General features: G+C 40.4%; 1 protein-coding gene across 2 annotated transcripts; it reads left to right on the top strand.

Annotated features, from left to right (window-relative positions):
• The first annotated feature begins 33,016 nt into the window (after nt 1–33,016).
• Nucleotides 33,017–115,262, top strand: TRIM8 (tripartite motif containing 8). Of its 2 annotated transcripts, none has more exons than XM_032225526.1 (7): nt 33,017–33,124; nt 35,708–36,389; nt 104,841–104,936; nt 105,941–106,174; nt 109,387–109,418; nt 110,173–110,288; nt 113,912–115,262. In XM_032225526.1, exons 2-7 carry the CDS (start codon nt 35,820–35,822, stop codon nt 114,517–114,519), a joined length of 1,656 nt encoding a protein of 551 aa, XP_032081417.1. In that variant the 5' UTR covers nt 33,017–33,124; nt 35,708–35,819; the 3' UTR covers nt 114,520–115,262. The 2 variants fall into 2 exon arrangements, with proteins under 2 accessions (XP_032081417.1, XP_032081416.1); XM_032225525.1 differs by lacking the exon at nt 33,017–33,124 and adding an exon at nt 33,251–35,500.
• The last annotated feature ends 28,917 nt before the right edge of the window (nt 115,263–144,179 follow it).

The following is a 144,179-nucleotide window of genomic DNA, read 5'->3' as shown; positions in this document are numbered from 1 at the left end:
TTTGGTCACCACACTATTAAAAAAAATGTTGAGACTCTAGAAAGAATGCAGAGAAGAGCAACAAAGTTGATTACGGGCCTGGAGGCTAAAGCATATGAAGAACAGTTGCAAGAACTGGGCATGTCTAGTTTAGTGAAGAGAAGAACCAGCGGTGACATGATAGCAGTGTTCCAATATTTGAGGGGCTGTCAGAGAGGAGGGGGAGAATGTATTTTCCAAAGCATTCAAAGGTTAGACAAGGAACAATGGACGGAAACTGATCAAGGATTCAAACTAGAAATAATTTTCTGACAGTGAGAACAATAAACCAATGGAACAGCTTACCTTCAGAAATTGTGGGTCATCACTGGAGCCTTTCAAAAAGGGGCTGGACAGCCACATGTCAGAAATGGTATAGGGACTCCTGCTTGAGCAGGGATTTGGACTAGATGACCTACAAGGTCCCTTCCTATTAATCTGTAGATCACCTGGGATTTACTGGCTACTTTGGACCAGCAGGAACATGTCTAAATTATCTAGTTTCTGGGTACTTTCTTGTAGGACCATTCTGCTTTTTTTCATTTTTCAAAGCAGGCTTTCCTTTACCTGCTATATCTGGTGCATAAAGATACTCCCATCTCTTTTTTATTAGTCATTCTCCCAGCCCGGGATTAGCTGCCAGGGCTGGAAGAAGCAGAGGTGACTCTTTCAAAGCCCCAATAGATGTATACATGGACAGTGATAGGTTGTTAATCCCCAGGTTGGGAGAGGTGGCAGGAGATCTCAGGAAGTGAATGCTGATAGATGCAGTGCTAGGATTGGAAGATAGTTTTCCCACTCAACATTGGTGATGTTGAGAAGAGAGGAGATGACATCCTTCCCTTCCTGGAAAACAAGGACACCGTGCTATGGCCATAAGCCAGAACACAGATAATTAGGATTGACAATGGGGACAGCAAAATTTAATTGGCATACTTTTCTTCTGGCTCACAGATGGGAGAAAAGCCCTTGGAGTATGTTGATTGCATTTTATTATGTCACTTACATGCATTTGAATTGTTCCCCAAATAATCCATACAGCATCTTTAACATTAGGAGGTCTGCCTATATAACTTGAAGATTTTTACAGGCTCACTAATATTGCTATCCTCTATATGTTTATTCAGAATAAGTCACAGCAAATTCCATTGGGCTTATCCTAAACAACTGGCTATGTACGATGGTGCTGGAGTCATTCTGCAAACCAAACTGCCTCACTCCTTTAATCTTGAAGTGGGAAAGTGTCTGGGCAGTCACTTGTTCTCAGGTTGGCAAAAAGCCACTGACAGATGCCTGCTACCACAGCCATCTCATGTTCCTGTACAAGAACCAGACACATCTTTCACAGAGACATGGTTTGTGTTCTTCTCTAGCAAGCTGATGACTTGGGTTTGGGGATTTTGTCCACTTTCCCAAAGCTGTACATATTATAAATATGGCGCACTGCAGTGGCACAGTAGTTAGAATGCAGTACTGCAGGCTACTTCTGCTCCCTACCGGCTGCCTGCAATTTGGCAGTTCAAATCTTGCCAGGTTCAAAGTTGACTCAGCCTTCCATCCTTCCGAGGTGGGTAAAATTAGGACCCAAATGGTTAGGGGCAATATGCTGACTCTGTAAACTGCTTAGAGAGAGCTGTAAAGCACTGTGAAGCGGTATATAAGTCTTAAGTGCTATTGCTATAGGCCTTCAGCTAAGTAAGAAATTCTGTTGGTATTATTTTTTAAAAAAAATAACCATATGAATAAAATAACATATACACTTAAAATATATATATTTATGTATGTGTGTTTGTGTGCTGCCTAGTGTTATTTGTTACATGGTCATTTTTTAAAAAAAAAATCTAACATTCAAAGTGGGGTAGTTCTTTCACCAAATCCAATCACAATGATAAAGAATCCTGGAACTCTTCAACAGGCAAGATTTTACAATTATAATGGCCTAGGGAAGAAGCAAGGAAGGGCCACGGAGAACTTAAATATATAAGGAGGAATATAGCCTTAACTAAATAATGAACTCTCCAATACTGATTTGGGTAATGTGTGTGTATATTACAATGGGGGGAAATTGTGGATAAGGAACTGGGAGTTACAGGCACAATGATGATTCTGCAATACTAGAAGTACTACTAATTTCTCCTTAAGAAAATTAAATGCAAGCAAAATGACTTCTGCAGTGTTACTAGATCTGGTTTGCAAAATTGCACATGACTTTGGATGGATGCATCCAGTGATTAAGCTATCAGAATATTATGTAACATTCTGTTACATTATGTACATTATATAACCTATATATATTTTCTTATATCTCTGTTATCATCACCTGGTATGCAGATTTGGTAGCCCTGATATCTCAATGCAATCTTTTTTTTTGCTGATGCTATTTCTTTCTGTTCTTGATATTGAGTACATTTATATCAAAAGGAATTAAGTTATCAACTCTAGTCAATTTCTCTAAGGAAAACAAGTATAGCTTCACATGCACCTGGCTTTAATTGTAAAATCATCTTGAGAGAGATGAAAAATGTGTTACTGATTATCATGATATTATTATCTTCAACTCTACACTGAATTCCTGAAGCTACCTCGGAGTCAGATGGCATCAAAAACCACATTTCTCATAATCCCACGCTCTCTGCATTTTGAACATTGCTCTCTTGCCCTCTAAACTGTGCTTTAAAATAATAACGTAAGAATCTCTGCAGTAAGCATGCACAATCTATAAGGATGACTTCAAAGTTTAAATTTAAAAAGCAAGTTGCTTTTCCTTTTCTACCCATGTTTTTTAGAGATAGAAATATATTTCCAATGTAAATTGCACTGCGGAGGCCCTCCCAAAATGGAGACATTGCCTGGAGAAATTTCTTTTTCTGGAAGGGAAAAATGTCTCTGTGTGTCTGTATTCTTTAACACATACACTTTTCCAGAAAAAAGTACACTTGTGTACACACACATACAGACACACCTCCAAACAAAAACACACACACACACATGCCCCTACACAAACTACTCTATCATGCTGGGAGTTTTGCGCCGCCGTTTCCTGAGAGTCCTGCCTGATCCTGTCAGGGACGGAACAAACGTACATCCTCGCTTAGCCAAAAGGGAGTGGAACCAAGAGAGAAAGGAGAGATTTTGCCAAACTGGCTTGACCAGAATGTGACACAAGAGCAGGAAATGAGTCATTCCCAAGAGAGCAGCTGCTTTCAGCTATTTGCATAAAGAAAAGCACCAGCAGACAAGGGGGAAATGACACCAGGCTTCCGGACTCGAACGAGCTCTGCATCTTGGCGGCTACTTGCTCATTTTCAGATGTTTGTCTGCTCTGCCTTATCCTACAGAACCTCACTGATCCCTTTAAACCCTTCCTCGGAGATGCAACATAAAATCCCTGCTTTAAATAAACCCCACACACAAACAGCCCATCACACCATCATGAACCAGCCAGTGTCTCTGTGATATTAGGGCAGGTCAGGGCAAGGCCACTGGGGGGGCCTCTGAGTTTTTCCCCAGGAGGAGACCTGCTAAGCTGGCTGCACAAGGACAAAGCTCTGGCAGAAGGATGATACAGACATCCGTCATCCTCTCAATCCATTTCTGACAGGGAAGGGATTAATTCTTCCCTCACACGGAGTGAAACCATCTAGGTCAGCAGGGTCCACAACAGAACTGGGTGGGAGGCCCTTTTGTGAGTTAGCATTTAGACAGTGAATGATACGGCTTCCTCTAGTCTCTTTGATGAACCATTAAGAATAAACCCTGTCCTTCACATGGATGACATTTGCTCTAAAAAAATAATAATCCACCAGCAGGTCTAGTTTCAGGTAAGAGAATAAATGGCATGGGGGAAAAAATGCTAAAGGCGAGCGTGTGGGATCTGGGAACTAACACCTTTTGCCTTGAATAATAATGCAGCAACAATATGGCGAGTATACAACATATCAAAAGGATGTTGCAAAGCTGCAGTATTATACTGGACTGATTTTGCTTTGCTCTGCAAAGACACCTATCTTTTCATGAATAGTAATGGATTTAAAAAGCTCCATATTATAGATGAGAACCCTACTGGTCAATTACCTGTGCTTTTCAAACATGAAGGAAGCTCAATATATGGCCCTTGCCTTGGGAACCTGCATATATAGCACACTACAGTGGCGCCTGTCTGCACTTTTACTGTGCAATTCTTATTTGCAAAATTTTATAGAAAGTTCAAACAGTGCCATTTTTCACTTGTACACTTGAAACATTATGCTTCTTACATCTTTTTTCCCCCCTTTACCACTAATAATCCTTGCAGCAAGAGAAAATACGATAGTTGCAATGTGGCTTTTCTTGGGTAACCCTAGGGTATTATCCCTCTGAGAGCCTTCTTAATCATTCAGAACATCTCCAACCCAGCCAGAGCTGAACTTTAGCAAGGCAGGACAAAGTAAAGTTAGGAATACAGAAAGTCTGTTATGAAAACACTGGGGAGGTGGCCAAAACAGACAAGACTGGGTTAGGGCAGTTGCCAATCCTTTGCAATGTGAGGACAAAACAAAACAAAAAAACCCAGGGTTTACTTCTGTATTATGTACACACCTCTCCCTTGCTCTCTTTCTCTTTTTCTCTCTCTCTGGTAGAAGCTGCTCTTCATGTCAGTTAAGTTGATGTGCCTGCAGTGAAGGAATTTCTATAAGCAAGTTAAGTCCTAGATTTCTTCTAAGAAAGCAGTTTCCCAAAAAACATCTCAGGTATTTCAGGGTGATGTTGGCAATTGAATGTTTGAATATGACAATTGCCTCTGTTGTCTGTAAATATAAATCTATGAATGTATAAAACTATCAAACCTACCCTGTTTCCCCAAAAATAAGCCCTCCTCGAAAATATTGCAACACAGCAGCAGCCATGAGGTGACCACACTCGCCGCCTCCTGCACCTTAAAAATAATAAGGCCTCCCTGAAAATAAGGCCAAGTGCCAGGGGTCAGGGAAATGCAGTACTATACATTGAGAAATTCAGATATTGGGAAAATCCTTCCAGGGGCTGGAAAGTGCTGGACTAAAAGACAGCACTGTCTACTACATTAGACAGGACCTGAGGTGCAGGCTCTGCAGAGAGGCCTCAGAGGCAGTTCCAATACATTGCAGCAGGGTGTAAGATGCAGGCAGGAACAACATATATTGAATGGCACAATCAAGTAGCTCATGGAATGTAGGTCAGGAACGTCTGTACTGAATATGGGCTAGACCTTCCTAAGTCTAAATCCGAGAGCTCACAAGAGGTTGTGGAGAATAAGAAAGCTAAGATCCTGTAGGACTTCTAGATTCAGACAGGTAGACAGGTACTGGCTAATCAACCAGACATTGTGGTAGTATACAAGGACCAGAAGACAGTGCTGGTGATAGATGTACCTGTATCAAGTGATAACAACATCAGGAAAAAATACCAGGGCCTGAAGGAAGACCTTGAGCGGATGTGGAAAGTAAAAGCCAAAGTGGTCCCAGTGATGGTAGAAGATATCAGGGCTATAACTCCTAAACTGGGAGAGTGGTTCCAATGGATTCCAGGAATGACATCAGAACTCATTATCCAGAAAAATGTAGTGCTGGGAACAACCAAGATATTGCACAGAACCCTCAAGTTCCCAGGTCTCTGGTAGAGGACTGAGATTGAGGAAGACGTACCACCCATAAGTGTATTCGTATGACTTCTTCAGTCTGCAAGATAATCTGGTAAATATCAGAGTCCTGGTAGGGCACTGGATAGAAGTACTGCAAGCAAACTGCCCACAGTCTGGAGTTCAATCCTTATTGTAGGGGGAAAATCAAGGCTGACTCAGCCTTCCATCCTTCTGAGGTTGATAAAATGAGGACCCAGATTGCTGGAGGCAATATGCTGACATTGTAAACTGCACAGAGAGTGCTGTGGCAGTATATAAGTCTAAGTGCTTTTGCTATTGCTAACATAGCAATATATGATACTATCTCAATGATAGTGCCTAGTATAAAAGTGTAAGCTTGTACATGCATCTGTATGAGTGTGTATAGATAGATATGCATAACAAGGTAAACCCAATTATTCTACCAATGGTTGCATGTTTATGCTTTATATTTCCATATGTTTATTTTCTAATTACTGATGTTCTGCTTCCATTTAATTGTGTCTGATTCTCAGAGGCTGCCTGCAGTTTTCTTGGCAAGGTTTTTCAGATATTGATTGCTATTGCCTCTTTCCTAGGGCTGAGAGAAAGTGACTGACCTAAGGTCACCTACTAGCTTTGTGCCTAAGGCAGGACTAGAACCCATAGTCTCTCAATTTCTAGCCTTAAGCTTTCATCACTACACCAAACTGGCTTTCAGAGAAGAATAGATACTAACATACAATTTCATTATGTACAGGAACATCTGTACTGAATATGGGCTAGACCAGGGGTGTCAAACTTAATATCATTGAGGGCCGCATCAATACTGCATGAAGTCTCTAAGTATGTCTTTACTGAGATGAAAGCATATCCTAGGTTCACAGGTATCATAGCAATGTGCATGAAAAGGCAGGGTCGACTTTTGGTAACTCGGCCATTAATATGGTCATCCCCATTCATCTATTTTGTTTGCTAGAATAGAAACACCTGGGAGGCATCAATTTGCTTATCTGAACTATACACTTTGAAGGGTCCTTGGTGCTCTCTGAGCTTGGCTGCTTTCTTGCAGATGTTTCATTACCGAAACTAGATAACATCATCAGCTAGTAAGGAGTGGGGTTGTTCTCAGTTTACATTATATTATATGACTAAAACACCTCTCCACCAGCAATCAGTGCCCATATGTGTGTAGATTAACTCCAAGATTAACATCAGACCAACAATCAAGTAAACAATACCCCAATCAAGGAACTGCCAATGGTAAACAGTCCAATTAAAGAATCTAAGACAGGGCTGTCAAACTCCCATCCTGTAGGCAGGAATTGTCACACACTGGCCATACCATCTGGTTTAGTGAAGGGGAAACAAGTCCCAACACATCACCTGATGACGATGTAAGTTTGACACTCCTGCTCTAAGACCATCCCCACCAATACTGCCAGGGCAAGCCACTAGAATATAAACCGAGAGCAAACCCCATTCAATACTAGTGCGATTGATGTTACCTAGTTTGGGTAATGAAATGTCTGCAAGAAAACAACCAAACTCAGAGAGCAGCAAAGATCCTTCATAAGTTTATAGTTCAGGTAAGCAAATTAATGCCTGACAGGTGTTTCTATTAGTTCTAGTCAGCAAAATAGATCGATAATGAAATGTCTGCAAGAAAACAACCAAGCACAGAGAGCACCAAGGACCCCTCATTTCAACCTAAGCTACAAATATTGTCCTTTATTGGTAAACTTTATTGGAAAAACTAATATGCAGATATTGAATTTGTTTGAGATAAAATATAACTGAGCCCTATTCCAAAATGATAATATATGCTATTGCTGCTTTTGCCTTTTGCTCCATATCTTTAAAGATTTCATTGAAGATGGTGCCATAAAGCATACATGTTAATTTGATTGTAACAAATTGCATTTTGAATAACTAATTGAATGCAGCCTTCCCTTAATTTCATACCCTATAACTTACATTATAAATTTAAGAATGCCCATCTCAACCCATACATGGAATTCTTTGCTGATTAGGATACTGGGAATTATGATTCAACACCTCTGGGAGATAGCAGATTTGGAAAAGACCAGCATATACTCTACAAATACTAGACACCAATGGACATTATTATCTATTATTTGTACAAGAATAATTGTTTGTACTAATTAAATGAAATTATACCAATGTGAAGAGGATATTTTTCTTCAGAACCAAAATGTCTGAGCAGAATCATTCCATTTTTTTCTGATTTTTGCAGAGGATTTATTTGTTCTGCATAAACATTTCCAAGTACTAAAAAAACTACGGTCTTCTTTAACCCCACAAAGTAAATTTCAGTACAACTGAGAGGTAAAGCAATAAATTTGTGAGTGGCTGCTTTTTGGGGTGCCATCAGATCAATCACCAAACAGTTTTATTATTCTGACAATTATGCCCTATAAAATCTTATGATGACAACATTGTACCACAATCACATTAGTATCTTTGAGCTATAATCATTTTGTGAAGCAGAGGCACAATCATTGGGCATGAACTCCTTTTTTCCTAAAAGCGGCATGAACCAATGTTTCCTTGAAATATATTGTATGTATTCAAGAGATACAATTGTTCGCTTTTTCTGGGCATGAAACAATTTTTCCAACAGGATGCACAAGCATTTGCAACATGCAACGTCTCATTTCTGGGACAGAAATGATTAAAAAGCCACCAGACACCTTGAAATCTTTGACTAGACCTGGTCGGTGCTACCAGTAAGTGACACATCTGGTTTTCAGAATACTTTTTTCTTTAGGCAAGGCATCCACTTTTGTACTAATTTGATAGATAATATTAAAGCAGACCAGGAACTAATCTCTTTCTTTGGCTTTGCCTCTCTAGAGAAGTATCTAACAGAGCTCACCCTGCTTGCGCACTCAGACACACACTCCAAAGGTGAGGGATAGAAAATGTGAGACTTTCTATATGTTGCTAACATTGGCCATGTTAGGAGGGTTGTTGATAACTGTGGCTCATCAACATCTGGAATACTCCAGGTTCTTTATCAATTTTTTCTTGTGATTCCTTGATATTGGAAAAGTGGAAAGATTCTGACATAGAAGCAGCCATATAATTTGAAAATGCTGAGAGATATGTGCTGTAATGTAGATAGTTACCATATTTTTTGGAGTATAAGATGCTCTGAAGTATAAGACGCACATAGCTTTTGGGGAGGAAAACAAGGGGGGGGGGACTTTGGAGGTCGAAAATTGCCCCTACAGACAAACCAGAAGTCATAGTTCCCGAACTTCCGGGTTACTGTTTTTCACCTTCCAGAGGCTTCAGGGAAGCTCCTGAGGCCTCCGGAGGGTGTCCAGGGAGGGGGGTGCGGGGAGGCTGTTTTCACCCTCCCCAGGCTCCTACAAAACTTCTGGACTGAATTCAGTCCTGCCCTAACCTCACCCAAACCTGGTGGCTGTCTGGATTTTTGCATCTGTAATTTGTCATATCTAAGAGATTAAGAGAGCAGTGGCTTTGCTTGCTGCTAGATTTAGCTGTTCCTGCTGCCAATGTATGCTCCCTGGTTGAATGATCTTAACAGAAATATGGCCAGAGAAAGCATCCTTATATATATTTCTTTTTTAAAAACTAATTTGCGTTCTATAATAGGGCATTAAAAAAACACACACAAAAAAAATCAAGGGCTTAAAAAATATTATTTATAGTGGGACTTATAAAACTGCATGGCTCCAGACAAAGGTCTAATTGCTAACCAATGTAATTATCATGGACAGGTGACTGATTTGATTGACTCAGAAAGCAAACCCTGTGCTACAGTCTCTCAAAGCTCTTCTGCCCATGACTTTGCATGATTCCATCTTCAAACCAACTGCAGCTGTTTGCAGTGATTGCGGCATTTGTTATTCCGTACAGCTGAGGCATGTTCACCTGGTGTCCAAATGTCAAAAGTAGAGAAGGCTCTATTATGCCATTGTATCTCTGAGTCTAAACAGTTTTTACAGTTATAATTGTTGCTTGGAATATTATACCATAGCAAAGGCCAGACTGGGCGACAGCATTTCCCTCTCTCTCTTTCTCTCACTCCCTCTCTCACTCCCTCTCTCTTTCTCTCCCTCCCTCTCTCTCTCTTTCTTTCCCTCCCTCCCTCTCTTTCTCTCCCTCCCTCCCTCTCTCTTTCTCTCCCTCCCTCTCTCTCTCTCCCTCCTCCCTCCCTCCCTCCCCCCTCCCTGCTGCCTGCCTGCCCGCCCGCCCGCCCGCCCGCCCGCCCATCCATCCATCCATCCATCCATCCATCCATCCATCTATTTATCTATCTATCTATCTATTGCAGGACTGCCAAACTCCCGGTCTGCAGGTTGGATGGCTCACACGCTGGCCACACCCATGTCCAGTTTAGCAAAGGGAAAAAAAGTCCCAATACATCATGTGACGCTGCCATGATGACATGAGTTTGACACCCATGATCTCTCTCTCTCTCTCTCTCTCTCTCTCTCTCTCTCTCACACACACACACACACACACACACACAATTCTCTCTCTCTCTATTCTATCTATCTATCTATCTATCTATCATCTAATTTATTGAATTTATTTGCTGCCAATGTCACCACAAGATCACATCTAAGATGCACATCTAAGATGCACATCTAAGAACAAAGCAAAATGGTACATTCACAACAGCCATTTACATTTTCATCTTCCCCCAATCCCAATAACAATATCATTGAGGAGCTTTCAAGATTATGCTTGATGATAATCAGTGCAAGTTTTTCCCCAATTAATTAATGCAGAATAAGTATTAAAAATGCAGAATGGAACATTTACTACTGCACCAATGCATTGTTCCCTGCCCTATATTTCCCTTTTTAAGAGGTAATGTTGATGTAAGAAATGACAAGGGAGAAAACTATTTAAATAGTAAATTAAAGGTAATTATGACATGTGGATGAAAAGCAGCAAAGTTGGCTGAGACATAACAAGCTCTGAAAGTAAATGGGGAGGGAGGGAAATGTGGGAAGGACAGGAAAACTAGTCCAAATGCATCACAGTCGAAGATAATATTGTGCAAGCTTTGTTTGTCGTGCCAAACAGCATAATGTACAGAACTGTGGCCAAAGTTGATTAATACCATCGTTGTGAAATGTGGAATTTCCAAAAGGTAATGGATTCAAATTGCAAAAGAAGACTGTGAACAAAATATAAACAGTACTGACAATAGATACTAGATAAATTAGATAAATTTAAGAAAACTTAATAAAAATCATCATCCATTGGTCAAATTCTGTGATATTTTGAGGGTTTTTTTAAAAAATAGCAATTGATGTACATCTAACAACTATATGTATATAATTTCTCATTGCTGATAATTTGTCCTATGGGTAGAACATAATACTTACTGTCCATATACTGTGCCCTCAAATATGTAGGAACGGGGCCCAACTATCATAAACTTCAAATTTTAAATTTATCCACTTTTGGATTTGATAAATTGAGATGAAGAAGAGAATTTTTACTTTAGAAAAAAATTCTGCCATTTTAAACCACTTGCAAGAATAAAAGCTATGATTAATATGCTGAAATTCTGATCAGTTACAGCAATGAAATAATATACTTTTATAAATTTTGGTAGATGTACCATAGTTAAAGGGTACAGATATTAACACTACCCTTCAAAGATGATTGAAACAAAATTAAAAAGTTGTATTCTTCAGAACGCATTCATTAAATAGTACACCTGTTTATTGTATGTATGTATGTATGTATGTATGTATGTATGTATGTATGTATGTATATATGAGTGTTGTATTTGTGCTGATAAATAAATAAAGGGAGACTAGTATAGATCTATTTCAAGCTATTTAGCTCTCATCAGCTAGCCATACCTTACTGGGATTAGAACCTGTGCTGTATTGCATCTTAGGCAGATGTGTTAACCATTAAGCCACAGAGTTCTTCTCCTTATCAGCTGAGCCATGGAGAAAGGTATATATTTAAAGTCACAACCCCTGGTATGCCCAAATATGGGAGGAAGTTCACTGCTTCCATTCCATAATGTAATATATATTTGGAAAATGGGGCAAGGATGGACTTACCAAACAGAGAAGGTGAAATAGCCGCCTCAGGCAGCAAGTTTGGAAGTTATGAAAGAATAGCAAATTGCTAGTTATTTAATTTTCTGCTCCAGTCCTTTACTGCCTGTAAGGGGATCAGTGCTTGTGGAAGTTTCAGCATGATACACCAAAATACCTGGCTGTCTTTGTTTCTATGTACTTAATTGGGATAGGTGGTGGATATCATTAGAGGCTCTGTCCCTAGGCAGCAAGATTCTTGTGCCAGCCCTGAAAAAGGATAGAAGTGGAAAAGAGAGACATCTCGGCATAATAGGGGCATTACTGGAAGATAGAATGAAGGAAGCTTTATAACAGATTAGGGCCAGAAATTGAAGCAACTGGCCAGCTGTTTCTAGGAATGTGGGTGGGTGGGATTTTTTTCCTGCATTTGTTTACAGCATCTGGTGTGATCTGGTCCATTTTCAAACTTGATCTTTTTCTTTTCTTGGCTTCCCTCTCCTATTCTGTTAGTGTTTTTGAAGTGTTGATTTGCCAATTGGCAATGGACATAATTCCTCCCAAATTTCTGTTTCTTTGAAAAGATTAAAAAATATAGTTTCCCCTTATGAATTAAAATCAAGATAGACTATAGCAATATCTCTCAACTTTGGCAACTTTTAAGATATATGGACTTAAATTCTGGAAAATGAAGACCACATACAGATAGTCCTTGACTTACAAGTAGTCACAGTGACTGTTTTAAGTTACAAATGACCTGAAAAAGGGGACTTATGATCTGGATTCAAAGTGCCAACAGTCAGGTCATTCAATAATACAGGCCTACTTACAGCTACTTACAACATCCCATAGTTACATGGTCCCATTTTATGATGGTTTTCTCAAAACCTGGCATTTATTCCTGGTTTTCAACAAAACTGCAGCCATAGCGAACCATTGGTTCATATAACTACTATAAGATTCTCTTAACAACTGCATCATTCATTTAATGACTGTTGTTAAAAAGACTGTAAAATGATATTGGTCACATGACTAACCCATTTTATGACTATTATAACATACAACTAAAGGTAGGCTCCATTATGGACATATCTCAAGGGCTATCTGCATCTTAAAATTGCAAAGATTGTGAAACATTGGACTATTGCATGCAGGACTATTATTTATGCAGTAATGTAACCAGCTGTTATATTTTTGTAATATTTGGAGAGGAGCAATTCTGAAACTTGGAAGGCAATAATTGAGTAATTCCATTGATGAATAGAAAGCAGAGACTCAAAGGATGGGGACCATCCTGCTTGGCAGCATACATAGAAAGACAAGGGGCAGTACAATAGCTCCACTGAAGACCAGTGGTGGGTTGCCAATTTTCTTTTACTACCGGTTTGGGTGCGCTCACGCATGCAATGCGTGGGCAGAGCCTCCCACCACCTCTACTACCAGTTTGCCCGATCCAGGCCAAACCCAGAGCAACCCACCTCTGCTGAAGACCCCTGATGAGGACAGCCTAAAAGTGAAGGGACTAAGACCAAAGAGTTAAGTTGACCCCTTCCCATCTCTGAGTGCACTGGTTCTGTTGGCATTGTCTCCCAGGGCTCAGTTTCCCACACCCCTTTTGTGCTTGAGAACTGGTTGTTATCCAGTATACATTACCCCTGACTGCAAAACAGCAGTTTCACCTCATTTTTAAATGGTAGTGCTTATAGCAATAGCAATAGCACTTAGACTTATATACTACTTCATAGTGCTTTACAGCCCTCTCTAAGCAGTTTACAGAGTCAGCATATTGCCAACAATCTGGGTCCTCATTTTACTGACCTTGGAAGGATGAAAGGCTGAGTCAAACTTGAGTTGGTAAGGATCGAACTCCTGGCAGTGAGCTGAATTAGCCTGCAATACTACATTCTATTCACTGTGCCATCATGGCTCAGTGGCTTATTGTTGCATGCCCTTAGAGACAAAGACAGAATGAATAATTTACCTGCATTTTCCTTTCCTTCACATTCCGGTAATATAGATAAACAAACATTGTTTGCATGTCTATTGATATATCTGGGCTGTTACTTATTAGATTTCTATGCCAACTTTAATCTATGCTTCAAAGTGCCTTATGTAGGAGTCCCTCCTGCAGGTTAATCCTTACAACAACCATACTTTGAAATAGGTTGGGATGAAAGATAGTGGTCATATCCACATTGTCAGATTCCGCATTGCAAGTATGGGGCAACAACCATTTCTGGAACATAGAAATGGATGCCACTGTCTTCTATTCACTTTTGGTCCACCACAAATGCAATCCCTATCTGTGTTTTTCTGCTCCGACACAAAAGTGGTGATAGTATTACTTCTAGCTTGCCTGCACTATGACTACTGTGTAGAAGTAGGAATGTACTCTTATTTGCCTAACATCTAGGACATCATTGGTCTGAAAGCTAGTAAAAATATTAATTTTCTTTCCCTGACCCACCGTGTTGGTTTTTTGCTTTAAATAAATTCATTGTTGCTGTTTCATCATTTCCCAGTTTTCAAGTTTCATTCTGTAAAACCCTTCTGCTTGAAATGTCTTGAACAGTGCATCAATAAAACTTTTAAAAAATCCCTGTACAAACAAAGACAGATCAGTGGGGAAAAAATTAAAAAAGGAAAAAGAAACCTTTATCGGGTTTCATACCAGTGACGTTCTACATGTCAGGTAAGTACTATAATCATTATGCATTTCCAATAGCCGCAGTAGCAGATCTTATTCAGCCAAACTAGGAAAATGCAACAAAGCATGCTTTATTTAATACAATACAATACAATACAATACAATAGAATAGAATAGAATACAATACAATACAATACAATACAATACAATAGAGTTGGAAGGGACCTTGGGGGTCTTCTAGTCCAACCCCCTGCCTAGGCTTGAAAGTTGGTTGTTGTGCCTTTGTATCTGTATATTTTGATACTTTAACTCACTCTCTCTTCTGTATATGTGTTCTCTCTCTCTCTCTCACACACACACACAAACCTGTCCAGTAACACTTACTTATATAAAAGGATTGCCAATTACTTTCGTAAAAAAGTAAATTGGAAAGGCACAGAAAGAGGGGAATTGTTCAGTGAAGGGCTGCAATAGTCTATTGACTAGACTGGACTGGAAGTTTCTTAGGACAGATTTCCCCCCTCCCCCTCCCTCCCTCTCTCCATTAAACCAGTTTGGTGTTAAGCAAACATTAGCACAGGGCAGGAGCAGCTTAAAGGTATAATGCAGATATGTTAACGTAATGTCATCTACTAAATTGCCACAGTTGAATGTACAATAATATGTCTCTGGTCCATATCAAGCAGCCTAATTTTTGTACCAAATCTGCATGTTTTGTTAGCAGAAGCATCTTGGATAGAAGGTACAACTTTCCATGCTGTGGTTTGTTTATCAAATGGACTAAGATGGCAGCTCTCAAATTTCTTGGCTGAAATATGTGTTTCTTGATGCAAATGTTACTATCCACCTGGTAGTAGTTCTCCTCTGTGCTTCTTTATAGATATTTGAATACGTCATGCTGTCACTTGTTCTATCCTTCCATTTTTACCTTAGCAGATCATTTAAATCTCTTTTAAACAGAAAAGTATAACCTTTTTTATCCACTTCCCCCACTATTATGTATTCCTACAAAAAATTATCAAGGACATTTGTACATACAAACATTTCTTTTCCTTTGACAAATTTCAACAAAAATATTTTTCTACAAATATGTGGCTGTTTTTAGCAAGTGAAGCCTTAGCAAATTAAAAACGACAAAATAAGCAGAGAGCATGGGACTGTTACAAAATGGTCTCAGCAGCAAGTTACAAAATCCTAGGTTTTAGTCAGAGGTAGTGCCACACTGACCACAGAATAAGGTCTATTGCTTCCAATGGGATTTGTTACAGAACACCACTAGTACTATATACTACTGCCACTACTTATTGTATCGATATTTTCCCCCCTTTAATGACCAGTAGGTAGATCTGGATGAATATATTTTGCTGCTTGGAGCAAAGAGATTGCGCCTCTCCCATTCAAAATACAGTCCTTGATTTTCGACCACAATTAAGCCCAAAATCTCATTAAGTGGGACATTTGTTGTGAGTTTTGCCACATTTTACGAACTTTCTTGCCACAGTTGTGAATCACCGCAGTTGATAAGTAACACAGTTGATAAGTTAATAACTGAACAATTGTTCGGTTGTTAAGTGAATCTGGCTTCCCCATTGATTCTGCTTTTCACAAGATTGCAAAAGGTGATCACATGACCTAGGGACCCTGCAATTATCATAAATATGAATAAGTTGCCAAGCATCTGAATTTTGTTCACATGAGCATGGGGATGCTACAAAGATTGTAAGTGTGAAAAATGATAATAAGGTCACTTTTTTCAGTGGCTGTTGTAGCTTTGAATGATCACTAAATGAACTGTTGTAAGTTGAGGACTACTTGTACAATAGGCAGCTGAAGAGCCAGAACTGATATGACTACCTCTGTTACTGCAACTGAAAATAGCAGACAAGCTGAGAAAAAAAAGCTAGTAGGCAAAACTAATGGATCAGTGTCTCTCTTCCAACATGCTTCAGCCAACTTCCACCTTTGCCACCTGAGACAGAAGATTTGCTCTGGCCCCAGCCCTGATGATAAGGTAGAGCTGCAATATAATCCTAAGCATTATCTATGTGAAATCTAATAATGGCCTTTGTTAAAATCCAAAGAGAATTGGTCCATTCATGGTAGATCACAGTCAAGTTGATGACAAATATGAGGCTCAAGTACAAGGCATGATGTCGTTGAGTTCCCTGCCATTGCTCTTTTGGTGCTTCAATTTCTGTATAGTAATATTACACTCATTTGAAAGGAATGGACAAAAAGAGTTAGCAAAAACTTCATGTGTGGGAGAAGAGAAAAAAATACCACACAAAACTGAGCTGTCAATTTATGCAACTGGCCACGGTTATCAGGGAAGCTAAGAACATGAATCAGAAAAGATTGCAAATGTGGACTAGGCTGGGAAATAATAGCCAAAGGGCTGAGCAAGGCAGCAAGTAACAGCTTGCTGTTTCGTGAGAAGTACTAACTAGGCAGAGTTTCTATTGCTCTGATTGCTTTCCTTTGAAACGGGAAGCCAATGAAGAAGCCTATCTCAAGAAGTAATAAGTACTGTGATTCCTATATGTTTTAGGAGTCAGCGCCACTGAACTCAATAAGATTTATTTCTGAGAAGAATGCATGGTCAGTGTTAAGTCCAGAGTTACAATCTTAATTTCTGGATCTAATTAGCTAGCCTGGCACAACTTAAGACACCACAGCACATGAATGAACTAATATATCAAGATGTATATCAATTGAATATACATTATTGTATTTTTTTAAAAAAATAAAACAAATTAAATAATGAACATATCAAATTATTAGTTTCCTGGCTGACTCAAACTATCCAAAATAATGTAAAATAAGCATATTTCAACTGGGAAAATCAATAGGTCTATTCCCAATAAGCTATTTCTCATTAGGTGGTATATCTGGAAGAATATCAAGACTGTGAAATGTTTGTAGACCAACCAGCCTTTCCCAAGAATATCTGCAGCTATTATGCCCTCCCATGTGTTTCTTTCTATTCTGCATGGATTTTGATGAGAAAAAGCACAGGCCTTTGGGGATATTTATCAAAGAGGGGACAACAAGAATCTCTCTTAATGTCCAGTTCCAAATGACATGTATGTTTCTCCACTTAGCTTCTTTTTATCATATACAATTGTCTAGTGAACGTCCAAGCATTAAAAAAAGTATTTATGCATAAGTCAAAGAAACTGCAGTTTGTTTTGAAGGAGCAAGATGAGCATTATGTGTATGCAAACAATGCAAAGATAGCTGTTTTGTGACAAGAACATTGGGAAAAAAATCTTCATCTGTTGCTGTAAAGCAGTTACCCTGGTTGAACAATGATTTCCCACAACTTGGAAGGGACAGATTGATTGTTAGCATAGAACATTAAAATGAGATGGGAATACAAAAACAAATTAAGAAGAACCTGATGAGATCAACAGTTTTTGTTGTTCTTATACGAACACGTGCAAAGCTTCAGAATATGTTAATTTATACCCAACAGCCATCGTTAGAAAGTCACTTTTTTTAAAAAAAATCTCCAAATGAAGTTTCTTCAGCAATTTGTTTTGCTATAATTGTTTTTGTAGATGAATGGTTATAGCAAACAGTTCTGTTAGTCCCAAATCTCTTTGTCCTTGAAGCAACCTGTTACAATATTCTTCCACCTGCTTTTCTTCAATCCAAATCTTATATTAATTTTATTTCTCCTTGAGCCCCTTTCAATATATCAATATCTAATGATTGTTTTAATTACTACTTTGTATTTTGCATTTCTACCATGATGGATCCTCTTTCCGAGCACTAACTTCAGATTTCTTAGTTGTAGCTGGGCGCCACATTATGTTTCCCCAAGCCGCCCTCTTGTGCTGTAGCATCCCCAAATGAACAAGGAAGTAAAATGAAGTCTTGCTGATATTGATCAGAATGCTACATATTAAACATTGATGGTCAAGTTATTTATTTATAAGATTTATATGGCTACTCATCTTGCAAATGCCATTCTATACAATACAAAGAAAACAGCAAAAGCATAAAAACGTACAATGGTCACTAAGATCAAATGCAATAAACCCTCAGCAGCAGCAATAACATCTCATGGTGTTAATCCATCTGGGTCAGTTCCAAGCTGGGAGAAAAATGCTAGAAACAACATGGAGGCTGATTGGAAAGAAAGTTTAACTATGTTTAATTACATAGGGGTCATAGCTGGCTCTCTATAAGCAAAAGAGGAAATGCAAATCCTAGGTATTTATCTGAGCTAATCTGGTCAACCTCTGGCTTGTTGTTTATCTGAGCTCCCAAGTTTCTGTGACTTTGAAGCTTGGACTGCTCTGGGGGTGGTGCAATGAAGGGGCTTGTGTTCTGAAAGGGTGTTGGGCAATTCCTATTGTGGCTAATGGCTTTCATCCTGTGTTGGATCTTGGGTGAGGGTTGGAACTTGGGTGAGGATTTTGCTTTCTAATCCTACCTTTTTGCCAAAGAGTTTCAAAATATCCTGTCTTGAATGGATTAGCAAATCTGCATTTCTAAAAGCTGGGCTCCCCAGTTTCTGCTTGGGGACTAGGGCTGGTTTCTGTCTTTAAGAGCATGTTTCTCCATTTTTCCTTTAGGGAAATATAATGTTCTGTCTTTTTAGTATCTCCCAAAATATTTCATTCTTCTAGGAGGGGGGGGAGGCTTCCCACACCTCCATGCCTCCAGAAGAAAAGTTTGGCTGGGCTAGGACCAATTTAATCTTCTGGATCTCATTTAAGGCATCTCCACATAGATCACATTGCAGAAAGTGGGTAACTAAGGTATGATCAGTGCAGTGGTGAGTTGGAGACGGTACGTAGCAGTACGGGGGTACTGGAGCCTGCCCGGAGCACCGTGTACCATTCTGGTACAGTGCTCTGGAGGGACCACCCACCCGTCCTTGCTCCTTACCAGTCTTTAAAGTCTTTGGCGCTTCCGTGCATGCGCTTGACGCGTAAAGCACCTGAGCGATGCTCCGCTGAGCAGCTGGAGCATCGTGGAGGCTCGTGAAGGCGTTGCTGGACAGTAACTGGACTGGACTGGTCCGGGATCCGGAACTCACCACTGGATCAGTGCCTCATACAGTGCCTCATATTCCACAAAAGAGTACAACTAGCGCACAAAACAAAGTTAGACCAAAGCCTTCCTAACCACAGTTATCATTTGCTTTTCAAACAGGAGCTCTGAGTTCAGGGGAAACCTTGTATGTTGCACTGGTTCTTTTTGGGGTAGTGCAAATCCATCCAAAACCAAAGGTGGGAAAACATTAAAACCAGCGGCCCAAAACTTCCATTTTTCAAGGGTTGAGCTAAAGTTTTTCTTCCCCAACCAGCCTCAAAACACTAAGACAGAACCTCTTTGGCATCATTTGGTTGACTCAGGAGATTTAGAGCTGTCTATCAACAGTATATTGATGATGTCTTACCCTCAGTCAATGACTCCATTAGATGTTAAATAGAAATAGCATAGAATCCTTAAGTATTCCACAGAAAAGGGAATGTAGGCTAGATGTTTTTTCCCAGGAGGAAGGAAAGCACCAGAAGAAAGAGAAGAACCCACTCAAAACTTCACCTCCCATTCCTAGCAGCCAAAGTCAGTTCAGATAATTATTATGATTCACAGCATTAAAAATCAATGCGAGGTCAAGGGAGCAAGGATGGATGCACTACCCCATCCTGCTCTGACCAGAAGTTCATTCACATGTATGATCAAAGCCATTTTAGTCCTATACCAGATTTGAACCCTGAGTAAATAGGGTTCAAATAATCCCGCCCCCCAGAAATCTCTGAAACTTCAGTGGACCTATCTTTTTAAGCAACCCTCCTTTAAAAGGGAAAATTGGAGATGGGCCCAAAGCAGGGGTGGTATTCAGCAGGTTCTGACCAGTTCTGGAGAACAGGTAGCAGAAGTTTTGAGTAGTTTGGAGAACAGGTAAATACCACCTCTGACTGGTCCCGCACCTATCTATTCTCTGTCTCCCGAGTCCTAGCTAATTGGGAGGAAATGGGGATCTTGCAGTAACCTTCCCCTGAAGTGGGGAGGGAATGGAGATTTTACAGTATCCTTCCCCTGCCACACCCACCAAACCATGCCATGCCCACCAAGCCACACCCACAGAACCGGCAGTAAATTATTTTGAATGCGACCACTGCTTAAAATGTCACATTGTTTCAGCTCAGTTCTGAATTTTACAACTTTTCCATGTGTACTTTCATCCACATAATTGCTGAAAAGATTGAGTGCTATCCCAGACAGCAGTGATTTCGGTAGAATGCCCTGAATCGCTACCACCAAATTCATTTCATTCATTCTTGTCTTTTGTGTACAGATTTTCATTCAGCTGTCTGGCTTCTTTTTACTTCACCTTCAATTACAGTTGCAAATAACCTGAAAATCAGGACAGACAAAAAGAGCACAGACTAAATGCAACCATATTCTGTACCAGTATAAATGTGATACAATTTTCTGGTTGCCTGCTTTTTTTCTTAATTACCCAGATTTCTATGCCCCTCCATTCTAGATAGGCTCTGAGTACTTCATTATGTAGATGAAGTTGTTGGATATGGTCATAAGAGAGTTTGGGAATAGATATCATGGACGGTACCAGTTCTGTTGATCTTTGCCATCAACGTGATCTGGACCAGTGTCCAAATGTGTTGATGTATTAGGTAAGGGATAATAAATTGGAAAAAGAAAAAAAGAAAAAAGGACACACTATGGATTGGCAGCTCATTGAATTGCATAGCTCTGTGAACCCAAATGGGGTGATATTCCCTGAAAAAGCAAGTGCCATCTTAGTGTACTCTAGGATTCATTTCAGCCACCCAAGTGTAAAAAGTTAGCATCCACCCTTATCCTAGAAGAATGAAATATTCTACAAAATATTAAAAAGGAAGAATATTATATTTCCCTGGAAGAGAAAAGGAGAAACATGTTTTTGAAGACAAAGCAGTTTCCTGCCCTCCCCTTCAGCTCCAGGGTGATGGGATTAAGACATGGCCCTCAGGACATGATAGGATTAGCCCTCTTCCCATCCAACAGCAGGGCTCACTGCAACACTGCAAAATCATCTAGGGACATTACATAAGCTCACAGTTCAACCAGACATATTTTAGACAAACTCCTAGGATTTGCATATGGCTCCTACAGTAACCAATAGGATACTTGCCCTTGCCACAGGAACAGGAAGCTCTAGGGCACGGCCCAAGGGAGGGTATAAATATGTATCTCTCTCCACTCCATGTGGTCAGCTACCCAGGACTTCAAACCCATGTGGTCCTTTTCACCATTAAACCATTCTTCCATGCAGTCTCCATGTTTCCAATGTCCTTCTCCCACTTGGAATTGAACCCAGATGGACATTTCTTCCAATACAAGGTAGCCTGGAATGCACTGAGCTATTGCTGCCTTGTTTGATAGCTGTAACTCTCCCTGATAATAGAAGGCCTGACCATATTATAATACTTATGAATTACTGCAAAGTACTATTGTAGAAGGTTTCTCCTTGTTTTTGGATTTAGAAAGAGTGCCTAGAAAGACTGCAGGTTCAGGAAGTACATGTTGTCACCTGTATCTTAAGAAATTGTTTCCCCCTTTTCTTCTGACAGGGATAAATGGGTCTGAAAAGTGCTTTGCTGCAGCTTGATTTCTGAAATGTCATTACAATGAATTGAAGATTCTGCAGGTCCACATTTTCTTTACAATTTATTCCCCTACATCAGCCCTTGTTCCAGTCTACAATCATGGTTAGAAGCACTGGAAAAAGGATCCGTTTGCAAAATGGATACATGATATCTTATATCTTTACTGCTTTGAATGAGATTTTCATTCACCATATTTCAGACGCGTAGATTTCTTTGCAAAAGCCTACATAAAAGTATGCAATATGTACAGAAAACATGGAAGAGGAGCTAACAATGTATTTTATTTCTTTGTCTTGTGGAATGGAGGTGAACTAATGGAAGGCTGCTGTCTAGAGGCTTCTATTGGTCAGCTGGAGGGAGAGCTTTAGTTGAGTTATTCTGCTCAGCATTTGGGAGCTGGCAGAGCTGAAATTATTGACAGATCTTTATACTGCTTTGGAGGAATTGGGGGATAGAAACTGTGCCTTGTGGAAGAGTCCTCTGTTAATTGGTCATTAGGAAAAATGGGATGATGCTGAAAATGATCAGTTTAGAATTAGGTTCTATGATTATGATTATTACTGAGCAGTGAAAATTGTAAGAGTGTTGCTTATCCAAGAAGCCTCTGCTATTATGTTGTTTAAAAGCTGCATACAATAAGCAGCTCTGTTGCCTTTGGTAAAGGAAAAGCTGCATCCACAAGAACAAACAGGTTTTCTGAGATATGAATTTAAGTCTTGCCTGATGTTGTTAAGAAATTGATATATTTAGAACACATCTCAAAACAAGGAAGTGCAATATTAGTCAAACATCTTATTATGTGTATACTTCTTCCCAGTAAAAATGGCTGGAAGAGTTTAGCATCTATTATATTATCTAGATTGGGTAATGAAACATCTGCAAGAAAGCAAACAAACTCAGAGAGCACCAAAGACGCCTCATTTCGACCTTTGCTACAAATATACTCCTTTATTGGACAATCTACCTTCATAAGGTTTATCATCTTCTTCAGTAGTGGTGGAAATGTTTAAATATTTATTTTATATTACTATTCAGAAGAACAAGGATGTCATTTGACAAAGAAACTTGGGGTTTGGTATAAATTTAGATGGGATTCATCTTGTATATTCAAATGTATTTGCTATTTTTCCCCATTGTACATAATTATATATAATGTAATATGTTTCAACCTCAACTACTGGAACTCCTAAGATTGCCCATGCTCACTCATACACCCAATTCATCTTGACGTCAATAAGATGAGGATAATAAATCTATAAGCTATAAATGGTAACGCTGGCATCTCCTTTGATTCTGAAGTAATAAATGTTGCTGTGATGTATGCCTTTTGTAGTTGGTGTAGCAATTTGTTCCTGCTTACAGGCCTGACCTATGAACTGGAAGGTGTACAAAGAGAGTCTGTTCCTTTTGCTTCACTTTGTTTGCTTTGTCAAATATTACTTCATCCGCTGATTAACTTAAGCAGCATAAAGAAATATCTGGTACATTTCATGCTAGAGGGAATTGTATGCAATTATCCAATCTGGCCTTGGATGATGTCTAAGATAGAATTCAGCACAATTGACTACACTATGGCCCTATTTGCATTATATTTTAAATCAACCATTAAGGGATTACCCATCAATTTAGTCCAGAGCACCTTAGATTTACTCCCAAACAGTTCTAGTCTTGGTAAGCACAAAACTAATTTCTCTAAATCAGCTTACTCATTGTTGTTGAGAAAAATGCTTCTCTGGGGGTTAATTGTCTATTCTATTAATTTGCAAAAATAGCAAAAACCTTGTCCCCATATGTGGCTGTTCTGATCATCTCTCTCTTTTACAGCCACAAGCAGGGAAAGAGCTAGAAGGACCAAAATATATAAGGTTCCCCAGAATCTGTCTATAGTAGTGTCATTCCTGACTGTATAAATGAAGGGTTTTTTTTTTTAAAAAAAAATCTCACTCAAAGGGAAAAAAGCATAGGCAATTGGGAGTGAAGTAACAGCCCCTAAGTTCCCATTGCAAAAACTAGAAGGATGAGGAACATGACTTCCATGTGACATCCCAGTCATCCTGGATAGTCTGCTGCCAGCATATGAAGATGAGTGAATTAATTAGAGGAGCATGATAAACTTTGTATAAGTTCACACTCAACTGAACCAAACTCTTCAACTATCTCTGAATTCCCCCTCTACTCCTTTTCTAATTCATATTGGCAAAGGTAGGTATAATATGTAAAGGGAAGTTTTTCTTTTTTCTTTTCTCACAAATGAAATGTGGGGAGATTCAGGACTAATGAAAGGAAGTACTTCTGAACATAATGCATAATTAAACCATACCTGCCAACATGTCAGAATTAGAAATAGATGTGTTGTGCAATGGGCCATGCATAATACATCATCTTATACTTTTGCTCCTCCTCTGCTGCACACATTCCATCTCTTGTTCCCTAAAGGAATAGGCACGGCAAAGCGTTGCTAAGTGGGACTGAAACAGAATTTGGTATTTGGTAGAACAATCTTCCCTAAGCCCATTCCAATGCAGTGGGCAGGATGACTGGCTTTGGGAGTCCACATGTTTATTTATCAGAACTGTCATTCCAGATCAAACAGAATATTGTTTAAACACACACACAAAGTTTGGGGAGGCCTGTTTCTGCAAGGAGTGGGAACCAATATTATAGTAATGTATTAAGTAGTATTCAACTACCATTAGGTGGGATAATATGTGTATATGTGTTTGTTTGTTTCATTTTAATGCACTTTTTAAATAGCTTGTTTTGTGTTTTTTCTTTCTTTGTTCATTTGTTTAAAAAAATGAGTTTTGTATTTTTTAAATAAAGAAAAAATAGAAGAAAAAATAACACACACATACCTGAAAAAGTAAATAATATGGACTGGATCAAGAATCTATTAGCCTTTTAATTTCTTTTGACTTTGCCACATTTGTCCTAGGGCTAATGGTACCTTTAAAATACTCACATCACCAATCCTAACATGGGACACTGAGAAATCATAAACATCATGCTTGCTAGTGCCTCCTTAAAGAGGCTGGATCACACAGATGCTGAGCAATCCCAGGGAAATGTGCATTTGAATTACAAAGACACCAACAAAGTGGAACAAGATGTGCCAAAGCAAGTCTGATGTTTTTTTCGGTGTTTGGCTATCACGCACGCTAAAAAGAGACGCAGAATTTATTTAAGCAGGAGCCCAAAAGTGTCTTGAGGAACTGTATAGATAGAACATCACTATTGTGCGAGCAACTAGGAGCCCTGTCATTCTTAACACTGTGAAGATGTGCACCAAATGATTTGACATTTTGAAGGTCCACATTCCCCAGGATGAAGGCTTTCAGGAGGATAAAAACCCAAACTGCAACTATGGCAGCCATTGCAGATATTCATCAGGCATGACTAAACTATATGGATACAATAATGGCTAGAAATTCTGAAGGTTTTCCATGAGAACTGGTAAATCTATAGCAAATCTATAGCATCATTGGATATGCTTTAGATTAATATATGCAGGGGTATGTAAGCATTTGTACAACCTTCTGAATTTTCAATATTTCTGCATACAGATGACCTAAAAGACATGATCTGTTCTCCACACTTCCCAAAAGTAGATAGACAACCCAATTAAACAAATGCATCCAAAACATTATCCTTGTTCATTTATTTATTGAGAAAAATAGGTTCATAAGCTTTTAAGCATTGTATTACTTCCTCAATCACTGGCAGAACTTAAAAACCAGTTGCTTAGGAGCTTTTGCTCTGGTTCAGCCTGTGAGTTTCCGGGATGACAGTTATAGTCTAGGGCTCTCTTCTTGAGACTAAGCCACAAAGGCACAGTTTTATTTATTTCTAGGAAAGTGTATGAAGATACAAATAAGTCAATCTTGCTAGTGCACATTTTATTTATATAATTCCATCCTATTTTTCTCTCCCATTTCCACTTTCCCACCAGTAGAAGGTTTTTCAACATCGTTCTTCACTCTCTTAAAACTGATCTCTTCATGTTTGTGGAAACATAAATAAAAATGATATTTTCCCATTTTTTGTTGATGAAGGTAATATATCCTACCTGCATAACACTTATCAAATATTTTTCATATTATATTCAGAGTCAAAACTGATCCATTTTCTCCTAGCAAAACATTGCTTACAGTAGCTTTATAAGCAAGGAAACTTTTTATGTCTCAGTAAGATGGGATTCATTTGGAACTTATTTAACTCTGCCCTGTACCTAGACAATTCCTAGATTTTGAAGAGTTTGCCTAATTGCTTAGAAGTTAGTTCAGGATGATTTTGATACTTTCCTGAAAATGACTTAAAAGGGAAAGAATCACCTTAGGTTGCGGTTCTATGGTCAAGAAGTTTGAAGCCAGCAAAACTTGTTTGTTAAATATGATCATGCAATGAAACAATTTTACAATCTTAAAATAAAACAAAAATCCTAATACTGTACATGAAGTTCAATTAGCTTTACTTAGGACCATGTACTTGCTCTCATATAGCAGGGCTTGATGTGACCAGGAAGACTTAGTGAAATATTCTACAGCAATCACTACCCTAAATCTCTTGAATATGACATTGTGGCCACATGTAGAATCTATCGATTGCAAAAGCTGTTAACTGACACAGCATTAGAGACCCACTGTAGTGAAGAGATTAAGGTGTTGGACAAGCACCAAGGAAACTCAGATTCACCTTCAGTCACAAAAGGTTGGTGGGTGACTTTAAGCCATTCAGTCTCTGTTAACCCAGTCTAACTCACAGAGGTATAGGTGTTGGGAAAAATAGAAAGAGGGAGTATTTTAACATCATCTTGATATCCTGAATAAAAAAGTGAGATACAAAGCTTACAAATTAAAAAGCGAAGAAAAATATCTGGCTAATTTGAAAAGGGCACGTTCAATTAAATGACTGTTGTAAATGACTATGATCATAAGAAAGGGATGAATAATTTATAAAATAATTGGGACTTTCCAATTAGATATACCCAGATCACTTTCTTCTCCAAACAGCTGCACTTCAGAAGTTCTGTAGCATTTGTTAGTATGTCATTTTGTGACATCACAGCAATTCTACCTGGACTGTCTTTAGGGCAATTTTCAGGTGGGAAACAGGTTTAGGCAGTCTGCAGTTGTGCCAATATCAGCTGTCAGCACATCACCTGATGAAGAAGACAGTAAACTTCAATGAGTAATCACAGTTCATTCATTCATGCACATTTTAATAAGTCTGTTCATCCAAATAAAGCTTTAAAAAAAACAACAACAGGGTTTATATTTTCAAGACATTCCAATTGGGATCATGACCCAGTTAAATACCTGTGAATTAGTAACTTACTTTCCTAACACTGACACAGATAAATTAACTTCTTGCAGCAAACTAGGGCCTCAACTATTTCAGCTATGAATTTTGTGTTTGGGGTTTTTTATATGGTTTTATTTTTGTTATATCATTGTATACTTTCTGACATTTTTATATTGTTTTTTAATTTATTGTAAGTCAGCCAGAGTCATGTTGGGTAGGTGCATAAGTTGAAATAATAAAGTGTAACATAATGCATCTTAGGAGGTTTTAGCTGTTCCCATTAGTAGCTCTGCAAAAATATTGAAATGATTCCTTAAACCCAGAGATTCCTTTGGCATGATGAACCTAAAGTCTTTTTATTTGTTTAACTAATATTCTATTCTGTGAAACCATATGAAAATGCAGAAAAAATGAGATATTGTGTCTAATGAAGAAAATTGGAGCATTCATCTTTTTTTTAGTACTACCGGTATGAGTGTAGGATACAAAGCAGAAACAAGATTTTAGGGCAACCTTTGAAATTGATATTTGTACTGTTTTGCTGAAAATAAGCCCACCCCGGATAATAAGCCCAATTGGACTTTTGAGGGCATGCACTAAAATAAGCCCTCCCCGAAAATATTGCAACACAGCAGCAGCCATGAGGTGACCACACCCACTGCCTCCTACACCTCAAAAATAATAAGACCTCCCCAAAAATAAGGCCAAGTGCTTATTTCAGGGGTCAAAAGAAAATAAGACCCTGTCTTATTTTCGAGGAAACAAGGTATGTATTTCTATAAACAGAAAAGCACTTTAATTTCATAGTATCTTCACCTTCCTTGTTCTGAGATGATGTTCCATCAAATTAGATTTTGCTCTTTTTCTTACTTTATTTCATGGGCTGGTCTTTTTACACCAATGCAAAGCCAAATAATGATGTGAAATCTATTTTCTTTAATGATAAACTAGATCTAATACTGCAAAAACAGCATACACAAATTTCAGAAAAATGAGAAGTAAGGGACGTTACCAAATTGTGTCCTATGCCCACTCTGCTGGTAGAGAGTGTTTTCTCTCTTTTTGTTTTCATCAGGCCTGACTTTCAAACACTTTCCATGGCAGCATGGTCCCTTGACCTAGATTAGCATCTGTGTTAGAAGACCAGGACGCTATGTTGATTAACAAGGGGGGGCAGTTGCGTGCCCAGCTGGTTACTGTTAGTGTTTTGTTTTGAATATATCAGAAGCTGTCTCTGTTGTTCTTAGCATCTTTATTGAACTCATTCTTTCTAATACCATCTCTCCAATTCTCAATTGTCCTCTTGTACACTTTGGCTCTCTGTATCATTTTCCTGTTCTGCCAATCTCACGCAGAGATCCGAGGTGCCTTACAGTAAAAACAATATAAAAACGACAAATCAAACTCTTTCCTCCAGGTGCCAAACTACTTGTATTGTAAACAAGTCAGCTCCATTCTTGTCTAATGTAGGGGCCTCCTAAATCTCAGGAGACTATTCCAAATAATCAAAATGTCTACAGAGAAAGCAAGCCTCCAAGGATAATATTTTAGGAAGGGGACCTGAAGCATGCCCCTCACCCCTTTGACCTAGTGGAAGAGACTGTTCCGCAAGTAAGCTGCATCATCCAGGGCTTTAAAGGTGATAACTAGCACCTTGAATTGCACCTGGAAACAACTGGGAGACAGTGCAACTCATGCAATAGTAATGTAATATGGGTGAACAAAGGAGTATCCAAAACTACAGGCACCACTGCAATATGGAACAGTTACAGCTTCCAGATGGACCTTCAAGGGCAGTTTCCTGTAGAGTGCATTGCAATAATTCAATGAAGTTCAGGATTGGGTGCAATTGGCCTACAAGATGGTGATGATTACTAGTATTACACTTCTCACTGGTTTTTCCAGCAGGAGAATCTCAAAAGTACATATCATTTCTTTCTGGGGGAGTGCTATCTTTTCCGGTATCAAAGTGCTATCTTTTCCGTATCAAAGTGTCATATCTCCTGAACTCAGACGATCAAAAACCTACAACCACTCTGGCTTGCTAGAATTGAGTCATAGCCAATTTCTTCCCATCCAAGCCCTTAGTCTACTGAGCAGGCACTTGAACAGCATCACATGCCTGGCATAGAGTAGAGATCACCAGCATATTAACAATACTAAACCCCATGCAACTAGCTGATTTTTAATCTTTTACAGACCAATTTTTTTTTACTACATTCAGAGGAATATTGTTTGAAGTTCTAAATATAGATAGTCCTTGACTTACAATATTTAGTGACTGTCCAAAGTTACAGCAGCAGTGAAAAAAACTGACATGGCCATTTTTCTTTCTTTTTTGGGCAGCATCCCCAATGGTCATGATTAAAATTTAGATGCTTGACAAGTGGTTCATAATTATGACGGTTGCAATATCCTGAGGTCATGTGATCAGCTTTTGTGACCTTCTGACAAGCAAAAGTCAATAGGGAATCCAGATTCACTTAACAACCATGTTACTAACTTAACAAATGAAATGATTCACTTAACAACTGTGGCAAGAAAAGTCATAAAATAGGGCAGATCTCATTTAACAAATGTTTCACTTAGCAATATAAATTTTGGGCTCAATTGTGGTTGTAACTCGAGGACTACCTGTATTCAGACAAAATAGGGGAAATATTTCAATTATAATTTGTGGGAGGAAAACACACCAGTATGGGGATACAGCATAAATGCTAGCAACCAATCTTGACAATCCAGGAAAAAGGGAGTACAGAATATTTCTTGCATTGCTATGGCACGCTATAGAACCCTATATGAAATTTAAAACAACCCAGGAGTTCTCTGGCACCTTGAGGATTAATTGACACATTTGTGGTTGCATAAGCTTTCTGCAACTAAGCTCTAATTTCAGATATTTAATATGTTATAGCAAACATATTTTACTCATTCTAATTCACTTCATTTACAACTAGACTGCTTAATTTTATTCTTTAAATTAAAATCTTATTTAATCTTGATTATGTTTCTTGCTGGTACTATATATTACATGTAATAATGCAATGCTATTCCATTCCTATTCCATTAACATAAACAGGAAAGTTTTCAATAATTTTAAAATTACTTTATGCTTTAGAAAAATATTTTCCACCTTGCATATTTTCCAGGATTTAGATGGTATAGAAAAGCTGCTGCAGATAATATTGGCAGGAAGGTTCTGATAACTGATTTACCACTTACCGGTATTCACTTCCCCCCCCAAAAAACCCAATCAGGGGAATTCACCAATCTTCAGAATAACAGAATACCAGTAGGTAGCATAAAAAAATCTGTTCTGAATATTTTTTAACATTCAAAGTAGAAAATGTTGCTGTAATAATTTGATTTTTATAGAACTGGATTAAGGATCTAAAGACCATAGCTTTTAATATTAATTTTATTTTATTTCTTCTTCCTGTAAGAACAGTTGGTAGCAAAGGGATGGTAGCAAAAATCAGGTGGATTTCTAGTTAGCAAGTTATTTGTAGTTAATATTCCCTTCAAATAATCCAATCCATTAATTACACCAAAACAAAACCCTGCAAAATTGAAAGATCACTGAGCGTATTCTGTTTTTCAAAATCTAACAGTAATGTCAACTATTACAGAAAAAGTTGTTCTAAAAGAATAACAATGTAGTCATTCAAAATATAATTGGATATTTGTAATAGCTGTGCACTGTTAATAGTGTTTGTCTCTTTTTCCTTCTTCAGAGAAAACGTATTTGCTTCACTTACCCTACATCCACACAGGTGGAAAACTGCAATATTTAAGTATAAGTAAGCTGTAAATGCAGCTGCTACCAGTGAATGAAGCATATTTAGAATACTTCTGCATGTCATCCAGAAATTGTAACTGAGAACTGTGCCTCTCATAGTGAGGAAAATTCTACTCCTCCCTGTGGCCAAATGTAAATGCTCAATACACTCACAGGGGGAGTACATGCAAGTGCTGACAAAATCTGTCAGGCATGTCATTACTTGGGAATATGTAGGCCTTTTCCCGAAACAGCAAAAGCCTCTTCTAATTCTGAAGTGTTATGAACTGTATTGGTTCTGAATGCATGCTGAAACCACTCTAAATAAAGTAATGCTGGAACATCCAATAGGAAATGTCACACAGCACACAACAGCATAGTTAACCAGTTAGAGGAGAAAAATGGCAAAATTCAGGCTTTATTTCCAAATCCTTCTGCTTTGTTTTCTAGATCCGGAATAGCTAGATACAAGGAATCAAGTACTAAATATCACTTAACATATGAAAACATGCAAACAGATATGCTTTTTTGCTGCTATATGACAACACAGCTTATATCAACCTTCATCAGAGCTAGTATCAAGCAGCAGTTAACCAAGCTCCAGTGCATCTACTGAGGCCAGCTGGGAGAAAAGCAGCAGCAGCAGCAGCAGCAAAACTTCAGTTGTGCTTAGATCCAGATTCATCATCTGCTGAATTAGTGCTTCCAAAACTTTAGGTAAGAATCTAAAAGAATGTAGAAGCTGCTTATATGTGGTTTGGTTAATTCTTTATTGTGATGTCTAAACTATGATTTGATTGTTTTGTAAAGCCAGGTTATTGCATCTTATTTAATAAATCATAGTTAAGATAATTGTGACTCAGTGTGTTGCGTAAACCTGTATCTCCCTTTTAAGCCTACAGGCAGAGACGTTCTCATTTACAACCTTTACAAGCCATTTAGGGATTTTCAGATGGCGAGCCAAAAAAATTTGTGCTAAATTTAATAAAACATCTGTAACCCACTATGCTCTCCACTCAAATAAGTCTTAGCAATGGAAAAATATATGACACTGAATAATGATGATGCAGCATGAGGAAAAGCCATCCTTTATCTTCACAAAAAAACACAGAAACCAAGTTAGCTTCCAAGGGGAACAATATGTCCTCAGGTAAAGAATTGTGATAACCTTTTCCTTTCAAACTGTCCCTTTACTAGAGGGCACATTCTTTTGATTCCTACTCAGTTTCATATCTGTACTATATAACAAATGAGCTCCAATCACGGAAATCCAGTGATTTTTTTTAACTTCCCCAACCTCTCCCACATCCAACGATTTCTATGCTATCATTGTACTGCCAGGATCTGGCGCAATGATGGCAATACATCAAAGCTAAATGATGGAATAACATAAAAGATGATGCCTTCTATGAACCAGAGGCCATAGCACAGCGGTGTTGAATTTCAAATGCACTCCTCCGTTTGTAGGACTTCCTGGACGGGGCATCAGCAGCAAGTTTTAATATTGTAGGTAAGCTGACGTTTTTCTTTGTTCATCTGGTAATTTTAGCAGTTAGTAATTCACCAACAGCGTACAAAACCGAGCCATGCTTCGATCAGAAAAAAAAAAGCTTAGAGTCTTGGCATGTTGATATACAACAGCCTATTCCTTTTCAAAGGCTGGGAAAGGCCACGAGCAGCAGGGCTAACACCCCCCACCCCCCGATTGGCAAGCAAAGCCATCCCGTTTCAACCCCCGGCATCGCTAACCCAGGCTCAAAGCCCCTGGGACCCCAGCGAGCTCTTCCCTTTATCTGTGCCATCCGCTGAATTTTGCAACGGCCACCCCGGATAAGCCCAGCTGGGACGCCCTGCTGCCGGCACCGGGAAGAAAGAAAGCCTCCTGCGCCTATTCCATTGGCGGCTCTAGCCACTCTCTTCCCCTCCCTTTGAGGCTGGCGGGAGCAGCCCACTATGACTCAGTCATACCGTGACAACCAGCAAAGGCAAGCGAAGAGAAGGGAGCTCAGCAATGGCTGGCTCTCCTCAGGCACGGCAACGGGCCTCCTAGCGGTCCCCGCTCGCTCAGTAAGTATTGTAGGAAGGCGGGGAAAAGTCGAGGCGAGAGAGGCCTGTAAGGCCCGACCTAAAGCTGGAGCCGGCGTTGCCCCTTTAAGAGAGGCCAGACGCGTTGTGTTTAATGTATCAAATTGTAGCGGTCACGTGAAACCCTGGAGAAGGGGCAGGAGCAGGAGCAGGAGCGCCAGCAGCCATCGTCGCCGTCGAAGGTCTACCGAGCTGGGGGAGCGAATGGCTGTCGCTGATTGCGGCTAGGGTGGGCGCAAAGCCGGCAAGAAGGAGGGATTGAATCTAGGAGAGGGCCCGAGCTAGGACGGCGGCTTTCTCCGGACTGCGCGGCGATTCCTTCCCTTCCCCCCTTCCTCCTCTCTCTTTTTTGTCCTTGCGCTTCTGGAGGCTCCACGCTTGTTATTCATCGGAGCCGATTGATCGATCGATCGATTGACAATCGCGCGTTAAAGGGGCCCTGGCGCTGGGTAACTAAGAAGCTGGCCTCGCATTGAGCTCCTGTTCCTTTAATCCAGGCCGGCGGGGGGAAATCCTGCGTTGCGCCCTTGATCTTTAGTCATCTTTCCGCCCTTGAGTTTCTTCATACTCCGGTTCTTCCTCTCGTTCACCTCGATCCTTTAAGGCGCCTTCGCCATCCAGGGAGAAGCGGAGGAGAAGAAGCAGCATCATCTCTGCCCATTTCCGGCGCCTGCTCCCCTTCACCTTGATAGCGACCCTTTCGATCTGCTCAGCATACTTCATTTAATTGGTTTTATTGGGCCATCCACTCCCTACTTCGGAACTGCTTTATATTGCAAATCTTAGAGGTGAAGGAGGTGGTTAGGTTTTAATTGGTATCTGTGAAGGGGGAGGAAATCTTTGCGAAGCAGGCAGAGCTTCTTAGCTTAGATTCATCACTCCTCTGCCTTGAATGGGAAAAAGATTTTTGAAAATCCATGTAGGCTTTCTGTACTGGATCTTAATCGATAAATGGACCTGCTTTTTAATTTGCCACCCTATTTTCCTCTTCCGGAATTCCCATATTCTTTCTTGTCTTCGTTGTGTGCGATAGTGTGGTGATAGTAGCCCCCTCCCCCCCGTTTAATTTTCCTTCTGTTAGGGCTGAAATCGTGGCTGGGTTTCCTGTTGTTTCTTTTTTATGTGACACAGGTCCCATCCGCTGGTCTGCTAGCTCATTCTGTTGTGACTAGAGAGGTGCTGAAGAGAGGTATAGATAGATTTTTTTTTTAAAAAAATACATTTTTATTTAAAAGGGAGACTGAAGAGACTCAAGATGGCTGGAGATGATTGCAAGGAGTATGTAGGGGTTTCTTTGATCTGATCATAAAAACTAAGACAGCAGCTGCAGTTATATAAACCCAATTTAGAACACTCCGCTTCTCTCCTTCTCCTCCTGTATGCCTTTCTCTCTCTCTCCCCCATCGGGACTCACTTTGCAGGGTGGTGCCATTCACCAGCTCCCCTCCCTTTTCTTTTGCACGTTTGTTTCTATTTCTCTGCCCTAAATCCCACAAATTAAAAATAAAACCAACTCAAAATGGCTGAGGACTGAGTAGGTCCTCTTGGAATTGTACATTTCAGCAGTTCCCTTCTAGCTCTGTCTGTCTTCCTCTTCTCCCACCCCCTTGCAGGCTGGTTCCAAAAGGAGAAATAGCTTTCATGTCAGAAGGGAAAACAGAGAAGCAAAGGGGAAGAGGCGGGGTCTGGGCTTTTCATTAGCAGTTGAGAAATTCCTTTTCAGTTTGATCAAGGCATACTTGTTTTCCTTCCAGCGAGAGCAAACCATCACTCCAAAAGGCTGAGGATTTTGGAGTTGGGAGTATTGTTTTCACCTTAGTCTTATGAAAGATTAGAAACAAGGCCAATATTGAAAAAAGAATTCCACAGAGTATTAGAATAGGTTGTTTTTCCATTGAATTTGTCTCTGATTATTGCTGTTCTTCAGAGTAGACATTTTTAAAGTATTTTTCTTCTCATTTCTATTTGTAAAAAGAGCAAAGAATGGGAGGGTCCTTTTGGCTCTAGGCTGGAATTTCATCTGAGTGATTGACCGTCTTCCTACTGCGATTGCACTGTCCCAAAGCCAAGGAAAAAAATCCTTTTGCACCATTCAACTGCATTAGAAAGCTAGCTGCTCCTCCTGCCCTTTGCGTATGGATTTATATCCAGCTTTTTAATGATTCAATTAAAGACGCAAATTCTAATTTCTTACCGAGGAAAAATAATTGAAAAGGGAGGGTTGAATTTAGTCACAAGGAATACAAATTCCTTTCAGATCTTAAATGGTCAAAAAGTGGTAATTAGAATTTAATATAGGAGGTTTATATGGCATTTGGACTTCCTTCTGGATTTTGTATGGAGTTTTTTCAATTCTCGGTAAGTTTTACTTTTGCTTTTCAGAATCAGAATTAAAAACCTTATAAGAATTAAGAAAGTTTGGTGTCAAACTTTAGAAGTATCTATTCTGCAATTTTAGTACTGATTATTAATTATATTTAATAATAAATGGGCTTGTTGGGAATATATTACTTTAAATTTTAGGAGATCCACATTAATTGCATTCTTAATTTTTTGGTTCATTAGCAACTTAGTGGCCTTTCTGTTGCAAAAGTGGAAACTCGTCATCATCTGCTTTAGTAGACCAAAAACTGACTGTTTAAAGAGATTAAAAGGAAAGTTCTGATCTGGGTGAGACATGGCTGAAAACTGGAAGAACTGTTTTGAAGAGGAGCTTATATGTCCTATTTGTCTGCATGTCTTTGTGGAACCTGTCCAACTTCCTTGTAAGCACAATTTTTGTAGGGGATGCATAGGAGAGGCTTGGGCCAAAGAGTCGGGGCTAGTGCGTTGTCCTGAGTGTAATCAGGCCTACAACCAGAAGCCCAACCTTGAAAAGAACTTAAAATTGACCAACATTGTGGAGAAATTCAACTCTCTTAATTTGGAAAAGACTCCCTCAGTCTTACATTGTGTCTTCTGCCGCCGTGGGCCACCTCTGCCTGCACAGAAGATCTGTCTAAGGTGTGAAGCTCCATGCTGTCAGTCCCATGTTCAGACACACCTGCAACAGCCCTCTACAGCACGTGGGCACCTCCTGGTGGAGGCGGATGACGTCAGGGCTTGGAGTTGCCCCCAGCACAATGCTTACCGACTGTATCATTGCGAAGCTGAACAGGTTGCTGTTTGCCAGTTCTGTTGCTACTACAGTGGTGCACACCAAGGGCACTCAGTATGTGACGTGGAGATCCGACGCAATGAGATCAGGGTAAGTAGGAACATTGCTTCATACTTAAATGCAGCTTTCTTCTTGACTGCAAAATACAACTGGTGCAACCTCATTATTAGCCAACCAGTTTTCTCAGGTGGATGGGAATTGCTGAGGAGGGGTGTTGAAGCAGTCCCCACCCTTTCCCTTCTGCTGTGGTACCTTATTGTGGGCAGCCTAGAATCCATCCTGCTGCCTGTCCAGATAGTGTAATGCTTTCAGTTGAGGTGGTGGATGTTGACACACAATGTTCAGTTTAAGTGGAATAGATGAGGTTATTTTACATTTTTTTAAAACAAAATAAAAACTTTTCCTTAAATTACTAAGTTTTATTTTGCCCTAGCAGCAAAATATCTTTAGCCAATTCAGTGCTTGGTGCTGTGTCAAAGAGCATCAATGAATTAGTACTTACTTCAGGTAAAGGCCAGTTTCTTAGCTGTCTAGTCTTCCCCAGTTCTTTGTTTACTGTCAGCTATGGTTTACTTTGTCCCTGTTTTGATCTGAGGCCAAAGAGGGACCATTGACATTAAATGATAAGTAGAAATTGAAAGTGCAGCAAGAGCTTTTTTCTTATTTTTCTTGATTGCTCATCAGCAGGATCATTATTGTTTTAGTAGCTTTGTTCCTTAATTCTTCTAAGAACAGTTTTATCTTCAATAAGAAATGTGACTCTGTTTCCTCAAATGTACATTTTTACAATAATAAAATGATCCATTCTACCCAAAGGTGATCTTTCATTATAAATAAATAAAGGTAAAGCAAGAAGTGGTTCTTTAGGTTTTTTTTTTGCCGTTTGCCTTTTTTGTGTGTGCAAGGCCTACAGAATATGCTCTTCCATTGCTGTTAACTAGATTTACTGCAGGTCACTCTATATATTTATCCTGGTGCTGTTCTCATATTTTAAATGTGAAAACGAAGAAGTAAACAAAAGCTGACATTATCTTTTCAGACCTCCTTAGAAATCTTGTCAAGGAAAACAGGCTCCTGAGACTGCACAGGATGTTGGGGGAGGGGAAGGGAGGAATAAAGCAATGGGAATGTGTGTGGTGGGGAGGTATCTTTTCAATGTAACTAGTAACTCAAACAATAAGGTATAAAATGGGTGGTGGTGGTGTAGCGATAGTATTATACCTTTTCTTTCCTGGAAAAAAAACACAGTTATTTAAATGTTATTTCCCTGCAAATCTCAGAAAGCAGGAAATCTAAAGTTGTGGATCATTTTATGCTATTAGAGATTGGTATAGGCATATTAGAAGATATAAAATTCTATAGGATAGACTCTTCTCAGTGGTATAGCAAGTGAAGCTCTAGAATTTTCAGCAATTTTCCTTACTTTCAAAATAAAATGCCCATTACAGTACTCTTTGGTTCACTCTAGGAATCATTTCCTCAGACGCAACTGTCTTTTCTGCTCTTATTCAGAAATGGGATGCACAAAAAGCCCAATGGACCTAAAGGTTGAAAGTACAGTACTGAAATCTGGTTTTAAGCAGCTTTGTTTCCAGTGGTTGGAAGTAAAGACTTTATTACATTGCAGTCATCTTATTTTGTAAGACTTGTTGTCAAATCACCATTCTTCTTCCCTTCCTCCTTTGTGACCAACTTCCTAGAAAGGAATACTGTACCATATAAACTCAAACCTCTCCTACACTGACTTCCTGCTATAAAGATAGATATGAGATGGGTTCTTCACATTCATCCAAAAGGAACAAAATATTTTCCCCAAAAAGCCATCATTTAGTGGTGGAGCAGGGGGATGTAACTGGAACAGCATAAACAGCTTCAAATTAATATTTTGTACCTTGAAAATACAGTAAAGGTGGGATAGTCAATCTGATATTCTGTATTCTTCAGATGTTTTTGCCTGCATTCCTTTACATTCTAGCCAGCCTGGCCATGAACATATATACTTTGGACTGTAGTTGCTTTAATTCCTGACATCTCAGTGGTTTCTGATATGCTGAATTTTCAGGGGTCATTGGAGTGGGGGGTTCTATACATGGAAGTTGTACAAAAGATTAAAATATCATGAAGATTTATAGGACTACAGTCATAAAATCACCTAAAGTAGTTTAGCTAGCTTTTGGCAACATTAAAAATGGTTTTGATAGACTTTTTCTCTATGTCATCATTTCCCTTCATGCATGTTTATCTATGAAATGAAGTTGTAATCTGTACTGGTGATCATGAGGCTGAAACCAGGGAGTGGTGTTTACTCTGGATTAATACTGAGTTGGAGGGTGTGATCTTGAGTATGTGGCAAAAGTCGGACTGAGGAACAGCTGTGTGACAACACCTGCATGTAAAGACAGGCTGGCTGGGCCCTGTCTTCTCTTTTTGATCTGATCCAGTTACTTCAAAATCTGCACAAACAAGTCCACAGATTCCTTTCAAGCATCATTGTGTAGGATAAATATTTAACAATAAATGAACAGCAGTGGCTATAAAACAGACAACTTGTGTATATTACAGTGTTGCCAAAATGACTCATCATTTAGCTGCTAAAATGGGGGAGTGATAAGTCATTAATAAAATTGCTTTTTTATTATTTTCTAGTTGGAGAACTAATCTTGTGGCTGGGATGAGGGTAGATATTCTGAGTAGAGTGGTTTGAACAGAAAGATCAACCCCCCCCTCTACTTTTTGCAGATTTGGGTGGGAGTAAAGAGGAGAAGCCAAATTCATCTGTTATTGGCTCTGCACACCTATATAGGAAGAAGGGAAGATCTGGCAGAACTATTGAAAAACTCATAGGATTGGCTTCTACCCTCTATTCATTTTATTTATAGATAGGAGGGAGAAAAGGAAGGAATGTTGAATCAAACAGAAATCTTTTTCCTCAAATCTAGGAGAGGTTTGGCAAATGACTGAAGAACTGAGACTGGTAAATCCCACTAACAGTTCAATTCAGAGCTTGCTTTTTGATAATGAGTCAATTTTCTGGAATTTTTAGTTATGCCCACACCCAACTTTTTCTAGAAACTTACCTTGTGTCCTTCATTACCTTCCATCATATTATGTGGCAAGCTGTATTTATTTACTGGTGGATAGCCAGTCTGCATATGAAATGAATTAGTAAAAAGTCATCCCAGATTGTCTGGTAGTATTTCCCTGAATAAGCAGACATTGTCTGGAAATCAGCTGAACTCTGTGTCCTTGTTTGGGCTGGGCAATTCTTGATTTTGACTTCAGTGTATAGTAATGAACAAAACCACTACATGTTGAGTTTAGTTTATTGTTGGGAAAAAGTTTTTGCTTCTCTTAGTCCTGCTCAATTTAACACTTTTCATGGGAGAATATTTTGAAAGCTAACATGATTTATCATTAGTCTTTTTAAACATACATATACGTATTTAGCCTATCTGAACCATTTATCATTCAAAGTTCTGAGGATGTGTTTAACTGAAGTTAACTTTATAGTTTTATTTACACGTAGGTTTTCCAAGGATGTGACCGCCTCAGTAAACTGTTGGCAAGATAAGTGGTCACCCATTTGTCTTTTTATACTGTTTTGTTTATATCGATTGAGTCAAGTATGTGTAAATACCGCACTTACATTTTGTCCTTTTGATGAGTGCATATCTCGCTCCATCTTTTTTTCCTGCAGTGCTAAATTTTAAACTATAAGTGAAATGAAACAGCAACTTGCTACTTTTAGAGATTTTGTGTGCATACCATCCATATTTTGGTGGCATATCCAATCAATATCCATCAGTAATGGATGTAGTCTACATCTCTTCCTGTTTCTGAATAAGTTTTTTTTTTCTAGTGTTCTTCATTAAAGAATACTAGTCTTCCCATGGAATCCTTCACGTGTCTCCTTACCTAATATCCTGGAATATTCTTCATCTCAGCCATTGTCTAACTTCCTTTTCTAACAATTTTTAAATGCTGTCCATATATGCAGTCATGGATATCTCTTTCTCTTTTGTACCATTAACATAGATTGCACAGTTTTCTTAATGCCCATGAACTAGGCTTTAAAAAAAACATTTTTTTTCATTGCAGTGGAAGAAAATGAATTAAACAGGAACATGGAGATGTTATGAAGTAAAATGCAGGCATTCTAAGAATAACGGGGAAAGTTTTGGAAAAACTGAAGTCTACAACAATAAAATTAAAGCCTGTCTCTTACAATTGAATAAGGGGTTTGTTGGAATGAATTAAGGAATAAATGAAAAAGGGGTGCTATTCCTGTTCATTTAAAATGAACAGAGTTTGTCCAAAGCAAATAGATTTTTATAAGGGAAGAATACTTAGAGCATCTTCAGGATTGAATTCTAAATATAACATAGCAAATGGACAAAGGAGACAGGAGGAGAGATTGCCTGAACCCTCAGTATGGCCTAGTCTGGCTTGCTTTGCCTGTGGAGGCAAGGAGCAGTTAGTTTATGTCTTGCAAATTGGCTTTTCATGCTCTTATCAAATGCTTCTCCCATTTGACTGCCTTGCCAGTTGTGTGTGTGAGAAAGAGAGACAGAAGATGGCCTTTGTGCCAGAGTACATTCTGATAGGAACTTTGTTACCTGGCCACAAAGAGGCCCAATGCTTTTTTTGTGTTGAAAAAGGCAGAGTTACAACAGCTCCACCCAAGCCACATGCAGGAACCAGCATGTGAGAGAAAACAAAATGGTTAAGAGTGTCGCTCTGAAGATTTCTTTCGTCAGGAGCTGTGCTGAAGTGTCGTTTAAAAATCATTCAGCATAAAGGGTATTATGGCCTAAGCATGATTTAACACAGTCGTCCTTTCTTCCTCTCTTCCCCAGCTGCCTTCTGTCTTCATCTTTCTTTTTGTGGGTGAAAATGCTTATAAGATCACAGTTATAATTCTGCACAGGCAAGCTGTCTCTGGGTGGCCTGTAAAACATGTTGCTGTCTGTTTTTCCAGCTCCATTTCCTGCTCTGCCTATCACTTTAAATGTGATGGGAGGCTGCAGGCCTTCTTCTCTACAGCAGCCCCCTCCCCTCCCCCTTTTTTTCTTCCCTGAAAGTGGCAATGCCTGCTGTGGTCTTCTAGTCCCTTGGCTTTCTGCTTCCTGAATTTCCTCCTACTTCCATAGTTCATAGTTCCCTAGTCTATGCAGCCATTTCCATTTCCCTCTACCTTGGCCATGCTTCCAAAATGCTCTTTAATGGTTTGTAAGGGCCATTTTGCTCCTCCTCATCTCTCTTGCTGATTTTCTGACTGATTTGGACAGCCTATGCATTTTTTTGAGCTGGGGCTTCTGTTTTTATGGAAATTAGCAGTGAGAAAATTAAATGTATAAGATAGAAGGAAGGACGTTTCATAGAAATTTTGGAGGTTAAGATCTAATTATCCAATTACCTCCTCAATGTTGCCCAGGAGTAAAGGTCTCACCTAAAGAAATGTAACAAGTTATCTTGGGAATTCTTACATTTGCTTAAAAAAGGAGTGTTTTGTATGTTCATAAAAGTTGAATTATTTTTCTTCCCACTTCTCCCCACACAACTTTTGTAGTACGATCTATGGGATTGCAAAACCTCTCCATGTGCTTTATTCTGGGTCATCATGCAAATAGGCAAGGTGAAACATGTGCTGTGAAGGGAAGCTGTAGATGAGGATCAAGCACATGGAGTTTCAGAAACAAGCAGACCACACTAGTGTGGGTAGAAGGCATGAAATAGGGCAGTTGTCACAAAGACTTTTTAAAATATTTTTTTTAAAAAAGTTAAAAATTAAATACAACCTAATATAAAGAAAGTACCGTAAGAAAAAAATCAAAGGGAAAGCTAAAAGTGCAAGAAAGAGAAAAAAAGAAAAAAGATATTAAAAGACGTGGTTTCTGATTTTTTTTTCTACAGCAGTTACAAGTACAATTATAAATTTATCTCTTTTTCTAAAGTTAAATGTCTCCTTTCTATAATCTATCCTGTCTAATCAAAAACCCCATAAGACTGGTTTTTTTTCTGTTTTCCACAAAAAGTCCATAAGGGGTTTCCATCAGCAATAAATGTAGATGTTTTTTTTCTCTAATCAAAGATGTCAGTTGCCACCTCAGCAAGCTCCATAATGTTCATCTCCATTGTAAGTATTGTCGAAGCTTTCTGTTTTGTGCAGACAATAATCTCATTGCAGTTATCATACAAAAACATGGTTCCATGATTATGTCCATCAATCCCAAAAGACTGGCCTTTGGTCTCAACTATACATTAATCTTTAAAATCCTCTAAATCAGGTATATATTTGAATGTATCATTTTCTAGCATTTTTACATATGCACCAAACATAAAATCTGTCGACTTGGTCACATTTCCAACATGAATTTGAAGTGTTTTTATATTGTACGTTGTAGACACTTTTCCCTGCTGACATATATCAATGGCACATCCTTTTATAAAAATTGTCTTTAAGATTACGTAATGCAAATTTTCAGCCCTTTCAACCACATATTTTCCTGTTGTTCCATATGTATATTATAACCAAAATCTTAGCCCCCTTTTGACAGTCAATTGAGGAAGCTGAAATTCTTAACAATAGTTTGTGTCACTTAACAATCATATGATTCACTTACTAACCATGATAAAAATGGTTGTAAAATCAAGCCCAATTATGTAATGAGCCATTTAATAACTACATTGTATAGTGATAAAAATTCCAATCCCGATTATAGTCAAAAGTGGACTGCTGGATTACCTTTGCATTTTTTTATTTGTTCAATTTCTGTTTCATATTTCAATAAAATTTCTACATTTTAGCAATTACATGTCCATCATTCGCATTTTCAAACTCAGTCTTGCATTGTTTCAAAACCACATTTTTTGTCTACTTTAAATATTTTCAATAATTGTAAATAAAAAGACCATTAGCAACTGCTTCCCTCTGCCACCAATTCTTCTCTAGATTTTATTTTGCATCCCTCTTCACAAAATTCTAGTATCTCATAATAAGTTAGCCATTTTTGTTTGCCTTTTATTTCTGGTTTATAAAATATTTCTTGTTTTGAGAGCTACAAAAATGTTATTGATGCAGCCAGATTTGTATTTATTTCATAGTCATAGTCACAGAATACAGTCTTTTATAATTGAAAGAAATACAAATATCCCCCAATCCCTGCAAAGTTGACTCATGATGTATTTTTATATCAAGCTTGAAGAAATATATCTGTTAATTTTGGTTTGCTTCTCCTTTTAACCATCTGACAAAAAAAAAGCATATGGGAATAAAAGTAAGTACCCTCAGTGACCTTGTGGTTAGATGGGAGAATGGAGAGCAGACTCTGGCTTTCATTGATGCCCATCCTCATCAAGCCATGCTTGAGTGAAGAGCAAAGCACAGAGTAGTTGGTTACTGCCACCATGAACCTTGATTGAAGGGCAAAAATTTGCTGTATCCTATTTCACAAGATGATCATTTGGTCTTCTCTCTGAAATAACTGGTGCCGTTCCCTGTCTAGACTTCTATAGCTATGCAGTTTTGGAAGACTCAGGACATTCCTTTGGCAATGGTAAATTTTGGTGCTGTACTTCATGCAAAGGGATGGTAAGCCATTCTTTTTTCCTATATGAATCCTATTGAAAAAAAGACCTAAAGCACCGTCATTTAAAAGTCTAATTTTCTCCTCTGAAAAGAGGAACTCGATGGCAAAGCTTGACATTCCCACTGACCTCCCGCTAATTAAAAGGGCAGAAGATGTGCTTTTAGCATTGTCTACATTGTTCTGAAGGCTCTCATTCATCTCCTGTGTCCAAGGCTCTGTTTTGCGTAGAATCCACCCCCCTCTCTCCCTCGCTTTCTCTTATATGCTGGCTCTGTTTTGCTTAGAGTCCTGTTCTCTCTCTCCTCTCTCTCTCTCTCCCTCCCTCCCTCCCTCCGTGTGTGTGTGTGTGTGTGTGTGTTTTAAATATCCTGATTTTCTGTCCCTGCTCATATGAGTATGATGCTCATTGGAACCATTTGCAAAAAAAAGTGCTGTGTGTTTTGTGCCATTGAGATATGACAGAGAGGAAGAGGAGGTGGAGGGAGGGAAGGAGGAGAAAACAATTATGATTGGATATAAAAAAGAGTAAAAGCTGCTTGCTTCCCCAGGGCCCTTGTGTTCCTAGCTCTCCTGCCCTCCCCTACCACCTACTTTGCATGTTTGAAGTAGGTTACTGGCTGATATGTTATGTGGGAAAACAAGGGCCTTTCTCTGTTGAACCAGCTTGGTATTTCCTAACTTATTCTTCCTGCTTGATATATAACATCCCTCAGGATTCTCTCTATATGCAAATGCATATGCATGCTGTGGATTTAGGTCTGGAGATACGTTTTCAGATTTGCTCAGAATTCTGTACTAATAAATGTGATGTTCCCCTACTTATGTAAATAAAGTACAAAAGCAACTGGGTTAGTTTCAATTCAAGAAACATCAGCTCTGCGCATACATACATACATACATACATACTACATACATATACATACACACATACATACATCCTATATAAGTAAAGATTATATAAAATTGTTATATAAAAGGTTGTATAAAATATTTCCGTGTATGATAAATTTTCATTCTGAGGAGTCCCTATTAGTTTTCTATGTAGAGAAGGAAATGTTTTGATTGAAGTATCAATGTATTCGCCAAAGAACCTGAAGGCAGGACAAGAAGCAATGGATGAAAATTAATCAAGGAGAGACCAGCCTAGAACTAAGGAGAAATTTCTGACAGTTAGAACAATTAATCAGTGGAACTACTTGCCTCCAGAAGTTGTGAGTGCTCCAACTTTGAAGATTTTTAAGAAGACATTGGACAACCATTTGTCTGAAATGGTATTTTCCTGCTTCAGCAGAGAGTTGGACTAGAAGACTTCCAAGGTCCCTTCCAACTCTGTTATTCTGTTAATTACAAATATATTTCCAAATAGATGTGGTCCCAAGTTCTATACTACCTTGAAATATATAGTATGCATATCATATGTCTTCTACATTATTCTGTATGGGATATCTGTCAGATCTGATTTTGAGTTGTGGGGCGAAGTATTCCAACAAAAGAGATTTTATTTTATTTTCTTTAAATGCATTTCAAATCCGCTTAGCTGCATAGTACTTTTTGTTTTGCAAGTGCCTCTAATTTCATTATAAAGCCATGTTTTGGTTTAACAGAATTAAAGATAACTTATTTCTTCAGGGCACAGAAAATGCAACTAGGATGAATAGTGATTTCAGAATAAGAAAAGTAGGGATTTGATAATGGAAGGCCTCCCAAAAACATGCATGAGAGAGCATTGCTGAAGATTCTTCTGTGGTTTTCCAGAAAGACTAGTCTAGTCAGCTGAGTAATTTCTGTGCTGAATAGCATTCCGCAGCATTGAATGAGGAAGAATGCTTTGAATTAAAAATGTACTTGTATATGGATCAGGATAAAACCAGAAATAAAACGTATGCATTTATGAATGCCTTGGTACATCTCTACTTTTGCTGTGGTTTCAGATGACAAACATGGTCTAGGGAGATTCATGTGATTGCCTTTTGCAACCTTCCGACAAGCAAAATTAATAGGGAAACCAGATTCACTTAAAAACCATGTTACTAATTTAACAACTGCAATGATTCACTTAACAAATGTGAAAGTTGTAGAATGGGGCAAAACTCACTTAACAAATTTCTCATTGAGCAACATAAATTTTGGGTTCAATTGTAGTAAGTTGAAGACCAACTGTATTTTATAAGCACAAAGGTGGTTTCTACAACATGAAAAATAGACTGTTCTTCCTATTTTAATTCTAGAAACTATTCAATCTTTGTTAAAAATATAAATAAAGCATGTGAGGATTTTCTTCCTAAACCATGTGATCCCCAAAAGGCCTGCGTTATCTATCAGACTTTCCATTTTCCTGTGCGCTGTTTGGAGAGTCCAAGCAAGAGTTAAATTCTGTCCTTCTGCCCAATGGACTGGAAGGAAATTTCTGACCACACCTCCTGGTCTCCCGGTATCTTCAGTTTTTCAATTCAATCCTTTGCCCATTAGGATGTCTTTTATAGTCTCTCCAGAGACTTTCTTCATTTTATTACCTGTATTCTTTTATAAACATTAGGTTCCCTTCCTATCTTTATTTTCCTTTGCTTAGATTTTTTTCTTTCTAGCCAGCATTGATTATTTCGTTCACCTCTCTGTATTACAACAGAGAGGTTCAGCTCTCCAGCCGTCCTGGGAGCCACTAGCAGGCTGGCTCTCTACCGCCAGGCTTAGTCCGTCAGGTGACCCGCGTGGCAAGACGCCGAAGTCTTCAGAGGAGGCAAATTTTCGAACTGGAGTGACAGCTGGCTATTCCCTTTGCAGCAAAGGCAATGTGGTGCTTCCCTGGGTGCCGCCATCTTGTGCCGCCCCCTTACGGTGGCCATTTTCGAGCGCCAAAGTTTCCCGCCGCTGACGCAAATTGCTGGGTCTTCTCAGCGGTGGCTTGAGAGAGGCAGGGCAGCGATCGAAGCACTCTCTCAAGGCGGTGAGAATATAGGCTATTTTGGAGGTTTCTCTGGCCGCGGCCGCCCTCCATATCTAGCCTTTTGATCTCTGGTGCATTTCTTCACAATCCTCTCCCCCGGCAGTGTTTATTTGTGTCCTTTTGGTGCATGCTTGCCCTGCTTCCCAGCGGATTACCAGCAATCTTTCTACTTGCCAGACTTCTACCTGACGAACACAGCAACTGATTTACTACCATGGCGGATGAGATCTCCGTGGATCCCCTTCTGGCAGGCCAGTCTTCTAATCTGACAGAGCCCTATCTTAGAAATGCAGGCAGGACTGCTAGGGAAGCCATTAGGGGGACCAGGCCAGTAGGTCTTATTCCAAGAAGCAGGAAAAGGATGCAGCCAGGCGCCAGAAGGCCTTGGAGAAGGAATTTGCAAAGGCCCAAAGGCAGATAGTGGCATAAGTCCACCAGCCAGATCAGCCAGGAAGTCCTATTGGTCAGGATCCAGTTGATGCCCCCCCTCCTCCATTCTCTGAGAGTGGGGGGTTTTCCAGAGAGGTTTCCCTCTCCGGGGGGTCCAGGTCTCCTTCCCCCTCCTTGGGGGGGTGCTGACCTATTTGAGTTTGACTGGTTTCTGATAGGGAGGGTTCCCCTTCTCCTGTTCCTCTGACCAGGGATTCCAATCTCAGGCCTACTGTGGTGGGGACCCGCCCAGTAGAAGACCTGGGCCCAGGCCTCTCAGCAGAAATGAAGGAGGTCATTGCTACAGCAATCTCTCAAGGGCCTCCAAAGGTGTGAGGTGCAACCACAGGTTCCACAGCCAGCACCTCCCATTCCTCAGACCTCTCCAGTTTCCTCAGGTCCCCCACATCTCTGTCCCCATTGGTGGCCAGTGCTGAATCGGTGTGGGACGATGAGGATGTTGGGGGTCATGACTTATCGGATGATGAGAACCCCATTCCAGATAAACCAACCCCATTCCAGATAAACCAGCCCCATTCCAGATAAACCAGCCTTTGCTGGATTGTTTTAATCATCCTTATTCAAGTCAATCCTGTTCACGGCCAAGGTGTCCACTCACGTGGAGGTGGTGGTGCCTCTGGATCAGGCAGCTGCTGGTCCTACTGATCACAGTAAAGGTCTGTTCAATGAGAAGGTTCCCGCCCAGGAAATTGTTCCTTCTCCCAAACTCTTTTAAGGACATGGTCAAATGCCAGTGGATCCAGCCTGGCACCCTGGCCACCCCTGGGGGGGGGGATAATGACAAATGCCTTTACTCAGTGGATCCTTCCATGGAAGAGCTTAAGCTACCTTCCAATGATCCTCTAGTTCAGACTCTCACTTCCTCTTCAGTGCTCCCACCGGACCTTCTAGAAGGACTTAAGACGGAGGACAGAAGAGCTTAACAGGCTTGCCACAAGACCCATCAAGCCGCAGCTTGGGCCATTAAGGCGGCCACCTTCTCCTCATTCTTTAATAGGGCCACGATTGCCTGGCTTTGCCAGTTACTCACTAGGCTCCCGGCAGGGGACGCCAGACTGCGACATGACGTAAACAAAATTGCACGCCATGGCCTCTAATGTCACCTCTTGTAGGCTCTTATGGCTATGCCACTGGAACGCGGATATGCCTTTAAAGTGGAAGATTGCTTCTGCCCCCTTTAAAGGGGATAAGTTATTTGTGGAGGCCCTTGACTCAGTTTTGGTTGAGAACAAGGGTAAGTGGAAGGTGATGCCCTCAGTTTCCAGGAAACCGGACTGCAGGTCGTCGTCCTCTTCCCACAGGCAGACTTCCCGCCCAGCTGATCCTCCGAACAGCAATTCCTCCTTTCAGCATTCCTATGCTCAGGGGACGGACCACAATCAGGATCGACAGCCATTTCAAGACAGGGCCTGTCAGCAGCCCTGCTCCCGTCATCCTTTTCGGGGAGGGTCTGGAAACAAACCCTTCTATCGGAACAAGTGACCACCATCCCAATCCTCCCATAGGGGTGCGGTGCCAACTCTTTGCCGACCGGTGGGAGGAGATTACCTCGGATGTGTGGGTGCTCCAAACGATTCGGATAAGCCTCACCCTGGAGTTCCTCCCCCCCCGCACGCCACTTCATTTGTTGCCCGACTCCCAGGTGTCCCACCAAGAGGGATCTCATGGAGACTGAGATCCATCACCTCAAGGAGATCAGGGCCACAGAAGCGGTTCCCCCAGGGCAAGAACGCAGGGGGTTCTATTCCATTCTACTCCTAGTGCCCAAAAGCTCGGGGCGGTGGCGAGCGATACCAAATTTGAAGAAGTTGAACCAATATGTGGCCTACAAAAGGTTCAAAATGCAGTCCCTCCAATCCATCTTGGGCTGCATTCGTCAAGGGGACTTCCTAACATCAACAGACTTGAAGGAGGCGTACTTTCATGTCCCCATCAGACTCGAGCACAGGCGCTACCTAAGATTATTTTATGCCGGGTCCCACTTTCAGTACAGGGCTCTCCCATTCGGTCTGTCGTCAGCTCCAAGGACGTTTACGAAGATCCTGTCTGCAGTCGCCACCCACGTAAGATCAAGACCGATCCACCTACAGTGTTACCTAGATGACATTTTAATTCAGTCGTCGTCGCTGGGGCAAGCAACGCGAGATCTACGCACCACCATGTGGATGTTGCAGAACTATGGCTTTACCAGCAACCTTGAAAAAAGCCACCTGGCTCCAGTCACCAGGATTCTACACCTGGGGACGTGATAGACACTTCATCTTGCCAAGTCTTCCTGTCACCAGACCATGTCGAAAGTCTCCAAGAACTGGTCCAAAAGGTCCACCTCTCCCCCAGCACTCGCATTGTCACCCGGTCACAATTGCTGGGGAAGATGATCTCGTGTGTCTCGATTGTTCCTTGGGCTAGGCTCCATACGAGAGTTCTGCAATGGTTGCAGATGCAGAGAGCAAAGACCAGCAATTCACCGGTCAAGGTATGTCTACCCACCAAAGTCATTTGGTTTCTCCGGTGGTGGCTTTCACCAGCACTCCTGAAAGGGACTTACTTCAAGAAAGCACCCAGGCTGACCGTCACAACTGACGCCAGCATCTTCGGCTGGGGAGCTCACTTGTGCACCCCAGTGGCTCAAGAACATTGGTCAGCTCGTGACCTCTCGCACAACATCAATTGGTTGGAGCTGAGGGCGATCAGGCTAGCGCTTTGGAAGTTCCAGCACAACATCCAGCATCACCATGTCCTTGTCCTCACCGACAATGTGGCAACAAAGGCGCACATAAATCGCCAAGGAGGTACTAGGTCTCAGTCCCTCATGACGCAGGCGGACTGGCTGAGCCACACCAGGCTAGACAACTGAGAGTGGCACCTCCATCCGCGCCTCTTTCACCAATTATCTCAGGTTCGGTCATCACCTGGTCGACCTCTTTGCCACTGCAGAGAACGCTCCACTCCCCTGATTTTTCACCAGGTTCCAGTGTCCCCAGGTGAACGGGGTCAACGCCCTCCGATGCCCCTGGCCCCCAAGGCTACTTTATGCCTTCCCACTACTGGAGCTCATTCCCAAACTGATCAGGAAGATTCTGGAGGAGCAGGCAGAGGTTCTTGTGGTGGCTCCATACTGGCCCGGGCAGACTTGGTTTTCCTATCTGACTTGCCTATCCATCGCACATTCCTGGAGGATTCCTCAGGAGTAGATCTCTCTCAGCCCGGGAGCGGTTACGCATCCGGAGCCCCAGTGGCTCAAGCTAACCATATGGCACTTGAGAAGGACCTCCTGAGGAGAGCCAACTATTCTACCAAGGTAATCAACACCATCCAAGCCTCCAGACGAGTCTCCACCACACGGATCTATGACGCCACCTGGACCATCTTTGCTAGCTGGTGCACGAAACATCATCTTCAACCAACAGCCGCTTCCCTTCCTCAAATTCTAGAGTTTCTACAGGAGGGCCTTGATAGAGGACTAGCCGCTAACACGATGCCAAGTAGCAGCTTTGTCCACAATGCTCTCATATGGCAACCATCATCCGCTCAGCAGGCACCCGGAAGTACGCAGCTTCCTCCGTGGAGCCTGCAACCTGAGTCCCCAGGTCGTCCATCGTTATCCTTCCTGGGATCTTGCCACTGTGCTCGGGGCGCTTACTGACCCCTCCTTTGAGCCACTATGTCATGCATCTTTACGACACCTGACTCTTAAAACTGCCTTTCTTGTTGCCATTTCTTCAGCCCGCAGGGTTTTGGAAATTGCGGCCCTATCAGCCTGAGACGATTTGTGTACCAACCACTCAGACAGGGTTGTCCTCCATCTCAATCCGTCTTTCGTACCGAAGGTTAATTCGTATTTCCACTGTGCCCAAGAGGTTGTTCTTCCAGACTTTTGTCCATGCCTGAATCACCCAAGGGAGTGTCGTTGGTACTCCCTTGATGTTCGGAGGGCAGTCAAGAAGTACATCAGATGCAAGGCCCCTTCGCCGGTCGGAGGCCTTGTTTGTCGCTTTTCAACCGACCTCGTTGGGTCGAAAGGTCACCTCATCTACTATTGGGAGATGGATCAAGGCTTGCCTACGAATAGCAGGACAGGCCCATTCCTTCTTGAGTGACTGCACATTTCACACACAGTGCGGCCACGACAGCGGCCTGGGCCACACAGGCATCTGTCGAGGAGATCTGCAAAGTGGTGTCCCCATCGTTATTTGTCAGACACTACAAATTAGACAAATTGCATCCGCAGACGCTGCCTTTGGCAGGAGAGTGTTGCAGGCCGTTGTTTCTGAGACGCATTAGGGTTGGGTTGTTACTCTTTGTTTTTTTGCAGCGCACAGGAAAATGACCATTGGCTTACCTGAAGGGTCTTTTTTTGTGCGCTTGAGAGAGTCCAATCCCACCCTGAGGTTATCTCACTTCCATCGGATTTGTTCTTAATTTTCATCTGTGGACGTTATTGGGAGGGATGGAACATTGACATTGACTTACCTTTTGGGACCATGCCATCATTGAAAAACTGAAGATATCGGGAGACCAGGAGGCGTGGTCAGAAATTTCATTCCAGTCCATTGGGCAGAAGGACAGAATTTAACCCTTGCTTGGACTCTCCCGCAGTGCACAGAAAAGGACCCTTCAGGTAAGCCAATGGTCCTTCTCTGCTCAGATAGCAGTAACAATCCAGTCATTAAACCCACAACAAATTCTGAGACACTGCAACCATAATAAATGTGAGTTGTCAAACATTCGAATGTAAATCACGTGACCATGGGGATGCTGCAATGGTTGTAAGTGTGAAAAATGGCCATGAGACTTTTTTCAGTGCTGTTGTAACTTCAAAAAGTCACTAAGTGAACTGTTGTAAGTTGAGGACTACTTATAGCGAATATCTTCATTTTACTAATTCTTTTTTTCTATTGTAAGTAAACTCTGAGCTGTGCTGGTAAGAGCATAGGCTGGTTACTCAGAATTAAGTTTTCCTTCGTTATAAAGATGGGCAACTTTTTGATGGCTATTGAATTTGAATTGAATTGAATTTATTATATTTCTATGCCGCCCTTTTCCCCGAAGGGAACTCAGGGCGGCTCACAACTCAAGTCAAAGGGGAGGGTACAAATAAGGAATAAAAAGACAGACAAAACAATACCATAGTTTAAAAGCACACAACAACCATACCATTCGAGGGGGGGACAAGACTCATTAGCCCCAGGCCTGTCGGAATAGCCAGGTTTTAAGGGCTTTGCGGAAGGCCTGGAGGGTGGTGAGGGTTCGAATCTCCACAGGGAGCTCGTTCCAAAGGGCCGGAGCAGCCACAGAGAAGGCCCTCCTCCGGGTGGTTGCCAGACGGCATTGGCCAGCGGATGGAATACGAGGAGGCCTAATCTGTGGGATCTAATCGGTCTATTGGAGGTGATCGGCAGCAGGCGGTCTCTCAAGTACCCAGGTCCAATACCATGAAGGGCTTTATAAGTGATGACTAGCGCCTTGAAGCGTATCCGAAGACCAATAGGCAGCCAGTGCAGCTCGCGGAGGATAGGTGTAACGTGGGTGAACCGAGGTGCACCCACAATCGCTCGCGCGGCTGCATTCTGGACAAGCTGAAGTCTCCGGATGCTTTTCAAGGGCTGCCCCATGAAGAGCACGTTGCAGTAGTCCAGTCTTGAGGTCACAAGGGCACGAGTGACTGTTGTGAGGGCCTCCCGGTTCAGGTATGGACGCAACTGGTGCACCAGGCGAACCTGGGCAAATGCCCCCCTGGTCACAGCTGACAAGTGGTGTTCAAAAGTCAGCTGTGGGTCCAGGAGGACTCCCAAGTTGCGAACCCTGTCTGAGGGGTGTACTGTTTGACCCCCCAGCCTGAGAGATGGAAAACTTGGCCAATTAGTGGGAGGGAAACACACCAGCCACTCGGTCTTATCCGGATTGAGTGCAAGCTTGTTAACCCCCATCCAGACCCTAACAGCCTCGAGGCACTGACACATCACGTCAACCGCTTCACTGAGTTGGCACGGGGTGGACAGATACAGCTGTGTTTCGTCCGCATACTGATGGTATTTTATCCCATGCCGTCGAATGATCTCACCCAGCGGCTTCATGTAGATATTAAACAGGACGGGGGACAGGACCGAACCTTGCGGCACCCCATAATTCAGGGGCCTAGGGGACGATCTCTGCCCTCTGACCAACACCGACTGCGACCTGTCCGAGAGGTAGGAGGAGAACCACCGTAGGACAGTGCCTCCCACCCCCACCTCCCGCAGTCGTCGCAGAAGGATACCATGGTCGATGGTATCGAAGGCCGCTGAGAGGTCAAGGAGCACTAGGATGGAGGCATGACCCCCATCCCTGGCTCTCCAGAGATCATCGGTCAGCGTGACCAAGGCGGTTTCCATGCTGTAGCCAGGCCTAAATCCTGACTGAAAGGGATCTAGATAATCGGTTTCATCCAAGGACCGCCGGAGCTGAAAGGCCACCACTTTCTCAACAACCTTCCCCACAAAGGGGAGGTTGGAGACTGGACAATAGTTATTTAAAACGGCTGGATCCAAAGATGGCTTCTTCAGAAGGGGTCTCACCACCGCCGCTTTTAAAGCGGGGGGAAAGAACCCCTCCCGAAGGGAGGCGATAACAACCGCCTGGATCCAGCCCCGTGTCACCTCCCTGCTGTTAACAACCAGCCAGGAGGGGCATGGGTCCAGCACACATGTGAAGGCACTTGCAGCTCCCATGGCCTTGTCCACTTCCTCAGGGGTAACAGCTTGAAAATCAATCTAGAGATGTCGCTCCAGATTCTCCCCTGGTGCCTCGGCTGGCTCTGTGCAATTGGAGTCCAGGTCCGTCCGAAGCCGAGCAACTTTATCCGCGAGGAATTGGACGTATTCCTCAGCTCTGCCTTGCAAAGGATCGCTCGTAGCCCTCCTGTTCAGGAGGGAACGTGTTATCCTGAACAAGGCGGCTGGGTGCGACTCAGCGGAAGCTATCAGAGAGGCAATATGCGTTCTTTTTGTCGTCCTAATTGCCCGAAGGTAGGCTCTGATGCTGGATCTTAAACGTTCTCGGTCTGACTCAGACTTACTGGATCTCCATTGTTGCTCTAGGCGTCTCTTTCAGCGCTTCATCTCCCGGAGTTCCTCAGTAAACCAAGGGGCCCTCCTGGATCCACTGCCTCGGATCGGCCGTAAAGGCGCAATCCGGTTAAGAGCCTCTGACGCTGCTGAATTCCAGGCAGCTACCAGAGTCTCCGCCGGACTGCGGGCGAGGGTATCAGGAACAACGCCAAGCTCTGTCTGAAAGCCCGAAGGGTCCATAAGGCGCCTGGGGTGGAACCACCTAATCGGTTCCTCCTCCCTACAGTGGGGGTTTGGTCTCCAAAAGTCAAGCCTCAGTAGGTAGTGGTCCGACCATGACAGGGGTAAGATCTCACTGCCCCTCAAACCAAGATCACAACTCCACTGCTCCAAGAGGAATACGAGGTCGAGCGTGTGACCTGCCGAGTGAGTCGGGCTATGGGCTGCATCTAACTTTTTGGAAATTAATAAGGGCCTTAGTTGGCCAAACAATAATGGAAAACCAGTGAAGCATGTATATTATCTTCCAGATTTTATTGGAGGAGGGGGTCTAGATATTTTTGAATATCTTACAATATTTAATTTATTAAGCACTTAAACCTTCTTTAAAGCACACACTTTTTCTGTATTTTCCATATAAATGATGGGAAAGTAAACGGTTAAATGTTCAGAATGACAACTGAATCTTCTTCCAGAGTCATTTTCACACACTTTTATATATCCTTTCAAATACAGCAATGCTGTGCTAGAGTTGCTAGCAGCCCAAAACAGTATGGTTCATGGTAATCTGAAGGAAAAAATATACTTATCTCAGGTACAAAAAGATATAAAGATGCAAAAAGATTTCGCAGAGGTATAGAAGAAACTAAGAGCATATGGTATGAAGCAGGAAGTCATTATACAAATTTCTGCCCAGCCATAAACTCAATCGATGGTGTAAAACACTAAACCTCAACCTCCTGTCTTCAGAAGTTTCAAAATCAAGGTATAAAGATTACTGGAAAGGTGTGGGAAGTACTTTGAACACTAATCTGTTTTTAAATGCCTAGTCTTCCCATGCAGTTATATAAAAATACTCCTTCTAAACCATCTGATGTTGACATCTGCCAATTATATGGATGTTATATCTAGATTGCATCTATCTTTTTCTGTGACTTGTTTGATTACAAGCCTACCTTATTGCGGTATTAATTTTCTGAGACAAGGAGATTACAGCAGAGTGAGAAACCTATTTTGGAACTTGAGCTATTCTATTTCTAACCTGCAATTTGTGCCTGCAGTTGTTTGCATCAGTTTAGGCTTGATCTATCAAGGGCCATTACTTTGCTGTCCTCTATTTTCTTAGAAGCAGACACATATTGATCAAACACATGGTTTTCATAGAAGAATCCATAATATAAGGAAAAAGAAAAAATCCAAAATGGTGTTTAAAAAAGCAGTTTGTACTGTTGGAATTCTTCCTTAAATGACATTTTGCAAAATGTATGGTATGTTCAAACATGTATGAAGCAGATTAGATGACAAAAGTAGATTGGATGCTGCCTGCAGAAACAATACACCCCTTCCTATAGCTTCTCAGATCTTTTGCAACTGAAACTATTCCATTTCAACCATTCAGATAAGTACAAACCGTACAGTTCATTCTTTCAAGCTAGTAGTAATTTTCCCTTGACCTTGATCGATCTTCTCTTCTGTTTCCAACCTGTTTCCTGTTGGGGCATGGGAATCCAATCTTAGTCTATCAAATTAAAATTGTGCAGGCCTAGTTTATTCCCAAATTCAACATGATAATTGTACTCATTAGATTTAGTTATGTGGTAAGGAAGAGATTCTCCTGGAACCAAGTATTAGCTATCTTCAGTGGACTAAATGTTATCATTAACAGAGAGCTAAGTAGGAGCATGAGGAATTTTTCTCAAGGATGGATGAGTCATGGCTCTCATCTTCACATGTGTTAATAGTTACATAAAACCATGGATGTGTCCTTTAAAGCAGTGGTCTCCAACCTTGGCAACTTTAAGGCTTGTGGACTTCAACTCCCAGAGTTCCTCAGCCAGCAGAGCTGGCTGAGGAACTCTGGGAGTTGAAGTCCACATGCCTTAAAGTTGCCAAGGTTGGAGACCACTGCTTTAAAGGGCTGAAAAAGTGGCTGCTGAATTAAATCTTCAGCGTGACAGAAGAGGGAAATAATAAAATACCTGAACAGCAATCTTAATAATTGAACTTGATTTTTATCTTAGTTCTGCTCACTTTTTGCATGGGTGGAACCACAGCGTGCCACTGAAAAGCCAGGTGTAGCTCCCATTCCAAAAAAGTAAATACACCAGTTCTTCAGTGTTTAAGACAAAGTTCTGCTAGTGATATACTGTATCTTGCTAAACCGAAGAGGCACATGGTTGATATCTGCACTTGATAATCTTCAAAAAGGATGCATAGTCTAACCTAATTCTGCACTGGAAAATTCCAATAAATACCTGAAACTCAGATTCATTTCCACAAAGACCATACTTCTATAGTAGATATAACATACTGGGCAGGATAAATATGGAGAATGCTTAATTTAGCATTCTGTAAGAAATTTTTGGTTTTATTTTAGTATCATTATGAATCTTTTGAGTTTCTGCCTCATAATTTAATAACAAATGTTTATTAAAGCTATGGCTCTATGCACAAACAGAATGCACATATTTTATCCCTATCTCTGTAATATTTGGTCTAATTAAAAGATAGCCGAATCTGCTTGCATTGTTATAACTGGCTTATATGGCTGGTTATGTTCATCTAAGAGTCAGTTATCAGAGTCCATGATCTTGGTTATTGTGTATCATGAAAAAGTTTAGATTATGAACATATGAGTTCTTAATTCATGTTTAAGGATCTCTGGTTTACTTATTGGAGTCACATGGCATTTCTTGGAAACAAAAACCATCAAGTCTGTTATTGTATTATCCCAAGGGTAAAACAAATATTTTGTCAAATCAAGTAAACCAATCATTACCAATGAGGATAATCTAGGATTTGATTGTCTAGGATCTAAAAATGCCATTTTGAATAAGAATCAAGTGTTAAAACAAGCAGGGATCCAGATAAGCATTCAGTTACCATGTATAGAAAATAACTTTGTACTCTATCATGTTGTAAATAACTATATACAGATTTAAAATAACCCTTAATGAGTCGGTATTTTTGTATCACAGAACTGTTTGATATAATTTTTCAAAAAACTTTTTAAAAAATAAGTTTTTTATTTCAAATGTTTGAAATGCTTTGATCCACCCATAGGTATGGTAGCAAAACTAAATTGAAAAGGTCTAATAGAGGTACTAACATAGTTTCTTATCATTTTGGATCTCTCATTCACATAACCCAAAACCTGAAATACCATATTTTTCGCACTATAAGACACCCTGTCCCCTACTAAATTGGGTGGAAATGTCTTTGCGTCTTATCGAGCGAATATTGGGGGGGGGGGGGGAGAGTTGGTGCGGGGAATTCTGCAGCCTTCACTGCCAAGCAGCTGATTGGCGGTTGGATTGGCCTCCCGGAATACCACTGATGAGCTGTTGTAGGTGGTGGGTATTGCCGACTATCACCGCCCGTTCGCCACCAGCAATTGGCTGTGATAGGTGGTGGCGATCGGTGGTGAATGGGTGATCAATGGTGAACAGGCAGTGGTGATCCCCGCTGCCTACAACAACTGATCAGTGGTATTCCGGGTGGCAAATCCAACTACCAATCAGCTGGCTCCAGCATTCTCCCGTGGAGGCAGCATACACAGAGGAGGCAGGCTGTTTGCTGTTTGCTACAAGGACCCTAGCCAGATGAATATTGGATGGATGCTGGGATTCTCCCCCCCCCCCTGTTTTCCTCCTCTAAAGCTAATGTGTGTCTTATAGTCCGAAGCGTCTTATAGTGTGAAAAATACAGCATATCTTTTTAAAAAAATTCCTTGCCTGTTAATTTCTTAAGTTGAATTTGTATTTCATGCTAAATAATATGGTTCGGTTGATTTTAACCAACTGCTTTGTAAATCCAATCATTGGGGTTTGTAAACTAGATTTTCTAGCTTAACACTTTGTGAGAAGACAATAATTGTGGAATTTTTCATTATGATGATAATGACTTAGCCAGGTACGTGACATTACTGGAGGAATGTATGTTGTCGTCATATACAGTATATAAAAGTACATGATACATTAAAGATTCACTTTTAAAAAATCTCAGTTTGCATGGGAGGAAGACATCTACAAAATGATACGTTTTTGCCTGCCTTGCTTAAAAATAGAATATTATGTACATTACAAATGCTCCACCAAAGAATTGGTGGCTCCACTCCAAATAATTGGTGGCTTGAATAATCAGTGTCTTGGCTTTGATTCTGTACTGTATGTAGAATCTTCTGTTGCTTGGCTTTCTCCCTGACACCCACGTAAATGTTCATGCATATGCAGTAAAGAGCTTTTTGTAATACACTGTACAGACACTGAGGCTAAACTGAAAACACAGCATTGTAGATAGATCCAGATGAAACAGTTGGCAGAAAGTAAAGGTTTGGATTACTGTCTTCTTTCGCTCTCTTTTTGAAGTAGGAATAAATACTGGCAAGCCAATCTGCTTGGGCAGTCTGTTGCTTTTAAGTAGAGATGTGATTTGTAATTATCTCAGCTCCTCATCCTAAAACAGTATACCATTAATCCATTTTTTTGAAGAAACCAGAATGTTTGAGACTATTTTCAAAATTTTCAATTTGAATAGCTTCCTTGGTGCTTCCATTTAGTGAATTGATTTTTAAATCTCTTTCTGGAGACACATTTTTCATCTGCTCTACTTGCTTCCTCAGGTTCTTCCTCCCCCTTGCTATGTGTTTCTTTTTGCTGACCTTGCAAACAAGAATGAGGTCAGATGCTCTTTTGCACACACAAGATTATTGATCATGTTTTACTGGGAAGTAGGGGTATTTCTTTTGCTTCTATAAGGAGCTAGTTGAATGGATGGGAACAAAAAGCAAAATTACATTTTCCAGGAATTTCACTGTACCTTGAGTGGATGGCCTGATCAGCAAAAACTGTGTTTCTGCATCTCACTGGGAGCCAGGAAGGGATGGCCTTTCCCAGACAAAGGACTGTGTGTGTGTGTGTGTGTGTGTGTGCGCGCGCGCATGCGTGCGTGCGTGCGCACCAGCCTGCCTATCCCTTTGTTCTCTTGTTCTGGTATACCATACGCTGACATAAAAAGCTGTTTTCCTGTGGCTTGGGATAGGGGGAATAAACAGGGGTAGGTTGATTGAATTGCAGGCAGTGTAGGGTAAAAGAAGTAAGATCTCTGGCTCCATTATGACCCCAGAAATGTTGGAAAAGCCACAGGACTGTTTATGAATATCTCCCAACCAGCTTTGTCATCATTACTATAATTTAACATACTATTGCATATTAGAGAAAAGATAATTCCCTTTTTTAGGTGAATGCTGTTGTGAAATAAATGTCTGTTATGGAAAGGCAAATCTCTGGAGAAGTTAATGTAAGCTTAAATATGGGACTAATCATGATTAAAGGAATGGATATGGAGATCGATTGTATGTTTAGTCTATTTGATAATCGTCCATACACAGAAGTACAGTTTTTCCTTTTATTTCATTTTCCGGGTCACTAGCTTGGGAATATTATTACTGAAGGACCTCTTCTGTAGTTTGCCAAATGAACATGTACATGATTCTGCATGTTAGCCATTTTTTTCAAGAAAGATATAATTGGCAAAGCTTGATGCTACTTTATTTCCCATCCCCTCTTTCTATTATTACTGATTTTGAATTTTCCTCCTTATCATGTATGTGCTTCCTTACCTAGAAAATAAATTATTTTGAAGTTTCATATTGTGCATATATGCTGGGCAATCAATACAATGGGAATATTTCCAAGGAAATATTCATTGAATCCTCGGGTCCATATGTTAATAGTTAACATATCTTTATTTTTTCCTCCTCATTTTAATATTTATAAATACTACAATAGAATAATAACCGGATAATTTTTTCTTTAAATATAATTTGATCTAGTAGAATATTTCAGGAATAAAATGTTAAAGTATTTTTAACTTGATTTTTAGCTACTTTACAAATTAAATAAAATGAAACATTAATATTGTACAAGAATGTTTCAGAATCAATTATCAAGAATAATTGTTGCTCTGGATAACTAAAAGTAAAAAAAACAGCAGAACTGATGAATTTAAAACAGTTTTGTCAAATCATGTATGGATGCATGGGATTGTGCAATCAGTTTTCTATTACCTTCAAAGACAAAAAAAGGCATCCTATTTTTTATGGTATGGTACCTCTACAGTAACAAAAAAGATTCTGGAAATTAGTGCTATAGATTGTACAAAGAATTGCAGAATATCATCTCAGGGTTTTTGTTTTTTTGGACAGATCAATTTTACATTGTATTCACTATTTTTCTATAATTGTCATGGAAATTAGATAAAGTTACATAAAAATATTATTTGTTAACAAAAAGAAACCAGTACAATGTAAAAAACTAAATTGGAAAAATGTATCAACACCATTTCTAAATGGGGGAAATCAAAGAGAAGTATCCCAGTTTCAAAGTCATGCTAAAGAAAATCTTTTATGTATGCTGGATAAAAATGTTTCTGAGCAGAAGTGTCTTTAGAATGGCCTCTTTTGCATAATACGAAGGTAGATGCTTAATCAGTTCCTTGCCTATCTCCTGCTTTATTTTTCTTAAAATTTAAAAAACAATAATTTAAATTGAGCTAAGAATGCAGCTAGCATATGGAGATGGTGGCAGATTAAAAATAAAAGCCATAGAGATTGAAGCTATTAACCAAATTACCTGCCTTATAACAAGAATAGTTTATTTAAGCTAACTATGTAATACTGTACTTGAATTTGAAGAACTAGATATTTAGCTGTGGTTACCTTGACTAAACTGATAACTCCTTATTCCTGGTCCCAAAGGTGCTTTTTCAGGAGGCAACTAGACTTCCTTGTTTTTTTTCTTTTAAGACATTTTGCTTCTCATCCAAGAAGCTGCTTCAGCTCTGACAGGATAGTGGGGAATGAAAGGATTTATATTCCTTGCAGACAGTTGGTCATTTGCATCCCTTGAGAGGGTCCTTGAAACACTTGGAGGTTTATCTGTGTCCTTGGGGTCACCTGAGTAGTGCTCCTGGTTGCATTTTTTTCTTTAGAACTCCATTCCTACTACCACACCATTCAATGTCTTCAAAGAAAAAAAAAGAAAGTCCAGTTGCCTCCTGAAAAAAGCACCTTTGGGACAACCATGACCTCAATGACTGAAAATCTCTATAGACTTCCTTATTCCTGGGTTTCTCCTAATCTAATATCCTACTGTTTAAACTTCTTATACAATCTTATATAGTTGATTTTATTGCTGAATGTGATGAATCTGAGCATCTTGACAGGGTCCCTAACCTGTGGACAAAGAGGAGTAAAGTTTGTGTCTGTGTTTAGTAATTTATACAGAACCTACTTCAAGTAGCATGTAGTTGTAGGCTTTTTGAGGTTCAATGTGGTTGCATTGCAGAAGCAAGGCTATTCTGAACCAGACCCTTATCTTGGTTAAGAGACATTAAACTAGGTTGCCTTTTTTGTCATTCTGTACTCTCTTTGTGGACATGACAAAATAGATAATGTAAATGAAACAAAAAGCAATGACTCAGCAGACTGACCACCATTTCCTAAGACGAACACCTAAAGGAAAGATTATTGTTTCTGAGTTTTAAGATCAGTGATATCAACTTAATGATAAATCTGTGATTTAAGAATTGAGAACGCAGGTTTAATACAAAAAAGTTACACAATTGTTTATGTCAGCAATCCCATAATGAAAAGAAATCTGTTGAACAAGCTTTTGCAGTTGTTCATAATATGATTAGGTAATCTAATTACACAATGCTATATGCAGCATTAATTTTATCTATGAAACTCATAGAAACAATACAAAATCCTTGTACATTTAGAAATAAATGACAGTTTTTGTTAGTGTGAGAAAACAAGAACATAGGGGACTTTTCTGTTAAAGAGAGAGCAAGAGAAAATATGCTGGTTATTTAAGAGGTACAAGGACATAATGCAATAAAAATGCTATTTCTTGGAGTGTTATGCAATGTAATTCTATATACAAAAGTCAATCTCAGTAAATTCAAAGAACCTTAGTTTCTGAAAAGTGCACTTACAATTATAAACATAATGTCATAATATATGGTTATGACATCAGACTAGTAAGCCACGGGAGGTGGGTTGCTATTCTTTTTTCTGTATTCACATCTTTTAGCTAATTGTGAGTTAATGTTTTAGTAACAAGGGATTGAATAATGGATTTTTGGTCCATTATATTTTAGATGCTTTCCAGGAAATCTTTTCAGAAAATGGGTGGAAATTACACATTTTAAACCAGAGGTAAGTTACAGATGTTGTTCAGTCATGATGCCTAGCAGCCTTAGTTAGCTTAGACATTGTTAAGGAGTGTTGAGCGATACGATTCAACAACATCTGGAAACTGACACGTTGCATTATCTCTGACATAGTCTTGATGGTGCAAATTCCAAGCGAAAAACTGCTGTTGCTTTTTGTAATTGAAACCATGTTGATTTTCATTAAAGCAAATAAAACAGTACCTTCGCAATGTTGAAATAATTTTAGGATAAGTCTATACCTGTAAACTGAGTTCTCTATGGAGGCCTGTTTACATGTCTGCCAGTAAGATCTATTATGATAGAGGCTTTAGGAATTCTTTGGAGTGCATGATTGATAATAATTTTCCAAAATTAAATATATTTTGTTTTTCTAGTATTTATCCTTGATATAATAATTAATCAAAATTTGTTTCATAAATAAAGCTTTCTAAACCCTATAAACTGTCATGTTGAAAGATGCAACAAAATTCAAACACAATTTATTTGACCTGTTTTTTTAATAACTTTATTCTTTTTTTTTGCCAATGGAAGACGATAGAAATTTATCATTGGAGATTTGTATTTGGATGGTCTCACCATGTGTTTATTTCTTTCAACCGAGATGAATTGGACAGTTTCTTGTTCCTTGTTCCAGATGAGAAGAAGAGGAGAGGGAAGCAAGACAAAAATGCAAGAATTTTGGCATGTGGAGTGTGGAAACAAAACAATTAGCAAGCACTTAGCTGTTTGACAGTATTGTCTTTTTGAGTGTATGGTGTTTAATCAAGAGGAGCCTTCTCCCTAAATCTTTATAAAAAATAATAAAATGGAATCCATTTTCTAAATTAGCTTTCTCCAACCTGGTGTACCTATTAGCAGTAATTATACAGCTGGAACTAGTTTGGGGGAATGCCATTGAAAAAAAATGGACTAGTTTTCCTTGTGGCTTATCAATATAAGCTAGTTACACCTCCATTTTAGTCTGATAAGCAATAAAAATAAGTGTCCCAATAAGTCCTATGGGGTTGATAAAGCCCCTCTTTCTTTCTTGCCTTTATTACAGCCCTCCTGTTGAATTCATAAGAAAAAATGTTTTCCTACCATTTAAAGGGAATTGACTAAATAGGTTATATGAAATTTTATAGAGAAAGACCATGACAGTAAGTTCCCAACAAATTTAGCTGCTTAATCAAAAACTTATATAATATGATCCAAAAATTATACCAAAATGTTCTTTTTATTGCTTGGAAAAATATCTTCACTGTGGAATTATGTCAACGGGCAAAAAATCTGGGAATCCCAAACTTAATTAAATTTTCTTGTCTACCTTTGCTTAGAAAAGTCATAATAAATAAACAGCATATATTCAGTTAAACCACTTAGAGAATAGCGGACTTTTAAGGGAATTAGTGTATTGTACTGAATAAATATGTTCTAACTTTTATTATTGTTCCTTCCAGCCTCATTTTCTAACAAAACAAGAAAAATGAATATTATTCTCTATTCTGGTTTAGTGAAGCAAAAACTGAACAGTATCAACTGCAATATAATGAGTTACTCCTTCAGATTAGATTTAATATAATATTTCTACAACCTTATGTTCTGGGTTGAGTTTCAGTGGGATTGCAAAGATACAATTTCAGGTAAATTCCGTGAATACTTCATGAAAAATAAAAGCAAAGGTGTTTTCTAGTGATAATTTTTATAGAGAAAGCAAAGCTGTTCATGGTTTTGATTTTCTCTCATTATTTCTATGTAATGAAATCTGTAAACAATCAGTCTCAGAGACTACTAAGGACTCCATAGATATCTCACGCAGGGTTTTTGTATTTTTTTAAATATAGGCAACCCTATACTGTTAGGGAGGAGTACAAAACCATCTCCCTCTAGTTGTGTCACATGGAAAGCAATGGGAAAGAATGTCTATTCATTGCTGCCTCTGATTTTGTTAAATATTGTATAGCTGTTCTTTTATCTACTTTTAATTTTTCTTAGCCTTGGAAAGTCATGTTCTGCAGCTTGGGTACATAGATGTTCAGGCACTGGAAGTGACTTCTTCCAGTGCTTAGTCTCACATTATATCATTAAATGATATTTTGCAGTTTAGGTCTGTGGATGTTGTGTATCCCTTTCTCCAAATTATAGCAATGTTATTTCCCCTCTTTTAGAAATAATGCATTAATTCAGCTCTTTGCTGTTACAAATTATATAAATAATAGTATATCTATTTATGCTGAAACATAGCTGGAGGTAGTTTAATCTTTCAGTTATTGAATGGGCATATGCAAAATCTATCTGGGATTCTAATTATGTTTCACGTTTTCTTAATCCTGAGTAGAGGACTTGAATACAAAATCATTTTTCAACCTGAAATTTGGCAGGTTGCATTAGAGGTGTCAAACCCTACCTGTGTGATTATAAGATGGCTTCAGTTAAGAAAGAACCTGTCACTTCTTAAGATAAAAGATAGTTTATCTTAACAGCAGAAAATTTCTCTTTGAGTAAAAATGACCTGGCATGGATTGGTCCAAGTAGATTTGCATTTAAGGCATCCAATCCAGATGTTGAAAAAGCAAAATGGTAGGTAGGTAAGGTAGGTAGATAAGACAGACAGACAGATTTTTGACAATTACCAGCTTGAAACAAAGCATAAAAAGTTCCAGCCATAGAGAAATAACATATTTAAGCATAAACAAAACAATGTAACATTGTGTTCTATTAAGAATTGGGGAGAGAATAAATGAATCATGGCTGAAATCTAAAAGTAGATTTGAAGTATTGTATTTTTCGGAGCATAATATGCACCGGAGTATAAGATGCAGCAAGGTTTTGAGGAGGAAATTTTTAAAAAAAAAGTTTTTGCACTCTGCAAACCTCCCAAAAGCGGCCCGTTTTTCACGAAAACAGCCCTGGGTTGTGGGTTTTTCCCCCCCAAAAAGGCATGAATAGCCTTTAGGAGACTTGTAGAGTACTGCTGGGGACAGGGGGGGACGGGATCTTTTTCGCTCATTTCTGTCCTCCCCAGCCCCCAGGAGCTCTGAAAGCCTTCTAAAAGCTATGCACGGCCATTTTGGTGAAAGGGGGCAGAGTTTTGGGAGGCAAAAAATGCTGTATTCGCTGTATAAGATGCACACAGATTTTCAGCCTCTTTTGAGGGAAAAAGGTGCGACTTATACTCCGAAAAATACGGTATATAGCGCAATAAATTAAGTTTATAGGAATAAAAAGGCCTGTAAAATCCAGTAAGGAAGAAAAAGTGAAATGCTCATATATCTTCTTTTCTATCCTTTGAGATAAGATTAGAATCAAACAGGTGCAAGACAGTAGTAGACTATCCTCCTGCCTGGACTCCAGTCTCTTCTGTCAAGTTTATAATCCTCTATAGCAGATGTATATGTGTGCCAGAAGGAAGTGTCTATACAGCAAGTATTCAGATAATTTAGGAAGCAAACAAAAACAAGTTGCATAGTAATCCCTTCCCAAACCTCATTTTGGTTATTACCCAGGTACCTGGGCAGAACACGGCCACTTATCTCTTGAATACGAATTACATGGATAAATGTTAATAGGAATTTTAAAGATAAATTTTAATTCTCTTAAGTCACTATCGTCTATGTCCCCTCCCGTCTCACACATAAATAGATAATATGTATTCCAAAATACTTGATTTTAAAAAGTTACTCTAAAAACAGGAGTAGAGCTTTAAATCTATTGACTCTAGTCTATCCAATCTGGTACAGGAAGAGTATTGGTTTGCGCTGTGCTTATTTTCATTGGCTTGTATGGACAGGCCTTCAAAAAAAGGAGTATCCCACTCTCATCAAAAGCCCAGGTTTTGCTCTGCCCTTAAGGAGGGGCCCAGCGAGGAAAAAAAAGGTTGATCCGTTTCAAGATTCTCTCTACCTCTGCCAACCCCTAGATAAGAAACAACCCTCACCACTTTGTATGATGTTATAAAGCCTGGCAGTGTGCTTGTTTAAAGTATAGATCTATATCATTTTGCTTTTTAGAAGTAACAATAACAAAAAACCCTGTGCTGCAAGCTGTAGCCAGCTGCTGGTTGGCAGCTTTGCTTGAACATCTGGTGTTCCTGGGCTGTTCTAACGATAGGATTCATAAAAGATTATAATTCAGGCCTTTAGAATTCTGAACCACCACCCCCTCAAAAAAAAAGTAAAATCCAAGCTGATTTTACTGCATTTTTTAAAGGAGACAGCTGGAGGGTGTGTTAGCAAAATAGTCAGGATGCTTCAGCAGCTTTGTAATTAGCACTGCTATACGGAGTTGAATGGGAAATCGGCCCTGATGGGAAACTTTTCTTTTCTTAAAAAGTAAAAATAAATTTAAGAATCATTACATCATAGTTACAATTTTTATTAGTTCACGTCTCAAAGATTCTCTCTCAGAAAGAAGTGATTGGCTTCTGTTTGATGGAGAGGATCAAATATATGTTATAACATAGCATTGAGATGCTGAGGTCAAAGAATCCCAGATTCTTTTATGCATTGGCAGCAAAATTATATAACAGCAGTTTTATTTGGAAGTGCAGTTCCATCATGCAATCAGTACATAATATATTTCAGTCCTTTCTCTAGCCCTTTACTTTGTTAGGAATTAATTGAAGCTTGAATACTAAAGAGTTGAAAGTACTTTTGCTTGAATGCTGTCCAAGCTATAGACTAAGAAGGAAGAAGATAAGTCAAACTACAATTAATTGATCAGAAATCTAGATTGCAGTTGCAGCAACTTTTAAAATCCACAGAAAACAAAAAGTCTCATTGAAGTGAACAGCTGTATCTGTATATAGTGTCTATTTTTACCTGGATTTTTTAAATATATTCTGACCGTTGAACATAGGATTTTTTTAAAGATAATACTAAATACTTTCTTGAATTCTGATGCAAATTTTAAGCACCCCACCCAGCCAAGGACCTATGAATTTTCTGCCCAGCTTCTTTCTCCACCATTCCAAGTCTTATGACAGATTAGTTGTATGCTTTAGATTCATAGGTACTTCTTTTAAAAACAGATACATAAATTCAGTCACAAAGCTGAAATGCAGGGCCAAGGAAATAGCATTGGAGCTCTCAATATGGTAGCATTGCTAAAGCTAAGTAGATGTGAACTTGATTTGCTAGGAGAGAGCTCTAGGAAAAGACCAAATTACAAAGTTATTTCAGTACTTAATATCATTAAAATAATTCTCCTGGATTTTGGAGTCATAAATGTATTGTGGGTTATGCCATTTAAGTGTCCTAATAATGCAAGAACATACACTTATTGAGAAATGTTGTAGGTTTTGTATATTAGGTGACTGTTGTGCAAGCTTCCCAGAAATGCAAAACCTATATGAATGGATCTTGAAGCCAGGGATTGCTAGAGCATTTGCTCTGCTTCTCTTTGTGCATCTTTTTAGCTGCTTTAATACCTTGAATGTTGTTGGACAAAGTTTGTAGTCTCCATTAACAGAATGGAGACTTAACATATAGCTAGAAGTCCTATGTATTTAGCTTATTGTTTACTTATTTATTAATCAGACGGATTGCCACTTGGTATGTATTCTATTCAAGGTTCCCAGAAAAAAATCAGTGAGATTGGAGGTGGCTTGAAACTTTGAAAGATGTACACATGGAGGTATAGAGCTCAGCTGATGATGAAGGGACATAGAACAAAAACATGGAATTGTACTATCCGGTCAACAGATGCCGGAAGTCTGATAGGAGACCTGGCCTGCTTGCAGCTGTTCTGATTCTGAAAGTTCCAGGAAGTAGATTGGAGAGACAGAAACATTAAGAGGCAGGAAGCTGGAACCCATGCATGTATATACTGCATATCAGTCAACATCTTCTTTCATGCAGCACCATAAACAGTATCTAAAATATTTATTTCCATTGGTTTTGTTTTCTAGAAGCTGCCAACACAGAGTTGCTTGATTATGTCATTTTCAGAACAGAAGCCAGATTATTCCATAATACAATTGCAAAAAATATTTTGCCATTTGAATGTCCACAAATACACAGCTTTATTCAAGATAACCCTTTGCCTTGATTGCTTGATTGATATTCTTGGAATGGAGACCTTTCTTTTTCTTTCCTTCAATCCCTTGAATCAATAATCAGTCAAAAAACACTACTTAATATTCTGAAGAAGGAGAAATTAGGAATAGCTTGACATCTTGGTTTGGTAAACTATAATTTTACAAATATTTCCTATATTTTTTCTAAGGAGCCATAAATAACATACTTTAGAGGGTGGGGTTTTTTTGAAGCTGTTATTTGAAATAAAACAGTGCAACTTCTATGTATAGATAAAACATGTGACCAATTCTGCTTATTTGAAAGCAGAATTAGCCAATTAGAGTAAACTGAAAATGCAAGGATCCAAATGATTTTAAATAAGGACTGTAAAAAAACAACAACACAGCAAAAACAAAAACAAAAAAAACTAATTGTGCTATGAAAATAATAATGTAGGAAATACAGAAAGCTAAAATATTGCAATCTTTAGTTATGTGATTCTGAACAGAAATAAAAAGGAAGAACTTCATTCAAAATAAAGAGGTATATTACTCTTGGCTTTCAGTGCTTCAGTATATAGGAAGCATGATGAATTTTCCCTGTTGCAAAAATTACTTTTTGATTTTTGAAATGTTCAAAATGTTCTACATGTTCTCTTGAATATTGGATATGAAAAGAAAGGCATTTTTGTTTGGAAGGAATTTGAGGAGCAAAAATGGGTGCTATACTGCTTAACCAGCCCTCAAATAAAGTTCTCCTAGGTGCTGCTTGGAGTATCCAAGCTCGGGTTAACTTCAGCTTGCTGCCCAAGGAACTGAGTTTTAAAATTGATTGTAGCTCTGCCTCTTGGTTGCCTCAGAGGCTCAGTTTCAAAAAACTCAGTCACCCTACAGGATGTCTTTTTGGGGCTCCAGTCCTTGAGCAGCAAGCTGGACCCCAAATCCTTAGCATAGTGTAGATCCTTAAATTTTTCCTTTACATCTATAGCCTTTTAAGTTTCCAGATAGTGTTTTTTTTTTTTCAAGATCTAGCCTCCCGTTGCTCCGTTTGCCTCCGCATCGCGCGGACAGGCTCCCTGGAGCGCTAACAGCCTGGACGCTGTTTTGGGCAGGTCTCTGAGGTGGGGCTCTCTGAGCGGCAGCCTGTAAGTACGAGGGGAGCGTTAGACAGCCAGTAATCCCCTCGCGTGGAGCGCTAGGCTCCCCGAAGCCCTGACGATGCTCCAGGCACGTGCGCGCAAACACACCATTTTGGGTAGCAAATTTGGCACGCTTTTGTTCCTTGCTGCGCAGCCTGTCCACCTCAGCAGATCGCCGCGGAGTGCCGCCATAAGCTCAGGGCCTAGCACTGGGTGGCCAGGCAGGCTCTTGCCCTCCTTTTCCTTTCCAGCGGCTGCAGGGAACCTTGGCCTAACCAACCTTTCTACCCTGCCTCAGCGCGGATCTGCGGGCACTTGGCTGCCTCCACAGCCAGCTCCATTCAGCTTTCAGTTAACGCTCCAGGGCCCAGTGCCAGTCAGAGGCCCAACGCGTGACTCAGGCCCATCCTTCCTCAGGCCTGTTCTTTCTGTCTGCTGTCATCATGGAAAAACAACGCAGCCCTCATCACAGCAGCGAAGAGAGGCAAGGAGACAACCTGACCAGGCCCACTCCCAGCAAACGCAGTAGGCCCAATCCAGCGGCCAAGGGTGTTGGGGTGGGTGCTCCCCCCAAGGGAGAGGGTGGACAGCATCAGGACTCTGGTGAGGAGCATCCGCTCGACCGGGTCAGCATCAATCGTCTCCCTCTCTCAGCTGATGGGGAAGCTGGTGTCGTGCATTTCGGTGGTCCTGTGGGCGTGGTTGCACATGTGAGAACTGCAGTGGTTCCTGCTCCCTCTCCAGAAACGCAAGGCCAGCAACTCCAGACGGGTGATACGGGGCCCCCCCGAAGGTCCTCTGTTCCCTCAGGTGGTGGCTGTCAGAGGCCCTCCTCAAAGGCAGTTGCTTCAGGGAACCAGAGCACCGAATAATAACTACAGACGCCAGTCTCTTCGGCTGGGGGGCTCACATAGAGACTTTGGTGGTCCAGGGCAGATGATCGCAAACGGAGCTCACCCACAACATTAATTGGCTAGAGCTTCGGGCGGCCAGGCTAGCCTTGCACCATTTCCTCGATCGGATCAGGGGCTACGATGTACTGATTCTGACCGACAACATAGCTGCCAAAGCTTACATCAACCATCAGGGCGGCACGCGGTCCCTGGCTCTGATGTCAGAAGCGGAAACTCTGGGTTACTGGGCGGAGAGACATCTGGCCTCGATTCGGGTGGACCACATCTCCGGCGTAGACAACCTAACAGCAGACTGGTTAAGCAGAACCACCATCCAAAACTCGGAGTGGTGGCTCTACCCGAGACTGTTCTGCCAGCTGTCCCGGAGATTCGGCCATCCAGTGGACGACCTGTTCGCCTCGCCGACCAACACGCACCTCCCCCGGTATTTCACCAGGTTCCACTGTCCCGGGGCAGAGGGCACAGACGCTCTTCGATCCCACTGGCCTCCAGTTCGACTGTATGCCTTTCCCCCTCTTCCTCTGGTCCCGCAGGTCATACGAAAGATCCTAGAGGAGGGAGCGGAAGTGTTGCTAGTGGCTCCACACTGGCCGAGGAGGACTTGGTTCGCCGACCTGGTCAGCTTGTTGGTATCCCGGCGGTGGCGCATACCTCAGGAGCAGATCTCCCTCAGCCAGGGGGCCGTTCAACACCCGGAGCCCCAGTGGCTGCAGTTGGCTGTCTGGCACTTGAGAGGGACCTCCTGAGGGTTCACTGTTTTTCTGACAGAGTCATCCGGACTATTCAAGCTTCTAGGCGACCCTCTACTGTCAGAATTTACGAAGCGACTTGGTCGTCCTTCTCACCTTGGTGCCTAAACCGTCAGATAAAGGCTTCGTCCGCAACCATCCCACAAGCCCTGGACTTTCTGCAGGACGGTTAGGACAAGGGCCTCGCGCCCAGCACACTCCATCGGCAGGTGGCTGCCTTGGGCACCATTCTGTCCACTGACTCCCAGTTACCACTTTCTAGACATCCCCAGGTTCGGGGCTTGCTGAAAGGGGCTTCCAACATCTGTCCGCCCACTATCCACAGGTACCCGACCTGGGACTTGACTGTTGTACTACAAGCGCTTGCTGCGCCCCCCTTTGAGCCATTGCAGATGGTGGGCCTGCGCCACTTGACCCTAAAAACTGCCTTTCTAGTTGCCATCACCTCGGCCCGCAGGATATCAGAGTTGGCCGCCTTGTCGGTTAGAGGCAACCTATGTATCTTCCACTCTGATAGGGTCATCCTATGGTTGGATCCTGCTTTCGTCCCAAAGATCAACACCGTTTTCCACAAGGCGCAGGAGGTGATACTTCCGGACTTTTGTCCGCATCCCAGGCACCAGAGAGAGGTAATGTGGCACAAGTTGGACGTTCAGCGAGCGGTGCGCATTTACATGAAGCGGACTGCCCCATTTCGTAAGTCGTAAGTTGTGTCATTTCAACCTGCTTCCATGGGAAATAAGGTCACATCCTCCACCATAGGACGTTGGCTCAGAGCGAGTATCAAAATGGCTTACGAGACTCAGGCCAGGCCGGTACCTCCTAGAATTACCGCACGAGGCGCGCAGCAACTTCGGCTGCTTGGGCTACTCAAGTGCCAATTGAGGAAATTTGCCATGCCGCTACGTGGTCCGGTCCGTCACCATTCATACGAAACTACAAACTTGACTTGTTCGCCTCTGCTGAGGCGTCGTTTGGGAGGAGAGTTTTGCAGAGAGTCGTGGCGAGCACGCGGTCCTGGACAGTTCTTCTTCTTCCCTCCCGACTTCAACATAGCTTTGGCATGTCCCCTGCTTGGACACTCCAAGCAACGCCTAGGAGAAAGACCGTTGGCTTACCTGAATGGTTGTTCTCTAGGCGCTGCGGAGTGTCCAAACCCACCCTTGAGGTGGAGCCGCGAGGTGTGTTTCACCTTGAGTCTTGGACTTGGACTTAGACTGGTTCGAGTTATGGACTATGGGATCTTCTTCATTTTTCGAAACTGAGCCTCTGAGGCAACCAAGAGGTGGAGCTACAATCGATTTTAAAACTCAATTCCTTGGGCAGCAAGCTGAAGTTAACCCGTACTTGGGACACTCCGCAGCGCCTAGAGAACGACCATTCAGGTAAGCAAACGGTTTCTCTCATTTAAAAAAATTGCATGCTATAGTGTTCAGCAGCTCTGCTAACATCACTCTGATCACTTCTGGATAGCCCTAAGGCTCAGCAGACAGAAATGTGATATCCAGGCCAAAAATAGGTACTAACCCACAAATAAGGAGCATCTTTTTTTCCTATTGATAATTAATATGTTCTCTGTAAAACTGAAGTGCTTCCAAAGATAAGAAGCCAACTGATCAGCCTTAGGTATAGCAACATATGTATTATTATAGCATGTGACACTAAAATCTTCATATAGATTGCCCCAGAGATGTTTGTTTTTGATTTTCTAACTCAAGACAATGTTGTATTTTACAGCTACTTCTTAACTTTTATAGGCGTAAACCTCAAATTCCTGGCATATTGCTGTGCAAGTGTCTTTAAATGACAGGTGGTAAATTGCTTGCTTTAATGTATAACAGTTTGAGGTGCAAGACTTTACAGATCTTGGAGAAGTCCACATTGAAATTAGAGACCAGATTAGAACTAATGATTGCCACCACATTTTAGGAGATTGAATTCTTATTCACAAATTACTACCTTTTACAAAGTAGTTTTGGCTTTTTGACTTTTTGTCTTTATTTGCATAACATTTTACCAGCATCCATCATTCCACATAAGGTATTCAAAGTTTCTCCTGAAATAACACTGCCCTATGTATTAGATCAAGATGGTAAAAATGTGGATTACCACTAGATGCCAACAAAGAATTAAGGATGTCTATATCTCTTTGCTGCCAATTACTGATTTTTCCCCCTGATCTTCAGTAGGTGATCACATTTCTTTCTCTGCTCCTTTTTATGATTGTGCTTTTAAATATTTTTTTAAAAAGAACGTGCAGGCAATATTTGATAGCCCTATCCAAGTAATCCCTATTAATTTTAATAGGGAGTTCCTTTGAGGTAAGTGTGCTGTGAATTTCCATTTTATGGCCTGATACTTGGCACATTTATTAAAGTCTAATGGCCCTTAATCCTTGGTGAGCATGGATAAGAGTGCAGCCTCATTTACCCTACACTCCTGATCAACAGGCAACAGTACAGGTTACACTAATTCTAAATTCAGAAGTAGGGTTGGTCAGTGCCATCTGGGAAATGTGAGTGGAATTTCCTCCATGCTACTTCCTCATTTTTGGTCCTAACTCTTGCTCCTGTTTCAACAAGTAAGTCTGGAGTGACTGACTATTATTCCCCCCTCCCCCCAATTCCAATTTTCTCTGAATTGCTTTTCAATATGGCATATTCTTTTCCTTACTTAGCAGAGGATAAGGTCTGCTCTTTTAGCTACTTATCTTTTCACTTGGCCACCAGTTTAATGTTACTGTGATTGACGAGGCCATACAGTACTGCTGACCTCATTCCCCTTGGTCTCCTACAGAGCCAATGCACATGGCGACGGCCCCCTGTTGCTTTGGCAACTGGGCCAGAGCAAGCCGCCTTCCCACATAGCCTTAGGATAGATGGATTGCAGTTTGATGCAGGCCTTTGCATTGGGCGTTTATGGCTGGCAACATTCCACTCATTTTGCTGTTCAAGGGAGTGTAATCTAATTAGAATCTGAGTAGACAAGTTCCTCGGTGGTCAGTATCATTGGACACTATAACTATTATGCAGAACTGCAGCAAAACACAATGCAGAATTTTAACCCCTAGCAAGAGCAGGAAAGGGAAGAAAGGGATGAGTGTAAAGTGTATGTGTTGAAGCTGGTCGCCCCCATTTTTCTCACTTGTAGCCCTGTTCTTTTTGAGCTCCAACAGGGTTTGATCCAAATATGTATCAAAGTTGCATGACTATCTAGTGTCCCACTTCAGATTACATGCTTGTGGGCTGCATTTTTAGCAATCTGCCATTAAAGAACATCCAGGAAACAAAGAGGCCGTCCTTTGCGTGGAACGGCATTCAAAAATATAACTTGGGCCCCAATCTGGCTTGGTATAGTTATGTATATGCCCTCAGGCTGTGCAGTTTTACTGCACATATAGGTTAGTTGTAAATTTTGTTGTGGAGATGTTTGTGTTATAAACATGGATGAGCTAATATTTATGGGTTTCTTGTGTCAGGTGAATACACAATGGTAAGAATCAAGGAATGTTTAGGAAGTAAACTATGCATTTGTTTATATATTTGTGCAATAATTTTAGACTGCCCATTTTAGCAGAGGACTCAAGATAGTTTAAATCATACAAAAGTAACAAAATTTATTCTAACTCATCTAAGTAGCCCTTATACTATTAGCACCCATATGCTCTGCAGAACAATTACATTTTTAAAAGCTTAAAAGATGGGGGGGGGGTATTTCTCATATTGAGTGACAGGACATTTTTCAAACATGGCAACTCTAAGTTATGTGAACTTCAGCTCCCAAAATTCTGACTGGGAAATTCTGGGAGTTGAAGGCCACTTATTCAAATTGACATTTGAAAAATATTGTTCTAAAGAATGGAAGCTGCTTTATTGGATCTCACCTCCTCACCATTTGCAGGATAGGAACCCTCAGCACACTTTCCTTCAGTGATTGTAAGGATTAAGCTGACTCTGATGGAAAGAGGAATCCAAGTGCTAATTTTGCTTTAAAATCTGGCCTGTCATCTCTCTCTGCCCTATTTTTGCACTCATCCAATGAGATCTGGGTCACATTACTACCACAAACAGGAAAAAAACCCCAGTTCAGAGCAAAATGTCCCATCTGGCGCACAGGCAAGTAAGCAAAGCCATAAGGTATCTTTTTCCTGCATATGAAATAAGCAACATAATGTGGAGATTAATAGTGGAAACTAACAATGGAGTATTGATGGCAGGGATAAGCAAACCAGGAGAGATCAAGGCCTAAGGAAGTTATAGTCCAAAATACCTAGATTGTACTTGGGCCACCTACTCATTCTTGAGGTATAAGCATGGGTCAGCCTCTGTTCTGGGTCTAGTTATAATTCATTGTTTCAAAGGGAAGGAACATGGAATAGAATTCTCTCCTCCCCTCCCACAAATGTTCTGTTCTTGAAGGCATTCACATGTTGCTCTGCCCTTGTTCTGGATCTTTTGAGTGTGTCCTTGGAAGCACATCACTCTCTGCTGCACTCATCATTAGTATTCAAGGTACTACTTTTGAAATAATCCTGCTGGTGCCAAAAGAATGTGTCAATTGCAAATAGAAAAATCAACCTGCTGGAAAAGAAATGCAGATCTCTTCCATGGCAACGTACAAAAATATAAAATCTTTCAGGGTCTCAGTGGGCTGATACCTCTTTCTTCTGCGTTATTTCAAACTGAGATATGATGACAACTGGGCTACAGCCTCTGCAGATAATGCTAATTATTTTTTCTCCTGTGTCCTTGAAAAGGAACCTGTATAAGATCAACCCAGCACTCAGTAGCAGAGTCAAAGGGATGACACTCAGGTTTTAGAAGCCAAAGGTCACTCCACCCCTTCTCTGAATCCCATTCATTCTACTCTACTCTCATCTTGCTGTAAATAAATTATTATTAACCAATAAACTGTTCTTGTAGGTTTTGGGGTAATTGATGTGTGCAGCCATCCTTCCCCAATTTGAGAGCCCCCTGTATGTATTAGCCTCTTTTCCCAGAATAAACTTGGCCACTGCTGAGCATTCTGGCACTATGTCTGGAGAGCCCCAGGTCTGAGGACACATCATAGCCAGGAAGCATCTTATTAGTAATAACAATAATGGGTGGAGTTTTCTATGGTATGTTAATCTTAAAATCAGCCATACTTCATTTCAGAGAGATGCCCTAGATTTCTCTTACTATCCTTGGGGAATCCTCTGGAAATTTTACATATGCTAGTTTTCTGTCAAGAATTCTCTGCCTTATAATTTATTTCTATATTTTGACATTTCCCTTTATAAACAAAATAATCTTCTGACTCTGTATCAAAAATATACTTGGAAGAGGGGGCTTTGTGGAGAACTAAAAATAGGGTGAAGCTGCAACTATAAGAAAAACAAGGATGGGATGAAGTCTGAATTGCAGGGCAATTTCTGTGGTAGCTTTCCTAAATCTCATTGTGGTATTCATGCTTCTTTAGTATTTGGTATTCTTGAATTCCACTTTTTGGAAGCAAAAGCAAGAGGGTGCAATGGATTTTTTTCTTCTATTCAATTCTGTCTGTTTTGAGGAGATTGGCTGGACAAGTCTCTGCAGTTTTCTTGGCTAGATTTGTCAGAAGTGTTTTGTTACTGTCTTCTTCTAGGGCTGAGAGAAAGTGGCTAGCCCAAGATCACCCAGCTGGGCCTAAGGCCAGGCCAGAACTCCTGTCTCCCAGTTTCTAGCCACTGCTTTAACTACCCCACCAAACTGGCTCTTGTCAATGGTTTAGTTTTTGGCAAAAGAGGATGGAAAAAAGCTTTCATATAATCTCTATTCTAATTTGTTTTGTAATACTTTCAACTTAAAATCAGATGGAATTTTTCCATAGGAAAATGACAAGTCCAATGCAGCTGTTGAGTTTTCTCTGTACCTGACCAGGCCAAATTTTTGAGAAGAACTATACAGTTGACTGAGTGATGCAACATATAGTATAAGGATCTGGGAACGCCTTTCTGACCTTGGATTTCTAAAGCATGAAATTTAATTATCCTGGTCTTATCATGCATGACTTAAAGTTATGGCCCATTAAATTATGTAGTCAGCACACTTGACTCCATTACTCCTCAAGGGTGTCATCTCATTTGGTTTGGCTTTGTGCCATAAGACTAAAGAAAGGAAGTTTCCTGAATTGCCCCACCAAGTTCAGCTCTTCCTGCTTGGTTGCCATTAGGTTAGCCTACATTTCATGAACTCTTCAACAGAAAATTCTTGGTAGAGTTCCTGCACAAATGTATGAAAAGATATGGAATTTTAGCCAGCTGCGATAGATTTCTATTTGCATGTAGTTGACATAAATTGTGTAATGTTTATGAATGTGGCAAATATTGAACTATCGTTCTAAGACTTTCTTTCTCATTTGGTTTCTAATTCATGGCTTATACAACGCATAGGATTCTAATCAGCCATCACTGAGTAGGCTGGGAATTTTGAGAAGATAATTTAAAATTATCTTTAAAAAATTGTTCTTGCACATGGTTGTTTTCTTTAAATTCCTAGGTGGAAATGTTTGCTTATTTAGAGAATTTATATGGTCTCCGAACTCACTTTCAATGATTCTGGGCAGCTTACAAAAATAAAGTTATTTTATGTTAAATGCCTTTGCTAATTTTATTGTACATATTTGAAAATAATTAAAATATAATTATAAATGATACTGAATTGGGAGATTATTTTTTTTACTTCTGCAATCTCTTCCTGAAAGCTATTCCTAATGCTACAGTAATGTAGTCAGAACAGACTTCTACCAACTTTTAACAGGGTGTTGTGTGAATGTTCCCAGAAATTGATGCTGCCCAAAAGCAAGGTAAATAATCAGCTCCAATTGCCATACAGAAACATTTTGTACTATTCAGTGGTGGGTTGCAGGTGGTACACCCTGGTACAGGTGTACTGGAGCCAGCCCAGAGCCCCAGATACCGTTCTGGTACGGTGCTCCGGAGGGCCTGCCCCTGCTCCTTACCAGTGTTTAAAGGCTTCTGTGCTTCCGCGCAGGCGCATGGCACATACAGCATTGGGCATGGAACAGTTGAAGACACGGAGGCGCTAAGATGCATGCGCGCGCTGCGTGCATCCATGAGGACTCCGCCAGCCCCGTTCCAACCGTACCAGTTGGAACGGGATTTGCAACCCACCACTGGTACTATTGCAGTTGCCTCTAACCCTAACCGTCATACTTGCACTCCAGTGAATGCAAGACCTTTGTGCTTACAACTCTACCACAGAAATGAAACTTGCTTACCGTATATACTCGAGTATAAGTCGAGTTTTTCAGCCCACTTTTTGGGCTGAAAAAAGCCGCCTCGGCTTATACTCGAGTCTACAACTGGATCCGGCAGTGCTGTTGCCTGTTGGAGGAGGAGGAGGCGAACCAGCCTGCCACCGCCGGCCACCGCCAGCCCCGCCGCTCTTCCCGCCCCCTTCCAAGCCCCACAGTCCAGCGGACGCAGCAGAAGCAGCCCCGGGGCTCCGCTGCATTTTCTGGACGGGGTCTCGCAGGAAGGAATCCCCTCTCCAAGGGATCCCCGTCCAGAAAATGCGGGGAGCGGCAGCGGAGCCCTGGGGCTGCTTCTGCTCCGTCCGCTCCTCTCTGCTCTCCTGTCGCCAGCTGGTGGGGCTGACCCTGATCCATAAACACTGCCGAATTCAGCCTCGGATCTTTGTCGGGACCTCTTTCTGGTCCGCCTCTGAAGTCCATAGTCTCTCGAACTGCTCCCCCCCACCTCCAGTTTCTTCCTAGTTTGATCCCACGCGCCGCTGACCTAGGAACCGCATACCTCCCAGCAGTTTTTTCAGGCTGCTCCCAGATGGGAAGGGAGGGGGATTGTAAACCCCTTCCACACCCTGGCTCCTCCTCTTCCAGAGTTCGGGCTCTCTTTCTTTCTTTCTTTGAAAGAGAAGCCCAAATTAGCCAAAGGGGGGAAAGCGAGCGAGCGAGCGAAGCAGTGGGAGGGGGAAAGGTCCCTGTGAAGCCCTGCGGCCAAGGAGCGCTGCCTGCTTTTTAAGAAAACCTGGAAGGGGAAGAGGGCGGGTTTTTTCCCCCTCCCTTTTTCTTTTCGTTCCCGTGGCTCAGCCTCTCCTTTCCTTGGGGCCGTCACGTTTACTGTTTGCAGTTCCTTTCTTCGTATAAAAACCCCTCTGGCTCCAACGGGACCTCTTCCAAGAATTAAGGACTGCGCTCAGTTTCTGAAAGGTGGCCACGATCCCCAGTGGAAAGGCGTTATTCCCCTCAGTTGTGAGGGCAATGCTGCTCGCGACTTTCCCCTAAATGTTGGAGAAAACTTTTCGCCGCTGTCCTCCTCGGCTCATTTGGGAAGGACGATTGTAACAGGTTGAGATTTCCTTTCAAAACAAAACAAAACCAACCCCTCCCCCGGTCCCAATGTTTCAAACAACCCCCTTTCCTGCTGGGAAGAGCCCAGCCAACCCCCCGTCCCTTCCCATTCGAAAGGGAAGCTCGTATCACCTTCTAGAGAAAGTGGCAAATGCCCTCCATGACTTCCTTGGTTTCTCTCCGGGCTCTGCTCTTCGGCATTGCCCTTGGGGAAAACTGCCGCGATTTGTTTCCGTGAATATATTAACAGGCGCGCGGAAAGCAACTAAGCCAAGGAGCTTACATAGTCCAGCCAAGCGAGTCTAGTTTCCTGGGGTCCCTTGCTCGCTCGCTTTCCCCCCTTTGGCTAATTTGGGCTTCTCTTTCAAAGAAAGAAAAAAAGAAAGAAAGAAAGAGAGCCTGAACTCTGGAAGAGGAGGAGCCAGGGTGTAGAAGGGGTTTACAATCCCCCTCCCTTCCCATCTGGGAGCAGCCTGAAAAACTGCTGCCGCGCCACGCCTGCGCCCCAAACAGAGCTGGGTCCAATCAGCCTTTTTTCCCCTTTTTATGCCCTGTCTCAGACGTGCGGGCGCGCATGCTGTGAACTTGCCCACTTAGACGTCGAGGTTGCCGCGTGCACTCTTGTATTTTCCCCTTCCTCTTACGTGCCCCCCTTGGTGCAGCGGGCTAACGCTGGTGAAAGGAGTGGGGTGGACACAACTGGTAAATTATAAACCACAGATTTTAATCCTATTTAATTTTTAATGGTATCAAATTTAGCTATAAAGAAGAGAGAAAGAAAGAGGGAGTGTGTGCACAGGAGTGTGGATTTTCTAAAAACCCCATTGAATCCAGAGGAGGGAAGAAAGAAAGAAAGAAAGAAGAAGTGTGTGCACAGGAGTGGGGATTTTCTAAAAATCCCATTGAATCCAGAGGAGGGAAGAAAGAAAGAAAGAAAGAAAGAAAGAAGAAGTGTGTGCACAGGAGTGGGGATTTTCTAAAAATCCCATTGAATCCAGAGGAGGGAAGAAAGAAAGAAAGAAGAAGTGTGTGCACAGGAGTGGGGATTTTCTAAAAACCCCATTGAATCCAGAGGAGGGAAGAAAGAAAGAAGGAGTGTGTGCACAGGAGTGTGGATTTTCTAAAAACCCCATTGAATCCAGAGGAGGGAAGAAAGAAAGAAAGAAGGAGTGTGTGCACAGGAGTGTGGATTTTCTAAAAACCCCATTGAATCCAGAGGAGGGAAGAGAGAAAGAAAGAAGGAGTTTATGCACAGGAGTGGGGATTTTCTAAAAACCCCATTGAATCCAGAGGAGGGAAGAGAGAAAGAAAGAAGGAGTGTATGAGGGTGGGAGATTTCCTAAACCCCATTGAATCCAGAGGAGGGAAGAAAGAAAGAAAGAAGAAGTGTATGCACAGGAGTGGGGATTTTCTAAAAACCCCATTGAATCCAGAGGAGGGAAGAGAGAAAGAAAGAAGAAGTGTGTGCACAGGAGTGGGGATTTTCTAAAAATCCCATTGAATCCAGAGGAGGGAAGAAAGAAAGAAAGAAAGAAAGAAGAAGTGTGTGCACAGGAGTGGGGATTTTCTAAAAATCCCATTGAATCCAGAGGAGGGAAGAAAGAAAGAAAGAAGGAGTGTATGAGGGTGGGAGATTTCCTAAACCCCATTGAATCCAGAGGAGGGAAGAAAGAAAGAAAGAAGAAGTGTATGCACAGGAGTGGGGATTTTCTAAAAACCCCATTGAATCCAGAGGAGGGAAGAGAGAAAGAAAGAAGAAGTGTGTGCACAGGAGTGGGGATTTTCTAAAAATCCCATTGAATCCAGAGGAGGGAAGAAAGAAAGAAAGAAAGAAAGAAGAAGTGTGTGCACAGGAGTGGGGATTTTCTAAAAATCCCATTGAATCCAGAGGAGGGAAGAGAGAAAGAAAGAAGGAGTGTATGCACAGGAGTGGGGATTTTCTAAAAATCCCATTGAATCCAGAGGAGGGAAGAAAGAAAGAAAGAAAGAAAGAAGAAGTGTGTGCACAGGAGTGTGGATTTTCTAAAAACCCCATTGAATCCAGAGGAGGGAAGAGAGAAAGAAAGAAGGAGTGTATGCACAGGAGTGGGGATTTTCTAAAAATCCCATTGAATCCAGAGGAGGGAAGAGAGAAAGAAAGAAGGAGTGTATGCACAGGAGTGGGGATTTTCTAAAAACCCCATTGAATCAAGAGGAGGGAAGAGAGAAAGAAAGAAGGAGTGTATGAGGGTGGGAGATTTCCTAAACCCCATTGAATCCAGAGGAGGGAAGAGAGAAAGAAAGAAGGAGTGTGTGCACAGGAGTGGGGATTTTCTAAAAACCCCATTGAATCCAGAGGAGGGAAGAGAGAAAGAAAGAAGGAGTGTATGAGGGTGGGAGATTTCCTAAACCCCATTGAATCCAGAGGAGGGAAGAGAGAAAGAAAGAAGGAGTGTATGCACAGGAGTGGGGATTTTCTAAAAACCCCATTGAATCCAGAGGAGGGAAGAGAGAAAGAAAGAAAGAAAGAAGAAGTGTGTGCACAGGAGTGGGGATTTTCTAAAAATCCCATTGAATCCAGAGGAGGGAAGAAAGAAAGAAAGAAGAAGTGTGTGCACAGGAGTGGGGATTTTCTAAAAATCCCATTGAATCCAGAGGAGGGAAGAAAGAAAGAAAGAAAGAAAGAAGAAGTGTGTGCACAGGAGTGGGGATTTTCTAAAAATCCCATTGAATCCAGAGGAGGGAAGAAAGAAAGAAAGAAGAAGTGTGTGCACAGGAGTGGGGATTTTCTAAAAACCCCATTGAATCCAGAGGAGGGAAGAAAGAAAGAAAGAAGGAGTGTGTGCACAGGAGTGTGGATTTTCTAAAAACCCCATTGAATCCAGAGGAGGGAAGAAAGAAAGAAAGAAGGAGTGTGTGCACAGGAGTGTGGATTTTCTAAAAACCCCATTGAATCCAGAGGAGGGAAGAGAAAGAAAGAAGGAGTGTATGCACAGGAGTGGGGATTTCTAAAAATCCCATTGAATCCAGAGGAGGGAAGAGAGAAAGAAAGAAGGAGTGTATGCACAGGAGTGGGGATTTTCTAAAAACCCCATTGAATCCAGAGGAGGGAAGAGAGAAAGAAAGAAGGAGTGTATGAGGGTGGGAGATTTCCTAAACCCCATTGAATCCAGAGGAGGGAAGAGAGAAAGAAAGAAGAAGTGTATGCACAGGAGTGGGGATTTTCTAAAAACCCCATTGAATCCAGAGGAGGGAAGAGAGAAAGAAAGAAGAAGTGTGTGCACAGGAGTGGGGATTTTCTAAAAATCCCATTGAATCCAGAGGAGGGAAGAAAGAAAGAAAGAAGAAGTGTGTGCACAGGAGTGGGGATTTTCTAAAAATCCCATTGAATCCAGAGGAGGGAAGAAAGAAAGAAAGAAGGAGTGTGTGCACAGGAGTGGGGATTTTCTAAAAATCCCATTGAATCCAGAGGAGGGAAGAGAGAAAGAAAGAAGAAGTGTGTGCACAGGAGTGGGGATTTTCTAAAAATCCCATTGAATCCAGAGGAGGGAAGAAAGAAAGAAAGAAGAAGTGTGTGCACAGGAGTGGGGATTTTCTAAAAATCCCATTGAATCCAGAGGAGGGAAGAAAGAAAGAAAGAAGGAGTGTGTGCACAGGAGTGGGGATTTTCTAAAAATCCCATTGAATCCAGAGGAGGGAAGAAAGAAAGAAAGAAAGAAAGAAGAAGTGTGTGCACAGGAGTGTGGATTTTCTAAAAACCCCATTGAATCCAGAGGAGGGAAGAGAGAAAGAAAGAAGGAGTGTATGCACAGGAGTGGGGATTTTCTAAAAATCCCATTGAATCCAGAGGAGGGAAGAGAGAAAGAAAGAAGGAGTGTATGCACAGGAGTGGGGATTTTCTAAAAACCCCATTGAATCCAGAGGAGGGAAGAGAGAAAGAAAGAAGGAGTGTATGAGGGTGGGAGATTTCCTAAACCCCATTGAATCCAGAGGAGGGAAGAGAGAAAGAAAGAAGGAGTGTGTGCACAGGAGTGGGGATTTTCTAAAAACCCCATTGAATCCAGAGGAGGGAAGAGAGAAAGAAAGAAGGAGTGTATGAGGGTGGGAGATTTCCTAAACCCCATTGAATCCAGAGGAGGGAAGAGAGAAAGAAAGAAGGAGTGTATGCACAGGAGTGGGGATTTTCTAAAAACCCCATTGAATCCAGAGGAGGGAAGAGAGAAAGAAAGAAGGAGTGTATGCACAGGAGTGGGGATTTTCTAAAAATCCCATTGAATCCAGAGGAGGGAAGAGAGAAAGAAAGAAGGAGTGTATGCACAGGAGTGGGGATTTTCTAAAAACCCCATTGAATCCAGAGGAGGGAAGAGAGAAAGAAAGAAGGAGTGTGTGCACAGGAGTGGGGATTTCTAAAAACCCCATTGAATCCAGAGGAGGGAAGAGAGAAAGAAAGAAGGAGTGTATGAGGGTGGGAGATTTCCTAAACCCCATTGAATCCAGAGGAGGGAAGAGAGAAAGAAAGAAGAAGTGTGTGCACAGGAGTGGGGATTTTCTAAAAACCCCATTGAATCCAGAGGAGGGAAGAGAGAAAGAAAGAAGAAGTGTGTGCACAGGAGTGGGGATTTTCTAAAAATCCCATTGAATCCAGAGGAGGGAAGAAAGAAAGAAAGAAGGAGTGTGTGCACAGGAGTGGGGATTTTCTAAAAATCCCATTGAATCCAGAGGAGGGAAGAGAGAAAGAAAGAAGGAGTGTATGCACAGGAGTGGGGATTTTCTAAAAACCCCATTGAATCCAGAGGAGGGAAGAAAGAAAGAAAGAAAGAAAGAAGAAGTGTGTGCACAGGAGTGTGGATTTTCTAAAAACCCCATTGAATCCAGAGGAGGGAAGAGAGAAAGAAAGAAGGAGTGTATGCACAGGAGTGGGGATTTTCTAAAAATCCCATTGAATCCAGAGGAGGGAAGAGAGAAAGAAAGAAGGAGTGTATGCACAGGAGTGGGGATTTTCTAAAAACCCCATTGAATCCAGAGGAGGGAAGAGAGAAAGAAAGAAGGAGTGTGTGCACAGGAGTGGGGATTTTCTAAAAACCCCATTGAATCCAGAGGAGGGAAGAGAGAAAGAAAGAAGGAGTGTATGAGGGTGGGAGATTTCCTAAACCCCATTGAATCCAGAGGAGGGAAGAGAGAAAGAAAGAAGGAGTGTGTGCACAGGAGTGTGGATTTTCTAAAAACCCCATTGAATCCAGAGGAGGGAAGAAAGAAAGAAAGAAGGAGTGTGTGCACAGGAGTGTGGATTTTCTAAAAACCCCATTGAATCCAGAGGAGGGAAGAGAGAAAGAAAGAAGGAGTTTATGCACAGGAGTGGGGATTTTCTAAAAACCCCATTGAATCCAGAGGAGGGAAGAGAGAAAGAAAGAAGGAGTGTATGAGGGTGGGAGATTTCCTAAACCCCATTGAATCCAGAGGAGGGAAGAAAGAAAGAAAGAAGAAGTGTATGCACAGGAGTGGGGATTTTCTAAAAACCCCATTGAATCCAGAGGAGGGAAGAGAGAAAGAAAGAAGAAGTGTGTGCACAGGAGTGGGGATTTTCTAAAAATCCCATTGAATCCAGAGGAGGGAAGAAAGAAAGAAAGAAAGAAAGAAGAAGTGTGTGCACAGGAGTGGGGATTTTCTAAAAATCCCATTGAATCCAGAGGAGGGAAGAAAGAAAGAAAGAAGGAGTGTATGAGGGTGGGAGATTTCCTAAACCCCATTGAATCCAGAGGAGGGAAGAAAGAAAGAAAGAAGAAGTGTATGCACAGGAGTGGGGATTTTCTAAAAACCCCATTGAATCCAGAGGAGGGAAGAGAGAAAGAAAGAAGAAGTGTGTGCACAGGAGTGGGGATTTTCTAAAAATCCCATTGAATCCAGAGGAGGGAAGAAAGAAAGAAAGAAAGAAAGAAGAAGTGTGTGCACAGGAGTGGGGATTTTCTAAAAATCCCATTGAATCCAGAGGAGGGAAGAGAGAAAGAAAGAAGGAGTGTATGCACAGGAGTGGGGATTTTCTAAAAATCCCATTGAATCCAGAGGAGGGAAGAAAGAAAGAAAGAAAGAAAGAAGAAGTGTGTGCACAGGAGTGTGGATTTTCTAAAAACCCCATTGAATCCAGAGGAGGGAAGAGAGAAAGAAAGAAGGAGTGTATGCACAGGAGTGGGGATTTTCTAAAAACCCCATTGAATCAAGAGGAGGGAAGAGAGAAAGAAAGAAGGAGTGTATGAGGGTGGGAGATTTCCTAAACCCCATTGAATCCAGAGGAGGGAAGAGAGAAAGAAAGAAGGAGTGTGTGCACAGGAGTGGGGATTTTCTAAAAACCCCATTGAATCCAGAGGAGGGAAGAGAGAAAGAAAGAAGGAGTGTATGAGGGTGGGAGATTTCCTAAACCCCATTGAATCCAGAGGAGGGAAGAGAGAAAGAAAGAAGGAGTGTATGCACAGGAGTGGGGATTTTCTAAAAACCCCATTGAATCCAGAGGAGGGAAGAGAGAAAGAAAGAAAGAAAGAAGAAGTGTGTGCACAGGAGTGGGGATTTTCTAAAAATCCCATTGAATCCAGAGGAGGGAAGAAAGAAAGAAAGAAGAAGTGTGTGCACAGGAGTGGGGATTTTCTAAAAATCCCATTGAATCCAGAGGAGGGAAGAAAGAAAGAAAGAAAGAAAGAAGAAGTGTGTGCACAGGAGTGGGGATTTTCTAAAAATCCTATTGAATCCAGAGGAGGGAAGAAAGAAAGAAAGAAGAAGTGTGTGCACAGGAGTGGGGATTTTCTAAAAACCCCATTGAATCCAGAGGAGGGAAGAAAGAAAGAAAGAAGGAGTGTGTGCACAGGAGTGTGGATTTTCTAAAAACCCCATTGAATCCAGAGGAGGGAAGAAAGAAAGAAAGAAGGAGTGTGTGCACAGGAGTGTGGATTTTCTAAAAACCCCATTGAATCCAGAGGAGGGAAGAGAAAGAAAGAAGGAGTGTATGCACAGGAGTGGGGATTTTCTAAAAATCCCATTGAATCCAGAGGAGGGAAGAGAGAAAGAAAGAAGGAGTGTATGCACAGGAGTGGGGATTTTCTAAAAACCCCATTGAATCCAGAGGAGGGAAGAGAGAAAGAAAGAAGGAGTGTATGAGGGTGGGAGATTTCCTAAACCCCATTGAATCCAGAGGAGGGAAGAGAGAAAGAAAGAAGAAGTGTATGCACAGGAGTGGGGATTTTCTAAAACCCCATTGAATCCAGAGGAGGGAAGAGAGAAAGAAAGAAGAAGTGTGTGCACAGGAGTGGGGATTTTCTAAAAATCCCATTGAATCCAGAGGAGGGAAGAAAGAAAGAAAGAAGAAGTGTGTGCACAGGAGTGGGGATTTTCTAAAAATCCCATTGAATCCAGAGGAGGGAAGAAAGAAAGAAAGAAGGAGTGTGTGCACAGGAGTGGGGATTTTCTAAAAATCCCATTGAATCCAGAGGAGGGAAGAGAGAAAGAAAGAAGAAGTGTGTGCACAGGAGTGGGGATTTTCTAAAAATCCCATTGAATCCAGAGGAGGGAAGAAGAAAGAAAGAAGAAGTGTGTGCACAGGAGTGGGGATTTTCTAAAAATCCCATTGAATCCAGAGGAGGGAAGAAAGAAAGAAAGAAGGAGTGTGTGCACAGGAGTGGGGATTTTCTAAAAATCCCATTGAATCCAGAGGAGGGAAGAAAGAAAGAAAGAAGAAAGAAGAAGTGTGTGCACAGGAGTGTGGATTTTCTAAAAACCCCATTGAATCCAGAGGAGGGAAGAGAGAAAGAAAGAAGGAGTGTATGCACAGGAGTGGGGATTTTCTAAAAATCCCATTGAATCCAGAGGAGGGAAGAGAGAAAGAAAGAAGGAGTGTATGCACAGGAGTGGGGATTTTCTAAAAACCCCATTGAATCCAGAGGAGGGAAGAGAGAAAGAAAGAAGGAGTGTATGAGGGTGGGAGATTTCCTAAACCCCATTGAATCCAGAGGAGGGAAGAGAGAAAGAAAGAAGGAGTGTGTGCACAGGAGTGGGGATTTTCTAAAAACCCCATTGAATCCAGAGGAGGGAAGAGAGAAAGAAAGAAGGAGTGTATGAGGGTGGGAGATTTCCTAAACCCCATTGAATCCAGAGGAGGGAAGAGAGAAAGAAAGAAGGAGTGTATGCACAGGAGTGGGGATTTTCTAAAAACCCCATTGAATCCAGAGGAGGGAAGAGAGAAAGAAAGAAGGAGTGTATGCACAGGAGTGGGGATTTTCTAAAAATCCCATTGAATCCAGAGGAGGGAAGAGAGAAAGAAAGAAGGAGTGTATGCACAGGAGTGGGGATTTTCTAAAAACCCCATTGAATCCAGAGGAGGGAAGAGAGAAAGAAAGAAGGAGTGTGTGCACAGGAGTGGGGATTTTCTAAAAACCCCATTGAATCCAGAGGAGGGAAGAGAGAAAGAAAGAAGGAGTGTATGAGGGTGGGAGATTTCCTAAACCCCATTGAATCCAGAGGAGGGAAGAGAGAAAGAAAGAAGAAGTGTATCACAGGAGTGGGGATTTTCTAAAAACCCCATTGAATCCAGAGGAGGGAAGAGAGAAAGAAAGAAGAAGTGTGTGCACAGGAGTGGGGATTTTCTAAAAATCCCATTGAATCCAGAGGAGGGAAGAAAGAAAGAAAGAAGAAGTGTGTGCACAGGAGTGGGGATTTTCTAAAAATCCCATTGAATCCAGAGGAGGGAAGAAAGAAAGAAAGAAGGAGTGTGTGCACAGGAGTGGGGATTTTCTAAAAATCCCATTGAATCCAGAGGAGGGAAGAGAGAAAGAAAGAAGGAGTGTATGCACAGGAGTGGGGATTTTCTAAAAACCCCATTGAATCCAGAGGAGGGAAGAAAGAAAGAAAGAAAGAAAGAAAGAAAGAAAGAAAGAAAGAAAGAAGAAGTGTGTGCACAGGAGTGTGGATTTTCTAAAAACCCCATTGAATCCAGAGGAGGGAAGAGAGAAAGAAAGAAGGAGTGTATGCACAGGAGTGGGGATTTTCTAAAAATCCCATTGAATCCAGAGGAGGGAAGAGAGAAAGAAAGAAGGAGTGTATGCACAGGAGTGGGGATTTTCTAAAAACCCCATTGAATCCAGAGGAGGGAAGAGAGAAAGAAAGAAGGAGTGTATGAGGGTGGGAGATTTCCTAAACCCCATTGAATCCAGAGGAGGGAAGAGAGAAAGAAAGAAGGAGTGTGTGCACAGGAGTGGGGATTTCTAAAAACCCCATTGAATCCAGAGGAGGGAAGAGAGAAAGAAAGAAGGAGTGTATGAGGGTGGGAGATTTCCTAAACCCCATTGAATCCAGAGGAGGGAAGAGAGAAAGAAAGAAGGAGTGTATGCACAGGAGTGGGGATTTTCTAAAAACCCCATTGAATCCAGAGGAGGGAAGAAAGAAAGAAAGAAGAAGTGTGTGCACAGGAGTGTGGATTTTCTAAAAACCCCATTGAATCCAGAGGAGGGAAGAGAGAAAGAAAGAAGAAGTGTGTGCACAGGAGTGGGGATTTTCTAAAAATCCCATTGAATCCAGAGGAGGGAAGAAAGAAAGAAAGAAAGAAAGAAGAAGTGTGTGCACAGGAGTGGGGATTTTCTAAAAATCCCATTGAATCCAGAGGAGGGAAGAGAGAAAGAAAGAAGGAGTGTATGCACAGGAGTGGGGATTTTCTAAAAATCCCATTGAATCCAGAGGAGGGAAGAAAGAAAGAAAGAAAGAAAGAAGAAGTGTGTGCACAGGAGTGTGGATTTTCTAAAAACCCCATTGAATCCAGAGGAGGGAAGAGAGAAAGAAAGAAGGAGTGTATGCACAGGAGTGGGGATTTTCTAAAAATCCCATTGAATCCAGAGGAGGGAAGAGAGAAAGAAAGAAGGAGTGTATGCACAGGAGTGGGGATTTTCTAAAAACCCCATTGAATCCAGAGGAGGGAAGAGAGAAAGAAAGAAGGAGTGTATGAGGGTGGGAGATTTCCTAAACCCCATTGAATCCAGAGGAGGGAAGAGAGAAAGAAAGAAGGAGTGTGTGCACAGGAGTGGGGATTTTCTAAAAACCCCATTGAATCCAGAGGAGGGAAGAGAGAAAGAAAGAAGGAGTGTATGAGGGTGGGAGATTTCCTAAACCCCATTGAATCCAGAGGAGGGAAGAGAGAAAGAAAGAAGGAGTGTATGCACAGGAGTGGGGATTTTCTAAAAACCCCATTGAATCCAGAGGAGGGAAGAAAGAAAGAAAGAAGAAGTGTGTGCACAGGAGTGGGGATTTTCTAAAAATCCCATTGAATCCAGAGGAGGGAAGAAAGAAAGAAAGAAAGAAAGAAAGAAAGAAAGAAAGAAAGAAAGAAGGAGTGTGTGCACAGGAGTGTGGATTTTCTAAAAACCCCATTGAATCCAGAGGAGGGAAGAAAGAAAGAAAGAAGTGTGTGCACAGGAGTGGGGATTTTCTAAAAATCCCATTGAATCCAGAGGAGGGAAGAGAGAAAGAAAGAAGGAGTGTATGAGGGTGGGAGATTTCCTAAACCCCATTGAATCCAGAGGAGGAGTGTGTGTGTATTTGTGTGTGTGTGTGTGTGTGTGTGTGTGTGTGTGTGTGTGTGTGTGAGAGAGAGAGAGAGAGAGAGACTATCACTGCGTTGTAGCTTATGATTCTTGATGAATGTATTTTATTTTATTTTATTTATGTACACCTAAGACAAATTCCTTGGGGGTTCCAATCAGGCTGCTCTATGCAAACAGTCATGTCATCACTTTCTATAATATCAGCCTGCATTAGGCCTCAAAAGATACGGTACCCGAACAAGTCTTTTTTTTTTTTTTTTTATCCTGTTAGAAATGGATCCCAGTACTTCTACCGGTAATCCTCGACCAAAACAAAAACGCAGGTCATTCGAAGCTGGTTTCAAACTTAAGGTTGTGTCAAGAGCAGAAGAAAGCAATAACAGTATTGCAAGTAGGGAATTTTGTGTTGATGAAAAACAAGTGAGGGAATGGCGGAAAAAGAAAGCTGACTTGGAAAAGATTCCAAAGTCAAAAAAAGCTCAACGTGGTTTAACAACTTCATATGGGGCTCTAGAGAATGAATTGTATGAATGGGTTATGGAGTGTCGTCAAAATGGTTACTGTGTAACACGCATGGGAATTCGCTTACGTGCCCTTCAAATGGCACAAGATGACAAATTTAAAGCACCAGGCATTGAAAAATTTGTTGCGTCAGCAGGATGGTGTACCCGCTTCATGAATAGGTTTTCCCTATGTTTGCGGCAAAGAACAAAGATTTCACAGAAGTTGCCAAAAGACCTTGATGAAAAAGTGATGTCATTCCATTCATTCATCATAAAACAAAGAAGGATCCATAACTATGACCTGGGAGATATTGGAAATATGGATGAAACACCTATGACCTTTGATCTTCCAAGCAACAGAACTGTGGCAAGTTTGGGAGACAAAACTATTTTTCTCAGAACCACAGGAAATGAAAAAAACCATTTCACAGTTGTTCTGTCATGTTTGGCTAATGGAACTAAGCTGCGGCCTGTCATTATTTTTAAAAGAAAGACCTTGCCTAAAAAGGTCAAATTCCCACCACGAATTACAGTGCGCACACATATTAAAGGCTGGATGGATGAAGACGGAACAAAAAAATGGCTGGAAGAAATTTGGAAAGAACGACCAGGAGCAGCCTTAAAGAAAAAACCATCATTGCTAGTTTGGGATATGTTCAGAGCCCACACATCTGATGACATAAAAAAAATGGCAAAATCTTCTCAAGTTACTTTGGCCGTTATTCCAGGTGGGCTTACATCTGTATTGCAACCGCTAGATGTGTGTTTAAATAAACCTTTTAAAGACCGTGTGAGAAAGATGTGGCATGAATGGATGTCATCTGGTCAAGCCCGACTGACAAAAGGTGGAAATCTGATGAAGCCCGACATAGAATTGATAGCAAAGTGGGTTCGTGATGCATGGGAAGAGATTCCGGAGGACATGGTGCGACACGCCTTCAAGAAATGTGGCATTAGTAATGCTATGGATGGCAGTGAAGACAGCGCTTTGTATGAGAACGACAGCTCTGATGGTTATGACTGCGAACTCAGTGATGATGACAATGTCTATGCTGATAACCTCACACTAGCTAATGCTGAAGCTCTGTTTGGACATACAGATGATGAGGAGGAATCCAGTTTTGAAGGATTTTAACTCTTATGTTTTAGCTTGGTTGCTGAATGAGCTAAGGTTTTTGTACATTTAAAGTTATTGTTGATACCATATTGTTTTTATTGACCCTCTTTTCCACTTACAGAGCTAGTTATTTATTTATAAATAAATAATATTTATTTATTCAAAAACATTATTGGTATCTATTTTTATTTTTGAAATTTACCGGTAGCTGCTGCATTTCCCACCCTAGGCTTATACTCGAGTCAATAACTTTTCCAGCTTTTTTGGGGTAAAATTAGGTGCCTCGGCTTATATTCGGGTCGGCTTATACTCGAGTATATACGGTAAGTTTCTGCTGAAAGCCACTTTCCAATAAGCAGTCACAGTCTTCCGGCAGTCAGTTTTTTTGTGAAATGAGCAGCATGTAAATTTGGTGATTGTAGGTATGTAGGTATGTGTATGTATGTATGTATGTATGTGTGTATGTGTGTGTATTTTCGATAATTCAAAATGGTCATTTTTATTTATTCAAAATATTTCTTATATCACTTCTCAATCAGTGAAATCTTATGGCAGTAATTGTATGTATATGAATCTAAAAAGTTCTTAACTAGGAGATTTATTAACCAAAAAAAGTCACTTAAATAGAACATGTAAGAAGCTGGAAGAACAGGCAGTGATAGGTATGTGTCTATTCAGATTGTCTATGTAGTATTCAAAACTATTACTGTTGCTAAAACCCCATGAAATTATTGAAAATAACTAATTGAAACAGGATGACAGGGAAAGAGAGAGAATTAGGTTATTCAAGCACATGGTTCTCTCATGTTACCGTCTGTGGAACTTATCTGAATGAGTCCTGTCTCCAAATCAATGTAAACGGGGATCTCCAATAGCTAAAGCAGCTCTAGGGAAGTAGAATACTACTTCCTTTTATTTAGTAGTCTATTGTTTTCAGACAGCAAAATTGTGTCTGCACTCTTCCTGTCTACCATTGTGTCACCGATTGCTAGGGAACCAGCTATACTAATTTAAGGGAGATTTTACTAAATGAAGCAAAGTATTCTGTTTCATTTAATAAACTTGCCTTGTGTAGGGTGGGATGTAAAACTCAAAACATTTTGTAGAGGTCGAGCCAAGGATTGCTTGTTATCTTGTTTGGAGTTCCAACTTTTACTTTGTCTTTTGAAGATAAATGTAGTATGTCTTTTAGTTGATATGACTTTGCTGAGGGGTAAAGCAGATTTGTCATTTATGATCTATAAGGAAGTAGTCATCAGATGAACCATGTTGTTGAATGAGCTGCTATAATTGTTCTTAATCTCTCCTTCACTCAACCAATGCCCTCCAAGTTGTGTTAAATTTGAGCTCGCAGCATACCTGTCAGCACTGGCTGGCAGTAAATTGGGGTGGTAGGAATTGCAATCCAACATATCTAGAAGATTCCATGTGTGGAAAGGCTGTTGTGGTCTAACTGAAACGTTATGTTAAGCATTTTACATTGCCCCATTTTTGAAATCTTGCAATTTGCCACAGGAATAGGCAGATAAATAAATCTAAGTTTCTGATCCCATTGTTTCTAGTTATAACTAGCTCTCACATAGGACTTAACAGTTCTAAAATGAAATTCGAGTATATGAGTAGTATGCTTATGAGCCATGGTTTGTCATACATACACTTGGTTAATTACAGTGATGAGAAATGTAAGCTTATTTTTTGCAATACATGCTTTATCAAGACCCATATGTCTCAGTTTTACATTGTAAAATATTTTTTATTTTTAATAACACATGTAAAAAAAATCACTTTTTTCTTAAATTCAAGGAGTAGAAATCTGGAAGAAATTTAAAGTATGTAAGAGGGGAGTGTACCATTCTGTTGGGTAAACTGTAAAATACAAGGACAATCTTAAATAGTAATTTTATGTTGTTCCCTTTATTTTTTTGATGTATGGTCATCTCCCTTTATAAGAGGCAACTATCACTATCTTATAACAAATTGATCCACAAAAAACTGGGATGTCATAGACTCAAAAAATAACAATTTAATGTGGCTATATAAATGAGAGCAGATACAATCTATGTGTGTGATTAGGGAATTAAAAGATGAAGTAAGTTTTGTTACTCCTCTGAATTAGAATTGATCATGGATTCAGGTTTCTTAAAGAGGTCCTGATAAACTAAAAATGTCAGGATGGAAAATGAATACCTAAATAATGAATCAATGGCATGTGGTTTTCTTTTGTCTTTGATTTGCTGGTAAATTTTCCAGGGTTTCTAACTCATCACTAGATACTCACCACTTTATTTAAATGGAACTGGATGAGTCATTTGGCTTGATTTATGTTAGGGAGCATAAGAAGAAAAATCCTATATCAGCATAATATTAGAACTGATCCTCTCGGGTCTTTGACTCCTTTTTAGTTTTTTGAATCAGTGACATAGATCCTTCTTTCATATCAGTGGGTTAATGACAGACAGGAGATGCTTCATTTTTCAAGACAGCATCTCTTCTAAATTCATTTATCTGAATGGTTGTGATTGATTGCAAAAGCCGAGCATTAGAAATTGTGGCTAATATTTTATTTTAATTTAAAATATTTTTATTCTGCCCAGCCTAAACTCATATCATTGACACATACACTAAACTTCCAATGATTGCACTAAAATAGAAAATGAATTCCAATATGTGACATCAAAAAAATAAAGGATAGTAATACATCTGGTCTCTTTTTGCTCTATGAGAAACTTTTGCATTGGTTCTAGAAAAAATGAGACAAAAGGTATTTAGGACATTATATTACTGAACAGTTTGTGGCAATATTAAGTTTGATTCTACTTACTATTATGGTATATAAGGACATGTCAAATACTGCTCTATATAAAATGCTTTTCATTCCATTCTATGGGCCATTTAAAAAAAAAGATCTTTAATACTAGACACTAGATTTCCTAAAAACTGCAAAATTCTTCACTGAACCTCTTATTCAAAATTAGTGAATAAGCCTTGGAATTGTTGTAATGGTTTGCTAGATCTGAACAAAAGATTTACCCAGTTTTGAAATCTATGTTCATCTAGAAACATTGGAATATTTATATTGCACTTTAGCTGCACTCAAAATCAAAGATAATTGTACTTGTACAATGGCAATCCAGTGTGATTGCCATTGGTATCTATAAATATTCCTGTTAGTGATTATTCAATAGAAGGCATAGCAAATACGGTATTACTTTGTATCTACATAAAATACATATTAAATTTGCTCCTTTGTTCATTTAAGGGACAGGGAATTTTCATCATGCCTGTCTTCAGATATTTACATCCTATCCCTCCTCAGTGCCAAACCCAAAAGCAAACATGTAGAGGTTTAGATGCCAGCACTGGAAGAAACAGAAAGGATTTAACTTGTTCCTGAAAAAAATAAATAGGCTCATTGCACTTGGTTTTGCTTGTGCAAGGATGGTCAGTAGAACAGCCTTCAGGAGGCAATAATATCTCTGGACATGGAGAAACCAGCCTTTTGGACATATTAAGGGGAAATATTTAATACTGCATATATTAACTGCAGCTAGAATCGTTTTTTGCTCAAAATTGGAAACACAAGAACACTCCCTCTGAGCAAATGATAATAAGAAAAGTACTTGAATGTGTATAGATGGATAGGTTAACCATGGAGTTAAAGGAGAGAGAAGAATTAGAATTCCATAAAATCTGGAATATATGGTACATTTGGTTGGAAGACAGACGTAAAGCTAATACATAAAGAATATGTAAGATATTAAAAAGAAAGAAATGTATACCTGTAAATATTGATATAATTTAATTGTATATATAATTCATAGCATAGTAATGTACATAGTTAGTAACTATGTTAATGTGAGCAACATTGATATGGAAACGCTGTAATGATTGGAACTATATGTTGCTTTTTAACATTGAAATATATTTAATAAAGTTTTTAAAATTAAAAAAAAAGAAAAAAGAACAGCCTTCAACCAAAGCTCCTCTGTTTTCTTGTGCTCCGCTTGGAGAATCCAAGCTTGGGTTAATACAGCCAATCTACCCAAGACTGCATTGAAACTTTTAGTCATGCCTCTGGTGCAGACCAGTCTCCAGTTTTTTTCAATTCAGTCAGGCCAGTAGACGCACTTCAAGTTTCTCTTCTTGCAGATAGCTTGGACTCTCCTTTTCCTTTTATATATTTTTATTTTATTTCCTTTCCCCCCTTTGTTTCCTCAGTGAGCACCTTTTTCCCCCATTTTTTTGTTTGTGTGTTTCCCTCGCTTTCACCTTCCTCAGCCTCCACGGTATCCTGGGTTCGCCTGGGTGCCACAAGGTTGCAGGCAGCTGCCGGTGGAGGCATGTGGGTGGGAGTCCCGCTGCGATCAGACTCCTAGTTGAGGCTAGTTTGCTGCTGCTGTCGTCCGCGCTCGCCCAGGGGAGCTGGCGGCTGGCACGGAGCCTTGGGATCATCAATTGTAAATTCCAGTGGCCATTTTGAGAAGGGCAGAGTCATGGCCACCATTTTGTTTGCCCGTGATTTTCCTGTCCAGCAATCCGGCGGGTCTGCTCCTCTTGTTCTTCTTCCTATCCCAGGAGAGCGGCAGCGGAGTTTCTCTTGGCCCCCTTGAGTTGTCATCCTGGTGTCTGACCTGCGTGGGTGCTGGGAGCCATTGTGGCTTGCCCCAGGGAGTCTCTGTTGTGCTACATCTATGCAAGCCTCCCTGCTGCCCTCAGTGCCTCTTCTTCAGAGTGCTACAGCCTACATCTACACACCCCTGGAGGTGGTGAGTGGTGGATTCCCTGCCTCTGGTAACCTCTTCCCATCAGAGCAGCAATGGTAGACAGGGTCCCTGAGGATCCACAACCAGACCCTGCCACCAGCAGGGACTTCTCCAGACAGGCTGGCAAAGCAGCCAGGGAGGCCATCGGGGGGAAAATCCTATTCCAGGCAGGGTAAGCAGCAGGGCTCAGGCCTAGACAGGGACACCATTCGCCGTCAGAAGGCCTTAGAAAAACAGTTTGATAAGGCTCAAGAGCAGGCCCAGGCCTTCAGGCAAGCGTCCCCTAGGGAGCCATCACCGAAGCCCAACACAGCCAAGGGCATTCTACCTCAGATAGTGAGAATGAGGGGCAGGAGTTTTCCCTTACTGCTTCCCTGGCCATGGCAGGGTCTCCAAGGCCCTCATTGACCAACCACGCTGACCCCTTTGCTTGTCCATCGGAGCCAGAGGAGGAGTTAGTCCCTGTGGGTCTGCTAGTGCCCCAGCAGCCAGCCACCCTACCCTCCACTAGGACCCGCCCTGCTGAGGATCGGGGCCCCGACCTACCAGTGGAAATGCAGGAGGTCATCGCTAGGACTATCTCCCAAGAGATAGAAGCAGGCATGCTGCAGCAGGCCAAACACCCATGCAGGTCCTGTCCTACCCCGGCCCAGAATTCATCCCAGGAGGCTCCTCAGGCCATTCTCCCTTCTTCTCCCAATTCCTCACTGGCCAGTGAGAATTCGGCTTGGGAGGAGGTTATCCCTGACAAGCTCACCTTTACTGGATTATTTAAGCATGCCCATCTCAAGACTATATTGAGTAAGGCTAAAGCCTCGACCCACTTGGGATATTCCCCTCCAGCTCAAACAGCTCCTAATCCCGTGGACCTCAGTGAGGATCTCTTTGAGGAACCAGTTCAGGCACAGGAGATTGTGCCTATTCCAAAATTGTTCCTCAGTGTGGTACAGAAGCAACAGGTGCAACCAGACACCCTCGCCACCCCCAGTGGTAGTGACAGGAAGTTATACACGGTAGATGCGGGTCTGGAGGATTTGCTGAAACTGCCTCCCATGGAAGCGCTGGGGGAAGTGCTCACTTCCTCCTCAGTGCTTCCCCCAGACCTCCTGGAGGGGCTCAAAGCAGATGACAAGAGAGGAGAGAAGGCCTGCCACAAGATTCATCAGGCGTCCGCTTCTGTATCCTTCCTCTCCAGGGCCTCCCTCCTCTGGTTGAGGCAGCTACTCGCCAAACTCCCAGCCGGGGATTCCAAATTGAGGCCGGATGTCAATAAGATTATTGCGGCAACAGAGTACACAGCAGACGCAACCCGGAACGCCTCCAAGTTTGCATCTAGGGCCCTGGCTTCCAACGTCACCACCCATCGCCTTTTACGTCTTAGGCACTGGAACGTAGACATGAGGTCCAAATGGAAGCTTGTTTCTGCCCCATTTAAAGAGGGCAAGCTTTTGGGGGAGGCCCTAGATCCTGTCCTCATTGAAAATAAGGACAAGAAGAAGGTCATGCCTTCGGACAATAAAAAATATGACCATAAGGGTTCCAATTTCTATGGGAGGCAGTCCTTTAAGGCCATACAACCTTCCTCTAGTTCCAATTCCTTTCAATGCCCCTACCCCCAGGGCACTGACAGGTCCCAGGATCATCAGCCCTTTTGTGACCGGGGATGCCAGCAGAACTTCTCCAAACGCCCCTTTCGTGGGGGATCTGGCTCCAGACCCTTCAGGTGATACAAGTGACCATCAGCGGATGGCTCCCATCGGGAGGCATCTTCAACTGTTCCACGCCCAATGGAAGCAAATCACATCAGATCAGTGGGTCCTGCAAATGATCCGCATAGGTCTCACCTTAGAGTTCCTATCTCCTCCTCCTCGCCACTTCATTCAGTGCCCAACCCCCTCTTGTCCAGTCAAGAAGGCTCTCATGGAACAGGAGATTCTTCATTTCAGGGACATCAGGGACATAGAACCGGTTCCACCAGGTCAGGAAAGGAGAGGGTTCTATTCCATACTTTTCCTTATCCCAAAGAATTCCGGGAGGTGGAGGGGGGATACTAGATTTTAAAAAGCGGAACCACCACATAGCTTACAGGATGTTCAAGATGCAGTCCCTCCAATCGATCTTGGGCTGCATCAGGTTGGGAGATCTACTAACATCCATAGATCTCATAGAGGCATATCTCCACGTCCCCATTCACAAAGCTCACCGCAGATTCCTGAGGTTCTTTTATTTAGGCCATCACTACCAGTACAGGGCTTTGCCGTTCGGCTTGTCATTGCCCCCCCCCCCCCGACTTTCACCAAAATACTTGCATGGTGGCAGCCTTCCTCAGATCTCGTCCAGTGCAGCTACAATGTTACCTGGACAACATCTTTATCCAGTCGTCGTCCCACCAACAAGCGACGCAAGACCTTCAGTACACAATGAGAATCCTTCAGGATCATGGGTTCTCGGTCAACAGAGAAAAAAGTCATGTAGAGCCAACCACCAGGTTGCAGCATCTCGCCGCCATCATCGACACCGTGAGCTGTCAGGTCTTCCTGTCACTGGAGCAGATAGCAAGCATCAGGGACCGGGTTCTGCAGGTGCAACAGTCTTCTCAAGCCATGGTTGTGCAGTTGTCCCAGCTCTTAGGCAAAATGATATCTTGCCTGTCTATCGTGCCTTGGGCGCGGCTCCATTCTCGACGGCTCCAGTGACATCTCTTGCCTTACAAAAGGGCCAACGAGAGCAACTCTCCGGCATTGATTCCGGTCTCACCGCGGGAACGCCGATCCTTCAGGTGGTGGCTGTCCCCCGCTCTGGCAAAGGGCACCTTCTTCAAGGAGTCAGACTGTCTCACCATCACGACAGACGTCAGCCTCTTCGGCTGGGGAGCTCATCTCCACAACCAAATAGCGCAAGGCAGATGGTCGACAGCTAAAGCATCGCACAGCATCAATTGGCTGGAGTTGAGAGCGATGAGACTTGCCCTTCTTTACTTTCACAGCAGCATCCAGGAACATCATGTGATTATTCTTACAGACAATGTGGCGACCAAGGCACACATAAACTGCCAGGGGGCACACGCTCCAGTTCCTTGATGGTGGAGGCTGAATGTCTGAGAAGGTGGGCAGAAAGGCACCTGTGCTCGATCTAAGTGGAGCACATCTCCAGGGTAAACAACATCCAAGCGGATTGGCTGAGCAGGGCCACAGTCAACCACTCGGAGTGGCACCTGCATCCAGACCTGTTTCACCAACTGTCTCAGGTTCAGCCAGCCGCTAGTCGACCTATTTGCTACCCCGGAGAACACATACCTTCCCAGGTTCTTTGCCAGGTTTCAAACCCCGCAAGCCAAAGGGGTCCGCGCTCTTCACTGTCTGTGGCCATCGGGGCTACCGTATGCATTTCTACTGTTGCCTCTTCTCCCCAGGGTGATTCGGAAGATCCTGTCGGAGGAAGCGGAGGTCCTACTAGTGGCTCCTTTCTGGCCCAGAAGAACCTGGTTTGTCGATTTGATGAGTCTCTCCATCAGCCCTCCTTGGCGGATTCTCCAACACAAGGTCTCTCTCAGTCAGGGGGCGCTTCAACATCCAGAGCCCCAGTGGTTACAACTAGACGTTGGGCATTTGAAAGGGACCTCCTGAGTAGGGGCAGACTTTCCACCAAGGTGATTCACACCATTAAGGTGTCCAGACAACCTTCCATGACCAGGATATACGATGCCACCTGGAGGTCTTTCGACAACTGGCACACAGCACACGCCATGGAGGTGACATCCGCTACGGTTCCACAAATATGCTGTCACCTGAGATTTTCTTCCCCAAAAGTCAGAAATGTGAATACTTTGTATTATATCAAAATATTTTGCTGTCTCCTTTATCTCCAGTTCCTGGAGATTTTGTTATCAATTACTAACATAGCTTGAGTAGGAAACACAACTATTTTGCATAACCTTTTGAAGAAACAGATTATTTTAAAGTTAAATATTTAAATAGCTTTTCCAAATGTGTTGTTCATTAGTGGTGTTAGAATACAAGTTACATCATCTCCACTTAGCCTGGACAGCTGTTCAGAAAGGCTGACTATGGAGATTTATTTTAGGAGATTTATCCTATATTTCTTATCCCTAGAAAAGAATGAATCTTCTAGTATTCTGTTACATCTTAAATGGATTGTCTATATTATTTATAAATTATATAGATATTTATAATTATCTTTGATTTTGATTATCTGCAGTTTAAATAAATTGAAATAGTTAGAATTAAATAACATACCAACTATTTTAATTACACGATAGCCCTGGTTTGTATTATTTTGAAATGCAAATGTTTCCATTTAAGTTTTATCACCAGCATTTGAGAATGGGCAGCGTACAAATAAGATAACTAAATAATGTATTACTGCTTAAAACTCCCTAGTAGTACAAAGATGATGATTTCCTACGCAGAACTCAGCTTGAATGGTGTCAGTTGTCAGGCCTGCATTTATATTCCTTTTAGAATTTTGCCCTGCCACACGTTCTCTAATTATATTATGCTGTTTCTTTAAGTATAGTCAATGCGAGGGGGGATTAGAAGGAGTAGGATTTTGGAATGTATTGTTTTTCATTCTTTGCTAGAAGCCAAGGTCATCCTTTGTCTCTACACTTTCACATCTGACCGGAAGAAGCTGAGCATGGACGCCAGCGTGGAAGAAGGAGATTGCACCATGTGATGGATTGTGGGTTTGGGGATAAGATCATGAACTTTTAACTGGGTGGGATTCTGATGTAACTTCCAGAGTTGGAATCCCCACCGCACTATGCCAACATGCCTGCTTTATTAAATTGGAACTTTAAGCATAGTTTTGCCTTCGACTCTGATTTAATTCTACATGGTATTTGGAATGCTGACATCAGTTAAATTTCATTAGTTGGAGGAGGTAGCCAGAAAAGAAAGAATGAAATGAAATACATAGATATTTATTTATTTTGAATAATTAATTTTTAATCAATTTAGTATAGTCAAAAGAGTCCATGATAAGTCTATACTATGGAAGCTTAGGGGATCTAGCTCTTCTTGAAGAGGTGGCATCTCCAGGGCACCAAGTTCTCAATTCTCAGGAGGCAGAATGGGTTGCAAATTCTGTAGATAAATCAATATTTATGTATTTATAAAAATTATATGACCACCCAAAGCCGTCTTAACAGCATTATGGGCCCTAGGCAAAGCAGTGCATTGTGGTTTGCACAACAACTACTCACAGGAATAAAAATGTAAATGGTTGATAAAATTAAATGTATATTTGCATGTTAGCATTAATAAAAAATGCAGTAAAATGTAGTAAATATGTTGCTGTATTTTATATGATACAAGGTACATTGAAGGGTTAACATACACAGATTAATATGGGGTCCACGAGCAAGTGCCCATCAGGCCCATGCGTTAAGACAGCCCTGTGACCACCCAGCTCACTCATGGTCACTCTGGGTAGCTTACAGAAATAAAAACCCAAATACAAAACACAGTAACTACCCCACTCTCTCCCTTGCTCCCAATAACAGTCAAACTCTTTCACAAGATTTTCCCAGCCAGATGTCACATATATAGCAGACCACAATGAATGAATATGATACTTACACTACACATCCACATGCTTGTTGCAGACAAATATAAAATGTGAAGGTCATTTCTCAATAGATGTCCAGAGCTATGTTACTTATGAGTCACATCCTTGTACAGATTCAGTATGTCAAAATGTATTATTTTAAGCAGTAATAGATTATTAAGTTATCTTACTTGTATGCTATCCATTCCCAAATGCTGGTGATGAAACTTGAATGGAAAAATTTGCATTTCAAAATAATACAAGCCAGAGCTATCGTGTAATTAATTATTACATGACAAATTTTGGGATGTGGCATTGATTTTTTTCATGTATGGCATCAGCATATTTATTTGAGCTATGTATCTGTCTGTGTTTCTAAACTTTTTCTAGCTTAATATTTATTGCCAGCTAGATGAGATACCATTCTATCTAGTGAGTAATGACAATAGGTTGATGAGAATACTTCCCCAGTGTAATGTAAGGATTTAATGCTGGGCTTGAACTAGGATAACTTGAATCTGCTGTGACAAGAATCTGCCTGGGTTGGCCTTGGGCATGTCAGTGTCTTTCAGCCTCGTCATCTTCCTAACAATGAAAAAATAAAACAACTTCATTTCCATGGAAGTAGGGCAGAGAAGTAACCTGCAGTTACCTGGGTGATAAGTGGTCAAAGGTAGACAGTTCATACAACAGTTGAAATTACCTTAGTCATATAAAAATAAGTTTCATATCTGGGTAATATTATCTGAAATCAAACTGCATTCTATTTGTATGTAGAAGCTGCTTATTGAAGCAAAAGGAAGAAATTCTACAGGACTGGTTTATCTGGCTCTTCATTATCACAGAAAACTCATTTGTTTGAAATTACAGTAATGTTCTTTGTAACATTCAACAAGGAAGCTTAGTTATCTGAAGACCTGTTTGCCTAAAGTGTTTTCATAAGTCCAATGTCTTCTGTGGGGAATCTTTTTCTTTCTTTGCCTCTTTTCCTTCTACCCACCCAAATGACCCAGGGAAACAGCTTTTTAAGTAGAAATGGCCTTATCTGCTTAGTGCATAATAAGTGGGCAAAGTAGTATCAATAATTTTTAGGTGATGTAAAATGCTATCAGTTATTTATGTTTATATTAAACTTTCCTAAAACGTGCTATAGTTTAGACAACTGAAGTAAAAACTCTCTTGTTTAAAACAATAGTTTATAGCATTTCAGAAATAATTTCCTCAGAATTGGAAGAACTTTGAAGGTGAAAAATAAGATCATAATAATAGCAAGAATAGAATAAATACAAAGGAAATTATCTAAGGATGGTTTTGCATAGTTAGGTATTTATTATGTTTAATTTCTTGTTATCATAGCTGTATTATTTTTAGTCTCTAATATGTATAGAACAGCTAGACTGCACTTCAACCTGAAAAAATGATTTTGGGTGGAAATTCTGTTTTTAATCTCTTAAAGTTTAAGAAACAAAGATACAGTTTGGTAAGATGGCTCATAGCAAAGATTTGAACAACTAAGGTTGTAAAAGTCCATCTAAGAACAAGAAGCATCCCAATATAATATTTCCCGATTAGCAAAATATTCATGTAGTTGGTATGTGTGTGAGAGAGCGAGAGGGAGGGTGGGTTTTCTCTCACTTCTGGCAGATACCTGTTGCTTACAAAATAAAAAAATAAATGATTTGAATAAAGTCTTATGTAACATAATGGATTTACCTTTTTTGAGGCACATGTCTTTAGTCTTTAATAACTTCTGAAAGGCGTTCAAGAATTTGAAAAAAAATCGGGAGTTCAAGAGAAGCCGCATTCATCCACTGTTTGTGTGGCCCCAACCTTGCTCCTTTTTCAAAAAGCCTAGATTTTTTATCAAGCTGGGGTGGTGGTGGTAAGGTGATTTGCAGCCCAACGTTTTGATCTATGTTTTTGATGATATGTTGTTTTCTCAAGGTGGTCCTTAGCAGTCCTACTGTTCTTAATTGTTTTCACTTCATTATTTCTCTCTTTTTTGTTCTTTTGAAAATTCTAATTATTTACATTTTGTGAGTCACCTAGAGTTGCAACTGCAATTGAGATGGCCTATAAGTTGATTAATTAAACAAATAAGAGTCACATTTGTAATATGTACCGTTCTAGTTCATAGTATATTACCATAGAAGTAGGGATGGTGAGTGGAAGAACAAATTGTTTACCTTTTTTTTTTTTTCTAATTTACTGAACACTCTTCAGATTACTGAAATACAAATCTAGGCTTGCCACTGTCATTCTGTTACTTTTTACAGAAAGAACAGTGGAACGCAATGAGCATTTCCAACATTCATTGTAATTATTATATACCTTTTCAGTTTTTTCCTCTCTCCCTTACAGCATCTTAACAGCCTTTCTTCTGCTTGTTCCTTCTCTTGCAGAAGATGCTGGTGAAGCAACAGGACCGTCTGGAAGAGCGTGAACAAGACATTGAGGAGCAGCTGTACAAGTTGGAATCTGACAAGCGCCTGGTTGAAGTAATTCTAATTTACTTAAAGCTACAACCAAAAAGAATTCTATTCACCTTACGAAAAAATGTTCTTGATAGGGGAATTTCCAGTGAAGGTTTAATCTTTGGAATCCCTACAAAATAAATGGCATAGTCATATATTATTGTTCCTCCATGCATGGAACAATTAGAGAATCCCCACCAAAGTATCATTCACTACAGCTCTCTAATGTTAATTATATCATTTCAATATGTCTTATGATATACATGAACATTGGGAACCACTAATCTACAGGTATTTTTCATACCTTAGACCAGGGGTGTCAAACTCACAGCCTGCGGGCCGGATGGTTAATGCGCTGGCCATGCCCACCCCGGTTTAACAAAGGGGGAAAATGTTGCAATACGTCACGTGACAACAACGTGTCGTCGCAAGTTTGACACCCCTGCCGTAGACACTTTTTCTTAAGCCCCTGTCTTCCAGTGCAGCTTCCTCTCCCAGGGCATGAATAATCTACTGAATATGAGATATAAAATTATTTTACTTCAGCCTCATACTTCAGCTGATCGTTAGATGGGGAAATTGTCTTTCTAGCATATTTGCCTGGCGTAGTAGAGGAGGTGGGGCTAAGGGGATGCATTGATGTACCACAATGTGTCTGTGAAAAACCTCTATTCACTGCTGGAATGCAGTCTTTGCCATTTTGATCTAGGATTAATTTGGCCTGATCTTGATCAAGGAGAAAAGCAAAAAATATTTTCTTGTAGATGATGCTTCACAGCTGCTATGTGTGATTTGCTAAGATGCACTCACCACTCTGTTGAATTCACATCTTGAAGTAACTTTATTCTTTGAATGTTTATATAGGACAATAGAGCAAAGCAAATGAACCTGGGTAAAAAATGAGAGTGAAAATTGCCTAGAATAAATTTTCTGAATCCAGCATTACCACCACTATCTGTTATGAGTGATGTAGTAAGTAAATAAGAGAGGACATTGACTCTGGGCATTCTTCTTTCTCTGTACCATAGGAGAAGGTAAGCCAGCTGAAGGATGAGGTGCGCCTACAGTATGAGAAGATGCATCAGATACTTGATGAGGACCTGCGCAAAACAATGGAGATCCTTGACAAGGCCCAAGCCAAATTCTGCAATGAGAATGCTGCCCAGGTGCTGCATTTGAGCGAACGCATGCAGGAGGCCAAGAAACTGCTAAGCTCTGTTCAGGTCATGTATGACAAGACAGAAGACATCAACTTCATGAAGGTGAAAAGTGGAATGTGTTTGGAGGAGAGGTCTGGGCTGAGCATTTACAATAAAAGAAGGGTTCAGAGCTTTTAAACAGCCGCTTCAAACCAGTACTGGGTGCATTAAGCTCACAAGTTGTAATTTCATTTCTAATCTTTATCTCCCATCCTAGCAATAGGAATTTCTTCTTTCTCCCCTTTCTTCATTATAGCCTTTTCAGCTTGCATATGCCATCTCCCATCTCTTTGCCTTTGTTTTTCTCAAGTTACCTTGATGAATCCTCCCATATTTACCTGGCAAAATGATATTATTTTAGATTTGATTAACTTTCTGTGGTCAGTTTTCCTTATTTGTTTGATTGTTTATGGCTTCTCTCTCTTTAATAATTCTTAAGCTTCTGCAGCAACACACAAAAATATTGTGCAGAGAGTGAAAGAATATATGTTTCTATAGAAAAGAGTATTCGATTATTATTCTATTTCCCTGTTTGATATAGAAATGCTGTCTGTTTCTGCATGTTTAAATGCTACTTTGTCCACAAAGGATGAGAATGTCTGAAAAAGGTTTATAGAAGTAATAAGAGAAGTAGAACAAAGTTTGATAGAAAAATTCTAGGCTATAATAGGAGATGTTTTTACTCTTAGCTCTCATGGATGGATTTAAACATATTCCAAACTAATGCTAAGACCCATACAATTTCTGCATATGGATTAGCAGTGTCAAAATTAATAGTGGGAATTAAAGTTATTAAGTAAGAGTTGAAAATTAGCCCATGCAGAACATTATTTTATCTTTCATTTTACCATATAGTATACCATGGAGACATCCAAATATATGGTTAATCTTACCACTTGGCAGGGAGATAGAATTGATCAAAAGGACTTAATGGTGATAAATGTTAAACTTGGATAATTTGGTAGCATAATATTTTTTAAAGTTCGTTCTTCCTTATCTATGCACAAAATATATGTTCTAGTTTTAAGTAGAGCTGAAGACTTAAATTGGACAAGTGCTAAATTATTTTATATATGATATTCTCAGCCCAAATTATGTTGGATATATAGCAGCAAAGATATAACGATTTTTGATGATTTTTAATGGGTCATCTTCTCTTGACCTAATCTACTTCATAGTATTATTTGGTAAAACGTTCTCCTAAGTTACAGTATCCCAAGCTGCCTAAAAGAACTAGTGACCAAGGATACATGAATATCAGCAATATTACCCGTGCCCTTGAATGCATACAGCACAACAATATTGTTGAACCTTTGGTTGCTCTGAGCCCATTTATGGCCCCGCAGTTTCTCCTTCCTAAATGGATGATTGAAATTTTACTCGGTTACAAGAGCAATGGGTACATTGTGGAAGCCCATTAAGGGCCAGATTAAGGATAGATATTCCTGGAGAAAATCTGTGCGGTCACCAAGAGTTAACTTGATGGCACAAAATGAATATTTCTCCTCGTCTAAACCCTAAAATTCACACAAAATTCAATCCTGCCTATTCTAAGGATATTACAGTGTCAGCTATCACACTTCATGCAGCTCTTAGACAGGAGAAAAAGTTCCAGTTCAGCCCCTGGACAGAGATGGATTTAGATAGATATTTCAAATAACATTCGTTTAAACAGGTTTGGGGATTCTGTTGACTGTTTTTGAAAATAGTTGCATATCTGGTGTCCAACACATGTGTTGGACTAGAAGTCCTAGCTGCGGCAAATTCTGGGAGTTTTAGCACCATGTCTCAAAGGATGTCAAGTTGAGGAAAGTTGCCTTAAGGATTAAGGCAAAGATAACAATATTATTACCCACCATAAAAGAAATTGTAGTTGAAATAAAATAAAACTATTATATTTTGGTCAAGTGGCCCAAGGACAGAATCCAATCAACATCTTTTAGGCTTATGTATTTGGATTTGAGATTCAAATCCAAATTGGGTTGGAGATGCCTAGTCAACTCTCCTATTGGTTTTCTAAATGTAGCCTTCTTAGGTCATACTGCAGATGAATGAGTAAAAAGATTACTTCAGACCTTACTTCAAATAAGGTTCTACTCAGCATTCTTATCTAAAAATCTTTTCATGTACACCAAATGGCCTAATACCCAGTTTAGGAAATTTCTTTGCCTCATGAATATTAATGGCTCTATTAAAAAGAAGCTTCCTTGTAAATCTCAATAATTGATTGGCAAGGTATTTACATTCTACTAGAATATCTCATTAAGTGGGTTTATACAAAATATTACGCATAATTGTGCTTCAGCAAGAGTCCCAAACCAGACTACTAGAAGAATGGCAGAGTGAGTTAAAAAATAATAATGTGAGGTTCAGTAGATGCATGTTGGAATGTTGGAATGTTGAATGAAGTCAAGGACAGCAATAGTGGTAATCTTGTGCTCTAAAATCCTGGGGCTATCTTGCCATATACTAAGGTTAAAATGATAAAAATTAGACTTGTTATAGAGCAATAGATAAGATTGGGTTTTCACCTAACTCAAAATATTTGCTTAGTAACTTCTGCTATTTGTTTCAGAGATAAGATTATTTGTAAGATTAATTAAATGTGTAAGATTAAGAAAGATCTCTTATTTTCATTATTGCAGTCCAGGAGATCATAGCAAATCTACCTAAAACCAAGAAACTTTGTGCAAACTACTAGTATTTTTTGCAATTAACATAAGATATTGTATACCACTGATTGAACTTGAATAGCTGATTCCATACTGATCCCATATATTTCAGTTACAACAGAGAAATGAAGGGTTATGGTAGAAGCATAATGTAATACTGTAAACCGGGCCGGGGGTGGGGGAGTAGTAATATAGTACTTCAAAATGCTTTACATATATTCTCATGAACTTTACAACAACTCTGAAAAGAAATCCAGATTATTTTTTATGAGAAGAAACATTTGCCATCTACCTTGACAGTATTCATAATGGTGGCCACTAGATTCCAGAGTTTCAGCCAGAAGCCATTCTTGTTAACTGAAAAACTTTGGAAAATGCTGAGAATGAATCTGATAATATGCAAAACACATGACTCTATGAGCTGTGAGTATCAGGTAGTTCGGTTATAGAGTACCTATAAGTTGTTGGAGATGAATTTAATAAATTTATATAATCAGTGAGAACACCCGAGATATCTGCAGAATTGGGAAAACTGTAGTTTATGTGCCATCAGAGATTTATATGATTGACAACTACTAATTGTACTTCTTTATTCTGTTCTAGAATACAAAGTCGGTGAAGATCTTGATGGATAGGTAAGAAATCTATTGGCGGCAATTTTGGGATTCATAATAGAGGGTGGGTTTGAAATGCAGGAAATCCAGATAACCATCTGAGTGGCTGTAAAGATAACATTAACAAAGCTGATTTCTTTCCTCAGCTGCCATTATTATAACCATGGGTTATTGTTGCACTGTAATGGAACTCTCTGCTGTGTAGTTTACTCAGAGAGAGATTTCAAGAATATGACAACTATATTTCTCAAACATGAGAAAAACAAGTTTGGCTTCTGCATTGATGGAACTATGGTTTGGGGGGATTTCTGCTTTAGTTTCTGCTACACACTTGTGTTACTTGTATCCACTCAAATCAGAGAAGAAAAAGATACTTTGAATTATGCAAAATTCTGTATCTGCAAAACCAGAGAATCTCCATAACTGTTCTCTGTTAGTAGTGACAGAAACATGTAAGAAAAAATATTAGTTTAAATGAGGTTTGGTGGTTGAGAACACTGTTTTCTTAAAAAGACATGGGGAATCTTAAATTTACAGAATTTTTTTGCAAGAAGAAAGGAGGATATGTGGAGGAAAGAAAGTTCTTAGGGAGAACAAGTTTTCCAGAATCCACTGGGAGAGAAATTTTTGAACAATTGAGGCTTCCCTGAAATTAGCAGAAGGATGGAGCCGCAAGAAAGAATCAGATAGCCTAATAAGAGGCACTGTGGATATTTTTACAGCTGGCTTTCATTTTAAAAAATACGTTGTAATAGATTGTAATGCTCATTTTAAGGACTCAGAACTGCACGGGAGGCACTCTGCCCCCTCCTAAGATTGGCCACCTCAATTCCAAGCTCTTCCTGAATGAGATTGCCAAGAAGGAAAAACAGTTGCGGAAGCTCTTGGAAGGTGAGTGATACTACCTATTTCATCATTTGTATACTCACTACTGAATTTCCATTTGCATGAATCGGGAACAGAGTATCTTTTTAAAACAATTCTTTTTGAAAATTGGAAACCACAGGAAACAGGGTAATGGGAATGTGACATATATATGAGCAGGACCTTTTTTGGTTTGAGAGTGTTATTGAATTGAGTTTTGAATTGAAATAATCCCAGGAGAAGAATCTGGGTTCTATAGAATAGGGATTTTAAATCAAAAGCTACAGGCAACCAGGTATCACATAAATAAACATAGAATAGCCCAAAGCACACATTCTGCTAGAGACGTTCCCTGAATATGGACTCAAGGACGAGACCAAAAGCTCGGAAGACTAGACCTCTGGTCCCAGTGACCAACCCAGACTGGATCCCAATCTTAAATCTGTACATGGTTTTCCAACTATTTATTTTTAGGGGAGAATAACATTTTATTTTTGTGTTATTTCTTTTAATTTGTCTTACATTCTTTACAGTGTGCTGCTTTTTTAATTGGCAATTTAATTTTAATTCAAAGGGGTTAGGGAGTTGTTGCATCGATGTGGCACAAAATGATATTCTTCCCACAATATTTTCACTGTATATTGTTAGTTCCAGATGTACTAAGATTGATATATTTTAGAAAAAAAAGGCATTCTGCATATTTTTTTTACAGAGTGGTCTTAATAGTTCTGGAAAACTAGCTCTGATGTCTTGGCTATTTTCTACCTAACCTCTAGAATAGAAATAAAAAATCTGTTTCTTCCAAATGTTGTTAGACTCCCAGCTTTCACAATTTACCATTTTGATTGAAACTGGTAATCCAAAAGCATTGGAAGGCCATAAGATTTCTACTCTGTGCTACAGAGCATGGCCTTAATCTAGGAAAGACGTTAAAGAGATGTTAAATATTTTTTATTTAAGATATTCTTCCAATTACTGCTATACGACTGATTCCCCTGAGTAAATCTGTAGCAACCAATATGTTTTTATTATTATTTATCAGATACCAGGGGTGAAGAGTGGTAGATTATTATCCCAAACATTTGGAGCCTGCTATTTTCACCAGCTGTAATATGGCTGTGTTCAGTTGCACTTGGAATAGCTGTTAATGGGTTAAAATTTATGAGGCAAGGATGAAAAGAGGTTATAAATATATGGCCCCTTGGCTCTGGAATGTTGAGGACATTTCTGAATGGCATTTCTATATTCTTCAAAATGATAAATCATCAGGTTTTAAGATTTCAACATTGACACATTATGAATTTCAGTATTCTCATTAGATTTCAACTAATTATATTGATCAAAGATTTCTGCGTTACTGAATGAGAGCATGCTATGGCGATGGGAAAGGTTACCAATTCCTAATTTATAATATTTGTGAATAATTATAATTTTAATGTTTATACTCTCTGCTTATATGGGAATATTTGTATATCAGAAGAATACTTCTATGATATTTTATTAAATGGGCAAATGTTCCAAGTGTAATATGAAATGATGTACAGTCTCTTCAAATATATATTAATAGAAATAATTCATTAGAAAATGACAGTGTAAGATATTACCTCCAAAAATCTTTCTGAACCACTCAGCATATTAATATTAAATAATAATACATCTTGCCACAATTGCAGACTTCCTGATTATTTATGCACATTATTATTACATGCAGATGTAATAATAATATGGCCCTTTATTTCAACAAAGCAAAGAGTTGAGAACCGCATATGTGAATCTGATTGAAGTCAGTTGAAGGGGTGACATGGAAGTACAATTTGCAGCTTCTTTTATTCTATCTTTAATATATGGTCTTACTATTACTTCTACTATGTGTTTTATATTTTGTATTCTGTTGTAACCTAATAATGTTACTATCCCAAAGGTACTTTTTCAAGAGGCAACTGGATTCTTTTTTTTTTTCTTTGAAGAGGTTTTGCTTCTCACCCAAAAGCTTCTTCAGCTCTTCCATTCTCCACCATCCAGTCAGAGCAGAAGAAGCTTTCTGGATGAGAAGTGAAATGTCTTCAAAGAAAAACTAAAAATCCCAATTGCCTCTTTAAAAAGCACCTTTGGGACAACCATGACCTGGATGACGGAGTATCTTCATAAAAATGTTACTATGCATTATGTGTCTGAGAGTTATTTTATGTTAGCTTAATGTTGTTCTGAAATTATAACCATGTTGAAAAGAAATAGCTTCTTTACTTACCAACTTTGCCCAATCCATTACTTATATAATAATAGAATTTCTACAAAGTTTAGGTAAGACCATATTTCCATTGAGGCCAAAGTTGGGGAGTTTTATGTACCCAAAGCTACCTTTTACCATTACTTGTAAATGATTCATGCTCAAATGATCATAGGCTACCAAGTCAACAGTTGGGCTAAGTGCAATGTAAGCTACTCATAAAGGACAATTTCCAGGCACTTGGGGCATTTTGAGGTTTTTCATAAAATGTTCGTTTCCATTTCTGCTTCCATTTTTATATACGCTGGATAATATTTGAAGAGTGCATCATGCATGAAAATGGCCAGCAACCTAATCTTCAAAAGATGAAAACGTACCAAGTGCCTTTTCACTGAGTTTCCTGGTCTTCAGTGAAGTGTTTCTTCCTGGAATAATATAAATAGTGTTTGCTTGTTAATGTATATATGTCCCAGATTACATATTTCTGGTAAAAGTGCACAGTATTTGTATTATAAATATATAGGGTTAGTATTTCCTATTTGACGTAATAGGACTTTTTTTAATTTAGTCTCCAAATGGTACATGTTAGTTGAAATTGTTACCTTAAGTTAGTAAATAAGAAGCTGCCTCGGATCAGATTATTTATTTTCACCACATAATCAGTAATCACTTAATCTGATTGAGAAAAGGTAAATAGAAAATAAGCTAGAAGTGAAATAATGAGCAACAAGGAGGTTAATTAGTTGTAGAAAATACAAGAGTCAAATTTGGCTGATTTGTGAATGATTATTGGGTCAATGATAGGAAATTCCTCAAGGCTCCAAAATTGTCTATTGCAAGGATGAGACTGGATGATTGGACAAGCATTTCACATTTGACTGTTGTTGGGGAAATTATTATGAGAATGCACCCTAGCTCTTTCAGGATTGTAAACCCCCACTCTATTTTATCTTTATATAGGTGAAGAAATTAATATATTGGAAAGCTTAAACCTTTGAGCCCATTGTTCTGGGTTCCAGAAATTCAGGTTCTGCATCAAAATTATATTTGACATTGTTATTGTTCTATTATTGGAAAACCCTGCCATCTTTCTCACAGATTATAGATAACATTTAATGAAAAATATTTTCTCTTTATATTTGTTCATTATAAGAACAGAAATCCATCAGACATCTCCATCTAAATGGAGGAGACCCCTAGAGATTACTTTTATGGAAAGCATACAAGGGATAGCTGGAATAATCGGGGGTTCTTTTCCTAGTTTCTATCAGTTTTGAGATCATGTCTGTCTTTGGCATTATCTGCGAGAGTTGATTATATTACTGGCAAACATATGGATCTGTGCTGTTGCATTAATCACTCAGCTGAAAAAGCAGAGTGACATTTAATGGAGATGTCACCTATTTTCTCTGTTTCATTTCAGGTCCCTTCAGTACCCCTGTGCCATTCCTGCAGAGCATCCCTATGTACCCCTGCAGCGTCAGTAACTCAGGAGCCGAAAAACGCAAGCACTCCACAGCTTTCCCAGAAGGCAGCTTCTTGGAGCCATCCTCGGGACCCGTTGCCAACCAATACGTCAGCCAGGGGGCTTCGGCTGGTGAAGGCCAGTCTGCACAACCCATGGTGCCTTGTAGCTCTACACAGCACATAGTAGGACTCCCCAGTGGCCCCCAACCAGTTCACTCCAGCTCCATGTTCAACCCTTCTCACTATCCCAACAGCACATCATCTCAGCAGTCTGTGTTGTCCCAGTATAGTGGGCGCAAAATTCTTGTCTGCTCAGTGGACAACTGTTACTGTTCCTCAGTATCCAATCACAGTGGGCATCAGCCCTATCCACGATCTGGCCACTTTCCATGGACAGTGTCATCACAGGAATATTCCCACCCACTCCCACCTGCTCCATCTGTACCTCAGTCGCTTCCAGGATTGGCAGTGAGAGAATGGATTGATGCATCTCAGCAACATGGACGCCAGGATTTCTATAGAGTTTATGGTCAGCCTTCCACCAAACACTATGTCACCAGTTAACCATCTGGTTTTGGTAGAATCCTGTTGATTTTTGAATTTTTTAATCTAGTTTTTATTGTTGTTTTCAATCAAATCCATTTCCATTTATCCCTACCACATGCCAGATTCAGAGTAGGGCATTGTTGTCATCTGTTATTTCTAATTTAATTCTTTAAAATTCCTTTCTTTCTATCAGGTTGGGAATGGGAAACCATGGGAAAAAATTAACAAGAATTTAAATCAAGTATTTGCTTTGGATCATGTGACATTGCTACTTTCCTGTGGGGAAAACATAAAGGGACAGATGATCCTTTTTATTTCAAAGTCTGGGCTCTTTGGTTTCCCTATTAATTATTTCTTCCTTCCCATTTTTAAGACAAATTTCTATCATTGATTCATTAAGAAATGATACTTGTAGAGGTTTTTTTTTAAGGCTGATTTTTTTTGTGTGTTAAAGGGCCACGTATCGTACATATTGGCATTTTTTCTTCTTTCAGAGATTTGTAAATACACAATGGCAGGAAATGAAATGCACAAAAAAGGGAAAAGAAACTAAAAAAATTAAAAATCTGTTTTAGTTTCCAGGAGGGAAGTGTGTGCCTAAGTACACACATGGCTTCCTGTGTTTTGTTGATGCAACTTCCTCTAACAAGCACTTTGTATTAAAAAATGGACTTCCTGTTATAAGATGCAGGTATTTATTCTGTAACCAATTTTAGAACACACACACAAAATATTCAAATAAATGTGATCACTTAGTGCAATGCCTTGTTCTGGTTTGCCTATGTGGGCATTACTTTACCCAACTGTGTCTGGGAAAAAGGATATGTTGCTCAAAAAGGAATCCGATAGCCTTTAAAAAAATAGATCACACTCTTCTTTGTCTATCCATGCCCTTGCGTCTAACTCTAAATCAGGCGTGTCAAACTCTTATTTCATTGAGGGCCACATCAGGGTTGTTTTTGACCTTGGGGGGCCAGGAGGGCATGGCCAGGATGGGCGTGGCTAGCTCAACGGGTGGGGCTGGAGGGATCCTTCTGCAGCCCTCTGCCAGTGAAAATGGAGTTTTGTTTTTTCCTGCCAGAGGGCTGCAGGAGGCTGTCGTGGCTGAAAACAAAGCTCCATTTTCACGGGCCGGTCCTTCTCTATTTCCAGAGTGCTCCCACAAGCCAGGTCTAAACACTGCACGGACCAGATTTGGATCTTGAGTTTGACACCCCTGCTCTAAATAGATAATGGGGTAAATATTGAAAAAATGGGTTGAAATATCTGGCAATTCCTTACTCTATGAAATAGCAATGTCATTTCTGTTTGGATGTAATGAAAACACATGGACCAAACATGAATCAGAAAAGGTAGTTCAGAATAAAAGATACATATAATGTGTATGGGTGCTATAATTAAGAATGATATGGACATTGCATAATGGTCAGATTTTGTTTCTTATTTGCTAAAACTTGGTTAAAATGTAAAAATGTGAGATTTACAAATTAAGAAAGATACGGTCATAATAACTTGGTAAGCAAAGCAGATTATTAATATAGTACCACATTTTGCTTTCTGGGGTATCTCCTTTATTTAAAACAAAAATATCACATTCTAAGCTTTATCAGTTATAACAGAGGTTCTGCTTTTAAACTAATCATGATTGTCCATATGTTTCTGTTATAACACATTTATGCAACAAACCTATTCACACTTCCGCAACATTTGATTACTTAACTCAATGGAATACGCTTCTACATAAACCTATAGAAGGTTGTACTGCTTTAAAAAAAAAAACCAACCCTATGGTTTAGAGCTGCTTTATTAGATCTTCTCAATCTATTTTTCTTCAGATATATTGGGTTAAAACTCTCAGAATTCCCAACCTTTGAAAATGCTGGATGGAAATTTCAGGCGTTGCAAATGCCCCCAGTGGGAAAGGTGGGCTTAGATGCCTTGAGGCCCAAGTTAAAAAAAAGATTCCTTTTACCTTTGTGCTTGGTCTTGCCATATCTGTTATATAGGAAGCATCCCGATGGAGTTAAGAAAAGATTTTGTAATACCAGAGCCTAGCTTCCAATTCTCTGGCATTTTTTTAAAAAAAGGCACAGCATTTATTTTTATAAAGGGAGGGACAAGAAATCCACATCTAGTACCAGCATCAACCATTCGGATTTATTTATTTATTTACTGGAACTTAGATGTTGGTCCAATTTAAACAGGGCTCAGTGGCATACATTCTTCAAAAGAAAATTAAAATAATCAGTATAATAAAAAGCAAACAAGCCCAGCACCCAAAAAGCAATAACAGCAAGCAAGAGGTTCTCTTTATAACAAATCTGCCCAACAAACTTATTTGGAAATAGCCTTATTTAATGTCTCCAGCATTCCCCCTTCACTGTCTATTCTATCAAACAATGTAGGAGTTAATACATTATATGATTCAAGCAGAAAATGAATCCTTTTTTTTATTTACAAAAAAATAACTATAATCAGGTTTCAAGGCTCTGGCAGTACCATTAACTTCTAGATTTGTTTAAGTTTGTCTTCTGTTTAGTTTATATGAAAAAGACAAAATGTTTGCTGGAAACTTATAGATTAGTTTGTGGTTTCTCCTGGTGAAGAGCTTAGCAAATAATGTCTTCCATTGACATTAGTTAAATAGCATTTAATTTCATTATTTAAAGAAAAAACACTATTTAGCTTTTAACGTAAAACAATCTTGTTCGTGTGTTCTGTTTACCAATTTTGATTGCATATCAACTTTTGATCAAATGTTACTTCAAACAAAGTTTTGTAATATTCAGTGGTGGCTTAATGAGGGAGTAGATAATCATCCCAGAGTTATTTTAATTTTAGATTTGCAAGATAATTAAAAGGTCAGATTTGGTAGTTTTTAAGAGCAAACTACATCTGTCACAGGCCTGTCATTTTTTTACATGCAAAGGAGCATTAATTCAACACAAAGCGTGGGCAGTGTATACGGAATGCAGATTTCACTTTAAAACAGTATTCTGGTGTCATTTATTCCAAATAGGAAAGCACATATTGATGAAATCTTTTGAAACATCCCTTCCCTTCATGCACAAATATCTTTTCTTTTTAAACCTTGGTCCTATTACATGGATTGGACACAGACATTCAGTACGGACATGGGTCTCCTGCTATGGACTATATGGCCTTCAAATTCATCTATAAGATTTGATGAAGTCTAGGAAACTCCTTAAGGTCCTGTTATTGATAATGTGTTGTAAAATGACAATGAACAAGCCATAAACCCACAGAAGACATTCAATCAGTTCTTCACACATTGTTTACCTGCGTGCTTTTGTTTTGGTGGAAAGTAACATTTCCTCATAGGAACCGGTTTTCAACGGTTCAGAGTTGAAGCAGGAACTGCTCTTTTCAAAGCAACAAGTTTTAATCCTAACTCAACTTGATGAAAAAGGCCAGATGCATTTTCAGGATCCGGTGCTTTTGTCAAAAAATACAAAACAGCATTGTACCTTTGCAAAACAAGTTTCATCTCTTTCAAAGGTCACCTGCAGACACTATCACAATGCACAGAAAAGGGAGTGGGGAGCTTATGTCTCCAATACAATGCATTTTCCTCCTCTTGATTTCCTTATGGACACTTCTGGAAGAGGCATTACTTCTAGACTTGGTATATTGAGGTTGCCCCGTATTTGACTCAGAATAGATTTTTTTCATCTGGTGCTTCCTGCAGTCTACTGTGGTACAGTGAATGGTAACCATAGATTAATTCCAACTCACTCTTCAGGCAGACCACTATATCAAAAGGCATTGAAGACTGCGATGTAAACAACCCCTTTCATGCCCATCTGAGCATGCTAGATAAAAAAGAGCAATTTTGGATTTCCATTTCTAACTGGGCAATCTTGAAAAACCTATTGGTTTTCATTGATATTATTCTAACGGCCACTATTTAGTAAAAAACAACAATTGTTTATGCAGGATGTTTATAAAGTAAATTGCAGAGGAAGTAATATTGTACATTTTGTTACTATACAAAAGAGTTACTTGTTATATTTTCTTCTAGAAGTACTGCTTTTCCACTTCCTGTTGAGAAGGGCACTTCTGACTTTCATATACTTTGGCATTAAATAGGGAAACTTTGTGCATGTATTTCTGTCACTTTTGGGGGAATGCACAAATCATAATGCCATTATAGTTTTCTGCATCTTAAAATATTACCATAGTGATAGCATTTTATTAGTTGCATGTTTCTGAGGAAGAAACTAAGGATGGTGCCATTGCTATACCTGACAAGGCTCTGAAGTGTAAGAATCATTAGTGCCGCCTTTTTTTACAAAGCCACCTGAAAAGAAGTGATTTAATTTCTAGAATTGTGATGGATAGTATAACAGTGGTGCAAAGTTGGGCAACCAGAGGCCCTTTTTTGTAGTATACAGACTCTCGTTTTATCTCTGAGTGATACAGTTTCTTGCCATTTGGCGATGAGTGATTCAGAAACATCCATGTAAGAACTCTGGCACTGCCCATGCCTATAATGCAGCTCAACCTGCTCTACGTCATTGGCTGTTCCACTGCAGCTCCTGGCCTTCCCAGGAAATATTTTATACAGCTCCAAGCACCAAGTTTCCTCACCTGTGCATTACAGGAACTATGGAACAAGTAGGATTTCCAAACAAAGTGGATAGAAAAAAAAGACGAGATTATAAAGACTAGCTTCAGTAGGGAGGAGAAAAGTGTGTAATAACGTTCATTCATAGTTATAAGAAAAGGATGTAAAATACCAAAGTCTTTCCATAACCTACAGCTGATGACCTTCCTAGAATTAGGATATTTTTTTCCAGCCACACTCTTAGTTCTTGATTGAGTGAATGCATTAGTCTTATTTCTTTTTAAGAGCCTAATCAGTTCACAGCAAGGGGCTGCAGGGGCAGAATGACATTTTTGCTAAATATGCATGCTGTTTTTGTTGTCGGAAGAAAGGCGATAACTTTCCTAAGAGATCTTGCAGCACTGAGCCTGATGGAGCTGAGTATAAATGGTCTGAACAACCTTGTCCTATTCAAATGCTCTGGGAATATAAAAATGGAATCAAATAGGTGACAAAAAGACCAAAAGAGTCCTTTTAGTTCTAGCCCTTTCATTATCCAAGTAATGATTCTACCTTCACTAGAATATATTCAAATACTCTTTTCTCTTTATAGTATCTTGCAGTAATAACATACAATACAGTAATGTAAAAATATTTAAAATACCACTTGAGTTATTTTGCTTAAGGTTCAAGCAACTGAAATAGGTGGGGAAACCCCTGGTTCAAATTTCAGTACTCATTTTTTTGACCTTTTATTACCAGGTCAATTTGCAACATAGTTTTTTAGGGTGTTCCCTAGATCAAACAAGTGTAGAAAAAAATGACAATGTTTTTCATTGGCCATTAGTTTAAATACTATAGTCTAAAAGCATAGTGGAACAATCATTTTCTACCTCCTGTGAAGATTTCTTCCATGGGACTATTTGAGGGTGGATTCATCAAATTGAAATTTTAAAAAAGTTGCCTTTCAAGATGAAGCAAATGCTCTTTGTTAATACAGAATTTGTCCAGCAAACTCAAGTAACAATAACAGCAGCAGACATAACAACAGTTAGTGATCAACTTGCTCTTGTCAAAAAATTGTAATTTTATTCTTCTTGGATAGCTAACAGTACAGAGAAGTTTTATTGCCTGTTATGGTGCTTCGAAGGTAGGGAAATTGTCTAACCAAAGGATTTATGCAAAACACCCAGGAATCCCTTCTGATTTCCATATTTTCAACTTTTACTGTTGGTTTGAATGCTGGCCTATGGCAAAATTGTTAGTAAAATAACTTGTAATATTGGAAGATATTTTAACTTCCTTGCTACCATTCTACCCAAGTGGTAAGTTAAAGATGAAAAAGTTAGAAAAAACAACAACTCTGGAAAACAGACTGTAGAAGATTAGTGTCTCCAGAAAGCTTGCTGATTCTGATATGGCAATGGAATCTGCATTATTTAGGCCAACTACATTAGAACTGTATGCTTGCAGCTCTAATGTATATCTGACAGAAAGAACTGTCTAACTAGCCTTCAAAAGGTAATAAAAATCCTAGCTCATCATTCTACTGCCTTCTAAATCATTTATAGACTAAAGTATGTGATAAATCTGTTGAAAGGGGGAAAGGGTGGCCGGGTTGAAAAAAAAGGATTGATTTATTAAGACTGAAATTGTGAAATTATCCAACTCCTTACTATGAGAAAAGATGGAAAAAACATTGGAAGACCTCCACATGCTTTAGGAAGACCCACCCTTAGTGTTCATTTCTCCCCACAGGTCTTTGCTGCCATATTTTTAAGCAAACAGAACAGAGGTAACATAACAGGTACAACCAACACAAAGACGGACAATGTTGAAACCAATTCCCACCTGATCCTGCATCTCCAGTGGTAAAGAGGTTTCAGCAGCTACACTCCAGCATTATACAGGCAATGGCTCCGCTCTATACCTGAAAGGCAACTGAGGCCAATTCAGAATAAAGTCCATGAGAGGTGCCTCATCAGATCTATCCTTTTTATCACATAGATTATTTCTTTTTTGGGGTAAAATAAGGTTGGAATTGAGGGATAAAACTTCTCAAGGTGTCTTGTTCAACTGAATATTTCAGTTCACCATTCAGGTAACCAAGGAATTCTGCAAGTAATGGGATAGCATAATTTTACAGTCCTCAGGGTCCTGCGAATTCAAATCTGCATGCATTGATCCACAGATTATGTGCTGTTAGAGAATGACAATGTGTGTGTATCAACATTTTCCTCCTCCCTCTGACCCAAATGTTAATGAGGGAATGAGACCCCTCCAAACAATCAGAAGGAATATCTGTTCAAGGGCAACACATGACAAATTATCCAAATACATTCATGAAAAGGAATTTGTGCATTGTTTACATGTGATATAAAGAGTACACATAATGGTCTGGGAGCTGTTAAAGATACTGTCTTCGACCTATTGAGCTAGCACAAGATAAAATACTGTATTTGTCCAGTATACTTATTCATTCATTCATTCATTCATTCATTCATAGAAATAGCAAAATTTCTTCAAATGCTCTCTTAACTCTTTAAAGAAAGGAATACTATCTAGAATATTGCTTGTGTCACTTATTCCTACTAACAAGTGAAAGGAATGTTACATGGATTAATATATACAGATAGTAAGAATATGATAGTAAGTTCTCTATGTTGCAAGCAGCAAAAACAAAAAGGAAATGTTGAGCTTCACTGAGAGTTTACTGAATACATGGACAATCATACAGTTTAGCATTGCCAACTTTGGGAAGGCTTTCCTCTTTGTTAGTGAATTGCCCGATGACCTTTACATATGTACTAATCTGGCACAAACTTCATAGCTTCTAAGTCCAAACCAGGTTGCCAGGTACACAGCCAAGTGCACCCCTTTATACCAAGGACAAGCTGTGACTGGTTTTCCCTGATCTGGCAACTAACTAGTTATTAATGGCTCTAAATTTGAGGGGGTGGGGCTGTAAAGAAAGCCATTCCTTCCTTATGAATTGAATTTGGATGTCTGTGGGAAGCGGATTTTTTTTTTTTTTTTTTTTAAAGCCTGGGCTTAGTAATAGTAATGTCTTAATCAAATACCATAAAAGGGTGGAGCCCCTGTTCTTCACTAGAGAACAGTATCTGTTCTATCAAAAGACACTTTTAGTGTGCCAGGCCAGATAGTGAGAGGCCAATGAATTCAGTGCCCTGGAGTGACTCCATGCAACAAATAGTTAAGCCCACAAGACATTTAATGCAAAGCATGCCTCCCTGGAGAAGAGTGCGGGGGTTGCTGCTTGTTTTTCTCAGGAGGTGCAGATGTGCCAGAACATACAGCTGTGCACATTGAGGATTCAGACTGGAGAATGAGAGGCTTTGTATTTCATCAGTATTCTTTTGCAGTCTTTGTGATGCAGCAACAGCTTCTCGCTTCCTCCTGTTCCCCCAGTCGCAGATCCAGCCAGAATCTCTGTTTTCGGTGGCCAAAGGAATCTCTGCCCACATTCAGTGTTTCCCGCTGTTTGAGAAATGAGGCTCCCCCAAGGGGCAAAACCTAAACTGATTCCCCATTTTTTAATTTAAAAAGTTGTTTATTTACCCATGCATATATACAAGTTCACATACAGACAAACTTTCTAAGAAAAATGTCTTACAATTTGTAAGACATTTGCTTTTAAATTTGTTGCTCTTTTTCTATTTTTAACTCTTTATCTTTAATCCTGTTTTTGTAAGCCGCCCGGAGTCCTACAGGATTGGGCGGCATATAAATTTATTAAATTACAATTACAATTAATTAATTGTGTTCTAAAATGTACTGCCTTTTACTAGCTAAATTGTATCTCAAAACGTTTACTGAAATACAAAGTTTTTTCACTACTATAAACTAAGGATTAAGGCAGTACTAGCTGCAAAGGCAATTATCATTTTATGTAAAAAGCAGTTTGGGAGAGCAATGATCATTCTAGGCTAAAAATCCCTTATTTTGGTGTAATTCTACCAATTTTCAAATCTCTATATTTGTAAGAGGGCCTTGGAGTTTTTCTGCCTTTATTACTATTCCGGACCTATTCATCTTTTTGCAAGGAGGATCAGTTCTGACAAAATAACAAAGAATTGAACTAAAAGTCTTGAATCAATGATCTAAATTGTGTCCAATCTTTTGGCTTGCCTGAGCTGCAATGAGTGAAGAGGACTTATTTTGGACTCTTTAAAGTATATAATATAGTTAATGTATATAAATAACACATAATAATGTTAAAAGTTTATAATCTTGTGGAGCGGCATTAATTGCTGTCCAGGGCCACCCCAGCCCTTGGGCTATGCCTGATCTAAATTATATTTACATTTTAAACCTTTTTCTCAGTTTGGTGACTTCCAGGTATGTTGGAACTGAAAATACAGGAATGCTTAAAGACGTCAGTGTCACCATATCTGTGTAAGGGAAGGGAAGGTGTTCATCATTTGTGCCTTAATATTGGGTCACACTACATCTAGGACATAAATGCTAGGCATGATGAAGCTTTCCTGAAAAACTAATCTGCAATACATTCATTTAACCACAATATTCTGATTTTTAAAGTCACCTTTTTCCAGCATGAAATCTGTATTAGAAACTCACCAGCAAAGCACTGCACCAATCCTTGTATAGCTGTAGCATGAATTAAACTGCTATTAGTTCCTTCACTTCAAGATGCATGCTTTAACTTTCTATTATTTGCTTCATCATAGGTGATCACATACAACCTCTGGGTAATTGTTTAGCAGCTACAGTAATACACAAATGGGTTATGAATCTCAGCTGTTCCCAGCCTCTCTAGCTTCTGCGGTGCTTTGGATTTCAATTTCCATAATTCCCAGCCAATATCATCTTTCCATTCATCATCTCCGGAGGGTACCAAGATGATGAAAGCTGACATTTTATACAAGCAGGAACATTAGGAATTCTTACTGATGTAGTAAGCATCATCAGCCTATGCACAGAGAAGCTGGTTTTGATTTCTTACTAGGTCTGCCATCTTTAAGATCTACCAGCATGATCCAAGAACAGCTGCTGAGCATCTGCATAACAGTCCAATAAAATATGGCCATAAAACACCTCCCAACATGTCTGATTTTAGTCCAGATATACCCAAGAGCTTGCAACGTAAGCTCTTAGTCCCTCGGGCTACAATATACTACTGCCATATTCTATTAAATATAATAGTATTAATGATACCCGGGAGAGAATTTAAGAGAAAGGACCCAACATTATTCAGAATCTGGCAGAAAAAAAAAACAAATTCAGCATGGGATGGGCGGTATAGGAAAAACTGGGCCACCATATAGAGTGGGAAATGGAAGTAAAGAAAGACACTGAATGAATCATAGACCTTCCAGCGTGGGAACAGGGCTGACCCAAGATACTTTGCTGCCTGAGTCAGAGCTGTAAATAGTTCCTGCCCATGATGTTCCCTATTCAACTCAGAATGCCTATAATCAAAGGCATCCATGTTGATTTTGGCCCATAATGGAAAAATAATATTGTCACCCTTCTATTGGTGAAATGCAATTAAAAATTAAATAATGTAATTTGTTGATTTTGACATTTTGTACTATCCTATGTCTATTGCATAAGGCAGTTGCTTGTCTGCTTAGCAGCAGCTCCAGTTTTATGGGGTAGTAAGATGATTGAAGGAGAAGTTACTATCCATATTTCTTGGAAGATATATGTGATAGCGAACATCTAGGAAGGATGACTTGATTTTTTTAAAAATGTGGTTTATTTATCAAACAAATATCCACTCAACTTATATGCAGTGACTCTGGGCAACATACAACATTAAAAGTCCAGAGTTATTCACAATTTCCTACCATTATTTAATATTCTAAGGCCCAACCATAGGTCAGGTGAAGTCTTGAGTTTGCCTAATTTGATTTTTGATTTGTTGATTTTATTGACATTTGTAGGCCGCCCTTTTCCCTGAGGGGACTCAGGGCGGCTCACATAAAATCAGGGAAGGGGAAATGCAGACAATAACAAAGACACATATAATAAAAACAGTAACCAACATGCATTCATCATTCGGGAGGGGCAACTATCTTCATCCCCAGGCCTGACGGGCTAGCCAGTTCTTCAAGGCTGTGCGGAAGGCCTGGACGGTGGTGAGGGTACGAATCTCCACGGGGAGTTCGTTCCAAAGGGTCGGGGCGACTACTGAGAAGGCCCTCCTCCTTGTAGTTGCCAGCCGACACTGGCTGGCCGATGGAATACGGAGGAGGCCCAATCTGTGTGATCTTATTGGTCGCAGGGAGGTGATTGGCAGAAGGCGGTCTCTCAAGTATCCAGATCCACTACCATGTAGGGCTTTATGGGTGATTAACAGCACCTTGAAGCGCATCCGGAAATCGACAGGTAGCCAGCGCAGCTCGCGGAGGATAGGTGTAATGTGGGTGAACCGCGGTGCACCCACAATCGCTCGCGCGGCTGCGTTCTGTACCAGCTGAAGACGCCGGATGCTCTTCAAGGGCAGCCCCATGTAGAGCACATTGCAGTATTCCAGCCTAGAGGTCACGAGGGCCCGAGTGACTGTTGTGAGTGCCTCCCGATTCAGGTAGGGTCGCAACTGGCGCACCAGGCGAACCTGGGCGAATGCCCCCCTAGCCACAGCCGTCAAATGGTGGTCGAACGATATTTATGTTCATTTCCTGCCAAAATGACACTACTGGTAAAGGTTCAGGATATTTTCTAGAACACTTTGGAGTCAGAAAATCTAAAGGAGGCTCAGCTGTCCAATATGTAACACTTGCTTTCATCAGCTTTACAGTTCTCTTTCTTAACTTTCTCAGTTTGGGAATTTGCTTATGGACACCAATCCCAATAAGACTTGCTTGGTGCCTTGTTGTGTGTTTCCTTTTTTTCCTCCAGGAATCTTAAATATTAGATTGTTTCTGTTGTCTTAATTTCTTGATAATATGTTATGGTAGTGGTTTTTTTTAAAGTTTTATTTATTTGCTCTCATACTATGTACAGTTTTATTTATGATTTCATTGCCTTTTTTTCTTATAATAACCTTTTAAATCCTAATATTGGTTGGGTTAAATCTATGTTCAATCAATAAATGTTAAAAAGAGCCTTTTCAGGCTGAAGATATTTGTGTAAAGATTTGTGCCGAGGAAAGATTTGTGCCGAGGTAATCAAAAATAGGCTGACAAGATAAAATGAAGAGGCTGTGCCAGCAGCAGCTCGAGGTCCATGAAGAGCAATAACAAGAAACAGATTTGATAACTGTATAAGAAGCTGTTTTGGGGCCACCAATTGTGAAGGGGAGGGAATACTCAAAATCTGCCCTCCCACTTTTAGGCCACACATAAATATTCCTCAATGTGAATTGCATTTCAGAGTATTATGCAATTTAAAACATAGCTTCAGCAAAAGCTTACAAAATGCGATGCCTTTTCTTTTTTTTTAAAGATAACTTTATTAGAATTTTTTTTTAACTAAAAAGATGAAAACAAAAAACCCTAATACATAAGATAGGAATTTAATCAAAACCAAACATGTAGAAAGCACACAATGCAATGAAATCACTTCTGGCTTTCTTTTATAATAGGTGAATTTAAATCAATTTCTTATTCTTAGGCTTCAGTATAACTTTCATTGTTTCTAATACCTACTCAAAATGTATTGCTCCCCCCCCCGATCAGTTTCAAATATACCTATATAGGTTTTGAATCATTTTGTGAAACTAGGTGACCCGTTTGGCCTTTCCCCAGCCAAAAGCAGAAATGGCTTTGTTCTTTCTAAACTGAACAGCAGCGTTCATTGTGGCTTGTGAAATGGGGAGGCATTAAGATGCAAATATAGCTGAGAGATAACGGCTGATTTCCTTTTGCGTTTTCTCCTGTCACTCCTGTCCAATCCTGCTCTTCCTTATTATTCCCACATTTGCCTTTTGAAGTCCCAGGTGAAGAGTAAGTGAATTACACTAGATTGTTCTTTTACTAGCTCATACCTACATTTGTGCATGAACACAGACCTCAGAATGAAAGCCTGGAAAATTGATTCCAGCTAAATCTTGGGATGTCACAAAGCAGAAATGGAAAACCTGGTAGCTTTCCCATTTAGTTATAGCCTTCAAAGATCTGATGTAGGAGAAATTGACTCTTGTGACTTCTTTACAGCATCAGGATTACAGATGATAAATTGCTGAAATGGAGCTCTGTGTTGGAATAAATAAAATTGTATGGTTTTAAGAAAGATATTTTGACACTGTCAAACAGTGGGCCACTGCATCTTCTTGATAAGTTATTGTAGCCCATCATTCAATGACTTCTTCAGGCAGTTCTGTATTCAGCATAAGTCTGCAAGAGAACTATGATTAGGCTGTGTGAATTAAGTGTATAGTGGTTGCCTTATGCAGCTGATTTTTATTATTATTTCTTTACCTTGGCACTCTTACAAGGATGGATAGATGAAGAACTAGAAGTCTTAATTCAGGAAGATCAAAATGGTTTTGTGGGTATTCCTGAATCATAATGGGACAAAACGGAATTCAAAGAGTGATGATACAACTTACTCAAAAAATGTTGGCAGATAAAAAGAAGGCGTTTAATGTGAAGGAGATATGCATAAATAGAGATCCAGAAATCTGAGCATAAAGGTCTAATCCAGGGCATTTGGGTAAGAATATAAAGGAAAGCTATTATTGTGAAGGAGTACTATTACAGTATAGACTGCCTAGCCAGGCAGAAGATTTGAATTCTGTAATACTTTCCTGTACCAGTTTATGTAATTTAATGGAGGAAAGACATAGTGGTAATTGCAGGCTTTAATTACCTAGACATGTACTGGAAAACCTATTCAGCCAAGACTCAAGATCCCCCAAATCCCTCACTGGTCTTGCTGACTTTCTTTTCCAAAAGTATGAAGAATAATCATGGTACTACCCAGGGGTAGATTTCAACTGGTACGGACTGGTACGGCTGTACCCGTTGGTGAAATTTAGCGTGCCTTCCCGTACCCATTGGTCAGGAGGCCCCATACTGGAATGCTCCCTCCCGTCGTTCGCTCTTTCACTTGCCCCACCCATCCTCACCATGCTGCCAAAAAGTTCTCAGAAGAAGAACCAGAAGAAGAAAGAACTGGTGAGTGGCTGGGGGGGGGGTGTTGGGGAAGAGGGAAGAGGCAGAGGGGCTGCTAGACGTGTGTGTGTGTGTGCATGTGCACAGGCTGTGGGTTTTAAAAAACATCTGAATGAATCCAGGAAAAGGGAAGAGGCACAGGAACTGGAAGATACTATAGGAACACACACTTCCTCTGCCCTCTTCCTGCATTCACTGAGACATTTTTAAAACTCACAGCCTGTGCACAGTACACACACTTCCAGCCCTTCTGCCTCTTCCTGGATTCACTCAGATGTTTTGAAAACTCACAACCTGTGCATATGCACACACTCTTCCACTCTTTTAAAAAGGTCTGAGTGAATCCAGGAAGAGGGAAGAGGCAGAGGGGCTGGAAGTGGGTGTGTAAGGTGGTCAGTAATGTTGAAGACTGGCAAGGGCAGCTACATTTCCTCTGTAAGTAGCTGTTGTATTGTTTTGTGTACTTATTTTATTCTTATTTAAGTAGTAAGTGCACAAAATAATAAATTTCCTTTTTTATATCTTCTTTTTGTAGGTCATTCTTTGGGGCAAAGAATTCAGTGACATCAACTTGGCCAGTCCCAACCAGTCACATGACTGCCAAGCTACTCCCACCCGGTCACATAACTGCCAAGCCACTCCCACTCAGTCACATGACTGCCAAGCTACTCCTACACGATCACATGGTCACCAAGCCACTCCCATTTGGTCACATGACTACCAAGCCACTCCCAGAAAACAGGCCACACCTACAGAATAGTTTCTAAAAAATTTTGAAACCCACCACTGGTACTGCCTATCTAAGACCTGAAGCTAACCAATATGGAAAGAGCTGACTGAAAAGGTAAACATAGTGGGAATTTCAGAGAAAATGAAGCTATATTCATGCACACACACTAGATTGCAGAAAATTACAACAACCTACAGAACTACTAAGTAAGAGCTTTTATGCGTGAGTGTGTGTGTGTGTGTCTATAAATAAATACTAGGTAGGATCATATGGGCAGAATCCCAGGTCAAAGGATGAATCAAAGAACTGGGGATTACTAAAATAAGATATTGAAGTACACTCTCACACTATTTCAACTGCACAGCTGGGTTGAAACAGGAGTGAAATGCTCTGAAGTCTGCTGCCGGTTTGCTTTGCTACCGGTTTGTTTCATGCACAGACATGCCAAACACACGCTTCATGCGCAGGTGCACCACAGGCGCTACCATGCAGCACTGAAAAACAAGGATCAAGAAGCCTTTTCTGAGTATGCAAAGGTAAGTAGAGCAGCGAGGGGAGGAACAGCTGTGCTTTCTAGCAAATATAAATTGTGCAGCACAGCTGATCATCGCACAGCTGATTGTCGGAACTACCAGTTTGCCCGAACCAGTAGTATTTTTTTACTACTGCTTTTGGCGAACCTGCAAAGTGGGTGAGGCTATGTGGCAGTAACTGAGGTATTATTTGGGGGATGTTTTTTTTGTTTTTTTTTTCATCATGATAAGACTTTTTAGAGCTTATGTTGCAATTTCTTTGTGTTTCCCTGTTATACAAAGTGGGAGGAACCATATATCATTCCTCATTAGCAATTATATGGGATGTGTGCGAATTATAGGGGGGCAATGACATCTAGAAAAGGGACTTGGGGCCATATGTGGCACTAATAACCAGATTGGCCATCCCTGTCATGTAAAGTATATATCAGTGCAGAATTGCAAGTCCCTTCGTTTTCCTGCAAGATGATAGGTCCGATTTTTGTGCAGGAAAGTACAATACCAGAGGAATAAGCAAATTGTGGGGCATTATACTATGGAAAATATTGGAGTTTGTAAGAAACCCCTCTAATTCATGGAAAAAAATAAGAATAATAAGAAAAACAAGAACAAAACGTAAATTGCAAAGAGAAGAGTTTAATAATTTGATCGTAAACTGCAAGCCCCAGACATCCGTCTGTCTAGCACTGGCTGCTCAACCAATGTTCCTTCACTGGCTGAGCTCATTACAAATTGGTTACATAAAACAAGCTGATAAAAAAAGCGATCTGGAGTCACAGACAGCTGTGAAAGTTGTGGCAACATCCATATGGTGTTTGTACTGAATTTCTATGTCACCTTGCCTTTTAGAGATAAGTATTCTCTGATCTATCTTGTGATGATAATGGAAAACCAAGAATGTCTTATGTCAACCCAAATTAGAACACCTCTGAAAGTCTCAGAAATCCTTCCACTCTACTGTATTCGAGCCCCAACTTTGTTTAACTCCTGTATTTCTAGAAGAACTTGATCTTGTCATTCAGAACTTATAGCGGAGAGAAAGCAAGTTTACAAATATGTTTAGCGCAGTTCGTGTGTGTGTGTGTGTGTGTGTGTGTGTGTGTGTGTGTGTGAGTGTGAGTGCCATTATCATACAATATCTACATACTGTACGAGTTCTAACAACTATTTTTGGTCTCTATAGTTATTTTCCATGTTAATTCCAAAATACAATTTATACTGGAAAGATCACAGAAATAAATGTATGGTTACAGCCTCCCATAAATATATGTAATTTATTCTTCCCATGCTCACAATTAACCAGGGGTGGGTTGAGGCTGGCACTATTGCCAGTTCGCTCGTGTGCACACTTGATGCGCACTGCACGCTTGATGCACACTTCATGCTTGATGCACACTGCAAACAATGTGCACTGCGTGCACATGCGCAGTCCAATTAAAATTGTTCTGCACATGCGCAGAACTGAAAAGCAAGATGGCGGCTCCAATGGTGCCGACCAAGGAACTGGTTTGGGGGCATGGCAGCCTTGGATCGCTGCCAGTTCCAACAATCCCGGGTTGCCAAACCACTACCGGTTCAGCCAAACCGTGTCAAACTGGTAGGAACCCACCACTGTATTTAATCTATGGAACACCATATCAACCACCAAGGAAGCAACTATGACAAAGTCTGAAACTGTTTTCTTAACTATAGGACAGTAAAATAAAGGTTTCAATATTGTTGCAATTGTGTTTTAATCTAGAGTCTACTTAAATAATATTTGCATTTGTGAACATTTGATATTATTTATCTGCTTTAGGAGTTTAAAATGGGGGAGGGCTGATGGTTTCATCATTCAAAGTATTTAAGACTACAGCATCATCCGTGTAGCTCTTTTTATTGAATGACATGATTGTCTTTGTCATGGAACCTAAATAGGCTGTGATGTGGACTGCATAGCCCTGAGGCTCTGAATATACGCTTGAACAAATTACTCCTGATCTGACTTGTGATTGTAGACATACTTTCCTCTGGGTTGACTGGAAAAAATTGGCTTATTCTTATCTTTTCTTATTGATAATGAGGCACAAAAATTTGATATTAGTTGCAAGATATTGTACATACGACAGATCTATGTGATCAAACTGTTTTGTTTGTGTTATTTCTGTATTTAAAGTACTGGCTATTTACACATGACATCATCAAACTGGTGTTTGATATAACCATGGCTTAAAATTTCAACCTATATTTTGGGTTCCCTCAAATATTACAAGATACACTGAACACCTACTAACCACATAGACTGGCATCACCCCATATTCTAGGCCAATCAGCTAGTCTATGTCTCAGTGGGTTGTACAAATAATAGAGCTTCATTTTAAGACAACTTAGTTTAATAAGTGAAGTGAAATGTTAGCTGGCTCTTTACTGAGTCAAATGATACAGATTCATGCTGCTACTAAAAACACTCTCATAGGCTGTTTCTCAGTTACTCTCTCGCGCTACCCCTCACACACAGACAAAAGAAAAAGCTGGCAAATATGCCAAACTGTACAACATTTAAATGGCTTTGCTTTTCAGCACCACCCTTTAAAGGTTCAAGCTTGTTTTAAAATCTTGGGCTTTCAAAACAACACATTTACAAATTTTCCTTTGCCTTCTGGTTTACTGCAAAACAGTAGGACACTCCAATTCAATACATCACATGAGCAGATGTGACACTTCCCTCTGGGAACAGAATCGGCTTTCTCTGAGGAGAAGCCAGCTGTCCTGTGGCAGCCTTACTGACAGCAGCCTGTCAAACTTTTTTGGACCAGAGGAACGTTTAGTCAAGCCAAGAGGTATCAGCTCACTAAGTCCCTAAGTGCTCCAACATTTTGGTATGGGATCTACATTGGGAGCTTTTCTGACCCTGCATAAATATTAACTTTTTATTTTAAAAATGCAGGTACACAGGGCAAACGAAAATAGAGCACTTGGAGCTGATCTGTGGGTAATATACTCTGTTTCTTGCTCAGTGGAGTAGGGTTTTCCAATGACTCAGCAACAATCTTCAAACTATAGTCTAAGATCACAAATGTGGGAGAATTGTGAATTCCTTGCAAAAGCAAAGTTCAGTAGTATTCCTTAAAGGAAAGCTTCTGAATGTATAGATCAAATGCTCATGCACATCATTCATATATACTAAGGCTGTCATTGCTCCCAACATGACTAAATTACGGAATACGGTTATAGTTTTGGGATCATTGCCAGAATACTGACTCAATTTCACATGGACTCTAAAAGTGAAGCAAAGAAATCAGCATATAGGATGGGAACGAGAAGACACACCCTTCTAGTGTTGTTAGTTGTTGTAATAGTAAGAGGCTTGACTGACTGTGCCTAACAAGAACATGACAAATCTAGATGATTCAGAACCAATTCCCCGCACTTTATGTCTTTTACATATCACATTGGGTGTGAATTTAAGTCTCAGTTGGAAAGAACAGAGAAAACGAAGCCAGTGCCAACTGATCCATCATTGTCACACCAAATTCTTTCTTCCGGAAAACAATATTAAACTGAGTTATGATCAAAGAAATAAGAGGAATTCCAGAGTAACAACAGTCTCTAAACCAGAATATTTTTTTAATAAAGACTAATTGCTGAGACTAATTGCTCATAACTCAAGGAGTATGAAGTATATTTCTATGAATCACACTGCTTTTTTTATTCCATAAGAGCCTTACCAGGTACGTAGATTATAGAAGGAGGAGAGGGGACTGGGAGGGGAGATAATTTAGAACAGGGGTGTCCAACCTTGGCAACTTTAAAACTTGTGGACTTTAATTCTCCGAATTCCCCCACCACTCCCAATTTAAAGTTTACAGCCACTTCTTCTAAGTGTTTCCTGTCACCAGTCAGGCTGAGACTCCTGAGACATCCTGACCTAGTTGGTCTGGCTGGTACCTTTCTCAGCCTTTTGATCAAAGGTTCTCCCTTCTACCCAGTTCTAGGGAAAAAATAATCCCTCCCCTTAAAAATCTCTGCCTAAAACCTAAAAATACAGAACATATATTAAGCCAATCCACACAGGGCAGCCTAGTAATCATGCAAGAGATTTTAAATGATAATTTCCTCTTTTTTTAATGAAGCCAAATCTTTAAAGAATTACACTATGAAAAGGGTGATGTTGGAAAAAATCAAGAAAATCAACCACCACCCCTATCATTTTCAATAAAAACAGCACAGCCAGCTTCTGTTGAATAAGTTGTTGGTTTCAATAAATGTTCTTTACAGAGAGGGTGGATGTTCAGTTGCACCTCTTGCTTGGATATTGTTAGTCAGGCCGCTGTATTCTTCTTCGTAAGTATTCCAGAAGATGGCAATAGCAACTGAATGGTGAAATGTTCTTAAGGGAACAATAGAGATCCCTTCAGAAAGTCAACATGTGTTGAGTTCAACTTGAAAGATCTGTTATTTTTTATTTTCAATTTTATCAAATTTGGAGGATAAGCCTCTTTATAGAGATTGTTGCCTTGCCAATTCAAGGAAAATGTTTATCTTTGATAACCTGGATTTACCCAGCACATTGAAGATTTTCCTTCTGAATTATCCTTGATAGAATTATAAAAGTGCAAATAGTTTCCCCCAATTTTGCCAATGGACAATAGGGATCAGGTGAATAAAAAGAGTTTTTCTGAAAGGTAAGGAACAAAGCTGAATTCCACTTATTTAGGCGCCTCTGCAAATTTTTAGAGGCCTTTGGTGTGCTATACCAAAGCAATTATCTTTTTAGAGAGTTGGATTCTATTTGGAGACACTGTTTAATCGCAGCGAAGACCTCTAACCCAGACTTCAAAAGCCCAGTACTAAAAAAAGAAGTCTCTTCAAACTAGTCTTTCTCAAAAAGTGAAAATCTGTTTTAATACTGCTAAAAGGCATAGAAGTCTAAAAAGCAACCTCATAGTCAGCTGGCTGTTGTGATTTCTTTAGTGAACTAAAGGGGGGAAATAATGAATAGCTGATTTTGAATTAATAAAGCACTGTGACCATGCGTCTCTGCATCCTATGAAATAAGTGACATAAGAGTGAACTATTGTTGCCAACTGTATTTTTTAATTAGTAGTTAATAATTATCCTTACAAGCCCAGCCTTGCCTGATCTAATACTCTATAGTTAATGATTGTTACTAACAATATAAATAATTGGGAAGCATAAAGTCTGTAAAATATTTCTGCACAGTAATCCTTTATAGGTTTAGGTTTATTGGTTTTGTATGCCGCCCACTCCCGAAGGACTCCGGGCGGCTCACAATAAACAGGGGAGGGAATAAATAAGACAATACAAACAATTTTAAAATCCACAACAGTCACAATTAAAATGGGGCTGGGTACTTTAACAACCGCCAGCCTGCCGAAACAGCCAGGACTTAGTAGCTTTAAGGAAGGCCTGGAGGGTAGTAAGGGTCCGGATCTCCACGGGGAGCTCGTTCCAGAGGGCTGGAGCAGCAACAGAGAAGGCTCTCCCCCGGGGGGTCGCCAGCCGACATTGGCTGGCAGATGGAACCCGGAGAAGGCCAAGCCTGTGCGATCGAATTGGTCTTTGGGAGGTAATTGGCAGGAGGCGGTCTCTCAGGTACCCAGGTCCAATGCCATGTAGGACTTTATAAGTAACAACTAGCACCTTGAAGTGAGTCCGGAGACCAATGGGCAGCCAGTGCAGCTCGTGGAGGATAGGTGTAACGTGGGTGTACCTAGGTGCACCCACAATCGCTCGTGCGGCTGCATTCTGGACTAGCTGAAGTCTTTGAACACTTTTCAAGGGCAGCCCCATGTAAAGCGCATTACAGTAGTCCAGTCTTGAGGTCACAAGGGCGTGAGTGACTATCTGAAGTGCCTCCCGGTCCAGATAGGGTCGCAATTGGTGCACCAGGCGAACCTGGGCAAAGACCCCCCTGGTCACAGCTGATAACTGGTGATCTAACGTCAGCTGTGGATCCAGGAGGACTCCCAAATTGCGAACCCTCTCTGAGGGGCGTATAATTTAACCCCCCAGACTGAGAGATGGAATAACTAGCCAATCTTTGGGAGGGAACATCAATAGCCATTCGGTCTTGTCGGGATTGAGTGCAAGCTTGTTCGTTCCCATCCAGACCCTGACAGCCTCCAGGCACTGGCCCATCACTTCTACTGCTTCACTGAGTTGGCACGGGGCAGACAGATACAATTGTGTATTGTCCGCATATTGGTGGTATTTAATCCCGTGCCGCCGTATGATCTCACCCAGCGGCTTCATGTAGATGTTAAATAGGAGGGGGGACAGGACCGAGCCCTGTGGCACCCCATAATTGAGGGGCCTCGGGGTCAACCTCTGTCCTCCGACCAACACCGACTGCGACCTGTCCGAGAGGTAGGAGGAGAACCACCAAAGAACGGTGCCTCCCACTCCCACCTCTCGTAACCGTTGCAGAAGGATACCATGGTCGATGGTATCGAAGGCTGCTGAGAAGTCAAGGAGCACTAGGATAGAGGACTGGCCCCTATCCCTGGCTCGCCAGAGATCATCGATCAGCGCAACCAAAGCAGTTTCCGTGCTGTAGCCAGGCGTGAAACCGGACTGAAAGGGATCCAGATAATCGGTTTCATCCAAGGACCGTCGGAGTTGAAAGGCCACCACTTTCTCAACAACCTTCCCTACAAAGGGGAGGTTGGAGACCGGACGATAGTTGCTCAAAATGGCTGGGTCCAGAGATGGTTTCTTCATGAGGGGTCTCACCACCGCATCCTTTAAGAGGAGTGGGAAGGATCCCTCCCGGAGAGAGGTGTTAATTATCGTCTGGATCCAGCTGCGTTACCTCCCTGCTGGTCGAAACCAGCCAGGAAGGGCACGGGTCCAGTATACAAGTGGAGGCACTCACTGCTCCCATGGCCTTATCCACTTCCTCAGGCATGACAAGTTGAAATTCAATCCATAAACTCCACTCAAGACCTTCCCCCGGTACCTCGGCTTATACCGTGCAATTGGAGTCCAGGTCTGTCCGAATCCGAGCGACTTTATCCGTTAAATACTGAACAAATTCCTCAGCTCTACCTTGCAAACGTTCATCTGTATCCCTCCCTTTCAGGAGGGAGCAGGTTATCCTAAACAAGGCAGCTGGGCACGATTCAGCGGACGCAATAAGAGCGGCAAAATGCGAACATTTCGCCATCCGTATTGCCATGAGATAGGCTCTGATATAGGCTCTCATCAGTGCTCGGTCTGACTCAGACTTACTGGGCCTCCAGCGGCGCTCTAGATGTCTCTTTTGGCACTTCATCTCCCGGAGTTCCTCGGTAAACCAAGGAGCTCTCCTAGATCCGCTACCTCAGAGAGGCCGCAACGGTGCAATCCGGTTTAGAGCCCCCGTCGCCGCTGCATTCCAAGCAGCGACTAAGGACTCGACCAGACTGTGGACGAGAGTGTCAGGTATCACTCCAAGTGCCGTCCGAAATCCCATAGGGTCCATCAGGCATCTGGGGCGGAACCACCTAATCGGTTCCTCCTCCCTACAGTGGGGGATTGGTTTCCGAAAGTCAAGCCTCAGTAGGAAGTGATCAGACCATGACAAGGGCAGGATCTTAGTACCCCTCAATTCTAGATCATGCCTCCACTGCTCCGAGAGGAATACAAGGTCAAGTGCGTGACCCACTGAATGAGTCGAACCCCGGATTACTTGGGTCAAGTCCATGGCTGTCATGGAAGCCATGAACTCCTGCGCCCCATCAGAGCATTCACCAAGCGTAGGCAGGTTGAAGTCCCCCAGCACCATAAGCCTGGGGAACTCTACCGCCAGCTCGGCTACTGACTCGAGGAGCGAGGGGAGGGCTGTTGCAATGCTGTTGGGAGGTAGGTACGTTAACAGCAAGCCCACTTGACCCCCAAGGTCCAACTTCAACAACAAGGACTCACACCCGACAAGCTCTGGAGCAGGGATCCTACGAGGAACTAATGACCTTCGGACGATAACGACCACTCCCCCACCCCTTCCCTGGGGTTGTGGCTGATGGAGCACCTGAAATCCCTCTGGGCACATTTCAGTGAGGGGGACCCCTCCCTCCGGGCCCAGCCAGGTTTCAGTAATACATGCCAGGTTTGCCCCCTTGTCTACTATTAGGTCCCGGACGAGGGGAGCTGGCATTTAGCAACAACAGCCTGAGGCCAGGGCCCTGACAATTCTCGCCATCTGGCCCTGGAGTGGAACTAACAGGGCCGGAAGGGGGGATCGCTGTGACGTAGTGGACCCTCCTTCCCCGGTAATGGCTAGCCCTGAAGTTCCCGTCGTACCTGCCCCTCCCCATAATGACCGTAATGCTCCGACCCACCCCCGCAACCGTAGACCCATTTCCCCTCTCACAGCCTCCGCTCCTTCCGGCAGGCGATTTGAATCAGTCATACTAGGGTGGGAGGTAGGCCTGGGCCCCCCTACCACTTCTGCAATTGCACTTAGTGGAGGAGGTACCAGGTTATAATCCCAATCCTAACATACATACACAGCCACTCACCCAGACAGTCCCCACATAAGTCAATTAAAACACAAAAACTACAACAATAATGAGATTAAATGAGATTATACAGTAATTAATGTTTAGCATTTGGGTAGTGCATCCACAAATGTCCTTTAGTGTCAGCATATACCTGACAAATAATAAAGAGAATTGTATCCCTGTTGGGAAACGACAGAGCTGGGGAAGAAACATCATCATTTTGGCCGCCCTATTAAACTCAGTGAAGACACTGGACACATTGCGTGTCTACGTTTGTGCATCCTACATATCCATGTTAATAAACATGCTTTACTTTTTAACCCATATTTTTTTATATGATATCTTGACTCATTTGCAGTATTAAGATGGGTTTATACAACATATTATGTTAAAACAAGACGATTAGTTTGTAGATCAGTGTATCATGTTATTGTGTCTGCTGAATCTTTGGGGATAAATACGAGATACTGAGATGATATCTGAAATTTTACACAAGCTGATGGAAACCAAAAAATTGAGTCATACCTCTCAATAAATTTGCTTTCCTCCCATGCCCTTAAAATGATCATTTTTTAAACAATGAATCATTTGGAAAGATGTTCTATCATATATAAAAATTTGAATTATTTTGTTTCCCTTTCACTGCCACCAAATTTAGTATTCCATTTCATCCTCCATCTTCAATTGGCAGATGCATTAATCAAAAGTTAAATGCTACTTTCAGCAACACTTGATGTATCCCAAACACCATCAAAACCAAATGTCATACTATTAGATGTTGTTGAAAGCCATAGTGCAATATTTTATATGTTGGGGCTGACTGGTTATTTTTAAAAGCAAGTGATTCAATCTAAGTATCATTGTAAAGATAAGGGGAATGAGAAATTGTCATACTGTATTAATGCTGGAATTATGACCTGGATTTAATCTTGGGATAAAAGGTTCAGCTCTGATTAAGTAAACAGTGTGCTATACTTTTCTAGAGTGATTCATCAGTTGGTATATTTCTCTATAAAGGTAGTCCTCGACTTACAATTACAATTCAGGCCAACATTTCTGCTGCTACGTGAGACAATGGTTAAGTAAATTTTGCTCCACTTTATCTCCCTTTGGAAGAAGAGCGGCATATAAATCCAATAAACCTAAACCTAACAATGACCTTTCTTGACACAGTGGTTAAGTGAATCACTGCAGTTGTTAAGTTGTAAAGTGAATCTGGCTTTCCCATTGACTTTGCATGTCGGAAGGTCACAAAATGTGCTCACATGACTCCGGAACACTGCAACTGTCATAAATATGAGTCAGTTGCCAAGCATCTGAATTTTGATCACATGACTATGGGGATGTTGCAATGGTTGTGTGAAAACAGTCATGAATCATTTTTTTCAGTGCCATTGTAACTTTGAACAAAACTAAAGGAGCTTTTGTAAGTTGAGGACTACCTGTATTGTAACTATCTTGAGAAACAGATTGAGGGAATGCCAGCTAATTTGAAAAAGGAAAAAAAGTTCTCAAAATATATATTTTAGTGAGAGAGAGAGTTTTATACAGCAAGCTGGGCCTCTATAAAGACAGATACTACATTAATGTTACCAGATAATAACGTATAATAAAATGTTAGATACCAAACATGAGATACCCTCTTTTCCATATCAAGAACGGGAACCCAGAATAAAAAGTGAAAGGATGAACATGGCAGACCCAGCATTCATTCAAATGTCTCTCACAAAGTTGCAAGAACTTAATTTTGCTGTTTTCAAGCAAGACATTTATTGGGCCCCTGTCACTTCATTTTATGCAAGCGCCTTGTTTCTATGCAATCTTTCCACATTTTCCCAGTGCTGCTTCTATCATTTATCTTACTGCAGAAAATCTGAGGACCTGCTACCGAGGAAAGAAAAATAAAACAATCTGCAGCGTTGCAGATTTCATTAGCTCTATTCTTCCATCTTTTTTTTAGAAGGTGCAATTTAAATATAGGCAGTAATGTACATTACTACACAGTGACAATAATCCTAGTCAAAGCTAATTTTTATTTCCTTATTTGATTGCCAAATGCATACCGCTGCCCCCATCTAAACACTGGTGAAGCAATCATCTTCTGAGAGCGAAACAAGAGCTTCAGAAATCAGCTGGTGTTGACTTGTTCAGGGCAGCTCCCCACTATCACCTTCACAAGGACAAGGGGGTACAGCAGCAGAATCAAAGGTATGGCACAGCTGTAGTTGCATACCAAATTGCAAAGTTGAACATTTTAACTTGATATATTGCACAGATGTAATCTGTATGGATAATTTATGATTCAGTGAATTTTGCAAAACAAAACAATTTGTTTAGCTGTGGGTCATCACATGATCCAAAGACAAACATCGAGACTCGCAGGGATTTCAGAATGCTGAGGACACCAAGTCCAAGAACTTTTCAGGTTGAGTAGCCTGTAGGAAAGAGTCCCTCAAGTATATCAAGCCTACTCATGAGTGAATCTCTGTTCACAAAAAGTGTCCATTAATTTTAAAATACTAACAGCTAAACCTCAATGGGGCCTTAAAACAGAAATATTAGTTTGTGGCAAACCAATGTTGGACCATGTCTGATATCAGCCTAGCTAATCTGACTTCCTCATAACTCTGAACCTTGGAATTGTCCATTTTGCTTTCATTCTCATGCAATATTGGGCCTCTAAAAAGATTTTGATTATTTGGATTTTGACTTTAGATCTGGAGCATATGCAGATTCTTATTTACCACTGTTTTCACTGTAGGCAGCCTTTGAACAGAATAAATTTCACAAGTATATTTGTAATAGAAGATACTGTTTTGTTCCAATCATTGGGGAAAAAAGCTAATACCAAAGTGCTACATAAATGAAAAAGTGTTATGATTCAAGCTGGTGCCCATAACCATTTTTCTTGATATCTACCAGGCTTCCTGGCATATCTTTTTTTCTTAATGAAAAGCCCTTCATGGTATTGGACCTGGGTACTTGAGAGACCGCCTGCTGCCAATAACCTCCCAAAGACCCATTAGATCCCACAGATTAGGCCTCCTCCGGATTCCATCCACAGGCCAATGTCGATTGGCGACCACCCAGAGGAGGGCCTTCTCTGTGGCTGCTCCGGCCCTCTGGAACAAACTCCCCGCGGAGATTCGGACCCTCACCTCCCTTCAGGCTTTCCGTAAAGCCGTTAAAACCTGGCTGTTCCGGCAGGCCTGGTGTTGATGAGTTCCCTTCCCCGCTCGAATTGTGTGACTGTTGAGGGTTTTTAAACTTTTCTCTGTATTTTGTCTGTTGTGTTACCTTGTGTGTACTAACCCCCCCCCCTGGGTTTGTTAGCCGCCCTGAGTCCCTCCGGGAATAGGGCGGCATATAAATGCAATAAACCTTTAACCTTTAACCTTTAACCTTTAATTTGCCTAATTTCTAAAAAGTAAAAGCCTTTTAGACTTCAGCTCTATATAGTGGTTTGTTTGCAACTGATAACTTATTCACACCTAAAAAAACCTCCAGAATTAATTCAAGGTATGGATGGTTGTATCATTCATTAATTTACAAATAATTCATTCATTAATTTACAAATAATTGGGAGTTTTGTAAGTGATCATTTAAAATCATTCCTCAGGCTTTCAAAATTATGTTTACTGGGTGAAACAGATTGGTAACCTTTGTGCTAAAGGGATTGCTGTAAGGAGAAAAATATGTAATTTATATCACTAATGTGGAAATACATTTTCAATTTCACTTGTTTTCTATGGAAAGATGGTCATGAACCATTTGTCCAAAGCATCCTGGCAACAATTTGAGATGCCGATGAATGATGCAAGCCATGCCATTCTTGAAGACTGCAAGCCATGGGACAAAGTTAGTTCTTCAAGCCATATCAAGTATTGCGATATAATGCAGTTGCGCTCTCTCTCTCTCTCTCTCGCTCTCTCCCTCTCCCTCCCTCCCTCCCTCCCCCCCTCTCTTTCTCACACACACACACTTTTGACATATGGGGGGAGGGTGAAATAAGGTATTAAATTTGACAGTTGCATGGGAATGAGGAAATAAGTCCTGATGACAGATGTCCCAGTTTCCACCAGGTCAGACCCAGTAAAAGAGTGTCATGACTCTGAGCAAATTTCATTAACCATAAACACATCTGGGACCATTAACATTTAATTAGTCATACAAATATGGGGAAAACAGCTTGGAATTTCTATCTTGTCCAAATAAGGTCAACCCACATTATGTTCTCTTCCCATTGTTCATGGTTTCCAATTATGATTTTTTTTCTGTTGGGTTCATATATTTGAACAAACAAGAGGTCAGCAAAATAAATTATGATTTACTGTTACATGCCGTTCTATATTGCCATCTGGAGAGCCAGTTTGTTGTGGTGGTTCAGGCATCAAGCTTGAAACCGGGAGACTGTTGAGTTCTAGTTCTGCCTTAGGTACAAAGTGAGCTAGGTGACCCTTGGCCAATCACTCTCAGCCCTAAGGAGCAGGCAGTGACAAATAATTTCTGAAATCTTGCCAAGAAAACTGCAGGGGCTTGCCCAGGCAGCCATCAGGAGTCAATAATGACTCAAAGGCACACGAACACATGCACACACCATGGCAGAAGTGAATGTTTCTTTGTTCCCTTGCTACCTCCTGCTAGTATTCACTTTTGTCTTGTCTTTTGCAGTAGCAATACATTTCATTAACTTCCTCTGACCAGAACAAAACTTTCAACAGCTTTCTGTCTCGTTTTTCATGTTTGGGAAATAGTATAAGATCAGATACCAAATCAAATGATCTGTGATTTTTCTTTTGGGGCCTCATTTATAGCTAAATCTTGAAAAAAAAAAACACGAGGAGCAAATTAGTTGCCAAGACAACTTTTTAAAAACCTGCAGTTATATTACCTCTTATGAAACCAGTAAAAGGAAGTATTTTGTTTCACATTCACAAATAAAGTGTGCTAAATCAGACAGTTCCACCTAAAGGCCGGTCCTGGGTTTACCTGCCAGTAAAATCATGAGGTTGGACGTTATATTTTTAGGCATTTCAGTACCACACCCAGAAAAGTGAGACACAGAGATGAGCAGGATTATTTCTATACCTACAAATGGAGCTGTGAGGGCAGTGAAAAGGTAAGAAATGTATTGATACTTCTTACTGAAATGTAGTAAAGGGTTTTGATTGCTCTGCTTGTCTAACCTTGGTTAACTATTTTTAGAGTGGGAGAGTGGCTGCAACTCATAAACAGAGGTCTCCATAACTATTTCCCACATCTAATGTAAGCCACAGCTCAGTGTTACAGTACAAACATCCTGCTTTAACTGGAAATGGAGATGGTGGATGGAGGTCACGGTGGGTTGTTTATTAGTGTTTCAGTTTTAACAATCAGCAGTTTCAGCAAGGGTGATAAAAGGTGACTGAATGGTTAGCTCTGGAATGCTGACATAGCTGATGTGAAGTAATGATGTGTGGGAGAGAGGCAGTGAGAGATACATAAACTAAATGTAAAAAAGTAGCTGTTCCAAACTGAGGGGAGATTATTTTGAACATCGCAAACAGACCCTTCTTTCCAAGAGTTTCTTGCCACCAGTCAGGCTGAGACTCCTGAGACTTCTTAATTGATCAGGCTGGAAAGATCTCAGTTTTTCAACAAGAACTTTTCCCTTCAGTCCAACTCTAGGCAAAAATAAAAAGGCCTTTTAGTTCTCCCTACCCAACTCGGAAACACAAACGTCAGCTAAGTAACCAACTAATTTGCATGTAGGGAAGGCTTTAAATAAGGAATTCTCCTTTAAGTCAATGAAGTCAAAATTTTAGATTATTAAAATGAATTTACTGGGAAAGGGGAATATCAGAAAACTAAGGAAGATAACACTCATACAGCCATAATTCCTTAAACAAAATTTTAAGTATGCATATACACTCAGAGATCTTTGCAAAGAAGATGGTTAGAAAGATCATTTGGATTGTCCCTTTTCTTGTTTCCTATTAGGATTTTTCTTCTTTCCTCTGATAGATGCTTTTTTCAGTTTCATAAAATCCAGCCTCCTTGAAAAATCCAATTGTTGCTTGGCCCATTCATGGAAAATAGTCCCTCTCTATTATCTTAGGCTAGCCAACAAATCCATAAATTATCTAGATTTAAATTATCTAGGAGACTCTAGAAAGAGTGCAGAGAAGAGCAACAAAGATGATTAGGGGACTGGAGACTAAAACATATGAAGAACGGTTACAGGAACTGGGTATGTCTAATTTAATGAAAAGAAGGACTAGGTGA

The sequence above is a fragment of the Thamnophis elegans genome, chromosome 10 (assembly GCF_009769535.1).
Source record: "Thamnophis elegans isolate rThaEle1 chromosome 10, rThaEle1.pri, whole genome shotgun sequence".
NCBI lineage: Eukaryota > Metazoa > Chordata > Lepidosauria > Squamata > Colubridae > Thamnophis > Thamnophis elegans.
Note: the sequence above shows the minus strand (reverse complement) of the source record. Positions and strands in the feature narration are given on the sequence as shown.

Coding starts and splice junctions, on each gene's coding strand:
- TRIM8 (XM_032225526.1), top strand. CDS start 35,820: ATGGCTGAAAACTGGAAGAACTGTTTTGAAGAGGAGCTTATATGTCCT. Junction 106,175..109,386: donor AAGACATCAACTTCATGAAG/GTGAAAAGTGGA, acceptor ATTCTGTTCTAG/AATACAAAGTCGGTGAAGAT. Junction 110,289..113,911: donor GTTGCGGAAGCTCTTGGAAG/GTGAGTGATACT, acceptor GTTTCATTTCAG/GTCCCTTCAGTACCCCTGTG.